The 144,179-nt window shown below is 38.9% G+C and overlaps 3 long non-coding RNA genes and 1 pseudogene across 5 annotated transcripts; 2 read left to right on the forward strand and 2 right to left on the reverse strand.

The window, feature by feature from the left end:
• Positions 26,297–39,980, forward strand: LOC103694765 (uncharacterized). Its single transcript, XR_010061992.1, has 5 exons — positions 26,297–27,966; positions 28,798–28,975; positions 31,545–31,755; positions 36,504–36,666; positions 39,511–39,980. It is a non-coding gene; the product is annotated as an uncharacterized LOC103694765 (long non-coding RNA).
• Positions 39,981–58,364: 18,384 nt separating this feature from the next.
• Positions 58,365–68,452, reverse strand: LOC134484549 (uncharacterized). The gene is made up of 3 exons (XR_010061993.1): positions 68,372–68,452; positions 66,600–66,721; positions 58,365–60,827 (listed from the first exon to the last, which is right to left on the reverse strand). It is a non-coding gene; the product is annotated as an uncharacterized LOC134484549 (long non-coding RNA).
• Positions 68,453–68,526: 74 nt separating this feature from the next.
• On the forward strand, positions 68,527–86,880 carry LOC134484548 (uncharacterized). 3 transcript variants are annotated; one of them, XR_010061989.1, is made up of 4 exons: positions 68,533–68,707; positions 77,397–77,532; positions 80,627–80,684; positions 86,734–86,880. It is a non-coding gene; the product is annotated as an uncharacterized LOC134484548 (long non-coding RNA). The 3 variants fall into 3 exon arrangements; XR_010061991.1 differs by lacking the exon at positions 68,533–68,707 and adding an exon at positions 70,565–70,876; XR_010061990.1 differs by lacking the exon at positions 80,627–80,684 and having other exon boundaries at positions 68,527–68,707.
• On the reverse strand, positions 96,935–99,046 carry LOC108353380 (endogenous retrovirus group K member 25 Pol protein-like; annotated as a pseudogene).

The raw sequence follows: 144,179 nt of genomic DNA on the forward strand, positions 1-144,179 counted from the left end.
AGTAATCAGCATTATTCCATGGAATATTGTTGATTCCTTGCATCCATGTTCTTATCTTGGCATTGTTCAATTATATGTGGCCAAGAGATAGAAGGAAATAACACTTGTCTCATAACCTTTTGACCATGGTGTTTTGTTACAGCAACAGAAACTAAGACATCAGCAAATTAATAATTTGCCTTAGATGGGAATAGGAGTATCTTAGATCACTAATGCAATAAAAGGCATTGATTTAAAAACAGAAACAAGGTTGAATCATAGTACAGTGTGGAGCACAGTTACAGCTTTGGATATTCTTGATGGATATCACAGAGTCCTGACTTACTGGAATACCGTTAAACTGTACTATAAAGATGTTCAGAATATCCAATAACATACTAAGAAGAGTACAGTATATGAAAAGTATTGTGATGTACAGATTATGTCTGATCTATAAGGCTCTTGAACGTTAAATGAAAGCAGCATTTCACTATGCGAAAAAACAATAATGAAAATATAGTAATGCACAATAACTTTATCACTATTAGGTTACCGAAGTCGAGGAACATATAAGTCACTTTACATGAAGAATCTCATTACACATTGTATCAAAATAGGAGTAACAAAATACTATTCAGTTTAATATTACATACACAAAGAGTTAAATACAAACATAAACCCATTGCTATTTGCCAACATTATTTGGTGATGTACGGCGTCATTTTTCACAAAATATTGCTTGTTCCTTTATTTTTAACACTGATTTGATACTTTATTTTTGAGGCTGTAATTTAATTGCATTTTTCTTTATATTTCATGATTCCAACTTATCATTTGTAATTCTCCCCGCACTCCTACAATGCACAGGGGCTCATATATCAATCAATATTACTGAATGCATATATGTATCTTATATACATATACATTTTAAAATATAAGCTGTAGATAACATCTAAATTTGCATTTATATTGTGATAACTCATTACTTGGTACTACATGAAAAATATTTGTTCTTTTCCTTTGCAATGACAAATGCTACCATATATATATATATATATATATATATATATATATATATATATATATGCATAATATATATATATATATTTCCCTATTAATTGTTATTTAAGATAAATTTTTTGAGCTTACTACCTTCCAAACAGGCATACACAGCGTAATGATTCTTCATTAGATTGTACTTTTTGAGACATATTCCTAAAGTTTTTTGTTTTACATATGATCCTTTCAGAATATTTGTATTTACAGCCAACTTCCTCATTCTTTGATTTTCAAGATCTTTCCCTTCAATTGTTGCACTTTTCCCTGTGCCTTGGATGAAGGAAAAACATTTGAGAGCATACATTCATCTTTATTCCTTTCATCTTTCCTCTAGTTGTATGTAATATAATTTCTAACTAGTTCAATTCTAGTCTTTAGAGGTAATGTTTCTAGTTGGAGACTAACACAAGTTGTACATACAGATATAAAATGTAATCCCCATTTTCTGCCACTGTCACACGTCCCTGGCTGAAAGTAAGTTTGTTAGTTTGATCCATAACTGTGTTAAATAACTTCTTGGGGAACTGTACTTAATCATTTAGCATATTGTCCCCAAGTTCAACTTTTGATGAACATTCACACGGGATGCAATTATTCTCAAAACATTTCTACATATTTTAAAGATCTATCCAAACGTCTCTTCCTCAGATGCCTTTTTTACCAAGTTCTTATTTTTCATTGATTTTAATTTAACTTAATACGTTTTTATTTCTGCTTTGTGAATTTCATATCATGTATCCACACAGGTTCATTTGATAAAGCATAAGCAAAATATTGTGTTGGCTAATTTTTTCACCTTGATACAAATTAGACTTACTTGAGAGGAGGGACTGTGTACTTAATTTTAGGGTATTTATTTGAACAATGATAAATGCAGTAGATAAACAAACAAATGTTGGTAATGCTCCCTGTAGTCCATTAGCCCTGGGCAGTATAGAAAAGCAGGCTGAACAGGGATTTTTATTCCTCCATGGTAGTGTATAGTTCCAAACAAACTTTTCTCTACATCATAGTATAAGTAGGAAGCCAAATGAACACTAAAATTCCCCAAATTGCTTTGGTTAGTGTTTTAGCTCACCAACAGAAATTGACTTCAAACTTGCTGACAAATTTGATTCAAATTAAGGACTGAGTCTTAAGCACAAAATAATATGATTGACGTGTTTTCTTAATTTCCTTATAATTGAAGCACAATGATCAATGAAGGCAAGGCAGTACTTGATCATAATTTTCTCAATTGGAAGGATGAGGCAAGGATGGGTAATGAGAAACAATGTAAAAATTGAGCTGAGAGATGCTAGATCCATTTAGTAATTGTGAGCATCTGTACCTTTAATATGAATAGAAATATTTTCAAATGTTTCCTGTTTTGGGTTGGGGAGATAGTTTGGTAATGAAGGGAATTTTTTAGCGGGCTCACAAGATTCTATTAATACACTTCTTAGTTATCATTTTCCACTTTAATCCTCATGTACCCATGGACACATCAATCTCTCTCCACAACATATACATGATTTAAAATTATAGGGAAAAGAAAATAAATAAAAAAACAACCAAAATTCTATGAATAAGTTCTCTGATTTACTTCTTTTTTCTCCAAAGTTAAGTTCTACTATTCAAATTTAGGCTCAAATTCAAGAACTCATACTAATCTTAAACATTCAATTTTTCTACCCAAACATCCTTAACTAATTCTGGCCTGAAACTGCACACTGCACAGGTGTACTTCCTAACGTGAACAAACAATACCATGTATAAATCACATAAGAAGAAAAAAAGCAGCAGCCACAAATACATAAGTGTTCTCTAGGAAGCTGGGTTCAGTTGCTGCCAAATGCCTGTAATCTCTGTAAGAAGAAGGCATATGGGAGGCCTGTAAGTTCATCAAAAAAAATCTTCTGCTAAACAGTGAACATATGACTAACATGAGAGATTAGAGAATATCTTACAAGTAAAAACAAAGATTCTCTCAGATTTGAAACCTTTTTTTTCCTAGAGTCAATATTGATTATGAAGTTTGGTGGCTTCTGGAATCTTCTAGAATCAACACTATCACTTGTTCCCTGAGTTATGACCACGTGTATTTGAATTAAAATAAAAAAAAAACCTACAGGTTTCCATTTAAAAAAATAAACTATACTTTTTTGTTTCAAAATTTATTCTTTATAGCATATCTCTAAATTGTTAATTCTCTTCTACATTGTCAGATTAGATTCTAAGTTTTGGCAAAAGGCTTTAAAACAAATTGTCAACCTGTGGCTAGTACATCAGGATGAAATTTTTCATTAAATTATTTCATTTACTTAAATTCCAAACTTTGCTCTCCATGATCCACTTTCTGGGAGTTATTCACCCATCACCTCTAGCATATGCCTTGACAGGGTATTCCCCCAAATATTACTGGTGCTCATGAATGACACATTCCTCACCCTCTCCTGCATCAATTTTCCCTGTGACATAAAGTCTCTACAGAATTTGGCACATCTTCTCTTACAGGAGACAAACAATGTTCTCCTCTGAAACATATGTGCTGGGGGAAACAGGCCAGCTCATAAATGTTCAATGGATAGTGTATTCGATTTTGGTAGTTCTCAGCGATGTACATTAGTTGACACTGTTTTTCTTCCTATGGGCTTTCCACAACCTTCATCTCCTTCGATCCTTTCTCTAAGTCTTTGTCAGTGATCAGTGTCTCAGTCCAATGATTGACTATAAGTATCTGTCTCAGTCAGCTCTGAGTATAGACTCACAAGAGACAGCCCTGATAGTCTCCTGTCTGCAAACACAACAAGGAATCAATAATAGTGTCAGGGTTTGGTGGCCATGTTGGATGGATCCCATGTTGGACTGGTCCTTCAGTTGCAAAATTAGAGTTCGGAAAAAGAAACTGAAAATGTTTTAGTGCGACTCATTATTATAGGAATTGTATTAAATATTCATGGCATTAGGAAGATGGAGAACCACTGCTCTAAAATGACAAATATGTGTTGGTTTGTGTTTGATTTCAAGGTTGAACACATTGCATTCTACAGCCAGTAATTAGCCCTCTGATTCTGAAAGATAGGTCAATTTTCTTCTGTCCCTAGTTCTTGGTAGTTTTCTGCTTTATGTGGGGGTGTAAACATGTTTCCACATAAAATTTCTTCCTTTTCATGTTCATAAGTACATTGATATTACAGTTATTGCTTTTGTCTATTTTGTCATTTTCTAGGGGACTATGATTTACAGTAGATGATCTGGTATTCTTTCCACTGCCTCCTCAATTAGGTTCCATGAGTCAAAGACAAAGTAACTACGATGTAGCTGTATTTGGATGTTGGTAGGTATACCTATCTGTGGTTAAATAAAAGGAGCGAATTTCAATCTTCCTAATGCTGCAACCCTGGCACCATCCCTGACTAGGCTATGTTATTTGTACTCAGTGGGAGAGGAAGTAGCTAGACCTACAGACTTTTGATGTATCAAGGTGACTGAATATTCATAGGGTATCCTACCCTTTCTCAAAATGATGGAGGAAATGTGGAGAGCTGAAAATGCTCCTAACCCTCAAGACACTGGAAACTCCAAGAAGTTTAGAGGTGTGATGGGGTGGGCAGTGTTTAGTCATTATGAGATGTAGAACTCTCCAGGGAATAGAACAGAACTGGAATAAAATCTGGAGTGTATAAATAAATAAATAAATAAATAAATAAATTAATTAATTAATTAATACTTTAAAAAAGAATATATGAAAGGAGAACTCCAAGAGGGGGAAGCAACTATGATGTAAAGTGAATAAATTAATACATTCATATACACAAACATACATACATACATACATACATGTAGAGAACTGCGACAGGCCGCACCTCAAAGATGGCGCTGGTTTCTGCCTTCCACCCTCCCAATGGTGAGTGCTCCTTGCAGTAAACAAGTCCTTATTTGGCTATGTCTGCCTGGCGCGCTAGCTTCCCCATAGTGAAAGCCTATCTACATGACCCATGTGGCTTGCTAGGAATGGCCAGTGGTAGCTATTTAAGTATGGTGCAGGGCGTTCCCTGAAGAGAGAAAGAGTCAGAAGAAAGAGAGAGACAGAGAGAGAGAGTCAAGAGAAAGAGAGAGAGAGAGAGAGAGAGGAGAGAGAGAGTCAGAGTAGAGAGAATCAGAATATATAGAGGTCAGAAGGTTGTATCAAGGTTCCTGAGTAAAACTGCATGAAGAAGATCTCTCCTGTGGTCTTGTCTTCCTTACTGGTCGAGGTTGGGCACAGCACATACATACATACATACATACATGCATACATTAATTACTTATTTAGCTAGTTAGTTAAAGAATGTATGAAAAAAGAAAAAAAAAAACCAACACGTAGGAAGAAAGTGGGATTCCCAGAGTGCAAACAGTCCTGAGAGCACAGTGGAGACCACCAGTTCTGCTCACATTCATAGCCCAAGAATTACCTGCCTGGAGCCCTATGAGCTCCAGGAACCTATGAGCAGTCCAGGAAAGGATCTGTCTGGTTTCTGCCTGTGCCAATAGCTGACCCTCTGACACAGGTCTCTCTCACACACAAATCCCACTGGAAAAAAAAAACAGTCTCCAGAGTGCCCACAGACAGAATTACAGGAGTCTCTAGCCACTGTCATAGACAGCAAGACAAGCTAACACCACAGATAAAACAAGGGCGAGAGGCAAGGTTATGAAACTAACTAGCAGAATCCATGTACACTTGACAAAATCAGAACCAAGTTCCCTCACCACAGCAAGCCTTAGATGGGGGTCAGCATACTGGAAAAGCAAAATTTTGATTTAAAATCACAGCTCATCGTGATGTTAGAAGACTTGAAGGACCTTAAAGAAATACTGACAACACAGGAAAACAAGGAGAAGCCCATTAAAAGGAGACACAATAATTCCTTAAAGAATTACAGGAAAACACAACCAAACTGGTGAAGGAAATGGAAAAAATAATCCAGACCCTAAAAACGGAAATAGAAACAATAAAAAGGGACAAAGGGAGAAAACCCTAAATATAGAAAACATAGGTAGGAGTTGAAGCAATACTCAAAGAATACTAGAGATTGAAGAGTAAATGTCAGGGTCAGAAGATACCTTAGAAAATATTGAAACAACCATCTAAGCTAATGTGAAACACAAAAGGCCCCTAACACGAAACATCCAGTAAATCTGAGGTACAACGACAGGATCAAACCTAAGGATAGTAAGTGTAGAAGAGAGGGAAGATTATCAAGTTAAAGGGGCAATAAATATATTCACCAAAATTATAGAAGAAAGCTTCCAGAACCTAAAGAAGGAAATGGCCTATAAATATTAAAAGAATTATACAGAATTCCAAATAGATTGGAGAAGAAAAGAAAGTCCTCCTCTCACATAATAGAGAAAACACCAAATACATAAAGCAAAGAACAAATATTAAAAGCAGTAAGAGAAAATGGTCAAGGAAACTATAAAGGCAGAACTATCAGAATGGCACCGGACTTCGTACCAGAGAAAATGAAAGCCAGAAGATCCTGTTCATATATGACAAAAAACCCTGAGAGAAAACAAATACCAAATCAGTCTACTATATTCAGCAATAATCTCAAATAGCATAGATGGAGAAACAAAGATATTGCATGACAAAACAAAATTTACACAATATCGTTCTAAAAAGGATAGTAGATGGAAAACTTCAACACAAGGTGAGAAAATACACCCAAAACCTCAGGAAAGTAATTTTGACTAACCCAAAAGAAGATAGCCACACAAACATAACTCCAGCTCTAACAACAAAAATAATGGAAAACAATAATTGTTGCTCCCTAATATCTCTCAACATTAATGGACTCAATTCCCCCCCCCAAAAAAATAGACTAACTGCAGAAAAGATATATAAAGAGGACCCAACATTTTTCTGAATACAGGATATTTTTCAGAGTGAAATGATGGAAAACAATTTTCCAATGAAATGGTTCAAAGAAAGAAGATGAAGTAGTCATTCTAACATCAAATAATATTAACTATCAACTAAAAGATATCCATAAAAATTAGGAAGGACATTCATATTCATCAAAGGAAAAATCCACCACCATGAACTCTCAATCCTCAATATCAATGCTGTAAATGCAAGGGTACCTATATTTATAAAAGAAACCTTACTAAAGATGAAAGAACGCATTGCATCTTACATGATAATAGTAAGAGATTTCCACACCACACTCTCATCAATGTACAAATCATGGAAACAGAAACAAAGACACATAGAGAAACTAACAATGGTCATTCACCAAATGGATTTAAGAAATATTTATAGAACATTTCATCCTAAAACAAGCATACACACACAAATACACACACACACACACACACACACACACACACACACACACACACACACATTCTTCTCAGGACCTCATGGTAGCTTCTTTAAAATTCACCATATAGTCAGTCACAAAATAGGCCTCAACAGATACAAGAAGACTAAGGTTTGTCTTCAATAAGAAAAATAATTAGAGAAAGCCCACAAATACATGGAAGTTGAACAAAATTTTGTTCAATGATAACTTGGTCATGGAAGTATAATGAAATAAATTAAAGATTTTTTTTTGAATTTAGTAAAAATGAAGGCACAAAATTATGGTACACAATCAAAGCAGTGCTAAGATGAAATCTCGAAACTCTGAGTGCCTCCAAAAAAAATCTGGAGAGAGCATATATTAGCAATTGGACAGCACACCTAAAATCTGTAGAACAGAACAAAAGCAAATACAATAGAAGGTAGGAAATAATCAAATTCAGGGCTGAAATCAAACAAGTAGAAACAAAAAGGACCATACAAAGGATCATCAAAACCAAGATCTGGTTCTTTGAAAAAATCAACAAGACAGATAAACCCTTGGCTAGACTAAACAGAGGGCACAGAGTGTTTATCCAAAGTAACAAAATCAGGAATAAAAAGGAGACATAATCACTGATACTGAGGAAATTAAAAAAAAAATCATCACATCCTACTTCAAAATCCCATACTCAGTAAAACTGGAAAATCTGGAGGAAATGGATAAACTTTCTACACAAATACAAGGTACCAAAGTTAAATCAGGATAATTTAACCTGTGTAAACAATCCCACAACTCCTAAAGAAATAGAAGCAGTTATTAAAAATCTCCCAATGAAAAAACGCCCAGGACCAGATGGGTTTTGTGCAGAATAGTAAAAGACTTTCATAGAACCCTAACAGCAATACTGTCTAAACTATTCCACAAAACAGCCACAGAAATAGAAGGAACACTACCGAAATCGTTCTATGTAGCCACAAATATGATTATACATAAACCATATAAGAATTGCAACAAAGAAAGACACCTTCTGAAAAAAATCCCTTATGAATATTGAGGAGAAAATACTCTACAAAGTTCTCACAAACTGAATCCAAGAACACACCGAAACAACCCTTATGGGATGATCCAGTATTTTCATCGCAGGAGTGCAAGGATGGCTAAATGTATGGAAACGTAACAAAGAAATCCATTATATGAAAAAATTCAAAGAATAAAACCACGTGATCATCTCATCAAATGCTGAGAGCATTTGACAATATTCTTCACCACATCATGTTAAAAGTCTAGGAAAGAACTACAATTGAAGGCCTATAGTTAAACATAGTAAAAGCAATATACAGCAAACCTGTTGCCAACATTAAACGAAATGGAGAGTGACTTGAGCAATCCCACTAAATCAAAGAAATAGGCAAGGCTACACATTCTCTCCCTACTATTTGAATATACTCCTTGAAGTCCTAGCCAGAGCAATCTGACCACAAAAGGAGGTCAAAGGGATAGAAATTGGAAATGAAGAAGTCAAAATATCATTATTTTCAGATCATATGATAGTATAATTAAATGACCTGAAAAGTTCAACCAGAGAACTACTAAGCTTGATCAACAAATTCAGCAAAGTGACTTGAAATAAAATTAACTCAAACAAATCAGTAGGCTTCCTCTATCAAAGGATAAAGGGTCTGAGAAATAAGTTAGAAAAATGACACCCTTCACAGTAGCCACAAATAATGCAAAAACCACAGTGTGACTCTGAACAAGCAAACAAAGAATCTGTATTTCAACAATTTCAAATGTCTGAAAGAAGGAAATTGAAGAAGGTCTCAAAAAATGGAAAGATATACCATGAAAATGGACTTGGAGGTTTAATATTGAAAAGTGGCTACTTGACAAAAGCAATCTCCAGATTCAATGAAATCCACATCAAAATTTTACCTCAGTTCTTCACAGAGTTAGAAAGAGCAATTTACAAATTCATTTTGAAAAACAAAAACACAGGAGAACAAAAATTATCCACAACGATAAAAGAAGTCCTGGGGGAATAACCATTCCTGACCTCAAGTCATATTACAGAGCAATAGTGATAAAAATTGTATGACGTCATACAAGGACAGGCAGTATGATCAATGGAAAAGTATTGAAGAAACAGATATAAACCCATACACCTATACTCACATGGGCTTTAACAAAGGAGTTAAATCCATCCAATGGCAAAAAAAATATATTTAGCATTTTCAAGAAATTTTTCAACTGGAAGTCAGCATATACAGGAATGCAAATTGAGTCATTCTTATCCCCCTGTTCAAAGCTCAGGTTGAAATGGATCAAGGACCTCTACTTAAATCTTGATATACTTAAATTAATAGAAGAAAATATGAGGAAGAGCTTTGAACACGTGGGCACTGGAGAAAATTTTCTGAACAAAATACCAATGGCTTATGCTCTATGATCAAGAATCGATGAATGGGATCTCATAAAACTGCAAAGCTTCTGTAAGACAGAGGACACTGTGGTTAGGACAAAACGGCAAACAACAGATTGGGAAAAGATCTTTACCTATACTACAACAGATAGAGGGCTTGTATCCAAAATATACAAAGAACTCAAGAAGTTAGACCGCAGGGAGAAAAGTAACCCTATTAAAAAATAGGATTCAGTGCTAAACAAAAATTCATAGCTGAGGAATGGCTTATGGCTGAGAAACACCTAAAGAAATGTTCAACATCTTTAGCCATGTGGGAAATGCAAACCAAAACAACCCTGAGATTTCACCTCACACCAGTCAGAATGGCTAAAATCAAAAAGTCAGATGACAGCAAAGTCTGACGAGGATGTGGAGAAAGAGGAAAACTCATCCATTGTTGGTGGGATTGCAGACTGGAAATTAGTCTTGAGGTTCCTCAGAAAGTTGGACATTACAGTACTTTAGGACCAAGCAATACCCCTCTTGGGCATGTAACAAAAAGATACCCCAAAATATAAAAAAGACACATGATCCACTATGTTTAAAGCAGCCTTATTTAATAGTCACAAGGTGGAAAGAAACCAGATGCCCTTCAACAGAAGAATGGATAGAGAAAATGTGGTATATCTACAAATCGGAATACTATTCAGCTATCAAAAACAATGACTTTATGAAATCCATAGGCAAATGGATGAAACTAGAAAATAACATCCTGAGTGAGGTAACCTAATCACAGAAAACCACATATGATATGCACTCATTGATAAGTGGCTATTAACCCAAATGCTTGAATTACCCTAGATGCACAGAAGACATGAAACTCAAGATGGATGATCAAAATGTGAATACTTTACTCCTTCTTTAAAAGGGGAACAAGAATGGCCTTGGCAGGTAATAGGGAGGCAAAATTTAGAACAAAGGGAGAAGGAACACACATTCGGAGCCTGCACCACATGTGGCCAATACATATACAGACACCCAATTATGAGAAGATGGTTAAAGCAAAGAAATGCAGGGTGACACAGCCTGTTTGTAGTTCTCTCCTGAGAGACACAGCCAGAATACAGCAAATACATAGGCGAATGCCAGCAATGCAATCCACTGAACTGTGATCGGGACCCCCGTTTAAGGAATTGGAGAAAGATCTGGAAGAGATTGAAGGGCCTCAAGACCCCATATGAACAACAATGCCAACCAACCAGAGCTTCCAGGGATTAAGCCACTACCCAAAGACTATACATGGGATGATCTCGGGCTCCAAACTCATAGGTAGCAATGAATAGCCTAGTAAGAGCACCAGTGGAAGGGAAAACCCTTGTCCTGCTAAGACTGAACCCCCAGTTAACGTGATTGTTGGGGGGGAGAATAATAATGGGGTGAGGGTTGGTAGCGGAAGCCCATATAGAAGGGGAGAGCGAGGCGTTAGGGGGATGTTGGCTCAGAAACTGGGAAGGGGAATAATAATCAAAATGTAAATAAGAAATACTCATGTTAATAAAGGTCAAAAAAGATTTAATGACAGTAATGAAATAGACTTGCTAGAAAGAGCAAACAGGATAAGAGCAATAAGTTATTTCTTCCATGTCATTATATAGGCTTCCAATAGGAGGAATTGCACACATTGTAGCTGAATTAAATACCTGGATTCAAGGAGTGTGTTTTTATTTTAAAAATTCAGACTAGAAGTAGATCTTCTCACTTTCAATGAAAGTGGAAGTCCCTCAAAGGTATACCCATTATTTTATAGATTTTAGATAATTCCAGTTGTAGTCAAGTAGGCAACCAAAAATAGTCTACTTCTTGTCAACTTGAAACAACATCATATTACCTTATGTTGTGAATAATTTGTAAAGAAAATAATAAAAAGAGCTTAATGGTGCCTTGATAAAATAGAATGATCCTACATACAAATAGAAATGCAACATATATTTAACCCAAACATAGATGTAGTGATGTGATGTAATCATCAAGTCTACAATCTCAAACACATTATATATTTAGAATCGTTGTAAATGTGTTCTACGACACATTCTTTTAGGATCTCAAATTTGAAATGAATATGAAAACCTTTGGTATTGTCGTAATTGATATTATATTGCTTGACAAATTGATGAAAGAAAACACAAAAACCTATAGAAACACTTTGTTAACAAAATACAAAGGAATTATTGATTTCAATTATTAATCATTTTTCTACAACTGGTTATGGTTATAAAGACTACCATGTGTAAAATACCTTCTTCATTACCCTGTCCTATTTTCTTCACCCATAAGAAGCACCTCATTAGATACCAATCTCCATACCTGATGGATTTGCATCCTTTGACATTTTGCCTGGGTTTAGTTATTTTCTTTTTATATTGAGTATGTGGGCAAAGATTTCTCCACCTTTTCCCACATGAAGCTGTCTCTGGTTTCTACCTCTTGTTCTGAAAAGTTTTTTGAGAGAGCACACAACTCTCTTCTAGAAAATGAGAGTCAAAATGACCTAGTTAACTGCATGTTCTTTACTCTTGTTAAACTGCATTCTTGTTTCCCCCTGCATCCGTCAACCAGGATGTGTTTTTTTTTTTCTTGTATACTTTGTCTTTAAATGAAATCTGGTAATTTCCATTTAGAATTAGTCTATTCAAAATGTTTCCCTCCAAGCCTTGGTCATATTAAGTCGTCTTTCGATTTTTACCCTATAAGATTGTGAAGCCACAACATCATCTATTTGTAATACTAACCAGTTTGAGCAACTTATACATTTAATCATGGACTTTGACCCTGATATGTGCAGATTTCTTCCAAGAGAGCAACCTGACTCATTCCACTAGGAAGCAAGCAAAGAAACTCAAATCAGAGTTTGAGACCCTCTGATACTCTGGTCTAAATTTCCTATAGAAATTGCGAACTATTTAGTCATTTCCAGAAGCAATACTGGATATAGCACCTTCTGTTTGAACTCATAGTGATGGTCAATTTTTGCTGCTGGTAAAAGACATCAAGGTTCTAGTGAGATGTCACCAAATGACCCTTTACCTAAGTGTATGAGTGTATTGTAGTCATCATTAATTTGCTCTTATATTAATTTATTTGTTCAAGTGTTGTCTATCTTTGTCTCTCCTGATCATTCTGCTATTTGTCATTGTGAATTGAGAATTATGGATTAAATCTAATAAGCAGCTCACTCCTTTGGCATATTATCTTTACTATTTCCTGAAAACCTATAAAGACAAGGAATTGTGTATGGATTCTATATGTTAGAGTGTTGTTTTTTTTTTTTTTTGACATTGAATGGCTGAGTGCAGGGACATAAAACCACTGGGAAACAGGAGACATATTGCTGGGTGTCATAAGCACTCCTGGCCATTCAAATTAGTTTCCTTACAGAGATGTGTCCTTAGGTGTATAATGACAGGTTCCTCTCTGGCTTGCACCTGTTTCCTTAAAATTATATCTGCAATAACTTTAAAAATAACCTTCCCCCAGGACATAACAGGGAACAAACCACTCCCAAGGTTACACAGATATTGACCCATGACTGTTGCCACCTATGTAGCAGAAGAAGGACTTGTCAGGCATCAATGGGAGGAGAGGTCCTTTGTCCTGTCAAGGCTCAATATCTCATAGTAGGGGAATGTCAGGGAATGGAGGTGGGAGGGAAAGGGTGGATAGGTGTATAAGGAGCTCCCTCATAAAAGCAGGGGAAGAGGGATAAGATAGCTGGTTCCAGAAGGTGAAACACTTAAAGAGAGTAACAATTAAAATGTAAATAAAAATAAATAAATTATGCACTTAACCCATCTGGACCTGGGCTCTTTTTGGTTGGGAGACCTTGAATGACTCCTATTTCCTTAGGAGTTATGGGGTGGTTTAACTGGTTTATCTGTTCCTGATTTAACTTTGGTATACCTGGTATCTGTCTAGAAAATTGTAAATTTCCTGAAGATTTTCAAGTTTTCTGGAATATAGGCTTTTATATTAAGATCTGATGATTTTTTTTGAATTTCCTCTGAATCTACAGTTATGTCTCCCTTTTCATTTCTGATTTTGTTAATTTGGACACACTCTCTGTGTCCTCTCGATAGTCTTTCTAAGGGTTTATCTATCTTGTTGATATTCTCAAAGAACCAACTTTTGGTTCTGTTGATTCATTGTATAGCCCTTTTTGTTTCAACTTCGTTGATTTCAGCTTTGAGTTTGATTATTTCCTCCCTTCTACTCCTCCTGGGTGTATTTGCTTCTTTTTGTTCTAGAGCTTTTAGGTGTGCTGTCAAGCTGCTGACATCTGCTCTTTCCTGTTTCTTTCCGCAGGCACTCAGAGCTATGAGTTTTCCTCTTAGCACAACTTTCATTGTGTCCCATAATTTTGGGTATGTTGTACCTTCATTTTCCTTAAATTCTAAAAAGTCTTTAATTTCTATCTTTATTTCTTCCTTCACCAGGTTATCGTTGAGTAGAGCATTGTTCAACTTCCACGTATATGTGGGCGTTCTTCCCTTATTGTTATTGAAGACCAGCTTTAGCCCATGGTGGTCTGATAGCACTCAAGGGATAATTTCTAACTTTCTGTACCTGTTGAGGCCCGATTTTTGATCAATTATATGGTCAATGTTGGAGAAAGCACCATAAGGAGCTGAGAAGGTATATCCTTTTGCTTTAGGATAGAATCTTCTATAAATATCTGTTAAGTCCATTTGGTTCATGACTTCTCTTAGTCTGTCTACGTCTCTGTTTAATTTCTCTTTCCATGATCTGTTCACTGATAAAAGTGGGGTGTTGAAATCTCCTACTATTATTGTGTGAGATGCAATGTGTGTTTTGAGCTTTATTAATGTTTCTTTTACATATGTAGGTGCACTTGTATTTGGGGCATAGATATATAGGAGTGAGAGATCATCTTGGTGGATTTTTCCTTTGATGAATATGAAGTTTCCTTCCAGGGACTAAGCCAGTACCTAAAGACTGTACATGGAATGATCCTGGACTCTGACCTCATAGGTAGCATCGAATATCCTAGTAAGATCACCAGTGTAAGGGGAAGCCCTGGGTCCTGCTAAGACTGAACCCCCAGTGAACGTGATTGTTGGGGGGAGGGTGGCAATGGGGGAAGATGGGGAGGGGAGAGGGAGGGATAGGGAGATTTTGGCCCATAAACCGGGGAAGGGAATAACACTCGAAATGTAAATAAGAAATACTCAAGTTAATAAAATAAATAAATAAATAAATTATATCAGTCTTGCAGTAACCAAGCCTCAAGTGAAAAAACATTAAAATTTCTGCACATCTATTAACATTAGAAAGAACTAACCTATCCTCCTTCTCTTTAGGATTGGTGACATAATGCTGGGCATCAGCCATGTAGTGAATTCTTTCCTCTTTTTCTCCTGAAGTGTCTACAGTTGAACCATCTATGCTCCTTGTGGCCTGAACACACGAATATGGCTTAAATCACTGCAGTTCCTGCAATTATTTGCCTCCAATTAGCCTCTGATCTTTCTCACTTGGGAACAAAAGATCTGAGTAAGGAGGCCCTATCCTGAGTTATGATATGTATTTCCTTCAGAACAAGTGACCAATACTACGAGAGCACACAGAAACCCTATTTCTCAGAGAAAACTCACTCACATCTATCTTAGAAAATGTTTTTATGTTCATCAGCACAATGACAATGATTGCCAACAGTTACTGGCCGACCTGTTCATATCAGAAGAAATGGACTGAAAAATGTTGGAATGTAAAAACATGGTACTGAATCCATATATGGATCTCTGACTGATAAAAATAATTTTTTGATAGTCTGTTTCCATTCCACACATCTCCCTTAGGATTCTGACCTTTACCAAGATACTGTGGTGCTGGTCATCTATTGCCAGACTTTCTGGCTGAGCTCCACTCAGCAGCTCAGAGGCCAGAAAACGTGTAAAAAGTAAGTGAGTTCAAACAGGGTACATCAGAACAACATTCTTATCTAATATAGTTTCTATGGACTCATCATATATCTACACCAATAGTCCCAGAGGCCATGGACATAGGCAGATGTTAAAAAGTGCTTTTGTCAGTCAGTAGGCACCAGATATTTGATGTAAAATAATTAGAGGGATGTGCAGGTATGGATGAGCCTCAGTGGTTAGTGGTAGCTTAAAATGAGCAGTAAAAGAGACTTGATTGAGAGCCAGGAGGACAAGAGACTTACCAAGGCCATTAGTAGCAATCCTAACAGTAAAACTGAATGATAAACAAGTTTTGTGAAACAAACAAGAAAAGAGCCAGGAGACTACCAAGCAACCATTGGAGAAAGGCAAACATGCCTCCTGCAAATAAAGTGTACATTGAAAAAATAAGTCCTGTAACTGGAAGTAAAAGGTAAATTGAGTACTACAGTTAGAAGAGTAATGGGGCCCAGGCCACTATTCTCCAGGAGCCTACTGTAAAACTAAAAATTGTGGAAAAGCGATTGAGTTCTTACTGGTCACTGGATTGACATATTCAGTCCTCAATAATCTACTATGAAATTACCTGATCAGAAGATAACATTCAAAGTAGCAAAAGGAAAACTCCCTTAATGTCTCTGAAGCAGCAAACATTCCATTAACATTGGCAAGGGGATAATAAATCACCTGTTATTGATCATGTCATATTGTCGCCACTTCTTCCTGTTTCCTTCTGGCATGAGACCTCTTGCATAAACTGAAAGCAACCATGATCTTTTCTAAGAATGAGACACAGTTAGACTTCCATACACTAACAAAGAAAACATTGTTTCTGTTTACCAGAAGAATATCTCCTTTGTGAAAGTCCTCGGCCATATACAAAAGATAGTTGGACTATCTTTCAGATTTGTAGGAAGAATCCTAGGTGTATTGAAAGAAACTATCCTTCCATGACAGGTCTTAAAACAAAATCCCATAATTGTTCAACTGACCCATTCATTTGTGCTTATGCAGATTAAGTAATCTGCAGTGTGGAAGCAAAGGGAGAGTTACAGACTATAATACCCAGCTGAAAGAGGTGGGCATCCCGATATCCTGCCAGTCTCAATGGAGGATGTTGTCATTACCTGAGAAGAAACTGGGACCATTAATTATATAAACCATCCGAGATCTGAGGGACTTGCATTAGAGTGTAGAGGCTACTTACCCTATAGTTCCTAACTCATATACAGTCAGAAATCTGAATCCTCCAGGGAAAATATGTAGACTGTCTTGTACTTGAAAGATGTTTTCTTCAGGTTCCCTTTGGCAGAGGATAAAAACTCAATTTTGAATGACAGTTACAGAGGGACATAAAAGTGGGCAAATAATTTAGACCCTATTCATCCAAGGATTTCAAAATTCTTCAGTCGGGCCTGTGGATGTCCTCAGAAGTTTCCCAGGTCGACACTCTTACAAGATATAGATAACGTCCTCCTCTCTCCTGAAACTCAAAGTAATTGAACAAGGGAAACTGAGGCACTGTCCAAGAGTTATAATCACTGAGCTAGCAAGGGTGAGCTAGAAAGTTCACCTTTTTATATTAAGAGGACACCAATCTTGGCAAAAATTTGGGGGAGGCAAAAGAAACCTGTATCAGAGAATGGTTGCTGTTATCCCACTGGTCCCAACTCCAAAGGTTACAAGACAGGTTTGAGAGATTCTTGGTGTGGGTGCGTGTTGCTCTGCCTGGATACCAGTGTTTTGGAGAAATAGCAAAGCCTCAATACACCATAACACATGAGGATACTAGGACGAATCTGCGTGAAGACAGAAGGTATGCAGTTTGAAACTTGATAGTATGTTTTGGTTACACCCCAACATTTCAAGTTTCCTCAGAATGTTTTTATATGTTTATCCATGAAACAGATGAAAAGACACTGCATGATGGACTTACAAAAACACTTTATGGGTGTGAAAACACCTCGTAGTGCACCTGGCCATACAACTGGACCCTGAGAATGGATCACTTGTCTAAAGGCTATGTTAGCTGACCCTATTCTTTGAAAGAAGCAGAGAAGTTAAATCTGGGTCAACATTTTATACTCCTATCATCCCAGAGAGTTGAAGCCTTTTACAATGAACACCACAAACTGGCTTCTATTTTTTTTCATCTTTATTAACTTGAGTATTTCTTATTTGCGTTTCAATTGTTATTCCCCTTCCCGGTTTCCGGGCTAACATCCTCCTAAACCTTCCCCCTCCCTTTTTATATTTGTGTACCCCTCCCCATTCTACCACCATTACTGCCCTCCCCCCAACAATCACGGTCACTGGGGGTTCAGTCTTGGCAGGACCAAGGGCTTCCCCTTCCACTAGAGCCCTTACTAGGCTATTCATTGCTACCTATGACGTTGAGCCCAGGGTCAGTCCATGTATAGTCTTTGGGTAGTGGCTTAGTCCCTGAAAGCTCTGGTTGCTTGGCATTGTTGTTCAAAGTGGTCTCAAGTCCCTTCAAACTCTTCCAGTTCTTTCTCCGATTCCATCAATGGGGGTCCTGTTCTCAGGACAGTGGTTTGCTCCTGGCATTCGCCTATGTATTTCCTGTATTCTGGCTGTGTCTCTCAGGAGAGATCTACATCCAGTTCCTGTTGACCAGCACTTCTTTGCTGCTTCATTGATCTTACCTAGTTTGCTGGCTGTTTGAGTATGGGCCACATGTGGGGCAGGCTCTGAATGGGTGTTCCTTTTGCCTCTATTATAAACTTTGCCTGTCTATTCCCTCCCAAGTGTATTCTTGAGAACCTGGCTTCTATATGTCCCTTTTGCACACTAACAGATACTATTACTGGACCATCCTAGAGTGTAGTTCAAAAAACCCACTTGACATAAATCCTGTTACCTGTTGTGTGCTGTAGGCCTCAGACGCTCTTCCCTGACTGTCTTGAGGTAACAACAATGGTACAATTTATGTGGACAGACCTAATGGACTACTGCCAATCACCATCCCATAAAAGACACTAATGCAATCAATAGTCAACACAGTTGGGAGTATTTTCATTAAACATGGAGTGAGATACCAAGGAGCTTCAACAGTTACTATAATTGAAATTATTTTCATGCAAGACTTAGAGCCAAGTATGTAGGTCCAGAGAACACAACTGATTCATCAGTCTGACTCAGGAGGTCAAATGGGGAAAAGGGAAGCCTGTCATCTTGTACATAGACAGACATTATTCTTTGGATACTCCACATATCTTTGGTATAATACTGAGACAAAATTGTCCTTGTTCCTGAGGAAAGTACATTAAGATCAAAGAGGACATCTTGGCTCTCCAAGAGGATATTTGGATTCTCCTATGATTTGCTAGGCTTCACTGCTATGGATATCAAAGAGATTTCTGCCTTGAGACTAAAGGTAACAAGATCACTGACCGAGATGCCCTACAAGTGTCCTTAAGTCCAGTGATCCTACTGACTATCTGGTGACATACCTAACCAACTACTACCTGAGAATTTATGGTATAAATATGATGTGAGTATGCAAAAGCATCAGATGGATACCTTGAAGCCACAGGTTGATGCTGAACAACAGAAGGAAAGATCATTCTTTCAGAAACAATTTGCAGTTTTCTGGTAACTCTGCTTTACCAGGTTACTTGATTTGGGTCCACAGAACTCTATTAATTGCCAGCACCAATGTATGTTATACCTACCTACATTGGGCCACATGGCAGGAGATGTCTAAGCAAGATGTCAGGTTTATACTTATATAAATACAAGACCGAGTTCATTTGACAGAAGAATTCCATATGACTGGCCAACATTATGATGAATTATGGGAACCTGATTTTACTGACATATAGACTGCTAGGATAGGATAAAAGTACGTGCTTGTTTTTATTGATACCTTTTCTGGGTGAGTAGAAGCTTCTCCAACAGACAGAAACTGGTGAAAGAGAAACTAAAAAGCTCTGCTAGGAACTTTTCCACTAATTTTCCCTCTCACTAGTAATGCTGTCATGGAATAGCCCAGCTTTTATAACCAACACCTCTGAATAAATAGTCAAAGTTTTATTAATAGTGTGCAATCTTTATGGTGCATATATAACTCAGAATTCTGGGCAGGAGGACACAATGAACAAGACATTAAAAAAATGGAAACTCCCAGTAGTATCCAGGGAAGTATCAAAAGACTGTTATTTTTTTTTTTATTTGGCCTGCTTCATTCCTTGAGGGAAGGATTCATCCATATAGTAGTATGTTTAGAATACACCCCACATTGATTCCAATGTGCAGAGATTAGCAGTTGGAAAAACTGTTCAACCATTTCATTCTTCAAATCCTAGTCCTCCACTTTTCCATAAAATCTATTCTTTGTCCTATCAGAGAATGGCATTGAACCTCTAAATCCACTAAAAATATCCCATTGTTTGGGCCAAGCGGTAATGAAGCTGCATGAGTCAGGAGATTTGTGATGATTTTTTCCAGTCCTACAGCTATGGGGTTAGGTGGGATTCTAAAATGGATTCTGTGTAACTAGGTCAAGAATGTAGAATCGACATAGACAATGCCAAATGAGTTCCCTCCTGTTCTTATGAACGTATTGAAGTTTAGATTTCACGGTTTCTCAAGAATTTCCTCTCCCTGCCCATCCTCCTGAATCTTATGATTAGCCTGAAGAAAGAAAAATGGTAAAACATCCAAAACTCTGAAGTCTGGCCCTGGGTACACAGGAAGGTAAATATTAGAGAACTGATATCTAATAGGACTACAGAACATCATTTTATAGTCCATGTTGTCCTTTGCTTTACTGATGTCTATTTATCATTTGATGTAGGCAGACAATATTCTTACTGTTGCATTTGCTCTATAGCTGAGCCCCCTTTGTTGCCACAATCATTGCTAAAAAATGGAATTGGAAATCAGAATTTTTGAGTACACATTCAGGAATATATATAAAGTCCCCTGTCAAGAAATGTAAAATAAGAAAAGGAAATAGAATATTGATTCAGTTAAAGGTCTGTTTGGTATAAAATGGCCATTGGGAAACAGAGAAAACCTACCACATTAACTGTATATCACACGGTTAGATCTGGGAATAGAATTATTCTCCAGAAGAATTCTCTCCACTACATACTCCTAGATCTTTTCTACACATGCCAAGCCCCTAACTAACTTTCTCCATTCAGATCAGGTAACCAGTAAGGAAGCAAAAGAGAAGTCTCTAGCTTTAGAGAGTTGTAGTACATAAAGGTTTCCACTGTGTCACAGGAGACACACCTGGAAAGGCCACCTTTGAATCTGGTCATAGGAAGGAATATTTAGCAGGTAGCCCATGGCAATTCCAGTGACATCATCATTAGGTCCTCCCTGGAAAATCTTTTGTAACCTGGAGAGCCCTAGCTTCTCTTATGTCACAAGTATTCTCGTGAAAGTAACTACCTCTTAAATATTCCTTCAGTACCTCTAGGGTTTACTAACTGTCCCCTAATTCAGAGTAAACAGCCATTTGCGAGTGATAACAAGAGGATAAAGACATCACAGAAGGGGAGAAGGAAGCTGGCCTTCTATCTTGGTATAAAAAAGGAAGAAATGTGTTGACATGGGAAAGCTCAGTGAGTCCTTGATAGGAGTTGAGGTGGTTTGCTGAAGAGATAGCCTTGATCTGAATCTTCCACATATGGGAATCAGGAGCAGGAGCATCTCAGAAGCATCTGGACTTCCCTGCTTGTTATGGTTCCAGGAAGTCAGACAGTTCATATCATTAATTTATTTATTCCATAATCCAGGTGTTGGGAAGGGCAGAATTGTTTTCCTGTGAGGTCATGGCTTTTACTCTTTTTGCCCAGAAGAAAAACGTCCTAAGGAAGAAGGGAAAGACAAATATTGTGTCCTCAGCTCAGAGTAAACTCCATGCTTTGGATTGCTATGGTACAGTTTGTCTCTGACACTGATATCTGCAAGAGAGAAGTGCTACCAAGTTGAGACTTCATCATCACAGTCTTTTCACTAGTATTACTCTGACTACCATTCCCTGAGATTGACCCTTTATATTTCTGAGTGAATAGGTGAATTTAGCTAGCAGTTTTCTTTTCTTTAATTTCTTTCATTTTTTTTTATTTTTAAGCAAATTGTATTTCATTTACAAATCGATATTTCTATATTTACATTCCAAATGTCATTTCACTTTCAAGTTTCTGTCCATAAGTACCATAACTGGTACCCTTACCCTTCTTCTATAATGCCTCTTACTGTACCTTGATATTCCCTTGAACTGGGAGTCAAACCTAGGTTGGACCCGGAACTTCTCCTTCCATTTGTGCCCATCGAGGCCATCCTCTACTACATATGCAGTTGGAGCCATAGGTCTATGCATGTACAGTCCTTTAATACTGATTTAGTAACCGAAAGTTCTGGTTCATTCCCATTGCTATAGTTATGGGGATGAAAGCCCCTTCAGATCTTGCATTCCTTTCTCAAAATCTAACAACAAGAGCTCCGTTTTCAGTTCACTGGTTTGCCACTAGCACGCACTTCTGTATTTGACATGCCATAACTGTGTGTCTCAGGAAGTATCTGTATCCGGATATTGGTAGCATTCACTTCTTAGGTTCATCATTCTTATCTACTTTGGGTGGCTGATAAATATATATATATGAATTTCCATGTGTATGGAATGCTCTGAATGGGTCTCCTTCACTTTCTTCTCTAAATTCATAGATATTTTTGTTCCCCTTTTAAAAAGGAGCAAAGCATGCACATCTTTGGTGTCCTTCTTAGTTGTCCAGTTTTCTGTGGTCTGTATCTTGGGTAATTTGATCTTTTGTGCCAATATCCACTTTCGGTGATTTCATACCTGGTATGCTTTTCTGTGACTGTTTTTCCTCAGTCAGTATTATATTTTCTAGTGCAATCCATTTGTCTACGAATTTCTTGAAATCATCGCTTTTGATAGCAGAATAGTACAACATTTATCAGAAGTACCACATTTCTGTATCCATTCCTCTGATGAATGCCATTAGGTTTCCTTCAAGCTTCTGGTATCACTGATAAGTCTGCTATTGAAGGAGTTAAAATAAAAACTTCATAAAAACTACAAAAGAACAGCCGATAAGAAGACAGGACAGAACTGGCCTGAGACATGCCCGGCCAAGCCTAAACACAAGGTCAAGCGATTGTTCCAGGAACTAGCAGCCATCATCTCAGCTGAGTCATGGGTCATCCGAATGGGCAAACTCCCTGTTCTGCTATAGTTAATAGTTACGAAATTCCCTGTTCTGCAAATAAAGATAGGACGCTCTCCTACATTGTGAACACTCCAGCCCACACGTACTGTTTGCTGATGAGACCTTGCACCCATTTCCCTTGCTGATATATAAATCAAGCAATCCAGTATAAACACGCTGCATCCCATTGCCTTCCCGTATAAAAAGCCTTAAATTTCGAGTCTTGGTGTCGACTCCTCTGTCTCCTGTGTGAGATACGAGCTGTCCCAGAACTCTGATAATAAACTGCCTCGTGTACGTTACATCAAGAGCCGGTCTCTCACATTTCTTGGGGCAGTATCATCTTGCGACTGGAGTGGGGTCTCCCATAAGGGGGTCTTACACTATGAACATAGTTGAGCATGTGTCTTTATTGAATGTTGGAGCATCTTTTGGTTATATGCCCAGGCTAGGTAAATCTGGGCCCTCAGGTAGTGCAATTTCCAATTTTCTGAGGAATCTCCAGACTGACTTCCAGAGTGATTTGTAATCCCACCAAGAAAGAAGAAGCTTTCCTCTTTCTTGACATCCTAATCAACATCTGCTGTCTCCTGAGATTCTTATTTCAGCCATTCTTACATGTGTGAGGTGGAATCTTAGGGTTGTTCTCATTTACATTTCATTGATGGCTAAATATGATGAATATTTCTTTAGATGCTTCTCAAATATTTGATTTTCCTCAGTTGAGAATTCTTTGTTCATTTCTGGAACCCAATTTTAACAGGGTGATTTGTCTCTCGGAAGTTTAATTTCTTGAATTCTTTGTATCTATTGAATTATAGCACTCTATCAGGTGTAGGATTGGTATAGAGCCTTTCCCTATCTGATGGTTGCTGTTTTGTCCTAATGACAGTGTCCTTTGGCAGGCAATTTTCTAAGAACTGTGAGTTAGTGAACTAGAACAGGGACTGGCTCCTTCCTGAATTCCCTATGTGCCCTGTAGAGTAATCGGGGGAACTAAAAAACCATGTTCTATCCATGTAAGGCATGCCTATCTACAGTCATGTTCCTAGAGAGACCTATCAGTGATTCTGATGATCTTCCCAGCAACTGTACGGTGATGTACTTTATAGTTTTCATCCAGGCTTCTGTAACTACAGGCTGTGGTGTTGTGAAGCCAAAATACACCATGTGCAGCTGTGAGTAGGCCTGAGGAGACTGACTCCTTGGATTTCTGAAGCATTGCTAAGGGATCCAGAGGAAATCAGCACCCCGTGGTCAACAGAGTTCTGGGAATGCTGACATTCTTGCTTCATCTCTATATGAAGCTAGGTCAAAAGATCACCTGTCAGGTATGTTCTTGAATAACCTTCAGTGTGCTAGCATTGGAGTGCAATGAAGTATGATTCAGGAGAGGTGTGTGAAACACATGAACTCTTCCACTAGAGATCAGAGAGATGAGCTATTCACATTCAATTGACAGTGTATGTTTCTGGTCTTTGGCTTTGACCACGCAGATCTACTGTCTCATACTTCATTGTTCATATGCCCAAATGGGGGGAAAGCACCACTCACAATTGTTCCCCATCCTTCATCCTATGGGCTTAGATTTTAGTGCAACCCTCCACATCTTATATTATAAATCGACTGTCCTAAATTTCTTCAACATTCACATCTCTATTATTACATTCTGTGTATTTGTGTGTATGGGTATATATGTGTGTGTGTGTGTGTGTGTGTGTGTGTGTGTGTGTGTGTGTGTGTCACTGAAAAAAGTCTATGTAAGAAAACTGTAAATTGCGGATGGGGCAGAAACCAAATGCTCTCCCACATCATGACTTTCTAGAAAGAGTAGTATATCAAAAATAAGAGAATAAACTTGAAATAAAACTTGGAGGAAATACCTTAGAATGTCTGCATTATCATTGTGAACTGTGATATTTTACTCTTTGTTGTGTGGCCAGACATGAGGGCTCTGAGGCCAATATGCCTCCTGAGGATCTGAGAATAAACTCAAGGTGCCTGTCAACTCGGTCACATGAAGAATGTGAAAGGAGTGAGAAGACAGTAGCAGGCCATTGTGACATTGCCATCCCAATGGATACATGGAATTGTTGGAAATCACAGAGTGTGAGTCTCATGTCTGAACTTTGACACCCAGCTAGGCAAAGTGTAACCTGTTAGTTCAGTCCTGAGTACCATCCAAAATCCAAGGGTATGATCAAATGAAGCACCATTGAAGATAGATGCTATTCATTGTGAGCTGCATCTCAGGGTATGTGGAAGACCATTCAGCCTCTTGCGACAAGAGAGATCAGAGTAATGAGAGGCAGACAGAGGGGACAAATCAGTGTTTGTTTTTCTGGGCCACCATAACTGCATTTTCCTGGCTAAGGATTTGCTCATGGAAGTCTTGTGTCTCACATTGGTATAGGCCAATCTGTATGAAGTCTCAATATCATAACTGATCCCAGGCTTCTTTCTTAGTTACTAGAATTTACAGGCAGTCCTTCATAATTTGTCTTCTAGAGTCACAAATTCTTTTATGGCTTCATATTGACAAGGCATATTCTTTCATTCTCTCCCTCTGTATGTGTCTTTCTCTGTCTCTCTGTCTCATCTCTCTCTCTCTGTCTGCATCTCTGTCCTATTTTTCCTCCTTCCTACAACAGTCTTTACTAATGATAACATACTTCATGCCAGTTTATGCACTTGCTTCTCTCATAAACCACATTGTCATCTGAACTTGGTGTCCTCTGGAGAAGTACAAGTACAAACAGAGTTGATATCCAACTTACTGGACTATAACTTAACCACATGGGAAGATGCAAAATATTCAACAACTTCCCACAGTCCTAGGGCCCAAGGAGCATGTATGGAAGGAAAATTTACAGAGATCCAAGAAATGCATGCCAGGCTGCCCATGGGCTGGCTTCTCTTTGCTGGGACTGCCAGCATGAGGAGAAAGGTAATATGGGGCTTTAATAAACTTGTATATTTTAAGAATACCTAGTCTCTTCCCTTACTTTACCCTTCCCTGTCTGGATGTTCCTAGTGGATGTTGTACATAAATGTAGTAGTGACACCCTTTCAAGCATATAGAAGTTGTCACATGTGGCACCCAACAAAAGAATTTGAATTTTCTTCCCTGGTTGAACATCCTTATCAGTGATCTACAACATCTTTTTCCCCAAGACTGATGTTTTGTTTGTGTGTGTGTGTGTGTGTGTGTGTGTGTGTGTGTGTGTGTCTGTCTGTCTGTCTGTCTGTCTGCCTGTGTGCATGCCTGCCTGACTTTGTCTCTGTCTGTCTGTTTCTTACACATGATACCTCTCCATAGTTCAGTTTGACTTCTTACTTGTTCATTCCAAGGTTGAACCATCATGTGTTCTGTGAGTGTTTGCTTTTGCTCTCTCAAATTGCACCTGCATTAACCAATGCATCTGTAGCCATACCTGTGAACAGCGGGTCACATCACAAATAGCCACATTGCTAAAATATTTTATTTTTAAGGCTCTGAGCAAAGTTTTTATCTGAATTTACGTAATTTTCCCTTACATTTCATTCCCCCACCCAAACTGTACTACTCTGGATCTTCCCCATGTCTTTGCTTACTTGTGTTTATCTATTTATCTGGTCTACTATGAAGGCATCATCCCAACCCTCCATAATTACTTATTAGGAGCAATGGATGAGGAAATTGGAGAAACTGATCATTTAGTTACAGAAGATGTACCCTTAGAGGGATTAACTGTGTGGAATCATTGCTTCATTGACAGTCATCCTGACCTAAGTTTTCAACTTCCTTTCTTCCTTATCATTTTGAGTGTGCTACCTAAGGTGGGAAAGAACCATTTCGGGGCTTTGTGTGAAAATTGAGTATTTAATATCCACACATGAAGGTGGGAAAGAATTCAATAAATCAGTGACATCTCTGTCTTTAGAAGGGAGACTGATTAAAAGTCTTCCCTTGTGTCTTAGATGAAGCTCCTGGAAAGGGCAGCTTGGCTTTTTGATTTGAAGAAGATATAGTTAATGGGTTGTTATGTGCTCTTGAAGGGAACCCTCCTCTGGATACATTATTGTATGCTGGAATTACCATGGTATTCTCTGTGATGTCACTAATGTTATGGAAACAGAAGCTGCCCTCGTGCATTTAGTTAGTATTTATTGGTTTACCCAGAGACATGTTTTTCAGGATGATCAAGCTATTTACAAAGAAAACAGAGAGCATTGAGCACAAGAGAGAGAAGAAGACGAAATTAGGACATTTTTCTTGTTATAAAAGTGAAAAAATTAAACGATCAGGTGTAAACCAGAGAGAGTAAGCTCTGGACTGGTGCTCAGGAGCTTCCTGGAGAAGTTGGGCTTGGGTCACGCCTTCTAGGATTAGGACTAATGATCTGAAACCTCTGGATTCTTAAAGAAGCGACCCAGAGTCAAGAATATCTGATGAATGTTTGGCAGACAGCCAGCAATTGACAACCATGCAGTGGGTCTGTTATGAGTTCCTAAGTTTCACTCTCAGTGAGAAAGAAAGCCAATAGGAGCCACAGGGATAAATACTTTGACTCTCAGGGAAGAGTATTGGACTTAATCTTCAGAGGCCTCCTGTACATGTCATTGACATGTTATGACAAGAACAGAGAGTGTGATACTCCCCTGGATATGTTTAAAGATATCAGAATCATTTGTTTTGAACATACATGATTAGGGCTTGGTGATCCAAAGCACTATGGAGTCCAGGGTTTACCTGTATATATCTAACAATCATGGCTGGGAGCAGGAGAGTAGCTAATAGATCTTGAAGAGAGCTTTCCTCACCTTTCAGTGCTTCAAAGTATCTGTAGATTTCCCCTTTCCTCATGCTTCTTTTTGGGGACACAGCATGCTTTATCCTATGACTGGGCTGTTGTTCTTGTGGTTCCCTTGTGTTTTACTACAGGGTCTGCTAGAAAGGCAACATCCCAACCTCCTATCATCAATGAGCAAGCAGAGCAGATTAAGAAGTTGGAGAAACCTGACTATTGAGCTCCAGAAGAAGACCTGTGAGTTGGGTAAACTCTCAGAGATACTGACTCATTGAACCAACAGGATTTGAGTAAATGATAGCCATTACGCCCACTTCTTTTTTGACAGTCTTGACCTCTCTGTGTTATCCCCAGTTTTCTCACATACAAAGAAACTGGAACTCCAACCACCTCATGCACAAACTAAATTTCTTATGTGACTCTCAGTGGAAGAAATGAAGTCAGGATAGGAGTGTGACGGGAAGCTATTTCATTTCTCAGAACAACAGAAGCTATAGTTTGAATAACATTCCTGGGTTTCAGCAAGTAATTAGTGATCTCTCTTCCAGGATTTGAATAGCTAGAGAATGCATTTTCTGTCCTCAGAGGAACAGGGAAAGCTGGGCAGCTACAGTAGCACAGTAACTGAGACTTAGATAAGTGAACTTTTATTTATTTATTTATTTATTTATTTATTCATTCATTTATTTAAGAGATTTAAATTATTTGATTTTTGTAAATATACTGTAGCGGTCAGACTCACCAGAAGAGGGCATCAGATGCCACCTTAGATGGTTGCATGCCATGATGTGTTTAATGGGAATTGAACTCAGGACCTTTGAAAAACAGTCACTGCTCTTAAATGCTGAATAACCTAACCAGCATAAACGACATTTTTTTATTATTATTATTATTATTATTATTATTATTATTATTCTGATATATTCTTGATTCTGACTTACCCTCCTCCAATGCTCTTCCCACTACCCTGTCTCAAGAAGAACCTACAAAAAAGAAAGACACAATTATAGCTGCCCCTTGACCCCAGCACTAAATGAAGAAAAATTTTACTTTTTCTGAACTATGTAGATTTTCTGTTGACTGGGCTCATAGCTTGATACTTGAAATCTGGATAGACTACGCAAAGTGGATCTGCTTTTGGAGGAATTTGCTTACCTTGGAGGAGTTGGAAACAGTGAACAAGGATTGATCCACCACCTAATCCCTTGCTGAGAACAAAGTCTACTCTTCACAGCCTGGTAACTTGGTAAGCAGGCTAAGCAGGCATGTCTAACAAGCCAATACATGTGGGTAAATGTTTGTCCATTGGGTACATAGGGGGAGAATTTCATTGACTAAGATGAATATATCCCTTGTCCACTAAGTTCTTATCACATTCAAGGAAACTTTGATTCATTTTGTCTACCTGGGTCCCACAAACATTCTCATTCTCAATGCATTTCTTCACTGATAGGACCCTTGAGGGAACTGAGGGTGCTAGATAAAACAATGGACAACAAAATGCTACATTGTAGAAATCAAGGCCTTCTAATAAGAAACACTTCTTTGTAGCTGTAAATTTAGCAGGAGGGAAAATTGCAACCAACATCTGATAATTAAGCTGATATCAGGTACACAGGCCTTTTGACTAACTATACAATGATGGAAAGAAAGCATCAAAAATTATCATGAGATACAAAAAAAGACTTAAAAATGAGTCAGAACTCTCTCACCTAATACTAAGTGGTCCCAGTGAGGGTCACAAATAACATGAAGTGTATTTGCTTGAGCCACAGATACTCTGTTGGATTCCTCAGATGTACAGATGTGTTTGAAAATCTGTCACAGAAGACTGTATTGATATCATACACTAGTTTAGAGAGACCATATCCAAAAGTATAGTATTCCTTCTGCAGAACAGTGTTGAATCTTCTTCACATCACACATTTGTACGTGAGGCTGAAATTAATGTTCTACATAGATGAAAGCATTCCCTCAATCCTTGTCTCAGCAATTTGTTTTTTTTTTTTTTTAATTTGGAAAATGGCTGAGTATTCTGCAGTTTCACACCTGAACTGCAGTGACTGTACCTGAGACTGTATATGTAGAAGACATCTGAGTTGTAGTTGACATTTTTAGCCAGGTTTGTCTCCCCATGATCACTTGGGCCTGAATAAGCATGCATAGACATATTGTAGCTAAGGGAATCATGTAGTAGCCAAAACATTATAGGATCAGACTTCTGTAAATATTTTTCTTTTATACAGGTCAAGGACTGTGTATCAATGGCTGTGTATCATGGGTTATAGATATTACACCATCACTAGATGATAATATATCAAGAAGAATTCCTTATGGCTACACAGATTGATCTAAGTATCCCCACACAATTCTCAGCCAGGAGGGACAAGAAATCACTTAACGTTGAAACTTACAATAATCTGATGTTATTGTATGTGGACTGTTAATACATAATTAAAAACCACCTAAAAAGCACATGCATATATTCAAGATGCTATTCAAAATTTATCCAGAGGCTTTTCACAACCTATATTTAGCACAGAGGGATTGATTCCCCAATTCACATATTCTGATCAGAAGCATTGAGTATTAGGAAAACTATATTAGAACTCACTTGTGTATCACATGACAGTATAACTAGGTAGTCACAGCAAACATGACATTCAGGAAGCATATCCTGAACTTGCCAACAGTAAAGGGAGTGCATTTAGCTGATGAAGTCTGGACATGAATCTCAAATGTCCAAAATACCAGCTGGATTAGCATTTACAGAACAATAAATCTTGACGATTTTCGGGCAAAATTCGAATCTAAATACTCCAAAAAATATTTATCATTCAGCTCTGAGTCCCTAAGGAGAGATTAATGGTGGATATTATGAATTTAATCTGTACCCCAGAGATATCAGTAACTGGTATAATTTGAAGTGATTAGATATGTTAAAGAGGCATACAAAAGAAAGAAGTTCATGCTATCTTTGAACAAGTGTGCTTCTCAAACATGTAGCACGAGTTAATGTGGAGTGACCTACACACACACACACACACACACACACACACACACACACACACTCACACACAAACTACAAATAATTGACTCGCTTTGTTCTGTGTGTGGCACGCTGGATTTATTCAAGATATCAGCTGCGTGCTCCACAAGTAAGTTACACCCAAAGTCAATGAAAAATTTAGAATTCCTCTTCCTTTCTTGAGAAAGCATTCTGTATATGAGTAATGGTTACATTTCAATGTTTAAGAAGGATGACTTAAAAAAAAACAACTGAATCTGACTTTAAACAAGCATTTTAGAGATGTCTAGTGAATCAATTTGATTTTATGGACACAGTTGCTCAGTTCTCATGATTGAAGGACATAACTCTGTAGGGACAATCAGAGGTTCAACAATTCTTCAAGTTGAAAAACCTAAGAAACTATTTTGGCAACAGCTAAATTCAAAATGGAGAAACTTGTGCTTGGGTAAAGTCCAGTACCTAATATTTAAATGAAACAAAGTTATTTTAGATAGCCTTTTAATGGACATCATTCGGAGGAGATAATTGAGCCTTAGTAATTAATGCTTGTGTGCTTACATGGATAGTATGTATACAAGTTTACAGAAACCTTGTCACTGAAAGGAGTCTATGTAAGAAATCTATGAACTGTGGATGGGGAAGCATCCAAATGTTCTCCCACAACATGACCTTCTAGAAAGAGTAGCATAATCTACAATAAAATAATACACTTGAAAGTGAAACTTGGAGGAAAAGCCCTGACATGGCTACATTATCACTGTTAACTGTGACATTTTTCTCTCAGCTTCTGTGGCCAGACATGAAGGCTCTGAAGCAAAGTTGCATCCTGTTGATCTGTGAATTAGCTGATAGAGGCTATCAACTTGGTCACATGAAGCATATGAGAGGTTTGACAAGACAGTATCAGGCCATTTGTGACACTGCCCATCCAATGGAAACATGGAAGTTTTGAGAATCACAGAGTGGGAGTCTCATGTCTGAACTTTGACACCCAGGTAGGCAAAGTGTAATCTGTCAGTTAGCTTCTTGAGTACCATCCACAATCCAAGGGTAGGCTCAGATGAAGCACTGTTGAAGATAGATTTTGTCCCTTGTGAGCTGCATCTCAGGGTATGTGGAAGACCATTCAGCCTCCTGTGACATGTGAGATCAGAGTAATGAGAGGCAGACAGAGGGGACAAATCTGTGCTTTTTTCTGGACCACCATAACTGCATTATCCAGTCTAAGTATTTGCTAATGGAAGTTTAGTGTCTCCCATTGGCATATGCCAATCTGTATGAAATCTGAATAGAACAACAGACTCCAGGATTCTTTCTTAGTTACAGGGATTTACAGATAGTCATTTATACCTTGTCTTCTAGATTCACAAATTATTTTCTGACTTCATATACACAAGGTATAGTATTCTTTCACTCTCGCTCTCTGTATGTGTCTTTCTATATTTCTCTGTCTCATCTCTTTTCTCTGTCCGTCTTCCTCTCTCACCTATTTTTCAGCTTTCCTACAACAATATTTACTAATGATAACATATTTCATGTCAGTTTATGCACTTGCTTCTCTCATAAACCCAAATGTGATCTGAACTTGCTGTCTACTAGAGAACCACAATTAAAAATAGAATTGATGTCCTGATCTACTAGACTAGAATTTAACAACTGAGAAGATGTAGAATATTCATAAACTACCAACAAGCCTAGGGTCCAAGGACCATGTATGGAAGGAAAATTTTCAGAGATCAAAGAAATGCATGCCAGGATGACCATGGACTGGCTTCTCTTTACAGGGGCTGCCAGAATCAGGAGAAAGGTAACATGGGGCTTTAATAAACATGCATCATTTAATAATTCCTAGTCTCTTCCCTTATTTTACACTTCCCTCTCTGTATTTTCCTAGTGGATGTTGTACTTAAATGTAGTAGTGCCTGCCTTTCAGGAGTATAGAAGTTGTCACATGTGGCACCCAAAGGAAGAATTTGATTTTTCTTCCCTGGCAGAAGCTCCTTACCAATGATCTACAACATTGTATTCCCTATGTCTGCTGCTTTGTTTTGTGTGTGTGTGTGTGTGTGTGTGTGTGTGTGTGTGTGTGTGTGTGTGTCTGTGTTTGTATTGTCTGTCTGTCTGTCTGTCTTTGTCTGTCTCTTTCTTCCACATGATACCTCTCTATACTTCAGTTTGGCTTCTTAATTGCTCATTCCAAGATTGACCCATCATGCTTTCTCTGAGTGTTTGTTTTGATGACTCAAATAACACCTGTGTTAATCAATGCACCTTTAGCCAGATCTGTGTACACTGATCACATCACAACCAGCCTCATGGCTAAAATAAGTAATTTTTGAGTCTCTGAGGGAAGTTTTTTATCAGAATTTATGTGTTTTCTGTATTCTTCACTCCCCTATCCGAACTGTTTTAGTCTTTGGATCTTCCCCAAGTCTTTGCTTAATTGTGTTTATCTATGTGCCTGGCCTACTGGGAAGACATCATCCCAACCCTCCAATATTACTTAGCAGGAGGAATAGATGAAGAATTTGGAGAAATTGGACATTTAGCTACAGAATATGTCCCCAGGATGGATTAAATGTGTCGAATCAATGCATCACAGACAAGTATTCTAGATTAGGATCTCAGTTTATTTTCTTCTTTGTCATTGTGAGTGTGCTACCTAAGGTGGGGAGGACCATTTGTGGGTTGTGTTTGAAAATTGAGTCTTCACTATTCATGCATGAAGGTGGTAAAAAAATACAATGGATCAGTGATATCTCTGGGTTAGAAGGGATAGTGATATAAAGTCTTCACTTGTGTCTCAGGCAAAGATCCGGGAAAGGGCAACTTGGCTTGTTTATTTGGATAAGATCTAGTTAATGGGTAGTTATGTGCTGTTGAAGGGGACTCTCTTCTGGATACTCTAATGTATGCTGGAATTTCCATGGTATTCTCTGTGATGTCACTAGTAGTATGGAAACAGAAACTTCCCTTGTGGCATTTAGTTAGTGCTTATTGGTTTACCAACAGTAATGTTTTTCTGGATGATCAAGCTATTTACAGAGAAAACGAAGAGCATGGAGAGACAAAAGAGAGAGGAAGAAGAAATTAAGATACTTTCTTATTATAGAAGGAAAAACATAAATTATCTGGTGGAAAAGGGTCAGTGAGAGCTGTGTGCTGGTCCTGAGGAGCATCCAAGAGGAGTGGTCTTGGTTCAGGCCTTCTAGGAGTAGGACTTACGTACTGAAGGCTCTGGATTCCTAAAGAAGAGAACCAGTTTCAGGAATATCTGATAATTTTTTTTGGCAGAGAGCCAGGAATTTTCAAGCATGCATCTGGTTTACTATGTGTTCCGTAATTTCATTTGGAATGAGGAGGAATTACTAAATGTGACACAGTGATAAAAGCTTTGACTCTCAGAGTAGAGTATTGAATTTTATCTTCAGTGGATCCCTGGACATGCCATTGGAATTTTATGATAAGAATGGAGACAGGGATACTCCCCTGGACATGCATCAAGGTCTCTTACTCTTTGTCTTGAACTTACATGATAAAGGCTTGGTGGTCCTAAACACTACGGACTCCAGGACTTACTCGCATCCGATCAGATATGAATTGACAATGTCCTAGATTTCTTCATGTCTTGGCCATTTTTTTTGTTAAGGGCCATGGGGACTGCAGAATGGTGTGAGGCATATATCTAGTGATCATGGTTGGGAGAAAGAAAATTGCTAATAGATCCGGCTTGAAGAGAGCTTTCCTCCTATTTCAGTGCTTCCAAGTGTCTGTAGACTTCCCCTTTCCTCATGCTTCATTGAGGGACTAGCATTTTCTCTCTTGTGTCTGGGGCATTACTATGCATGTTCCCTTGTGTTTCTCTATATGGTCTCCTGGGTAGGCATCATCCCAACCATCCACCATCAGTGAGCAACAACAACAGATTAAGAAGTTGTTGAAATTGACTAATGAGCTCCAGAAGAAGTTGGAAAACTCCCAGGAATGCTGAACCATTGAAGCAACAGCATTTTCAGAGAAGTTAGTCATTATGACCACTTCTTTGTTGACTATCCTTACACCTCCGTGTTAACCTCAGTTTTCTCACACTACAGGAAAATGCAACTGTAATGTCCTCATGTACAAACTCATTTTGTTATGCGTCTCAGAGGCAGGACATAAAGTATGGATAGGAGTGTGATAGGAAGCTATTTAATTTCTCAGAAAAGCAGAAGCTGTGGTTTGAATAACTGTCTGAGGATACAACATGTAATGTGTAATACCTCATCATGGATTTTAATAGACAGAGAATGTATTTTCTGTCCTCAGAGGAACACAGAAATCTGGTCAGCTACGGAAGCACATTAACTTAAACTTAGTTATCAATGTTTTATTTTTTATTTTAAATATTTATTTTATTTGTTTTGTATGAGTAATCTGTAAATGTCAGACTCAAGAGAAGTGGGAGTTTGAAGCCATTATACATGGTTGTCTGTTACGATGATTTTGCTGGGAATTAAACTTCAGGAACTATGGAAAAACAGTTAGTGCTCTTAAAACCTGAATCATCTCACCAGCCTAAAATACTTTTGATGATGATTGTGATGGTGATAGTGATGGTGATGGTGATGGTGATGGTGATGGTGATGGTCATGGTGATGATGATGATGAAGATGATGATGAAGAAGATGATTATTATAGTGCAACTCTAAATGGATCAAGATTTACCCTCCTCCAAAGCTCTTCCTCCTCTCCTGTCTCAAGAAGAACCTACAGTAAGGAAGACACCAACAGACCTGCCCATCCTCCCCAGCACTAGACAAAGAAAAGTTTTACTTTGTCTTGTTTACAGAGATTTTCTTGTTGTCTGGGCTCATAGCTTCATATCTGAAGAAGGGAGACTATGGAAATGGGAGCTCCTTTTGGAGGAATCTGCTTACCTTGGAGGAACAGTAAATAGTGAGCAAAAATAAGATGTTGATCCACCACCTTATCCCTTGCTGAGAACAAAGTCTCCTCTTCACAGCTTGGGAACTGGGTGAGCAGGCTAAGCAAGCATGGCTAACAAGCCAAACCAGATGGGTAAACATTTGTCCATTGGATATACAGGGGGAGCATTTCATTGACTATGCTGACTGTATCTCCTGTCCACTGTGTTCTAATACCATACAAGGAAAATTTCGTGGATTTTTTCTGTCCTGTGTCAGAACAATAGTGTTTCCCTTTCTGAATGCTGTTTCTTCACTGATATGAACCTTGAAAGAATGGAGGGAGCCAATGAAAGCCACAGCCAATAACATTCTACATTCTAGAATATCAAGCCCTTCTCATAAATAACACTTTCTTGTAGCTGTGAATTCAGCAGGGAGGCAAATTAATACCAACCTCTGATCATGCAGCATAAAAATTAGCATGAGATACAAAAAAGACTTAAAAATGAGTCAGATATCTGATACACAGCAAGAAGTGGTCCCAGGCAGGGTCACAAATAACATTACGGTTATTTTGTTGAGCAAGAGTTACTCTCCTGGAGTCTTCAGATATTCATATGTGCTTGAAAATCTGTCACGGAAGACTGTATTGACATCATACTCTATTCCAGAGATACCATACAAAAAAGTATATTATTCCTTCTGAAGTACTGGGTTGAAATTTATTCGCCTCACACATTTGTATGTGAGGCTGAATTTAATGTTCTACATAGATAAAAGCATTCTCTCAATCCTTGCCTTAGTAATTTGTTTTGTTTTGTTTTTTTTTTAAGTGGGAAAATGGCTGACTATACATCAGGTCCACACCTGAACTGCAGTGACTGTTTCTCAGACTGTATACACAGAGGACATCTGAGAAGTAGTTAACATTTTAATTCGGGGCATCTCCCAATGGATCTGTTTGGGCCTTTATAAGCATGCATATACTTATTTCAGGTAAGGGAATCACGTAGTATCCAAAACATTACAGGATCCGTCTGCTGTAAATATTTTTTTTACACAAGTGAAGGAAGGTGTATCAAAGGCTGTGTATCAAAGGTTGTAGATATTACACCATCTGTAGAAGATAATATATCAAGAAGAATTCGGTAGGGCTACACACATTGTCTAAATATCCCCACACAATACTAAGCCAGGATGGACAAGAAATCACTTCACGTGGAAACTTAAAATTATCTGATGCTATGGTTATGTGGAGTGTTAATAGATAAAGAAAAACCACCTAAAAAGCACATGCATATATACCAGATGCTATTCAAAAATTATTCAGAGGCAGTTTGCAACCTACATTTAGCACAAAGAGATTGATTCCCCACTTCACGGATTCTGATCAGAACCATTGATTATTAAGAGATCTATATTAGAATTCACTTGCATATCACATGTCTGAATAACAAGGTAGTCACAGCAAACATGACATTCGGAAAGCATACCTGGAACTTGTCAACAGTTGAGGGAGTGCATGTAGTAGATGAGGTTTGGGCATGAAACTCAAAAGTCCAAAATACCACTTAGATTTGAGTTTTGAGGACAATAAATACTTAATGAGTTTTGGGACAAAATTTGAATCTAAAGACCCAAAAAATTATGTATCAATCAGTTCTTAACCCCTTTTGAGATTGGTGGATATTATGAATTTAGTCTCTGCCCCTGAGGTATAGGTAAATGGTGCAATTTGAAGTGATCAGATATGCTAAAGAGGCATGCAAAACAAAGGAGGCCATGGTATCATTGAACAACTGTGCTTCTCCAAAACGTAGCACGTTTTACTGTGGAGTGACCTAGACACTAGACACACACACACACACACACACACTCACACACAAACACACACACACAAACACACACACACACACACACACAAAACCCACAAACAATTGACTTCCTTTGTGCTGTGTGGGGCATGCTGGATTTATACAAGATATGAAGTGTATCTCCTCAAGTAAGTTAAACTCAAACTCAATGAAAAATTTAGAATGCCTCCTCCTTTCTTGAGAAAGCATTCTGTGCATGAGTAATGCTTACATTTAAAGTTTAAGTGGGATGACTTGAAAACAGTAACAACGGAATCCCACTTTGATAACAGCATTTCAGGGATGTGTAGTGATTCAATTTTGATTTTATGAAACTGCAGTTGCTCAGGTCTCATGATTGTAGTATTGAACCAGGTCATTACTAGACATAACTCTGTAGGGACAGTAAGAGCTTGGAAAATTCTTCAAGTTGGAAAACCTAAGAAAGCATATTGGCAACAGCTTAATTCAAAAGGGAAAAACTTGTGCTTGGGTAAGTTCCTGTACCTAAGTCTGAGCAGCTGGTTCAAAGCAAAAGACAAACATTGCATGTAAACAAGGACTACTGGGGACAGAACCTGTTAATAAAATGAAGAAAGCTAAGGGCTTCAGGAAATGTGCATGAGGATGACTTTGAATGGTTGAAATTATATGCTATAAATTTAGTGGAACATATGAGAGGATGAATTTTTGGAATGGTTATCTCCTTAGGAGTGTAAACATTTGAGCTAAGTAAATGATGTAACCTAGGTAGGAAAGGGAAGTGATTTTCCATTCAGACATTGGAATTCCCTTCATGCCGAACATGAACATGGGAGGGTTTCAAAGAAATGATGAAGCAAATCAAGAGCTTCTGAGCATCCAGTAGGAGTCTCAGAGGATTAATTTGTTCTTGTTATGGGGGATTTTCAAGTTGATTATTGGAAATCAGTAAAGAGAAATTCAAATTCTAGAAACCAAATTTTGTAAAAGTCTCATATTAGCTTTAGAAGACCGTCACCTGTAAAGGCTCCAAAAAGGCATAGCCAGATTCACCTTTTAAAATGTATTTCAATAGTTGACTTACTGCCTTTACTTTCTGTTCCCAAGGCCAGCCACAGAGTACGACTGTGGTGCTAAACCTTCAGCAAGAGAATTCTGCTTAGCTTAATTAGTGTGTTTTGTTTCTGTTTTGAGTTTTGTTTGCTTCAAGTATTAGTAATGTTGGTTTGGTTGGAAGTTTTGTTATTCATTCTTTATAAATTTTTGTTCTTTTGGTGAATTTGCAGTTCTGTTAATGTCATGCACATTACATTATGATTGTATCATTTAAGCCCTTTTTGAAAAAAATTAATATATATTTTTCAGAATAAAATGTGTTTTTCAACTCATAAGAAACAAGTTTTTTCTTGTGCAGTGTTGCATCCTGTAGTCCCAGAAACCATATGCAGATATAGATCACTGAAATTTGCAGGGTCTTGAGATTCATAATTGTTCCCAGCAAGCCAGAGGTACATGTGTGAAATGGCCTTTCGATGTGTCTAGTGTGGCCTACTCTGTATACCAATTTCATCATGGAAAAGGTATCCATACTGTATCCTTTTGGTCATATATTTCGCTATTCCTAAAGTATAGTACTTTAAGATTGATCACATAGAAAAAATTAATGAGAAAATCAACAGTATTGCTCTAATGATTTTCAGGAAATGAAAACCCTCACCAATGGATTAGAAATGAAAATCAGGAAAATCAGACGTAATCTGTCTCTGGTTTCATGAAATATCATCTCAGTGGAAACCACATAGAAGAGATAATGAATTCCATGATTTTAAAAACCTTTTTTATACTTAGTTTTTATGTTGTTGGCCTTGATTCTGTATTTGGTGCCTATTGGGGATAGTTGTTTGGTTCAGATTATTATCTTTGCCATTATTATTGCTATTATTTCTTTATAAATAAATGTTTCACTTGACGTAAGTGCTATATAACACATACATGCAATTCACAGCACGGTTCAAGAGTATGGGAACTGCAAGACCCAATCAGGGAAGATGTTCCTGTTCATCGAGCCCACATTTAGTGATGCAAAAATACCAAAGAAATCCTCAATCAACTCCCTTTGAAACATGGTCTTCTGGAATTTGTAGACATCACAGCCACTAACAACACAAATGCGATTCAAGATTACGTACAGCAGCTCACTGGAGTGAGAATAGTTCCTTGGGCCTTCATAGGTAAAGAAAAACTGCATAGACAGATGCAGTGATCTAATCTCCCTCGAACAGAATGGGGAGCTGATGACTTAACTGAAGCAGATTGGAGCTCTGCCGTTATGAAAGGGGTGGCAGGAAAAACCCATGCTGACAGCAAACATTCCATCATGCTGATGCCAGTTAACCGGAGAGATGATGTGCATCATGGAGGATGTCACTATTTTCTTATGATTGGGATTCTCAATAAATTGGTTTTATTCTATTACTCAGTGGTAAAGTCTGATGCTGTTTGCCTGCAACCATTGGGTAGGGAAGCTTAACCTATCACACAGGATTGACTATCCATTCTTCATGTGCTGATATGTCTCTACCTCTAAGCCCATATTTAACAATCCAGTGGATCTAAATCTCCTGTGAATCAGTTACTGTTTTTCTAACATGCAAATCTGCTGAGGTGATTTTGCAGACGTCCACTTCCTAATGATTATTAAAACAATGAATGTTGTGAAGTTGTTTATGATCAACACACTGGCCTTTCCCTCCTCATACATGTACTTCTGCATTTACAGCTCTCAAACTTTCCCTACCACAACCCACAGAAGTCCACACTTGTATGAGGATGCTGTCTGAAAACAGATGAAGAGCTTTAGCAGAGATTTTCCTCACTGTAGCAATATTAACAGACACAGCAGACTATATGAAGAATTCAGCTCTGTTCACGAACTGGTTAATTGCCAAGGTAATCCCAAACAGTTGTGAGTACATTCTAGTCAGAGTCCCAGAAAACTCAAATATGAAATGCAAAATTACAGAGCTCTCCTTCAAAGACTGTCTATGAAAGAAGTTGCATGCAGAACACTGTCCAAAAATATTTGTTCCATTCACACTTTTACATTTAGATTTGACGTCTTGCAATGACGTGTATTAACCATGGAACTGCACGTCTCTTCTCTGGTCTCCAGTGAGAAGGATTCATTGCTAAAAAAGATGTATCTGCAGATGACTAAAAAAATAACAATAAAGAATAGATCTTGATTAAAGATCTGGGATAAAGATGCAACATCCTACCACAAGGATATATATATATATATATATATATATATATATATATATATATATATATGTATATGTATGTGTATATATATATATATATGTATGTGTATATATATATATATGTATGTATGTGTATATATATATATATATGTGTGTGCGTGTGTTTGTGTGTGTGTGTGTGTGTGTATGTGTTAAATGTCAGACTTGTATGTCTATTATTTTAGGAAAGCTTGAAGATTATTTTTAATGTCGTTTTGAATCTGTTCATAAGGATTTTATTGAGAATATGTGTGTATCGGTGTAAATTAGTCTGTAATACTCAGTCTTCCTCTCTTTCTATGGGTCGTCTGTAATTCTTTCTCCCTCTCTCTGTACCTTTCTGTTTACCTCATTTTCCCCCTGCCTCACTCTCTCTTTTTTTCTCTGTCAACTGTTGGATAATACCAGATTCAAAATAGAAATTTAATGTATTCAATCCTTTTGTCTACTTTATGGAATCGTCTAAGAAATTCAATTCTCTTTAAATGTATAATCAAATTATTAACTGAATACATGTGGTCCTATGATATTTTAGGAGGGAGATATTAAGGCCCGACTCTGTGTCATTGTTCAGTATGGTGCTGTTTAAATTATGCATATTGAGGTGATTTAATACTGGTGTATGCAATACATCTAGTAAATCATTAATGGTTTAAAAATTAATCTGGATTTGGGACTATAATATAAAAAGTTTTTTCTCCACCTCTCCTCTCTTCTCTTTAAGTTTGTTAATTCTACCATTTCTTTAACTAACTTGGCCAGAGGTAATGACAATCTTGTTAATACCTTCCACCAATGAACACTTCCTTTCATTCACTATATTGTTGTCCTCATTTTATTGATTTCAGCCATGATGAGTTGGATATACATGCTATACCCCTTCCACAAGACTCAAAGTCCACCCTGAAACAAGATGTAAAGAGACTGTAGGCGCCCAAAATGTGGGGGTGATCACAGGGAAATCGTGTCTTCAGGAAACACAGAGTGCTGACCTCGTGAAACATAGCAGCTGTGGTTCCCTGCATAGCTTCAAGACAGTCAACAGTGCAGAATGCAGTGTAAATGCCTGAAAGCTGTTACTCCTAACTGACACACTGTGGACAGTTAGTGTGTTCTGTTGGAGGGTTGAACAATTTTTGTAAGGGATCATCATGGGGATATTAAACAGTATTTTAATGTAGAAGGAATACAAAGGTAGGATTCAAAGAAATATAGTGATGTGGGTAAACTAAATGGGAAAATTATTATCAAAATACTTTGGTGGATATTCTCAAAAAAATAAAACAATTAAATATATTACTCAATATTATGTACATAGAGAATGTTTCATTATAGAGGGATGTTTCACAAAGTGACCTTAATGAATTATGTTAGTTACAACAGATCTGCCAATTCTGTGAGTTTAGTGAGAGCACATTATATAATTTGACCATAGTAAATTTAAAGTGGCTATTTTCAAAAATAGTAAGCGTTGTTTCCATGTACACGTTCAAAAATGGGCTTCTATGAATCATAATGTAAAGACACTCTACATACAGAAAAAATAAGTAATTGTGTACATATCTAAACAAAATATTCACAATTGAATTGAATCCTTATACATTACAGAAATGCAAATCAAAATTATTCTGAATTTTTTTCATCCCTTTCAGAAATCTTAGTTTAATAACACATGAGCCAACTTATCTTTACTGTGTTATTGAGAGAGGAGAATATTGCTATTCTCCTTTTGGAAATGCAAACTTCTACAGCAACTTTAGAAATCAGTACGATGTTTCTTCATGAATGTAGAAACGGATACACCTAAAGATATAACTTGAGGATATATATCCAAATGATGATTTATTCTATTATAGAGACCCTTGATAATTTGGAGCTATTCATGTTGTTCTTTAACAAATGAATGAATAAGGAAAATATGGTGCATTGACAGACAAGAAAAGGAAAGCATGTAATTTTCAGGACCGTGAATGGGTCTTGTGAAAGTCATCATAGATGACTTAACCTAGATGAAAAAGGGAAAATGGGATACTTATTCACTTAATCTGTATGTTAATTCAGCAAAATGTGTATCTGTATGATCAGTTTAGTGTCCGTTGTCCTCATTTTGGGAAGTACAAGTGCAATTATGAATTACTGAGGGACACTGTCAGGAACAGAAATGTCAAATGTGAAGAGACAGGGAAGAGGGCGACAATGGAGGAAATATAGAGCTGTACAGCTAAAAGTGAGAGAAATTTGAGTCATAGAATGGAAACCTAATGAAGTAGAAACACATTTTTTAATTTTTTTTCAAAGTTAATAACAATAGGTACAGGGACAGAAGATAAAATATTGATTGGGTTTATCTATGTAAATTTTCAATAATAAGTACATCTCAAAAATTATAGATTTCAGCTTTCAGTAAACCTGTAGTACAGATAATGACTATATAGTCCTTAAGGAGTGAGATGTGAATGTCTTTGTTGGAAACATAAATGTATTATATTATTCGTTTGTTACAATAATCTATTCATTTGTTTACATTTCAAATGTCATTTCCCCAATTTGTCTTTCTTCCTTGTATCACCCAATCCATTCTGAACCTCTTTCACTCTAAGATGGTGCTCCCCCATCTATATGCCCACTTCCACTTTAGTCCTCTACCATCCCCCTTTTCTGGGATATGACGTCTCCACAGGACCAACTGACTCCCTTCCTAAAGATGGAAGAAGAGGCAGTTGTCTTCTCCATATGCTCTATGATCTATGTAGCAGAAGCCATGGCCTGGCCCAAGAATACACTAGTTTGTGGTAAATTTCCTGAGCCTCTGGAGGGTAAACGTAATTGATAGTGTTGTTCTTCTTATTAGGTTCCAATCCCCTTCAGATCCTCAGGCAATGCCCTAACCATTCTTTTCTGGCTCTCAGTTTCTGTTAAGTGGTTATCTGTATGTGAATCTGTCACCACCAGGTGATGACAGAGTTCCTCAGAGGACAGACATATTAGGGTCTTATCTGCAAGCACAACTTGACATCAGGAAAAGTCTGAGGATTTGGAGTCTGTGGATGAAATTGTTCTTATGGTTGGGTGGTCTCTGGATTGCCTTTCCTTCAGTCTCTGCTCCTTTTTTTGTCTTTGCATTTTTTTAGACTTTGGACATCTATAGGTTAAAGATTTTGAACTGTGTGGGCATCACCTGCTCTTCACGGGTGGGCATGTCTAGCTACAGGAGGCAGACTCTTGTGGTTCTATCTCTTTGGTGCTTAGTATTTCAACTACCACCATCCCACTAAATTTATGGGACCCTCTTGCATACCTGGCATCTGTGACTTTCCTTGGGATACCCAAGTTCAACACCCACCACTAATGCTTATTTTTATTTATCCCAATTTTCCTCTAGATTTCTCTCTTTTCTCTTTATATTGTTTCTACTTTCCTTATTTTGTCCATCCTTCTCTACTTCTAGCAAGGTCCCTCCATTCCACTGTCTTCCATTATCTTTTTGTTCTCTCTTATAAGTGGGTTGCAAGAATCCACAGTTTGGCCTTCTAACATGTTACCCTCCATGTGATAAATGATTTGTGTATTGGGTATACTGATCTTTGGGGCTATCATCCACTCTCACTAAGTACATCCCATGTTATGTCCTTTTGATCTCTGTAATTCACTAATTTCCAGGTCCATCCCTTTGCCTACAGAGTTCTTGGTTTCCTCATTTTAAAAAACTGAGTAGTATTTCTTTGTTTAAATATAGCACAATTTCTGTTTATATTCCTAAGTTGAGTTGATGTATGTCACGATTATTGCCAGCATTTGACTTATGTAAATAAGGCTGCCATGAACATGTTCAACCACATGTCACTGTTATATGTGGATCATCTTTGAGTATTTGCATTGAAGTGAGTGGTAAAGCTGGGTCTTCAGGCAATGGTATTTGCAACATTCTCTGAACCTCCACTTTGATATCCAAAGTGGCTATAAAGATACCAATCCCACCAGCAGTGGAGGAGTGTTCCATTTTCTCTACATCCTAGCATACTCTGCTACTGCATTAGATTTTTGTCTTAGTCACACTGGTGTAATGTAGACTCAAAGTTCATTTCAGTTTTCATTTTTCTGATAACTAAGGATGTTGATCATTTCTTGATGTGTCTCTCAGCTACTGAGATTCCTCAGTTGAAAATACTTGGTATAGCCTTCTAATCCAGTTTAAAAGTTGGGTTACTTGGTTGTGTGGGAATTTACCTCTCTGAATTATTTCTATATTTTTTATTATGGCACTCTACCAGATATAGGGTTGTTTAAAGTCTTTTCCAAATGTGTAGATTTCTGTTTTGTCTTATTGGCAGTTTACTTTGCTTTAAAGAAAATTTTGACATTGACGAGTTTTCATATATTGACTGGTGATCATAGAGCCTGAACCTTTGGTATTTGGTTCTAAAAATTTTCTCCTGTGCAAATGTGTTTTAGGCACTTTCGGACACTTTCCCTTCTGTTGGTTTCAGTGTATATGGTTTTATATAGATTTCCTTGATGCACTTGGACTTGAACTTTTAAGAAAGAGTTAGAAATGGATCAATTGGCACTCAGCTATATCCAGACCAACCGTTAGGGAAGCATCATTTCTTAAAATGCTTTCTGTTATGTACAACATACTTAGTCATCAGGTAAATGCAAATCAAAACAACCCTGGGATTCCACCTCACTTCAGTCAGAATTGCTAAGATCAAAAACTCAGATTATAGTAGATGCTGGAGAGGATGTGGAGAAAGAGGAACACTCCTCCATTGTTGTTGGGATTGCAAACTGGTACAAACTCTCTGAAAATCTGTCATGAATTTCCTCAAAAACTGGACATTGCACTGCCTGAGGACCCAGATGTACCTCCCCTGGGTATATACCCAAAAGATGCTTCAACGTACAACAAACACACATGTTACACTATGTTCATATTAGCCTTATTCATAATATTCATAATATTCAGAAGCTGGAAAGAACCCAGATGCCCTTCACCAGAGGAATGGATACAGAAAACGACATATATTTACACAAAGTAATACTACTTAGCTATCACAAACAATGAGTACATGAAATTCATAGTCAAATGGATGGACCTAGAAAATATCATCCTGAATGATGTTTCCCAATCACAGAAAAACACAAAAAGTATGCACTCATTGATAGGTCGATTTTCACCCAAATGCTCAAATTACCTAACATACAATGCACAGACCGCATGAAACTCAAGAAGGAGGGCCAAAATACAGATAATTCACTCCTTCCTTAAAATATCCATAATAGGAGTAGGGTGGCATTGCTTTTAGGAGACAGAAGGAATGGCCATTCAGAGTCTACTGCTCATGTGGCACACACACACATACACACACACACACACACACACACACACACACACACACACACACACACACACACACACACACACACATATATATATATATATATATATATATATATATATATATATATATATATATATATTCCAAACTTGATAAGATTGATGATGCTAAGAAGTGCATGCTGGCAGGAACTGTATATAGATCCCTCCTAAGAGAGACAGCCAGAGCATGTGAAACAGAGAGACGATCCTTTGGAGGAATGAAAGGAAGGAGTGAAGAAGCTGAAGGAACTTGCAACCTCAAAAGAAAAACTGCCAGTCAACCAGATCCTCCAGGTACTAAACCACAAACCAAAGACTATACATGATCTGACCCTGGGTTCCAACTGCATATGTAGCAGTGAATAGCCTTGTTGGGGCTCAGTGTAAATGCCTCCATGCTTTGGATACCTATAGTGCAGTTTGTGTCTGACACTAATATCTGGGAGAGAAGAGCTTCTAGTTGAGACTTCTTCATCCCAGTCTTTCCACTAATATTACTCTGAATACCATTCCATGACAGTGACTCTTTAGATTTCTGAGTCAATAGGTTTGATTAGCTGGCAGGTTTCTTTTCTTTCTTTCATTTTTTTAAAATTTTTTTTATAAAATTTTATTGCTTTTTTAATTGGATATTTCTACATTTGCATTTCAGATGTTAATTCCTTTCCCAGTTTCTTTTCCATAATTGCCCTATCCGATTCTGTTCTCCTTCTTCTATAACCCACCTTACTGCCCCCTGACATTGCCTTGAACTTGGAGTCAAACCCAGTGAGTACCAAGGACTTCTCCTTCCATTGGTGACCAACAAGGCCGTCCTTTGCCACATACACAGTTGGAGCCATAGTTCTGTCCATGTATAGTCTTTGAATATTGGCTTAGGACCTGAAATTTCTGGTTCAGTTACAATGTTTTTCTTAAGGGGTTGAAAGCACCTTCAGCTCTTCTAATCCTTTCTCAAACACAACCAACAAGATGTCCGTTTTCAGTTCACTGGCAGCATAGACTCCTTAGCTTCATCACTCGTATCTACATTTTTGCTGAGTGTGTGTGTGTGTGTGTGTGTGTGTGTGTGTGTTTGTGTGTGTGAGTGTGTGTGTGTGTGTGTGTTTGTGTGTGTGGGTGTGTGTGTGTAGAGCTAAACAATGAATTCTCAACTGAGGAATATCAACATCCTTACCCATCAGGTAAATGGAAATAAAAAATAAATCCTGAGATTTCATAGCACACCAATCAGAATGGCTAGGATATATTTGATCCCTTGTACAGCTATGGTGTTTGGTGTATTTTTAACATGGATTCTTGGCAACTAGGTTAAGAATTTAGAATCCACAAATGATGAAGCCAAATAGACTCCATCGTATTCTTATGAACATACTGAAGTAGAAGATTCTGTGGACCTCAAGCCATCCTCTCCTAGCCAATGTCATGAACCTTATGTTTTGATTGAGTAAAGAATCATGTTAAAACATCCAAAACCCTCAAGTTTGGCCCTGGAAATATAGGAAGGTAGATATTAGAGAACTGCTATCTAATGCGATTGCAGAGCCGCCTTATATAGTCTATGTTGTCCTTTGTTTTACTAATGTGTGGTAATTTTTGGGTTAAAATAAGGATGTGGGAGTTTATCATTTAAGTAAATATAAAAATTTTACTCTGTTATATTCACTTTACAACTGGGTTCCCTTTGTTTCAAAATCATAGCAAAAAATGTAATAGGATAATAGAACATTTGAGTACACATTCAGCAATTTATATAAAGTCCACTATCACGGAATGTACAGAAAGAAAATGTAATAAAATAATCACTCAATTAAAGGTCTTTAGGGAAAGTACTGGCCTTTGGAAAAGAGAGATATCTGAGGAAATTGAACTATAGACCAGAGGAATGGAACTGGGAATAAAAATATTATCCAGTAGAATCTCCTACACTCCATATTCCTAGATTTTTGGGACCCATGCCAAACCTCTGACTTACTTTATCCATTCAGAGCATATAGCCACTAATGAAGCAAAGAGAAGTCACTAGCTTTAGAGAGATGGAGTATGTAAACAGTTCCACTGTGTCATACCTGAAAAGGGCACCCTCAAATCTGCACAATGTAAGGAAAGCTCTTTTACCAATAGGCCATGGCAGGTCTTAGAGACATCATCATTAGTTCATTCATGAAAAATCTTTATTATCCTGGAGAGCCATAGCTTATCTATATTGTTACAAGTGTTGCTGTGACTGTAACTGATCTTTAGATGTTCCTTCATTACCTCTAGGGTTTACTAATTGTCCTCTAATTCACAGTAAACAGTCATTTGGGAGTGAGAAAAAAGAAGATGAAGAGATATGAGAAGGGGATTAAGCTGGCTTTCTGTCTTGGTATAAAAAAAGGAAGACATATGTGGTCCTTGGAAAGCTCAATGAGGACAAGATGTTTGTGCGGGATCGCTAAAGAGATAGCCTTGATTTGAGCCTTCTACATATGGAAATAATGAGCTACAAGCCTCTCAGAAGCATCTGAACTTCCCTGTTCTTATGGTTCCTAAAATTCAGAGAGTTTATATCATTCATTTCTTTATTACAAAAGCCAAGTATTGTGAAGAGCACAGTTGTTTTCCTGAGCTCATGACATTTACTCTTTTTGTCAAGAAGAAAGGTACTAATGAAGAAGGGAAGTGCAAATATTGTGTTGCTAGCTCAGAGTAAACACCATGCTTTGGACACCTATAGTGCAGTTTGTGTCTGACACTAATATTATGGAGACAGAAGTGCTTCTAGTTGAGACTTCATCATCTCAGTCTTTACACTAGTATTACTCTGACTACCACTTCATAATTACGAGTCATTATGTGTGATTTCTTGGCAGCTTTTCCTTTTTTTTTTATTTTTTTAGCAAATTTTATTGCTTTTTTTAACTGGATGTTTCTATATTTAAATTTCAAATATTATTTCCTTTCACAGTGTTCTGCCCATAAGATCCCTAAACATTCCCATTTCCTTCTTCTCTAACCATACTTTCTCCCACATGACATTCCCTTGAACTGAAAGATGTACAGGGAGGACAAGGGCTTATCTTTCCAATGTTGCCCACAAATGCAATCCTTTGCCGCATATGCATTTGGAGCCATAGCTCAGTCCATGTACTTTCTTTATATATTGGTATAGTATGAGAAAGCTCTGGTTCATTGGCATTGTTGTTCTTTTGGGGTTGAAAGCACCTTCAGCTCTTCTAATCCTTTTTCAAAGTTTACTAAGAACAGGTCCATTTTCAGTTCACTAGTCTGCTACTAGCATTCACTTATGTATTTGACATGCTGTATCTGTGTCTCTCAGGAAATATCTTTTTCCGTTTCATGGCAGAATGCACTTCTTACCTTCATAAATCTTATATTGTTTGGTTGTCGTTTGCTTTCCTGATGTCTGGTAATTTTTTGAAAAAATAAGGATTTGGGAGTTTATCATTTGAAGTAGCTACACAGTATTTAGAGTTTTATACTCACTATATAGCTGGACCCACTTGTGACCAAAATCATTGAAGAAATTGGAATTGGGAAACAAAATTTTTGAGTACACATTGAGGAAAATTTACAAAGTTCCTTATCATGTAATTTACAATAAGAAATTGAAATACAATATTCATTCTATTCAAGGTCTGTAGGGAAAATACTGACCTTTGAGAAATGGAGAAACCCTAGAAAATTGAACTGTATGTCACAAGAATGAACCTATGATATATAGAATAAAAATATTATCTAGAAGAATCTCCTACACTCCATGTTCCTAAATCTTTTTTACCCATGCAATGCCCCTTAATAACTTTCTGCAATCCGAGCATGTAGCCACTAGTGAAGCAGAAAGAAGTCTCTACCTTTAGAGAGATGGAGTACATAAGGGTTTCCACTGTGTCACAGGAAACATACCTGGAAAATGCCAGCTCAAATCTGGTCAATATAAGGAAAGATCTTCAGCAGGTGGGAAATGGGAGTTCTCACTGACATTATCAATAGGCCCTCCCTGAAAACACTCTTGTAACCTGGAGAGCATTAGCTTCTTTTAGGAAGTCACAAGTGTTCTCGTGACTGCAACTGCCTCTCAGATATTACTTCAGTAACTCTAGGTTTTACTAATTGGCCTCTAATTCAGAGCAAATTGTGGAGTGATAACAAAGAGGATGAAGAGATCAGAAATATGGAGAAAGAAGCTGGCCCTCTGTCTTGGTATAAAAAACAAGGAATAAATATATGGTCCTATGGAAAGCTCAGTGAGACATTTATAGGGTTTTAGTGGATTCGCTGAAGAGATACCCTTGATCTGAGCCTCCAACATAAAGGAATCAGGAGTTGGGGGACCCTCAGAAGCATCTGGACTTCCCTGTTCTTATGGTTCCTGGAAAGTTTACATCATTCATTTCTTACTTCCAAAAGCCAAGTGTTGTGAAGGGCACAGTTGTTTTCCTGAGAGTTCATGACCTTTACTCTTTTTGTCAAGAAGAAAAGGTCCTAAGGAAGAAGTGAAAAACAAATATTGGGTCCCTAGCTCCGAAGAAACTCCCCCATGCTTTGGATACCTATAGTGCAGTTTGTGTCTGACACTGATATTTGGAAGAAAGAAGTGCTTCTAGTTGAGACTTCATCATCTCAGACTTTCCACTAGTATGACTCTGACTATCACTTCTGATTTCTGAGTCAATATGTGTGATTATTGGCAGCTTTCTTTTCTTTTATATCATTCATTTTTTTAATTTTTTAGCGAAATTTATTGATTTTTTTAATTGGAGGTCTCTATATTTACATTTAAAATATTATTTCCTTTCCCAGTTCCCTGCCCATAAGATCCCTAACCATTCTATTTCTTTCTTCTCTAACCAGCCTTTTTGCTGCATGACATTCCCTTAAACTGGGAGACAAACTAGGGAGAACAAGGGCTTCTCTTTCCTATGTTGCTCAAAAACTCATCTTCCACATATGCATTTCGAGCCATAGGTTCAATGTACGTTCTTTGTATTTTGATCGAGTATGATAAAGTGGTGGTTCATTGGCATTGTTGTACCTATGGGGTTGAAAGCACCTTCAGCTCTTCTAATCCTATTTCAAAATTTACCAAGAACAGGTCCGTTTTCAGTTCACTAATTTGCTACTAGGATTCACTTCTGTACTTGACATGCTGTATCTGTGTCTCTCATGAAATATCCATATCCAGTTCCTGGTAGAATTCACTTCTTACCTTCATCAATCTAATCTAGTTTTGTTGGCTGATATATACATATATACTTTTGGTGGATCCTACACCTATGTAGTTAAGAGGAATGTTAACATGGATTCTGCCCCACTATTTCAAGAGTGTAGAATTCACAAATGACAATTTCTAAAAGACCCCCTCCTGTTTTTATAAATCTATTGAACTAGGCCTTTAACTGGCCCTCAAGCAATTCTTCTTCCTGCACATTATCTGGTATCTTACTTTTGTCCTTTGCAACACTGGAAGCTAGATAGTGTAATATTGATATCAAATTGGACAAGAAACCTAACTCAATAGTACATGTTGTTCTTTGCCTTCCTGATGTCCTGTAATTTTTCTATAAAACAAAGATTTCAGAGTTTACCATTTGAAGTAGGGACACAGTATTTACACTTTTATCCTCACTTTTTAGCTGGACCCCTATTGTGACCAAAACCATTGCAGAAAATGGAATTGGAAAACAGAATTTTTGAGTATACATTGAGGAATATTTACAAAGTCACCTATCAACGAATTATCAATAAGAAATTGAAATACAATACTCATTCAACTAAACGTCTGTAGGGAAAATACTGGCCTTTGGGTAACAGAGAAAACCTAGAATATTGAACTGAGTCACAGGAATGAACCTGGGAATATAATTATTATCTAGAAGAATCTCTTACACTCCATGTTCCTAAATCTTTTCTACCCACGCCAAGACCTTGACTAATTTTCCCCATTCAGAGCATCGAATCACTAGTGAAGCAGAGAGAAGTCTCTAGCTTTAGAGAGATGGAGTATGTAAATGTTTCAAGTGTTCATCAGGAGACACTCCTGGAAAGGACACCCTCAAATCGGGTCAATGTAAGGAAACATGTTCAGCAGGTAGGCCATGGCATTTCTCAGTGACATTATCATTAGGCCCTCCATGAAAAATCTGTTGTAACTGGAGAGCCCTAGTTTCATCTGTGATGTAACAAGTATTGCCCTGACAGGAACAGCTTCTGGGATATTCCTTCAGTACCTCTCCAGTTTACTAATTGGCCACTTATTCAGAGTAAACACCCATTTGGGAGTGGGAACAAACAGGATGAAGAGATCAGAGATGAGGAGAAGGAATCTAGCCTTCTGTCTTAGTATTAAAAAAAAAGAAGAAATAAGTGGTACTTGGGAAAGCTCAGAGAGCCCTTTGTAGGGTTTGAGTGGTATCGCTGAAGAGATAGACTTGATCTGAGCCTTCCACATATGGGAATCAAGAGCTGGAAACTTCACAGAAGCACTGGACTTCCCTGTTCTTATGGTTCCTGGATGTCAGAGGGTTTATATCATACATTTCTTTATTCCAAAAACAAGTGTTATGAATGGCACTGTTGATTTCCTGAGAGCTCATGAATATACTATTTTTGTCATAAAGAAAAGGTCATAAGGAAGAAGGGAAAAACAAGTATTTTGTCCCTAACTCAAGTTAAGCTCCTCAATGCTTTGGAAACCTATAGTGCACTTTGTGTCTGACACTGATATCTGTGAGAGAGAAGTGCTTCTATTTGAGACCTCATCATCTCAGTCTTTATACAGTATTAACCTGACTACCACTTCAGATTTCTGAGTCAATATGTGAGATTACTTGGCAGCTTTCTTCTCTTTTATATCATTCATGGTTTTTTTTATATTTTTTAACAATTTTTTTTCTTTTTGAACTACATGTTTCTATATATACATTTAAATATTATTTCCTTTCCCAGTTTCCTGCCCATAAGATCCCTACATGTTCCATTCCTTCTTCTCTAACCAGCTTTTCTGCCGCATGACATTCCCTTGAACTGGGAGACAAACTGTGGAGGACAAGGCCTCTCTTTCCAATGTTGCCCAAAAAGGCAATGCTCTGCCACATATGCAATTGGAGCCATAGGTCTGTCCACGTACTTTTTTTGTATGTTGGTATAGTATGAGAAAGCTCTGGTTCATTGGCATTGTTGTTCGTACGGGTTTGAAAGCAGTCTCAGCTCCTTTATCCTTTTCCAAATTTTATGAACAAGAGGTCGGTTTTCAGTTCACTGGTTTACTACTAGCACTCACTTATGTATTTGACATGCTGTATCTGTGTCTCTCGGGAAATATTTAAATCAGGTTCCTGGCAGAATGCACTTCTTACCTTCATCAATCTTATCTAGTTTTTTTTACTGATATATACATTTGTACTTTTGGTGGCTCCTACACCTATGTGGTGAAGTGGAATGTTAACATGGATTCTACCCATCTATGTCAAGAACTGACAAATGACCATTTCAAAAATACTCCTTCCTGTTTTTATGAACTTATTGAAGTAGATGTTTAACTGGTCCTCAAGCCATTCTTCTCACTTCCCATCATCCGGTATATATGTTTGCCCTTAAGATAGACTCATATTAAAACATCCAAAAACCTCAAGTCTGGCCACTGGGCTACTGGAAGCTCAAGAGTGTAGTACTGATATCAAATGCGACAAGAAACTGAATTCAATAGTCCATGTTGTCCTTTGCATTCATGATGTCTGGTAATTTTTTGATAAAATAAGGATTTGGGAGTTTATCATTTGAAGTAGTTACACAGGATTTACACTGTTATACTCACTCTGTACTTGCGCCCCCTTTGTGACAAAAATCATTATAGAGAACGGAATTGGAAAACAACATTTTTGAGGACACATTGAGGAATATTCACCAAGTCCCTTGTCATGCCCAACCTTGACCAGCAAGGAAGACATGACCAAAGAAGATCTTCTTAAAGAAGATTTACTCAGGAACCTAGATACAATATTCTGGCCCTGGGTACGCACGGAGCACACTTAAATAATCAGTGTTGGCCAATCCCAGCAAGCTACGTGGGTCATGCCCATAAGCTGTCACTATGCGGAAGCTAGCAGGCCAGGCAGGCATAGCCAAATAAGGACTTGGTTACTACAAGGAGCGCTCACCATTTGGAGGGTGGAAGGCGGAAAACAGTGCCATATTTGAGGCGTGCCACGTCGCAGCTGCCTATAGTTCCCTCTTTTTGTTAAATTATTTAAGCAGGCAAAGTCACCACTGAGCGTGGAGTCCCCCCTCCACCCCCTGTCTTAAGAACATCTGTTCATTAAACCAATCTTCAGGCACCTTGTCTCCCACAAGGTTCAATGACTTAGGTAGAAGGGAGGTTGCCCATCACTGGGAGGGTCACTCACACATATTCAGGCGTGAGGTACAAAAAGGTCTTCTGAATGACCTTAAGCCAGGCTTGAGGGGACTGTCCTGCTTCAATGGCTGCAAATACTGTACCGCCGTAACCACGTGACACCTATAAACAAACCTCAATCTACAGAGACACCACAGGCTCACTAGGGAGACCAGCAGCAAGAGTCCAGCTAGGGTTATCATACCCGTCCACTCCCTCAGATGATTCATAGCAGCAGCAATCCAAGATGAAAATTCCATGGCAGTCTAGCATCTGCAGGTGTGTAGTTCACGGTCATGATGGCTACACGTAGCTGATCCATTAAGAAATCGAATTCTCCTGTCCAATTACCTAGAAGATAACTTGACAACTAATTAGACAAATTAGAGGAGTGGATTTAAAAGTCAAGACATATCGGCATTAGTCTTGGGAACACTGATAGTATCCCGCACAGGGGTTCCATTTGGATCAGCATTTGGGACACACTGAGAAGTGTCACCAACAGCAGGATCTTCATTAGTGTTCCACCTTCTGGTAAATCATTCAGGGACCCAAAACGGATCTTGGCGGTCCTGAGGAAACACACAAACAGACCCTCTTGCCCATGCCAACACGGGATCTGGCACATGCGATAAGCCAGTGATCACGTCTTTCCATTTCACATAACACTTCAACGTGCCTGCCCGACACTGATGTCGGTCAGCTGCAGAAAGGGCATCATAATCAAAAATTAAAAAAAAAATTAAGAGTAAAAAGGGCTAAGGATATCTGTTCCCTCAGGGATCTACCATGGCCTATTCCCATTTTTTGTTTAATTATGCATTTCTTCAAGGTACGATGTGCTTGCTCAACAATACCATGATGTTGGGGATTATAAGGCAGGTCATGGCTCAATTGCACATCCATCTGTTTATAAAAGGATTTGAAAGATTTGGCAATTTATTCTGGGCCATTATCAGTTTTTAAGTGTTGAGGGTTTCCCCAAGCAGCCCAGGCTAAAAGGTAATGTCCAATAACATTGCGTGCATTTTCTCCACTCATAGGAGTAGCATGAATGACACCTGAACAAGTATCCACAGAAACATGAATGTAGTTTATAGCCCCAAATCCAGATATGTGTGTTACATCGATTTGCCAAATCTTTAGGGGCAAGAGGCCTCTAGGATTAACCCCTACACTAGGGGGATGGTGAAAGGTAATACACTGCTGATATCCTAAAACTATCTGTCGAGCATCTGCTCAAGACAGATGAAACTTCTGCTCTACAGTCTCAGTAGGCACATGAAATTGTTGATGAAACTGTCAGGCTTGATCCAATGATGAGCTTAAGAAGATGAACTCCATGAGGGTACATCTATCCATGAGATCATTTCAATCACTGAGAGGAAAAGGCAAACCTTTATGAGCTCTAATATGTAGGACAAAAAACTTGTGACCTCTTTTCCAGATCAATTCCTGAAGTTCCCTCAGTAGCTGGCATACCGTGCTGCTAATTTTAATAGGGCCAGCCACTTCTAATATCTTAACTGCATTAACAGATATGATGAATCAGAGAGCAAATTAAAGCCAAAGGAACAATTTTGAGTTCAATTATTTGTGGAATCCCGGGATGATATTGACACAAAATTGGGACTTGATGGTTAATCACATAAGCTCCACAGCCATTTTTGGATCCATCTGTAAAAATGTTTGGCGCCCCCTGTATAGAAACACTGGAGGTAACCTTAGAAAGATCATGGGATGTTCTTTAAAGAAGGATAGCAAAGAGTGTTTTGGATAATGACTATCTATCTCTCCATGGAATCCACAGCATAATATACCCTAATCATCGACAGTGCCACACATGATCTTCATCTGCTGACCTGTACAGGGCACTATGATCGAGGTTGGGAAAACACCAAAAAATTGTATGCACTGTTGGATCCCATTCAGGGGTAATCGAGCAACTGCTGTAGGATAATACTCTACTGATTTACCTAGAGATTCCTTGGGATAAACACAAAGCATAGGGCATTCTTGCCACAACAATCCTGTGGGCTGCATGTAGGTGTCTATAATGGATAGCACAATGTCTGCACCCTCCTTCCATCGATGTAAAGTTGCCTTGTAATCCTTTTTCAACCTTCTTTAAAGCTCCCTTGCTTCATCAGATAATTGTCTAGGAGAAGCCAAGGCCGAATCCCAACTATAGTATTATACATTGATTTTACTTCATAATTTGGTAATTTTAAATAACATCAGACCAAATTAATATCTCCTAGTAATTTGGGAAAATCATTAAGAGTCTTAACTTATCTTTCCTCAATTCAACCTTCTGGGGGATAATGGTATAAGGACTTATTTTTGCTCTTAAATAATTTACAAGATTGTCCATTTGTAACTTTTCTGGGGCAATAAACAATCCCCTGCCTTCTAGCAATTTAACTAAATTTCCACTAGCTAAATCTAAAATCTCTTCATTCTTTGAAGTTAAAAGGATATCATCCATAAAATGGATGAATCTCAGTGCAGGAAACTTCTGTCTTATTGAGGCGATGGCGTTGCCCACAAAAAAGTTGACACATAGAAGGGCTATTGGCCATGCCCTGTGGTAAAACTACACATCCATATCGTTGCTCAGGTTTCATGATTGCATGATGGAACAGTAAAAGCAAATATTTCATTCTCCCTAGGACAAAGAGGTATGGAGGAAAAGAAATCTTTCATATAAAACACTACAACAGGCCAACAGGATGGTGCACAGGATAAAAGAGGAAGCCCGCATTGCACTGGGCCCATGATTTGCATCTGTTGATTAATAACTTGTAAATGATGCAACAGTCTCCATTTCCCTGACTTCTTTTTAATCACAAACATTGGGGTATTCCAAGGTGATACTGATGGTTCTATATGCTTCGTAGTCAGCTTTACCTGTGGCAAGCTTCTCAGAAGAAAGCAGCCACTGAGGAACCCACACTGGCTCTCCTGTTTTCCAGGTAATGGGAACCCTTTCCCAGTGGCCCCAAGGAAAAACCCAGGTCCTGATTCCTTTCTCTCTTTTGGGCAGTTATATGGCTAGTCCTACCCTGCAGATATTTCCCTATTCCTTTTTGGGAAAATAGCCCATATGTTTCATAATCTTTAGTGAAGTTTCAGAATACTCAGTGGTCAATTTGAAACCCATATTTTTTAGCAAATCTCTCCCCCAATGGGAAATGGGCAAATGCAACACATAGGGTTGCATAACTCCTGAATGCCCTTCCTGATCTCTCCAACTCAGTTTTCTTGCACTAATATCAGGATCTGTTGCATAAACGAGACCTTGTAAAGTTTGAGATGAGGCCTGTACTGGTCATCTAGAGGGCCAATCTTTCTTAGCTGTTATACTTCTATTGGCCCCTGTATCCAATAGTCCTAGGATCCTTTTACCATCTAACCTTAGCTCCATTACTGTGCGTTGGTTTAAACCCAAGGCTAAAAATGTCAGGTTGGAGCCTGTGGAACTGAAACCATTCTCTCCTCTCCCTCTAGACTGGGCTACAAATCTTTCATGAAGGCTAGGAAAAAGTAATATTTGGGCTATTCTGTCCCCAGGGGAAATGGCAGTAATCCCTTTTGTTGATTCTACCTTGATCTTGACTACCCCGGTATAATCTGGGTCAATAACTCCTGGATGGACGTGTAGTCCTTTTAAATTTGAAGTTGTCTCCCTATAAGCAACCCTACAGTGCCATGTTCAAGGGGTCCTTTAAAATCAGTTTCTATCAACTGGAACCCCATCCAAGGAGTTAGTACGGGTCTGGTGGTGGAGCAGATGTCCAGTCCTATGGAGCCCTTAGTGGCTCTCCTTGGCCCCTCAGATTTCGAAGGGACGGCCATCTCTTGTGACTCTATTCTACATCCTGATTCTCGACTGGCCCATATATTTGTGGGACCTGGGGTAATGGGCACCACTGTCCATTTTTTGGACATGCTCCACCAAAACCCAAGCTAAGAGGCTGCACATTGATTTCTTTTACCGAGTGGCACTCAAGAGCCCAATAGTTCGCATTTTTGCAATTGGGACACAGCCCTTGTTGCCTTGGGCATTGGCCACTTACTGTACTGAATAGACTTCTCCTTTCTGTAATTGCCTTTTTAGGTGCCCCTGTTGATCACACTTAACATATGCTCCTGAGCTTCCTCCTTTTCTCTGATTCATCTGCGTAACAGCAGCCGCAAGTCCAACATTAATCAAAGGTCCCCCTATTTCTCTACAGACGTTCATCCAAGCTCCAAGTCCCTTATTCTTGTAAGGAATGATAGCAGCTCGACATTCCTTTGTGCAAAGCTCATAGGCCAAGTGTTTAATTAAGGGCATAATCATATTGGGGTCGCCAAAGACTCTCCCTGCTGCTACCACTAATTAGGCTACAAAGTCAGAGAATGGCTCCATATGTCCTTGAAGGATCTTGATGAGGTTTCCATTCACTTCTCCCTTATTATTTAAGGATTTCCATGCCTTGGTTTCAACTTCATTAATCTGCTGGTAAACCTGTACTGGATACACTGTCTGAGCATTGGCAAAGCATTTCTAACCCAGCAGCATATATCTATCCCAGGCAGCTTGGCCACCCCCCACTTCTAAGTTAGCGGCAGCCTGTTCTTTGACAAACTCAATAAGAAAAGCTCTCCAGTCCAAATACTGTCCCAGACAAAGACAGGCCCAAGCAAGGTTAGTCTAATGACTAGAAGTCATGCAAAATCTGTGTAAGACCTCAACCTGAGCTATGGTAAATGAGGCCATAATGCCATATGTCCCGACTGATTCCATCAGGGTCTTGATCACCTTAAAGTCTAAAGGCTCATGATACCTTTGTTGATTAGCATCGGCATAAACAGGATAGGATAGATGCAGTTCTGTGTGGACTGGCTTCCAGACTTCTGGGCAGAATGTACTACCCAAAACTCTACTTCCTCCTTCTACAACATTTTAGGGAGGAGAAGCGGAGGAGAACTGCCCAGGAAGTTACTCCGCCATTTTAGGCTTTTTTCTTTTCTTCTTCTCTCTATTCCTTAGAGACTGTTTCCACATTTGATCTGTCAACTCTTGTAACTCTTCTTCTGAATCTGTTTTGTCTGTTTCTTCCTCTGTATCTGTCTTTAACGAGTCTGTCTCCTTTGTGCTTCCCTGCTTTTCTGACCTCTTCATTTGAAGCATTTCTAGGGCACCTTGCCCCTTCTCTATAGTTGTCTGACAACCTTTTTGATCGTCAAGGCAACTACTTGCTAAGCACCACAGTGGATGGATCCCAGGTCTGAGAGTCCCCTGTTCCCAGGCAAAATCAAGGTCTTTCCCTACTTTTTCCCAACTTGCCACAGTAAGATTACCAGAGACTATGAACCAGGGGCAATGACTTCACATTCATTCAAAAATCTCCCTATGGCACTCCTTTTTATTTTTAGTTTCTTATGCTCAAATAGCTCTTGAAGAGCCAGAAAAATTGCATGAGACTGTGAGATCCCCATGACAAAAACTTTCTATGCTGGCTTAATTCTCCAAGCATCTTCCTAATTTCGGTTTGCTGCTACCGAGAACTTTCTTGTTAACTACCCTGAGAATTTATAGCCACTTATTTCCCACAGTCCTTATGGTCCCACATTCCTTGGGAACTTTCCAGCGCTGCCCTGACTGCAAGAAGTTCTGATTTCAGGAGGTCCCTGTACAGACCACCACTTGCTGCGGCCAACCTCGACTAACAAGGAAGACACGAATAGTGAAGATCTTCTTCAAGCAGTTTTACTCAGGTGTAGAGGACCGCTATAATAATTGCCACCACTAGATGGCGCTGGCTTCCACTGAGCCCCATGTGGAAGGCCAGGATAGCTTTCGCCATTACAAGATGGCACTGGCCTCCATTGCGCCAGCCGACTTCCTTTCAGGAAGTTAACTGTGTGCACATGTGCAAGAATGCCTTCGTGCCAGGTCTTTGACCACTGCGGGGCGTGCCTAGTGAGATTGTAGGTAAGCAACCAATCAGGTGTGGATGCGCCATGCTGGGGTGTATATAAGCCGTGCCATGCTGGTGCACAGCGCCTCTCCGTAAGATTCAAAAAAAGTTTAGCTGTAGCAAGGATCCGTATGTCCCTGCGAGTTTTCTTGCTGGCAAGGGCACGTGGGATATTTGCTGCTGAAACCTGGGACAAAAACCTCACCATCGCTGGAGCCGAGGAGAGCCTCCGTTCACGGAAAGGGTCCAGAAGCTACAAGCCGCGGAAAGGACCTGAAAGACAATGTTTAGCCATGATCTATTCCACCTCACTCCCTTGCTAGATGCGGCAGAAGCCTCTAGTATTATTTTGGCAGCTCTCGGGCTTTCTGTATTGGCCTTTGAGTTTCTAGTTACTGCCAGATGGCATCAGAGGTCGCATGGGAGCCGCCCAGCTGTAACAGCAAAGCGGAGAGCGTTGGGTGAGGGGCAAGGCAGCATGACAGAAACCGGATGGGAAGAAAAATTAAAGAGCTCAAGGAAAGACAACCAGACAGTCCCCTCTGCAGAGGTGAGAGAGTGGGGAAAAATGCCCCAGGACAGATAATACAGAGAAGGGAGAAAAAGGTCTTGAAAAGGAGAAGTCTTTATCCGGTAAAGGATTTAAAGACTTCAGAGCTTGATAGCTCATAGACAGACGAGCTTAGCTCCTCTGAGGAAGAGGATTTAGAAGATGAGACACCTCGCTATGAAGAAGAGCTTCACAGAGTCATACTGATCAGATTTGATAGAGGTAGACCACATGAAAAATTTATTCAGAGAATCAAACAAAAGGACATCTCAATGCCCATACACAGCTCGATGGAGTTAATGTAATTGGGTTGTGAGTAAAAATATTCAGGACTGTTTTTCACTTCCATACCATTGGCGAATGTCAGTTGTGCTGCACAGATAATATATCTCAGTATCAGACAGAAATTGGGTTTAACAGGTTGATGGACTAGTCCAGGAATTGAGACAATCCATTGACCATAACAACTACACTTGAATGGATAGACAGTGTAAAAGTGGTGGGAAAGAGAAAATCCTACCTCTCTGCTGACACCATCTGTTTTTTTTTCCCTCTTTGTCTATTGTCTGCCATTGGTGCACCAAGCTATCCCCATGTCTGTCAGTTTGCGTCTGTGCTTCTTGCTTCTCGTTGGTTAAATGTTTTATGTTTCATGTTCAAAAGAAAAAATGGTAAAAACTTTATCTGCTGGTCGTTCACACCTTGACTTGGTTTTAACTCTCTTAAAAAAGAGAACAAAAAATAAAAAGCAGTTTCAATTAGGTTTTAGAGCCTAGGTCTGTAGCTAGAAGCCTAAGTCCTCTGAAGCATGATCCCCAGGGGGTGGCTAAATGTTTATACTAGCTTATCTTAAAGGCGTCAACAGCTCCTCAGCCTCTTTGGTACAAAACTGATGGCTGTTAATCTTTGAAAAAACTTTGACTGTGATCATTAGACTCAACACGTGACAAGGTGCTTCTCTAAAATAATAGGTAAAAAGGTTAATATGGTGTTTGGTCTAAATATTAAAGATATGTATAGCCACGTCAATTTGCTTCTGATTGTTTTTCAATGTATAAACATGGTCTACTTGCAATGGTTATGGACTATTGGCTTTTAAGTTATTGGATATGGTTAAAAAAGGTACAATATTGGTAACAAAAAGTTGACATTAAGTTGGTAATTTGTATGGAGTCATTCTTGACAATATGCGGCATGAGCCAGCCTCAGGAAACATATCTAAAATGAGATATTTTTATTGGATTCTTATTCGAGAAACCAGTCTTCTAAAAAAATTTAGGACAATGTCTCCTTGTTGAGGTATTAGAGACTACACCATCGTGTGTTCACATATAGGAATAGGCAGTCAAACTTTGTACTAGATTGTTGGAGGTCGAGTTTTGCTTTCCAAAGTTGTGGTTTGCCCTGAAGCTCTCTGTATTTTGATGCTAACTCCCCTGTCCCAAGAATAGCTGCCTAGTCAGTACTCAGAACTCAGGTGACTTTCCAAAATTGTGGCTGTGCTCTGGTGACACAAATAGAACTTAAGGATTTGATTAAGCATTGTCAGTGTTACATGGACTAACTCAAACTTATTCATAATTGAGGAAAAATCAAACAGGTAGAGATTGTTATAGGATTTACAAAGGATTGATGAGGTTTTAGAACTTGTGAGAGCATTACAGCCAGATACCTTATTCCAACTGCCATTTCAAGACAGATTTAGAGGATTGTTTTTATGCAATTTTTTACGTCCTGGCGATTGTGAGTCTTCATTTCGTGAGCTTGCTTATAATTTTAGAGAGCCCATAAAGTGATATCATTAGGAATAGTTAACAGCCTTATATTATGTAATTTTGTTGCTTCTTCAATGTAATAATTTAGAACTTTAAATATTTCAGTGTATATGGAAATTTTTACTACAAACTTCTGCTTTCAAAGTGAGCTTTAATATTTGGGGAGTAGCTGTTGCACTACTCCAAAAAAGAATATTTGAAACTAATTTTAAACTTCTAGGGCTATGTTAATTGGCTAAGTACCTCACCTTGCCAGAGGACTTAGGTCTTTGTCATTGGATATAAAGCTTAAGTTGTGTTAATACAGAATTGTAGGCTAGAGTCCTGGAAGTATTTCAAAAGGAAACTTGGAAAAACATATCTTATTCCAAACAACAGTTAATAGGTTATTACAAAATACTGATATTTAGCCTATTACATATACAAATTTTTCCAGCAAAATTGATAATTTTACTATTTACATGCTTTTGTACTTACTGTAAATTTGTACATGCAATCCATAGAAAATGCACTTAGTATATTTATAGGTGGTTCATCTAATGAAAAGGCTACATGCATGATTGGGTCACTTGTTTATTCTTTTGAGAGTTTCTATTGCTTCAACACAGATTATTAAATTCTGTGGTTTAGCCACTGTTTTTAAAATCAAGCTTTCAATTCACATACTGATAGCCAATGTGTGGCTTGTGGTTTACAATTGATTTCAATTACTTAAAGCTTTACTATAGACAAGTTTTCTACATAAAATCAGTGAGTGAAGATTTCAGTGTGAATGTCTGACAACTCACTGTCCTTTCAGTGCTCTGGCTCAGACAACTAAACAAAACCATAGACCCAGCTCTTTGAAAATGGTAATAGAGTTGATATGAAAAGAAAAAGCCTTCATTTGCTTACTTTAAATTCCCAGCCTTGCCCTGCCAGCTCAGGGATTTCTAGTATGACTAAATCTAGACAATATTTACAGGATATGACATTTCTAAATAATGCTTATTTTTAGATAAATAAAGTTTGTGAGGTGCTAGAGAAATGGCTTAGTGGTTAAGAGCACTAAGTACTGTTCCTTAATAGACCATTTAAATACTCAAACTGTATTGCCTGGACACTTTAGCAAGGGAGGGCAATGATACCAGACAGATTATAGGCCTTACAAAAGAACAATTAGTCAAAAAAATCTCATTCTTTATATATCCAAAACAATAATGCTAGAGACAATAATTTGGTATACAAGTCAATTTATAAATACAAGTGCTCGGTGTCCTCAATTTAATCCTCAAGGACTTACCTTAATAAATAATATCTTTACTATATCTTAATAATTAAATAGGGGGAGTTATCCCTGTGTGCTAAATAATGATCCTTTTATTTCAATTTTAAAATTTGGATGCCAAAGTTTATGGCACCCTACAACTAGGCATACTTCTTCCTAGGTGAAATAGAAAGATCCACGTATTGACATGATCCTATCCAGATATTTTATATGGGGAAGAGGGAATCTTTGTGTTTTTTTCTACAGGATGCTACAGAGTGTGCCAGCTGCCTGAGTGGATGGTGAGACTTGCTGATCCTGGGAGCATGAAGATTCAGCTCTCCTGGTTTTGGTCCCTGAAGTCATTCCTGTGCCCTTAAGAAGAAGATGGAAGATTCCCCCCTCATCTTTTGTCATCACAGAGATTTTGCCGTTGCTACAGTCAGTGTTACCGCTGCGTGTGTCCCGTCCCACTATGGCCTGTTCTCTGACCCTCTGTGAACTGCTGCTTTCTGGAGAAGACTGGACTCCAGCCATTGCTGCCCCCCTCCTTCCCCTGGTGGCAGACTGTGGCTTCACAGGATTCCCACCTGCGTAAAGCTGCTTTGGACTGGGGAACTCTGCCCTGGTTGTACAGAACTCAGAAATGGTTCCATTGCCTGCTGGTTGTTCCAAAAATCCTGAACTGACCTGGAAAAGACCTTGACACTTTCGCTGCTATTGTAGCAGCCATTTACTACTACAAACATTGTGTCTGCAGTGTCTGGAGTTATCCTCCCCCAATCTATTGTTAGACAAGCACAGTGGGTGAACTTTCTGGAGTTGTTGCTAACAATTGGGAATTCTAAATTTTATTATAGGAGCGGCTTGACTATGGCCCTTGTTGGTAACATCTGAGGAGGACCAAATGAGGTTCCCACTACTTATCGGGAGTGGCTCTGTTTGGTGCAGCCCTATGCTGTGGATTAGTGTTCATGCTATGGTTGGTTTACAAAGTCAGATCTCAACAGAAAAGTGACAAGGCCGTTATCACTCAGGCACTTGTGGCCATTGAACAAGGGGCCTCCCTTAAAATTTGGTTATCTATCTTCAAAAATTAGTCGGTATCTGAGTTCTCTGCTCTTGCACCCCATGGATCTGTGGATCCATTACACTGGCATGAGAGAGACTCAATGATTCTTTGATCAACCCTTCCACATTGCTGAGGTTTCCTCATAACACGTGATAGGGTGATCATGATCTTTATAAATAAAATAATAAGGGGGAGATGTAGAGGGCTGCTTTAACATTCGCCACCACTAGATGGCGCTGGTTTCCACTGCGCCTCACATGGAAGGCCAGGATAGCTTTCGCCATTACAAGATGGCGCTGGCCTCCACCACGCCAGCCGACTTCCTTTCAGGAGGTTAACTGTGTGCGCATGTGCAAAAGTGCCTTCGTGCCAGGTCTTTGCCGACTACGGGCTGTGCCTAGTGAGATCATGGGTAAACAACCAATCAGGTGTGGATGCGCCATGCTAGGGTGTATATAAGCCGTGCCATGCCGGCGCGCGGTGACTCTCCTTAAGATTCAATAAACGTTTAGCTGTAGCAAGGATCCGTATGTCCCTGTGTGTTTTCTTGCTGGCGAGGCTGAGGAGGACAGTCAGGAAACTTGATACAATCTTCTGACCCCAGGGAACCCTCGAACCACACTTAAATAGCTAGCGCTGGCCAATCCTATCGAGCCACGTGCGTCATGAAGATAGGCTGTCACTATGCGGAAGCTAGGAGGCCAGGCAGTTGTAGCCAAATAAAGACTAGTTTACTAAAAGGAGAGCTCACAGTTGGGAAGGTGGAAGGCAGAAACCAGCGCTATCTTTGAGTCCTGGCACGTTGCAGCTGCCTACAGTCGCGTTTCAAGGAATTTACAATAAGAAATGGAAATACAATATTCATTCAATTAAAGGTCTGTAGGAAAAATACTAGAAATTGTGAAACAGAGAAAACCTAGAAAATTGAACTGTATGTAACAGGAAAAAACCTATGACATACATAATAAAAATATTCTCTAGAAGAATCTCCTACACGCCATGTTCCTATAACTTTACTACCCATGCCAAACCCCTGAACAACTTTCACCATTCAGATCATGAAACAAATAGTGAAGCAGAGAGAAGTCTCTTGCTTTAGAGAGATGGAGTACATAAAGGTTTCCACTGTGTCACAGGAGACATACTTAGAAAGTGCTTACTATTTGGCATCTAATTCAGAGAAATTGGGGAGTGATAACAAAGAGGATGAAGAGATTGGAAATGGAGAGAAGAATGCTGGCCTTCTATCTTGGAATAAAAAAACAAGAAATATGTGGACCTTTGAAAAGCTCAGTGATTCTTTGGTAGGAGTTGAGTGTTATCGCTGAAGAGTAACCATGATATGATCCTTGTACATAAGGGAATAAGGAACTGTGAGTCTCTCAGAAGCATCTGGACTTACCTTTTCTTATCAAAAGGTTTATATCATTCATTTCTTAACTCCAAAAGCCAAGTGTTGGGAAGGGCACAGTTTTTTTCCTGAGAGGTCATGACTTTTACTCTTTTTCTCAAGAAGAAAAGGTCCTGAAGAAGAAAGGAAAAACAAGTATTGTGTCCCTAATTCAAGGTAAACTCCTCCATGCTTTGGATAAATATAGTGCAGTTTGTCTGACACTGATATTTGCTAGAGAGAAGTGTTTCTAGTTGAGACTTCAATAACTCAGTCTTTCCACTAGTATTACTCTACCACTTCAGATTTCCAAATCAATATTTGTGATCACTTTGCAGGTTTCTTTTCTATTATATCATTCATTTTTTTTATATTTAAGCAAAATTTATTGCTTTTTAACTAGATGTTTCTATATATACATTTAAAATATTATTTCCTTTCCCAGTTTCCTACAAGTTCCATTTCTTCTTCCCTAATAAGCCTTTGTGCTGCATGACATTCCCTTGAACTGGGAGACAAACTAGGGAGGACAAGGGCTTCTCTTTACTATGTTGACCAAAAAGGCCAACCTCTGAAACATATGGATTTGTAGTCATAGGTCAGTCCATGTACTTTCTCTGTATATTGGTCTAGTATAAAAAGCTCTGGTTCACTAACATCATTGTTCTTATGGGGTTTAAAGCAACTTCAACTCTTCTAATCCTTTCTCAAAATTTAACAAAAAGTCTGTTTTCAGGTTACTGGTGTGCTACCAGCATTCACTTCTTGTGTCTCTCAGTAAATATCTATATCCAGTTCCTTGCAGAATGCACTTCCTACTTTCATTAATCTTATCTAGTTTTTTTTTTCTTTTTTTTTTTTTGTCTGATGTATACATATATACTTTTGGTGGCTCTTACACCAATGAAGTTAATTGGAATATTAACATGGATTCTGACCAACTATGTCAAGAATATAGAATTCAAAAATGACAATTTCAAAGAGACACCCGCTGTTTTTATGAACGTATTGAAGTAGACTTTATTTTTTCTCTTTTATTCGGAGTTGGGGACCGAACCCAGGGACTTGTTCTTGCTAAGCAAGCATTCTCCATTGAGCTAAATCCCCAAACCTGAAGTAGACGTTTAACTGGTCCTTAAGTCAATCTTTTCCCTGCACATCATCCAGTATCTTACATTTACCTGAAGAAAGAATCATGGTAAATCATCCTAAACCCTGAAGTCTGGCCATGGGAACACTGGAAGCTAGATAGTGTAGTACTGATATCAAATGGGACAAGAAACAGAATTCAATAGTCCATGTTGTCCTTTGCTCTCCTGATGTCTCGTAATTTTTTGATAAAATAAGAATTTGGGAGATTACCATTTGAAGTAGGTACACAGAATTTACACTAATATACTTACTCTGTAGCTGGGCAACATTTGTGACCATATCATTCCAGAAAATGGTATTCGAAACAGAATTTTTGAGTACACTGAGAAATATTTATAAAGTCCCGTATCAAGGAATTTTCAATAAGTAATTGAAATACAATACTCAGTCAATTATATGACGGTAGGGAAAATACTGGCCATTGGGAAACTGAAAAAACCTAGAAAATTAAACTGTATGTCACAGGAATGTACCTGGGAATAAAAATATTATCTAGAAGAATCTCCTACACTCCATGTTCCTAAATCTTTTTCACCCATGCCAAGCCCCACAGCATGTAACCACTAGTGAAACACAGACAAGTCTGTAGGTTTAGAGAGAAGGAGCATATAAAGGAGTCACAGGAGACATACCTGGAAAGTGCAAACTTGAATCTTTTCAATGTAAGGAAAGAGTTCAGCACATAGGCCATGACAGTTTTCAGTGACATCATCATTAGGCCAACCCTGAAAACTCTCATGTTACTTGGAGAACACTAGCTTCTTCTGTGATGTCACAAGTGTTCTGACTGCAACTGCCTCTGAGATATTCTTTCAGTACCTTTAGGATTTACTAATTGGCCTCTACTTCAGAGCAAATTTGGGAGTGATAACAAAGAGAATGAAGAGAACAGGAATAGTTAGAAGAAGCTGGACTTCTGGCTTGGTATAAAAAAGAAGGAAGAAAGATGTGGTGCTTTGGAAAGCTCAGTGAGTCTTTTGTAGGTGTTAAGTGGTTTTGCTGAAGACATAGCCTTGATCTGAGTCTTCCACATAAGGGAATGAGGAGCTGGGAGACTCTCTAAAGCATCTGTACTTCTCCGTTCTCATATGGACTTCTCTGTTCTTATGGTTCCTTGAAGTCAGAGAGTTTATATCATTAATTTCTTTATACCAAAAGCCAAGTGTTGTGAAGTTCATAGTTATTTTCATGAGATATCATGACCTTTAGTCTTTTTGTCAAGAAGGAAAGGTCCTAAGGAAGAAGGGAAAAATAAGTATTGTATCCCTAGCTCTGAGTAAACTCCTCCATGCTTTGGATACCTATAGTGCAGTTTGTGTCTGACACTGATATCTGGAATAGAGAAGTACTTGTAGTTGAGACATCATCATCTCAGTCTTTCCACTAGTATTACTCTGAATAACACTTCAGATTTCTGCGTCAGCTTGAAATTTACTAGGCAGCTTTCTTTCTTTTATATCACTCTTTTTTTTTATTTTTTAGCAAAATTTATTGATTTTTTATCAGGATGTTTCTATATTTACTTTTAAAATATTATTTCCTTTCCCAGTTTCCTGCCCACAATGCATTCACTTGAACTGGGAGACAAAGTAGGGAATACAAGGGCTTCTCTTTCCAATGTTGCCTAAAAAGTCAATCTTCTGCCACATATGCATTTGGAGCCATAGGTTATTCCATGTACTTTCCTTGTATATCGGTCTTTTATGAGAAAGCTCTGGTTCACTGGCATTGTTGTTCTTCTTGGGTTGAAAGCACCTTCAGCTCTTCTAATACTGTCTCAAACTTTACCAACAAGAGGTCTGTTTTCAGTTCATTGGTTTGCTACTTGCATTCACTTCTGTATTTCACATGCTGTATCTGTTTCTTTCAGGAAGTATCTAAATCCAGGTCCTTGCAGAATGCACTTCTTTCATCAATCTTACCTAGTTTCTTGGCTGATGGATACAAATATAGTTTTGGTGGCTCATACACCTATTTTGTCAAGGGGAATGTTCACATGGATTCTGCCCAACTATGTCAAGAATGTAAAATTAAGAAATGGCAATTCAAATAGAGTCCCTCCTGTTTTTATGAACCTATTGAAGTAGACATTTATCTGGTCCTCAAGACATATTTCCTCCTGCACTTCATCCAGTATCTTAGGATTGGCCTGAACAAAGAATCATGGCAAAACATCCTAAACCATAAATTCTGGCCATGGGAACACTTGAAGCTAGATAGTGTAGTACTGACATCAAATGGGACTTAATAACCGAATTCAATAGTCCATGTTGTCCTTTGCTTTCCTGATGTCTAGTAATTTTTCGTTAAAATAAGGATTTGGCAGTTTATCATTTTAAGCAGGTATACAGTATTTACACAGTTATACTCACTCTATAGCTGGGCCCATGTTGTGACCAAAATCATTGCAGAAATTGGAATTGGAAAACAGAATTATTGAGTACACATTGAGGAATATTTACAAAATCCCCTATCAAGGAATTTACAATAAGAAATTGAAATACAGTATTCATTCAACTACAGGTCTGTAGAGAAAATACTGGCCTTTGGGAAACAGAGAAATCTCAGAAAATTGAACTGTATGTCACAGTAATGAACCTGGGAATAAAACTATTATCTAGAATTATCTCCTGCACACCATGTTCCTAAATCTTTTCTACCCATGCCAATTCCCTGTCAAACTTTCTCCATTCAGAAAATGTAACCACTAGTGAAGCAGAGAGAAGTCTCTACTTTTAGAGTGATGGGTTAGAGTATAGGTTTCCACTGTGTCACATGAGACATACCTGGAAACTGAAAACTTGTATATGGTCAATATAATGAAAGGTGTTCAGCAGGTAGGCCACGACAGTTCTCAGAGACATCATCATTAGGACCACCCTGAAAACTCTCTTGTAACCTGGTGAGTCATAGCTTCTTCTGTGATATCACAACTATTGTAGTGACAGCAACTGCCTCTCAGATATTCCTGCAGTACCTCTAGGGTTTACTAATATCCTCTAATTCATAGCAAATTGGGGTGTGATAACAAACAGATTGAAGAGATTATAAATGGGGAGAAGGAAGCTGGCTTTCTGTCTTGGTATAAAAAATAATGAAGAAATATGTGGTCCTTTGGAAAGCTCATTGAGTCCTTGGTATGTGGTGAGTGGTATCGCTGAAGAGATAGCCTTGATCTGAGTCTTCTATATAAGGGAATCAGGAGCTGGGGGAATCTCAGAAGCATCTGTACTTCCCTGTTCTTATAGTTCCTGAGGGATTATATCCTTCATCTCTTTATTCCAAAAGCCAAGTGTTGTGAAAGGCACAGTTGTTTTCCTGAGAGCTCATGACCTTTACTCTTTTTGTCAAGAAGAAAAGGTTCTAAGGAAGAAGGATAAAACAAGTATTGTGTCCCTAACTCAAGGTAATCTCCACCGTGCTTTGGAAACCTAGAGTGCATTTTGTGTCTGACACTGATATTTGGGAGAGAGACATGCTTCTCGTTGAGACTTCATCATCTCAGTCTTTCCACTACTATTACTATGACTACGACTTCAGCTTTCCGAGTCAATAATTGTGATGACTTTGCATCTTTATTTTCCTCTATATCTGCATTTTTTATATTTTAGCAAAATTAATTCCTTTTTAACTAGATGTTTCTCTATATATATGTGTATATATATATATATTGAAAATACATTTTCCTTTCCCAATTTCCTGACCATAAGTTCCTGAACCCATTCCATTTCCTTTCTTCTCTATCCATCCTTTTTGCCTCATGACATTCCTTCCAACTGGGAGATAAAATATGGAAGAAACGTGCCTCTTTTTCCAATGTTGCCCAAAAAGGCCATCCTCAGCAACATATGCATTTGGAGCCATAGATCAGTCCATGTCCTTTTTTTGTATGTTGGTCTAGTAAGCAAAAGATCTGATTCACTGTCATAGTTGTTCTTATGGGGTTGAAAGCACACTCAGCTCTTCTAATCCTTTTTCAAAATTTAACAACAAGAGGTACATTTTCAGGTCACTGGTTTGCTACCAGCATTCACTTTTGTATTTGACATGATATATCTGTGTCTCCCCCTAAATATTTATATCCAGTTCCTGGCAGAATGCATTTTGTACCTTCATCAATTTTATCTAGCTTTGTTGGCTGATGTATACATATACATACATATATATATATATATATATATATATATATATATATATATATATATACATATATATATATATGGTGAATCCTACACCTAAGTGGTTAAGTGGAAAGTTAACATGGATTCTACCCAACTATGTCAAGAATGTAGAATTCACAAATGACAATTTCAAATAGACTCTCTTCTGTTATTATGAACCTATTGAAGTAGACATTTAACTGGTCCTGAAGACATATTTCTCCCTGCCCCTCGTCCATTATCTTACGTTTGGCCTTAAGAAAGAAACATGGTAAATCATCCTACCCTCAAGTCTGGTCATGCAAACACTGGAAACTGGATAGAGTATACAGGAATGACCTGTGAATAAAAATATTGTCTAGAAGAACTTCCTACACTCTGGACTTTCCTGTTCTTATGGTTCCTGGAAGACAGTGTGTTAATATCATTCATTCCTTTATTCCAAAAGTCAAGTGATGTGAAGGGCATATTTGTTTTCCTGAAAAATCATGACCTTTACCCTTTGTCAAGAAGAAAAGATCCTAAGGAAGAATGGAAAAAGAAGCATTGTGTGCTTAGGTCCGAGTAAACTGCATGCTTTGGATACCTATAGTGCAATATGTGCTGACACTGATATTTGGAAGAAAGAAGTGCTTCTAGTTGAGACTTCATCATCTCAGACTTTCTACTTGTATTACTCTGACTACCACTTCAGATTTCTGAGTCAATATGTGTGATTACTTGTCACTTTCTTTTCTTTTATATCATTTTTTTATTTTTTAGCAAAATATATTGATTTTTTAAAATTGGATCTCTATATTTACATTTAAAATATTATTTCCTTTCCCAGCTTCCTGCCCATAAGATCCCTAACCGTTCCATTTCTTTCTTCTCTAAACAGCCTTTCTGCTGCTTGACCTTCCCTTAAACTGGGAGACAGACTAGGGCTGACTAAGGGCATCATCTCCATTTTTGTCCAAAAAGCTCATCCTCTCCCACATATGCATTTGGAGCCATAGGACAGTCCATGTAAATTCTTTGTTTATTGGTCTGGTATGTGAAGACTCTTGTTCATTATCATTGTTGTTCTTATGGGGTTGAAAGCACCTTCAGCTCTTCTAATCCTTTTTCAATATTTACCTACAAGAGTTCCGTTTTCAGTTCAATGGTTTGCTATTAGCATTCATTTCTTTATTTGACATGCTGTATTTGTGTCTCTCAGTAAATATCTATATCCAGTTCCTGGAAGAATGCACTTCTTACCTTTATCAATCTTATCTAGTTTTGGTTGCTGATGTTTAAATATAATTTGGTGGCTTCTACACTTATGTAGTTAAGTGGAAAGTTAACATGGATTCTCCCCAACAATGTCAAGAATGTAGAAGTCACAAATGACAATGCAAATAGACTCCCTCCTCTTTTTATGAACTTATTGAAATATACATTTAACTGGTCCTCAAGCCATTTTTCTCCCCTGCCCATCATCTGGTAGATTACGTTTGCTCTTAAGAAAGAATCATGGTAAAACATCCTAAACACTCAAGTCTGGCCATGTGAACACTGGAAGATAGATCGGGTAGTACTGACATCAAATGGGAATAGAGAAGCAAATTCAATAGTCCATGTTGTCCTTTGCTTTCCTGATGTCTGGTAATTTTTCGATAAAATAAGGATTTGGGAATTCATCATTCATCATTTGAAATAGGTCACAGAATTTACACTGTTATACTCACTCTATACCTGGGCCACCTTTGTGACCTAAATCATTTCAGAAAATTTAATTGGAAAACAGATTTTTTGATTACACATTGAGGAACATTTACAAAGTCCCCTATCAAGGAATTTACAGTAAGAAATTGAAATACAATATTCATTCAATTAAAGGTCTGTAGAGAAAATACTGGCCTTTGGGAAAGAGTGAAAACCCAGAAAATTGAACTGTATGTCTCAGGAATCAACCTGGGAATAAAAATATTATCTAGAAGAATCTCCTACACTCCATGTTCCTAAATCTTTTCTACACATGCCAAACCCCTGTCTAACTTTCTGCATTCAGAGCATGTAACCACTAGTGAAGCAGAGAGAAGACTCTACTTTAGAGTGATGTAGTAAGTACAGGTTTCCACTGTGTTACAGGAGACATACCTGGTAAGGGCACGCTCGAATCTGGTCAATGAAGGAAAACTGTTCAGCAGGTAGACCATGGCAGTTCTCAGTGACATTATCATTAGGATCTCCCTGAAAACTCTCTTATAACCTGGTGAACCATAGCTACTTCTGTTGTCATGAAAGCAAATGCCTCTCAGATTTTCCTTCACTACCTGTAGAGTTTACTAATTGGCCTCTAATTCTGTAGAATTTGGGAGTGAGAACAAAGAGGTTGAAGAGATATGAAATAGGGAGAAGGAAGCTGGCCTTCTGTCTTGGTATAAAAACAAGGAAGAAATATGTGGTCCTTGGGAAAGCTTAGTGTGTCCTTGTTAGGTGTTTAGTGGTATCTCTGAAGATATAGGCTTTATCTGTGCCTTCCACATAAGGGAATCAGTAGCTGGGAGCCTCTCAAAAGCATCAGGACTTCCCTGTTCTTATGCTTCCTGGAAGTCTGAGAATTTATATCATTCATTTCTTTATTCCAAAATTCAAGTGTTGTGAAGGGCACAGTTGTATCCTTGACAGGTCATGGACTTTATACTTTTTGTCCTAAAGAGAATGTTACTAAGAAAGATGGAATGGACAAGTATTGTGTCCTCATCTCAGAGTAAACTCTTCTATGTTTTGGATTCCTATATTGCAGTTTCTGTATGACACTTCTATCTGGGAGATCACAGTGCTCTAGTTCAGACCTCATCATCTCAGTCTTTCCTCTAGTATTACTCTGACTATCATTTTAGATATCCAAGTCAATAGGTATGATTATTTGGCAGTTTTCTTTTATATCGTTCATTGTTTAGCAAATTTTATTTCTTTTCTAAACTGGATGTTTCTATATTTAAATTTAAAATGTTATTTCCTTTCTCAGTTACCTGCCCATAACATCCCTAACTAGCCCCCCTCCCCTTCTTCTATAACCCTCTTTACTACCCCTTGACATTACCTTGAACTTGGAGTCAAACCTAGGGAGGACCAAGGACTTCTCCTTCCATTGGTGCTCACCAAGTCCATCCTCATCCACATATGCAGTTGTATACATAGCTCTGTCCATGTACATTCTTTGAATATTGGTCTAGTTTCAGAAAGCTGTGGTTCATTGGCATTGTTGTTCTTATGGTGTTAAAGCCCCTTCAGCTCTTGTATCTTTCCTCAAAATCTACCAACAAGAAGTCCATTTTCAGTTCACTGGTTTGTCACTAGCATTCACTTCTGTATTTGGCATAATCTAGCTGTGTGTCTCAGGAAATATCTATATATGATTCTTCGCAGAATGCACTTCCTATCTTCATCAATTTTGTCTAGTTTTGGTGGCTGATGTATACATAATTACTTTTGCTGGCTCCTATAGCTTTCAGTTTAGCTGGAATTTTAACATGGATTCTGCGCATCTAGGTCAAGACTCTAGAATCCACAAATGGCAACGCCAAATAGACTCCATACTGTTCTTTTGAATCTACTGAAATTGAGGCTTCACTGGTCCTCAAGTCATTCCTCTCCCTACCCAGCCTCCTATATCTTATGTTTGGCCTTAATAACAAATCATGGAAAAATATCCAAAACCCTCAAGTATGGCAATGAAACACAGGAAGGTACATATTGCAGATCTGATATCAAATGAGACTAGAGAACCAAATCCTATAGTCCATGTGGTACTTTCCTTTATTGATGTCTGGTAATATTTGGATACAATAATTATATGGGAGTGTGTCATTTGAAGTACGTACACAGTATTACACTGGTATACTTACTCTATAGTTGGGCCCACTTTGTTGCCAAAATCATTGCAGAAAATGGATTGGAAAACAGAATTTTTGAGTACACTTTCAGGAATATTATAAAGTCCCCTATCATTGAATGTACAACAAGAAAACATAATATAATATTCATTCAACTAAAGGAGTATAAGAAAAATCCTAGTATTTGGAAAACAGAGATATCTGAGAAAATTGAACTGTAGGCCATAGGAATGGACCTGGGAAAAATTATTATCCAGAAGAATCTCCTCCACTCCAGGTTCCTAAATCTTGTCCACCTATGCCAAGCCCCTTACTATGACTCTCCATTCAGAGCATGTAACCAATAATGAAGCCAGGAGAATTCCATATATATATATATATATATATATATATATATATATATATATATATATATACACTATATCTATATACACTATATCTATATATAGTATATCTATATATCTGGTTCCTGGCAGCATGCACTTCTTAGCTTCAACAATCTTTCTAGTTTTGGTGGCAGATATGTTTATCTATCTGTATCTGTATCTGTATCTGTATCTGTATCTGTATCTGTATCTGTATCTGTATCTGTATCTGTATCTGTATCTGTATCTGTATCTATCCATCTATATCTATCTGTATCTATATCTATCTATCTATCTATCTATCTATATCTCTATCTATCTATCTATCTATGTCTATGTCTATGTCTATGTCTATGTATCTATCTATCTATCTATCTCTATCTCTCTATCTCTCTCTCTCTCTATATATATATATATATATATATATATATATATATATATATATATGGCTCCTTCAGCAATGATGTTAGATATGGATTTGAACAAATAGGTCAAGAATGTAGAATTCACAAATGCCAAATAGACTTCCTCCTGTTCTTATGAATCTATTAAGGTTGAGGTTTCCCTAGACCTAAAGCCATTCCTCTCCTTGCCCTTCCTCCGGAATTTTGTTTTCCTTGAAGAAAGAATCCAAACATCCAAAACCTGCAAGTCTAGCACTGGGAAAACAAAAAGTTAGATATTCCAGAACTGAAACTTAATCAGACTTGAGAACCGCATTCTGTACTCCATGTTGTCCTTTGCTATACTGATATCTGGTAATTTTTGGATAAAATAAGGATTTTTGAGTTTATCATTTGAAGTAGGTACACAATATATACACTGTTATATTCACTCTATATGTGGGTCCCCTTTGCTTCCGAAATCATTGCAAAAAATTTAATTCATTAACAGAATTTTTGAGTATACACTCAGGAATATACATAAAGTCCCCTATCAAGGAATGTACAATAAGAAAGTGAAATACAGTGTTGGGGATTTAGGTCACTGTTAGAGCGCTTGCCTAGCAAGCTCAAGGCCCTGCTTTCAGTCCCCAGCTCCAATAAGAAGAAAAAGAGTAAATGTAATAGAATATTCACTTAATTAAATGTCTGTATGGAAAATACTGGCCATTGGGACACAGAGAAAACCTAAGAAATTGAACTTTATGTCACAGGAATGGACCTGGAAATATATTTATTATGCAGATGAATCTCCTCCACTCCATGTTCCTAGATCTTTTCTACCAATTGCAAGCCCCTGACTAACTTTCTCCATTCATTGCAGGCAACCACTAATGAAGCACAAAGAACTCTCTAATTTTAGAGTGATGTAGTAAGGAAAGGTTTCCACAGCGTTACAGGAGACTATCCTTGAAAGAGCACCGCCAAATCTGGTCAATGTAAAGATAGCTTTTTAGCAGGTAAGTCATTGCAGTTCTCAGTGACATTATCATTTGTCCCTCCCTGAAAAAAATATCTTGTATCCTGGAAAGCCATGGTTTCTTCTGTGATGTCACAAGTGCTGTTGTGTATGCATCTGCATCTCTGATATTCCTTCAGTACCTCTAGGGTTTACTAATTGGCCTATAGTTCAGAGTAAACAGCCTTTGGGAAGGTGACCAAACAGGATGAAGAGGTCAGAGATGGGGATAAGGAAGCTGGCCTTCTGTCTTGGTATATAAAAAAGGAAGAAATACTTGGGCCATGGGAAATATACATGAGTCCTGGGTAGGGGCTGTGTGGGTTAGCTGAAGAGACAGCCTGGATCTTAGTCTTCCACATATGCAAATCTGGAGCTGGGATTCTCTCAGAATTATCTGGTCTTCCCTGCTTGTTATGGTTCTGGGAATCTGAGAGTTTATATCACTAATTTCTTTATCCCAAAAGCCAAATGTTGGGAAGGGCTCTGTTTTCCTGAGAGCTCATTAATTTTATTCTTTTTGCCCAGTAGAAAAACATCCTAAGGAAGAAGGGAAAGGTCATTATTGTATCTTAAGCTCAGTGTAAACTCCTCCATGCTGTGGATTCCTACAGTGTACATGTTGTGTCTGACACTGATATATGGGAGAGAAAATGCTTCTAGTTGAGAATTCATCATCTCTGTCTTTCAACTAGTATTACTCTGTCTACCATTCATTGACAGTGACTCTTTATGTTTCTTAGTTATTAGCGGTGATTAGCAGGCAGTTTTCTTTTCTATAATTTCATTTATTTTGAACATGTTTTTTGCTTCTTTAATTGGATACTTCTATATTATCTTTTCCAGTTTCCTGTCCATAAGATCTCTAAGCAGTCCCCATCCAATTCCTATAAAACCACCCTTACCACCCCTTGACATTCCCATAAACTGGGAGCTAAACCTAGTGAGGAAACCAAAGGGCTTCTCCTTCCATTGGTGCCCAAAAAGGCCATCCTCTGCTACAAATTCAGTTGGAGCCTTAGGTCTGTCCATATACATTGTTTGAATATTGGTTTAGTACCTGAAATCTCTTGTTACTTGGCATTGTTGTTCTTGTGGTGTTTAATGCCCCTTCAGCTCTTGTAATCATTTCTCAAAATCTACCAGCAAGAGGTCCGTTCTCAGTTCACTGGCTTGCCACAAGCTTTCATTTCTGTATTGGACCTGCTCTAGCTGTGTCTCTCAGGAAAGTTCTATATCCTGTTCCTGGAGGCATGCACTTCTTAGCTTCAACAGTCTTATCTAGTTTGGTGGCGCATATATATATATATATATATATATATATATATATATATATATATATATATATATATATATATATATAGTGGCTCATACAGCCTTGAGATTAGGTGGAATTTTAACATGGATTCTTTGGAACTACCTCAATTATTTAGAATCTACAAATGAAAATACCAAATAGACTTCCTCCTGTTCTTATGAAACTAGTGATGTTGAGGTTTCCCTGGACCTCAAGTCATTGCTCTCCCTGCACAACCTCCTGAATTTTATATTTTATCTGAAGAAAGAACCATCGTAAAACATCCAAAAACCTGAAGCCTGACACTGGGAACACAGGAAGGTATATATTAGAGAACTGACATCTAAAGGTATTACAGAACCTCATTCTCTTGTCCATGTTGTACTTTGCTTTACTGATGTCTCATAATTTTTGGATAAAATAAAGATTTGTTTACCATCTGAAGTAGGTACGGAGTATTTTCACTGATATATTCACTCTATAGCTGGGCCTCTTTGTTGCTGAAAACACTGCTCTGCCACAAACATTCACTTCTGTATTTGGCATGCTATAGCTGTGTATGTCAGGAAAGACCTATATTGGTTCCTAGCAGCCTGCCCTTATTAGGTTCATCAATATTATCTAATTTTGGTGGCTGATATATCCATCTGTCCTTCAATCTATCTATCTATCTATCTATCTATCTATCTATCTATCTATCTATCTACTTATCTATGTATCTATCTATCTCTGTATATGTATCTGTATCTATATCTATATCTACATCTATCTATAACTATATATTTCTATATCTATATCATCTATATCTATCTATATCTATTTATATCTGTATCTATATTTATATATTTTTGTATCTATCCTATCTTTATCTCTCTCTCTCTCTATATATATATATATATATAGAGAGAGAGAGAGAGAGAGAATATATATATATATATATATATATTATATATATATATATATTTTTTTTTTTTGGCGCCTACTGCTATGAGGGTAGGTGGAATTTTAACATGGATTCTTTGCAAGTAGGGCAAAAATGAGGAGTCCACAAATGATAATGCCAAATAGACTCCCCATTGTTCTTATTAACCTTTTGAAGTTGAGGTTTCACAGGACATCAAGCTATTCCTCTCACTGCCCATCCTCCTGAACCTTATGTTTGTCCTGAAGAAAGAATCATGATAAACATGCAAATCCCTCAATTCTGTGCCTGGAAACACAGGAAGGTAGATATTAGAGAATTGTTATCTAATGGGACTACAGAACCACATTCTATAGTCCATGTTTTACTTTTCTTTACAGATCTCTGGTAATTTTTGGATTAAAAAAAAAGGATTTGGTAGTTTATAATTTGCAGTAATTACAGAGTATTTACACTGTTATATTCACTCTTTGCCTTGGCCTTCATTCTTGTCAAAATCATTACAAGAATATTGAATTCGAAAACAGAATTTTTGAGTACACATTCAGGAATATATATATTCCCTATGTGCCCTATCAAGGAATTTACAGTAAGAAAATGAAATACAATATCCACTCAATAATAGGGCTGTAGGGAAAATCCTTTCCTTTGGGAAATAGAGAAAACCTAGGAAATTGAACTGAATGTAACAAGAATGGACTTTGGATTAGAATTATTATCCAGAAGAATCTCCTCCCTTCCATGATCCTAGATCTTTTCTACCCATGACAAGCCTCTGAATAAGTTTCTCCATTCAAAGCATGTAACCACTAATGATGCTAAAAGAAGTCTCTATTTTAGAGAGATGAATACATAAAGGTTTCCACTGTTTCACAGGAGACACTCCTTGAAGGGGCACCCTCAAATCTGGCCATTAAAGAAAGAAGTTCAGCAGGTAGGCAATGGCAGTTCATAGTGACATCACCATTTGGCCCTCCCTGAAAAATCTCTTGTACCCTGGAGTGCACTAGATTCTTCTGTAATGTCACAAGTGTTGTCATCACAGCCTGGCCTAAGGGTTATTCCTTCTGTAACTCTAGGTTTATTAATTAGCCTCTCATTCAATGTAAACAGTCATTTGGGAGGGAGAAAAAAAGGATGAAGAGATCCGAGAAGGGGAGAAGGCAGCTGGCCTTCTGTTTTCGTAAAACAAAAAATGAAGAAATATGCCATCCGTGGGAACATTCAGAGAGTCCTGGGTAGGGGCTGAGTGGATTTGCTGAAGAGAAGCCTTGATCTTATCCTTCACGTATCAGAAACAGGAGCTGGGAGCCTCTGAGAAGAATCTGGACTTCCCTGTTGTTATGATACCAGGAAGTCAGAGCGTTTATATCATTTATTTATTATTCCAAAAGCCAGGTGTTGGGAAGTGTACAGTTGTTTTCCTGAGAGCTCACGCCTTTACTTTTTTTGCCCAGAAGAAAATAGTCCTAAGGAAGGAGCTAAAGACAAATATTGTGTCCTCTGCTCAGAGGAAATTCCCCCATGCTTTGCATTCCTATAGAGCAGATTGAGTCTGACACTGATATCGTGCTTCTAGTTGAGACTTCATGATCTCAGTCTTTCCACTAGTATTACTCTGACTCCCATTCCCTGAAGGTGACCCTTTAGATTTCTGAGACAATTGGTGACATTAACTTGCAGTTTTCCTTTCTTTTATTTCTTTCATTTTTCTTTATTTTTTACTAAATTTTATTGCTTTTTTTAACTGAATGTTTCTACATTTACATTTCAAATGTTTTTTTTTCTTTCCCAGTTTCCTTTCTGTAAGACTCCTAACCTGTCCCCCTACCCTTCTTGTATAACCTCCCTTACTGCACCTTGACATTCCCTTGAACGGGGAGTCAAACCTAGTTTGGTAAAACGGCTTCTCCTTATTTTGGTGCCGAACAAGGCCATTCTCTGCTACATATGCAGTTGGAGTCATTGGTCTATCCATGTACAGTCTTCGAATATTTGTTTAGTACCAGAAAGCTCTGGTTTGTTGGCACAGTTGTTCTTATTTAGTTGTAAGCACCTTCATCTTTTGTTATCCTTTCACAAAATCCACCAACATGAGGTAAGTTTACAGTTCACTGGTTTGCCACTAGGATTCACTTCTGTATTTGACATGATCTAGCTCTGTCTCTCAGGAAAATTCTATATCTTGTTGCTGGCAGTGTGCAATTCTTAGCTTCTTCAATCTTATCTATTTTTGGTGTCTGATTATACACACACACACACACACACACACACACACACACACACTTCACACTTTTGGTGGCTCCAACAGGTATGATGTTAGGTGGAATTTTAACATGGATCCTGGGAAACTAGGTCAAGAATGTAGAATACACAAATGACAATGCCAAATAGACTCTCTCCTGTTCTTATGAAACTATTGAAGTTGAATTTTCACTAGACCTCATGCCATTCCTCTTACCGCCCATCCTCCTGAATCTTATGTTTGGCCTGAAGAAAGATCATGGTAAAACATCCAATACCGTCAAGTCTGGCTGTGAGAACACAGGAAGGTAGATATTAGAAACTGATATCAAATGGGACTACAGTACTGCATTCTATAGTCTATGTTGTCCTCTGCTTTACTGATGTTGGTAATTTTAGGGAAAAATAAGGATTTGGGAGTTTATCATTTGAAGAGAGTACACAATATTTACACTGTTATATTCACTCTAAAGGTGGCCCCCTTTATTGCCAAAATCATTGCAAAATAATGAATTGAAAATCAGAATTTTTAAGTTCACATTCAGGAATATATATAAAGTCCTATACCAAGGGATTACAATAAGTAAATATAGTCCAATTTTCATTCAATTAAAGGTCTGCACAGAAAATACTGACCTTTGGGAAACAGAAAACCTAGCAAATTGAACTGTATGTCACAGGAATGTACCTTGGAAAGAATTATTATCCAGAACAATCTCCTCCTCTCCATGTTCCTAGATCTTTTCTACCTATGCCAAGCCCCTGACTAACTTTCTCCATTCAGAGCATGTAACCACTAATGAAGAAAAGAGAAGTCTCTACCTTTAGAGAGTTGTAGTATGTAAAGATTTCCACTGGGTCACAGAAGACACACCTGTAAAGGGCACCCTCGAATCTGGTCAATGTAAGGAAAGCTGTTTCCCAGGTAGGCAATTACAGTTCTCAGTGACATTATCATTAGGCCCTACCTGAAAAATCTCTTGTATCCTGGAGAGCCCTAGCTTCTTCTGTGATGTCAAAAGTCGTGTTGTGTCTGCAACAGCCTCAACGATATTCTTTCAGTACCTCTAGGGCTTACTAATTTGCGTCCAATTCAGAGTAAACAGCCATTTGAGAAAGAGAACAAAGAGGATGAACAGATCAGATATGGGGAGAAGCAAGCTGGCCTTCTGTCTTGGTATAAAAAGAGGAAAAAATATGTCGACAATGGGAAAGCTCAGTGATTCCTGGGTAGGAGTTGAGTAGGTTTGCTGAAGAAATACCCTTCATTGAGCCTTCCTCATATGGGAATCAGGAGCTTGTTATGGTTCCTGGAAGTCAGAGTGTTTATATCAATATTTTCTTTATTCCAAAAGCCTGGTTTGGGGAAGGGCACAGTTGTTTTCCTGAGAGCTAATGGCTTTATTCCTTTTGGCTCATGTTTGTAAATATTTTAGTCCTTGATAACTTGAACCCTTCAGGTCTGTAGGAAGTCACATCCCTTTTGAAACAGTGTTAGAGTCAGTTGCTCACTGTTACTATTAGTAACACAACTCGCTGGGGACAGCACACATGACATCTTTACCTTTGGCCAACACCTGGTTTCCAAACAACATCCTTCATATTTTATCATTTACACATACAAGAAATCTTTTTACTGTGTCTTCATATTCTTTGAATTTTATCACTCTTCACTCCTGACATTATTACTATATTTGTTTCCAGATTTGTTTCTTATTTACCGTATGACAGTGTGCATCTACCGTGAGCTTTTTCTAACCACAAGTCTGTGCAAGGTGGTTTTTCTTCTGTTCCCCTTTCTTCATCCTCTCCCCCTCCATAGTAAACAGTATGTTTAAGGATGTTGCACCTTAGTTGTTGGTTACTTCCAATCTTTTCTTAATCCCCATGTTCATTCAGCTGAATTCATTTGTTTTTGAACACATCTGTTGCTTAGGGAGCTCTTTCCCAGAGTGTCTCTTTGCCTTTTCTTTCCTTCATTTAGATTTCTGTTTAATGCTGTGTTTTTAGTGAGGCACTCTGAGATCACACTACACTAAAATGTTCTCTCTATTTTTTCTATCCCTTTAGCCCATATTAGTTTGTTCAGATGCTTGTGATATGACAGTGCACCACATACTCCTGCCTCTACTTCCCACTAATATGTAAGAAATAGTTGGACTTCGTCACAAACACCTTTATGCCTGGACTGTTTTCTCTAAGTGCTAAAATACTGCATGCAGCATAAGAGGAGTTTAGTAACATTTGGTGAGGTCTGAATGGATTGAAGAGAAAACCAGTTGAAATTAAATGATCTACAGAACTTTATTATTTCTTGGATGCTTTTTATTAAGAATTGTCATTTTATATCATAAAGTTATAAGCCTAGTTGCAAGGGCTTTTACATGAACTTACCTATTGACTGTATATTTTCTTTGTATTATTAGAGTTCTGTAGCTAGTAGGACAGGTCAACCATTACAACCAAAACTTCAAGGTTCTCCTTCCTACTAGTTGATAAAAAGTATTATGCACCCAACTCATACAATTTAATATTGCTGAGAGTTATGATAATTTTGTAACCTGTTTCTGTGCATATAGGGTAATTACAGTTTACATGTCTAGGATACATGAAACGTCTACAGTACACATGACCAACCAAATTACCAAGCTACTATGGAAAGAGCATTACTCTGCCTGACTGTTAGGTCCAGCTCCACCATTGGTGGGTTGTTGTTTTGGTCATATGGACAAAACTTCATTTCTACAGCAGTTTCCTCATCTATTCAATGAACTTAGTACCTTAAATTTACAGGAGTACTATAAATTTATTTTTATTTGTTCATCTATAAGTAACTTAAAACCTGACGTGTTTGTATTTTCCATAAATATATATGTGACCCCCTGCACAGGTAGAATATCAGAGGACCATGGCAGGCATTGTTTCATCTTGTATTGAGGCAGGGTTTCTTTTGTTTACCTCGGCTCTGCCAGACAAGCTGGCCTATCAGCGTCTAAGATTCTCCTATCTCACCCTGCCATCCAGTTGCTGGAGCACAGGGATTATAGATTCATGTTATAAAATCTTGCTTTTTATGTGGATTCCTTGCACTCAAACTCAGATACTCACCCTTGCACCTCAAGCTCTCTGCTCACTGTGCTATCCCCCCAGTAAACCTACAAGTCACCTTTATGTGTCTAGTAACTGCCCTTGACCCCCATGTGTCTTCAGCCAAAAAAGTGTTTGGGGGTGCCGAGGAAGGGGAGGGTTCTGTAGCTCAGTAGAAGAATGGTTGCCTGTCTCAAATGGACTCCTGAATTCAGTCCCCAGTACTGAAAAACCAGGAGTAGTTAAACCTTAAGAGTTGAAATAAGTCAGGGAAGAAGTAAGTCAGGGAAAGATTTCTTTCTTTTCATGTGAATTAAAGGAAAAGAGGGTTTTTTTTAACATAGTTGACAAGCTGAGTTTTTAGTAAACATAGGCAGTATTACCGAGTTTTCTATTAATGCATGCAATTTATATATCTAATATTGTTCATTACACTCTTACATCAGAACCACATTTTGTTTGATTTTTGTGTGCATTGCTGAGGGGGAGGGTAAACAGATAAGACCAGCTGTCTGTCTTTATTTATCTCCCTCAGGTACTGAGAATATAGCAGTGTTGAGAGTCAGAGGGAAACACAGCAGCTGTAATGCATATACAAGCATGATTCTTTACTTTGAGCATTCACATAAAAAAAAAAATCTCCTTATCTGAAATCATTTATTTGACTTTTAAGTTGTGTTAGGATTTTAGTCAACCACTTGCCAATACATTTACCACTTACACTTAAAGAATTCTGCAGTTATATCTCAACGTTAATATGTGTTGGTCGCTGCATCACAACGGCTCGAGCGCCAGCAACTTGTCCTCATATAAATGCTCAGGATGCCATTATAGGTGCCAGTGGTCCAAGTACTGATTGCTTAGTATCAGGTCGGATGCCTTGAGAAAGAACATCCTGATCAATTCAGAAGTCGTGACCTTCTTCTGGCTCTTTACCCATGCTTAGGTGACACCAAGTTCATTTAGTTAGGAAGTTTGCATTAATAACAAAGATCTAATGTAGAGAGATCTAGCATGTACTCAAAAAGATAATGATAAATTGGGTGTGACAGGCCACCACTCCCCTGTAATCCCAGCACTGAGGATGGTGAAGCCATAGGATGGTCGGTCATCCTGGGGTGCATAAATGAAATCCTGTCCCCAGAACAAAAACTACTGGAGAGCAGCAATAAAAATCAATAATGAGCCATAAGCTTTCCCTGATTATGAGGAGGCCATAGACCGTGTGGTCTGGGTGTATGTTTATAGTAACTTGCCACTTAACAAAGCTGTCTCAGTACCCGTGATATTTCTACGTTTTCCTATGTTTAAAGTCATTGAACAAAGCAGATGTTTTTCTTCCTTTTACTCATAGATTCTTTTCCTATAGTTTTATTACACTTGAAAAAAGTACAAAATTATTTTAGTTGGTTCTAGGATATTCAGAAATCTCAAAAACCATTGCCCAGTAGCCCACCTCACCTTTTCCCGGTTTCTCAGCCACTAATGAGTTTGACCAAGTAGTGTCTGCATAGAAGAGAGTGACTGTGAACCCACGGGTTACGGTTTTAGGAATACGCTGATGGGTAGTTGTACTGTGTGACTAAATGGTACAAACAGTTAATTTATTTGAATTGTGATATTGTTTTCCTTCTTCTTTGAAATCTTCACAGAACCAGAATTTTACCACAGATATACTTTCGGAGTGCGAGCCACTGTTCAGTGCTTTCCTGCTTGGCTTGCTTCATCCAGTGCATGTGCTGGTACTGTGACACAAGAAGAGACTCTTGTCATCCATTAAATGCTGCCTGGCAAATCCTTTACGACTTTCTTCACCAGGACATTTCCAGCTCTTTACAGCTCTCACAAAGTTAGGCTGAGGTCTCCCATCTAAGCCCTTACTACTGCAATCTGTTGCCCTGGACTCTGCCATCCATGCTGCTGGTTCTGCTGAGGCTCCAGAACCTGGTCAACTCAGATTAGCCTTGAATACAGTTTTAATCTCATTACAATTAGCAGTTTTTATCAGTAAGACTTGCAGTCAGTTGGTAAGACTTGAGATCCTATTTCAATCCTGTCTGTTGCTCAGTGGCTTTAACTTATGAGTGCCTTGGGTTTTAATTCAGTGGTTTAGAGTGTTTTTTTGTTTTTGAAGTTTTTTTTCTTGTTTTTTCTTGGGGGTGCTGGGGAGGTTGAAATTTCCTTGTTTATTAATGAGGTTAAGAAATGGTTAGGTGCACAAGAATCCCTCTCTCAACCAAGTATATTTTTAATCATTTTCTTTGACGAACTTGTAAGGATTGTCTATAGCCCACTTAACTGCAAATTGAGTTCTCTCATCGCTCCACTTTCTCATCTCCATGGCATTCTGCTATGACTTGCTACTGCTCTTCTGTTGGAAGTAGGAAAAAAAAAAGCTTTTAAGTTCAGAACCACATACAGACACACCTTTTTGAATTTTTAACATTTTCCCAAGAACTGTTAATCAGTGATTTCCCATCCTTGCACTAAAACACATTCCTTCTTTGTCTGTTGAGAAAAGGGCATCAGCCCACACCTTACACAGTGCAAAGAGCTGTGACTCATGCAGATTAGTAACGTGCTTTTTAAATACTCACGTAAATTGTTCTCAGTAACCTTTTCTGTGTGGCTCTACTGGGAGATATATTCTGAAGTGCGAAACTATTGGTCTAACATGTATCTGACGCCATGTCAGATGAGGGCACTGTTAGTACGGTTATATTGGTGTCCCTGAACATTCACAGTATGACATAGGGTCCGTGCTAGAATAGTATTGATCAATGTAGCCATTCTTTTTTTTTTTTTTTTTTTTGCTCCTTTTTTCGGAGGTGGGGATCAAAACCAGGGCCTTGCGCTTCCTAGGCAAGCGCTCTAACCACTGAGCTAAATCCCCTACCCCTAAATGTAACAATTCCTGTTAAGTGATAGAATTTAATTGAGTACCTCAGTGAAGGAAACACATCCCAACGACTTCCATAATTTTAATTCTTGCTAAGGAATTGCCAGTCGTCCGTCATAGGATGCACCGTGATTTATAGATTTGACAGTGGATTTGGTAAAAGATGCTATATGACTTCTTTTACTAAATTATCAGAAACATCTGCCTCCCATCTTAGATATAAATGAGTGCTGGGATAGATTATACTTGTAATATATTCATTAGGAAGTTAAAATTGCTAGTAGTTGCTATTGACACAACATACGCACTCACCTCAGGAAATAAGAGATAGTTAATTCTTGTGAGAAAAACTTAAGTGCTAGTAGCCTGGGAGCACAGACTCAGGTTATAACAACTGGAGGTGATCACATAATATTTTATTTGATACAGAACAAAAAAAAACATAAATCAGTGCATTTATCACATTGGTGATCACTGCAAGTAAGCAGGCTACAGCAGAACAAGGGGAACTCTGTATAGATCTGGGATGTTTGATCACATGTTTAGCTTTCAGATTTGTAAGGGCTGGTGCCCTGCTAAGCATACATTTTAGGGCTGTAGTGAATTTGGTCCCCAACACCCATGTAAAGGGTGTGGAAGTCAGCAAACACCTATAACTCCAGCTCTGGGGAGATAGACACTGTGACTTGCTTGCCAGTCATATTATGCTGTCATTGAGCTGCAGGTTCATTCAGAGACCATGTCTCAAAAAATAAGGTAGAGTACTGGAGAGATTGCTCAGCGGTTAGAGAACCTGACTGCTCTTCCAGAGGTCATGATTCAAGTCCCAGCAACCACATAGTGGCTCACAACCATCTGTAAAGAGATCTGATGCCCTCTTCTGGTGTGTCTGGGGACAGCTACAGTGTACTTATATATAATAAATAAAAAAAAATAAAAAAAAAAATAAGGTGGAGAACACCTGGGAAGACACTGATGCACAGCTCCCCACACACAGAGAACACATTTGACAGATTTGGATAGTCACAGGCACGTTCAGACACAGGTATGAACAGTGAGTGACTTTCAAATGGACAGTCTAAGGTAGTCAGGTTACGGTCTTCACACCATCTACAATGGTGAGAGACTCAGCCTTGAGGAACTTATGTTTACATAAAGACCATTAACAACACAAAAGGATTAGAAGTCCAAGGCCTGTCTTATTTACAGAGTGAGTTTAGGCAAACCTGGCAACATAATAAGATCCTGTCTCAAAATAAGTAATATATAGCTTGCCTGTCATTCATGGAGCTCTGTGGTCAGTCCTTAGCATGATGTAAGAAGAAGTACAAAGAAGGTTGGGATGGGCCAGCAAAATTGCTTCACAAGGAAAGGCACCTGAAGTAAAACTAGACAGCCTGAGTTCAGTCCCTGAGCACCCATGGTAGAGAAAAAGTACTGCCTCCATCAGGTTGGTTTCTGACCTCTTTGTTTGAACAGTTGGCTTATGAGGAAATGGATGCTATTTCCCCAGTATCACAGGGAGCTGGGGAATGTGAACAGAAGTTTGAGCCATCATAATTTATCTATAAATGAAGCAGTTCTGTACTAGTAAATACATATATTTCCTATTTAGCTATAGTTTAATGTAGTACAGTTTTGCATTGATATATTTGATGCATTATGACTTATCTGCTACATATCTATATCTATATCTATATATGTATATATATAAACTGACAGTAAATTATATTCTTTTTCAAAAACAAAAAAAATATCTGATTACATTATTATTATTTCATTATATCTGATTTAAAATTATAGAGCTTTGTTTAACTGTATATACTAAGGAATGGTTAAAGTGGTAAATTTATGGAGGTTTAAAACCACATATTTTGAAAGGCTTCTATTATACTATTTTGTGTAAGCAGTGATCAGTAAATCCCTTAGCACAAATCTCTCTCACAGCCTGCTAGGCCACAGATAAAAGATGACATTTAGATTACATGCAGCTGAAAATTACCATGAAGGTCTGATCCTCCTGCCATAACTACTCAAGCTCTGGGATTAGAGAAGTGAGTAACCCTGCCTGGCTCCTTATTTTTATTTTGTGATACCAGGCTCTTGCTCAGGGCCCTGAGTGCGGTGTGCCATGTGGTCACTGTGCCACGGGGCTCATCCAGCCTCACCTTGCAGTGTAAGGGAGAAGTAATTCTGCTTCCTTCTTCTGTTTCCCTGGACCCCATTTGTCACAGCTGTTTTTGTCTTACACATAGCTATATCTTTAAAGTAGAGATAATAATACCTATAGCTATTTACTTCACAGAATCATTGTGAGAATCGTGCTGAAATCATGGTATAGACTTTATAGGTGGACTTGCTGCATGAATGCCATGGAGAGAAAAATGCAGTGGCCATTTATTAATTTTATCACATCCCTAAAGTTTTTAAAACATTTTAATATCGCTGTATATTGGATACATAAATAATTTTTGTACCAAAAAGTCTAGAACTTGCCCTGGCAAAATTTTGACATTGAATTGTGATCAGGTTTCATTTCCTTCCTTCCTTCCTTCCTTCTTTCCTTCCTTCCTTCCTTCCTTCCTTCCTTCCTTCCTTCCTCCCTTCCTTCTTTCCTTCCTTCCTTCCTTCCTTCCTTTCTTCCTTCCTTCCTTCCTTCCTTCTTTCCTTCCTTCCTTCCTTCCTCCCTTCCTTCCTTCTTTCCTTCCTTCTTTCCTTCCTTCCTCCCTTCCTTCCTTCCTTTCTTCCTTCTTTCTTCCGTTTTTTCTTTCTTTAGGATTGGGTGTCATGTCAGGAGGTATCACTACATCCCTTTAATCCCAGCAGGGGCAGGTAGATCTTTGAGTTTGATGCCAACCTTGTCTATAGAGAGAATTCCAGGATAGCCAGTGTCACGCATAAAAGCCCTGTCTTGAAGAAAAAAAAAAAAAAGAACAGAACAGAACAGAACAAAACAAAACAAAAAGTACAAGTCTCACACAAAAATTAAAAAAGGAGAGGGCTAGGCCACCCATAGGTCTGACTAGCTTCAAATTCATTATGTAGCAAGCATGAGTTTGAACTTCTGACTCCCTTCTTTCTGTTTCCCTCTTAAGTGCTGGGATTACATGAAAGTGCAACAACAACAACAATCAGTTTTATGTGGTGATGGACATCAAACTCAGGGATTCTGTTTGCTAGGAAGACGTCCTACCAGTTGAGCCATTGACCCAGCCCTAGTTAGGTTATTTTATTAGACAGTGTCCTAAAAAACAAAGTCTTTAGAAATAATAACTGAGAAAAAAGAATCTCGTCACAATGACTAATTATGTAGATACTGTTTTATTGAGGCTGTTGCAAAAGAAACATTTGTGAGGAAAGAAGGGTAAAAGACCATGACAAGGCCTTGTTTAGACTCTGATGTGATTCTTTCAAAGAACGAGTCTGCCTGGGTTACCATAGTAACAGCACTGTATTAAGTCCACTTTCAAAATTGTCACCGTGGTTGTTTTCATTTTATGCTGCATGATTTGTTAAGATGGAGGTGTATGCATTAACTCTGCACCTAGAATCATTGTAGGTGAGAATTTAGGCAGCCTATTTAGGAAGATTAATCATAATATTTATTTGGAATCTTGTTATATTAAAAAACAAACATATTTGAAATAAGTTATTTGCTATCATTGATTTTTGGAGACAAAAGGATTCAGCTGGAAGCCAATCTCTGTGTTCAAAGATTCATATTTCATTCATGATAACATTTGAAACAACTCCTACAAGTGTTTTCTTGGAAATTTGGATTGGAAAATGTGTAGATTATTTTAAATGGGTTCTGTTTCCTTAAGATTTCTCTTCTTTTAAAATAAAGTTATTTGGGAAGTATAGAAGTAGAAAGATGTGACGTTAATGCTTCTAGGAAATAGTAAGGAGAGAGTATTTCATTAGATTGTATGGCATTTGAAGCTTCTGACTTTTTTTTTTTTTTTCGGAGCTGAGAACTGAAACCAGGCCTTGTGCTTGTTAAACAAGCACTCTACCACTGAGCTAAATCCCCAACCCCAACTTCTGACGTTTTGTGAAAGACCTCCGGAGAGGACCTTTCCCTCAGGAGGAGACCACAAGTGCCCAATGACCAAGCCAAGTCCACTCGGATGCAATCAGCAAGAGGGTTTATTGGGAAACACAGGTACCTGTGGGCACACAATCTCCTCAGAGGACTTGCTTGCCCAGCAGCTCCAGCATGGGGCTTTTTATAGGGTTTGGGGAAGCAGAAGCGGCATACAGAAGCAGATGCATAGTTACGGGGATTGGTGGATTTAAACGAGGCATATAGACATCTTCACATATGATTGGTTATTTCACATGATGAGGTAATAAGGTATAGCTACATAAATTGGCAGGTTTGAGTCATATTCGAATGAGGTTGTAACATGGTAAAAGAGTACTGCGGGCTGGGACGTCCTGAATGTCGGGGGCTGGGGGCTTATCCCTTCCTGCCAGATCCGGTACTCCTAGTCTGTTCTGTATTGCTTTACTTTTATGGTCTGTTAGTTTTAACGGTGACTCGGCCCTAGGTATCTGTACATGGCTGGGCTCGTTCAAGCCTGTTGCAGCTCTGAGTTAAGACTCATGAGGTTGGTGTTTCATTTTCCCCCATTTTCTTTTAGACTTGAGTAAAATCCTTTACTCAAATCGAATTCTAAGGAATCTCTTCCTGTTGTCTTACCCTCTGGTATTGTTGGGTGAGAACAAGCATCTGAATGACTGAGAGTCTGTTCTTTATGAACTGCATCAATCTGTTTAAAATGCAGGGTCCAAAGAGGAGGATTAGGAGGAGGATGATTAAGGGTCCGATCAAGGTGGACACCAGGGTAGCAAACCAAGAGGATCGGTTAAACCACCCCTCGAACCAGCCTTGTTGGGAATCAAACAGCTTCTGTCTCTGGGCCAAGCATTCTCGGAGCTTAACCATGTTATCTCTCACTAATCCTGTATGGTCTGCTTAGAAACAACATTCTTCTTTTAGAGTAGCATATAGCCCTCCTTCACGAAGGAACAGCATGTCTACCCCTCTCCTATTTTGTAAGACTGCTTCAGACAAAGATGTTAAGGACTTTTCTAATGCACTCATGGATTCCTTGATAGCTTTTAGATCTGCATTCATGGCCGCTTGTAGCTGACGAAAGTGACTCGTCTCGATGAGGGCAGTGGTCCCTGTCCCTATACCTGCAGCCATTCCTCCTAAGGTGATTCCTCCTAAGAGTAGAGCTAGGGTCATGGTGATGGGTTCTCACCTGAAACGAGTCAGCCCCTCAAAATCTGAGTATATGTACTCGGGCCCATGGTAGGTGACCTTAGGCCAAATTTCTACCAGTACACATTAGTCAGAGGATCTGCGGAGATTTGCGGCGGAGATACAAGGAGTCAATCTGGTGTTTCAGGCCCAATAGGTGCCTGTAGGAGCTGCTAGGTAGTAGCTTCCAGTGGGGATCCTCTTGGTGATAGCACAGAGGACCTGGTGAGTTGGGGGTATGGTCTCTATACAGTGTGCCTGTCCTGAGACTTCCGGCAATGTCAGCCTATGGCTAGGGAGGGTTGTGCACCTGGCCGGGGCCGTGGTCTGGTTAGTTTAATTCCCCATGACTGCCACACCCTCATAATAGGACGGGCTAGAGACCAGGCACAGCCAGCATTCTTGGGTCTTGTCAGGTTCTGAATAATTGAGTGCCAAGTATGCCCTGGTCACTAAGTTGATTAGCTGGTCTCCCGTTCCTAACATCCGAGTGGCCGGTGTGGAAGGGTCCCTAGTCAGGGAGGGAGTTTTCAAGATATCCCCAGAGTTCTGAGTGGTGTTTAGCCACAGTGGGGGTTCGACCGGGGACAATGCCGGTGCTGGTCAGGAAATGGGCTTTTGATCCATGAGGACTGGATTTGGACCAATCTCTTGTGTGAACAGGAGTCCTGGGTTAGTTTGGCCAGGGGTATACAACCGTATCCCCCACCTACGCCCCACCTTCCAGTCTGTGTTTTTACCTTGATCCGTGAATTCTATTGTAATTCGAGATTCGCCTGGAGTCTCAGGGGAGAAGGCCACTAAGTCCCCCTTCTTGGTTCCCCACCATCCTCGAGTGTAAGTCTCACACCGCCACTTAGCGCAGTAGAAGGTCTCAGGACCTCCGCACTCGGGTGTCCTCTTACCTCCGGGACAAGTATAACAATCAGAGTGTCTGCAGGGTGGGTATGAGTTGTGGGGAGTCCGCTCATTATGCTCCCAGGAGTCCTTAGCCAGTTGACAAAGGTCGAAAGTCAAAGGGGGCTACCAGGTTCCTTCAACATGCTTACCATTAGCTAGGACTTGAGACCAACCCATCTCTAAATTAGTTATTATCCAGGACATATTATATACCTGGTGGGGGCTAGCCCCCAGACTCGCCCCACCCCTAGTCCATAAGACAGTTAAGAGCAACAACGTGAAAATCTTAGCTTTAGGGGGTTTTGAGTGCGTTGAGACTTCCATGTCTGTGGCGCGATGTTGTGATTGGCCGTTTCCTCAGGTTGGGCTGCCTTGGCGTGAGACACGTGGATCCAAGCCGCAATTCCTTCTACCTTCAAGGCTGTCGGGGTAGTCAGGAGAGCTGTATAGGGTCCTTTCCACTGAGGCTAGAGATTCTTGGTCTGATGTCTGCGCACCCACAGGGAGTCTCCGATCTGGAACAGGTGTGGCACTGTCGGTTGTTCAAGCCTGTCTTGGTAGGTCGTGGCTAGAGGTTTCCAGATGTGTCTCTGCACGATTTGTAGGGCCTGAAGATGTGCTGCCAAGGAACGGATATTAGCAAATTCAGCGATATTTTAATCAAAGAAATTGATAAATGGGGGTGGGGTCCCATATACTATTTCAAAGGGAGTCAGGCCATGGGAGCCCGGTGTATTCCGGGCCCAGTATAGGACTAGGGGTAGTAGGGACACCCAATCCTTTGAGCCAGTTGCAAGCGTTAATTTAGATAAAGTCTCCTTAATTGTTCTATTCATGCGCTCTACCTGTCCTGAACTTCGGGCTATATAAACACAATGTAACTTCTAATCAATCCCCAATAACTTGGCCACCAACTGACTTACCTGGGAGACGAAAGCGGGCCCGTTATCTGACCCCAATACTTGAGGCATTCCATACCTGGGGAAGATTTCTTCGAGGAGCTTCTTGGTCACCACCTTGGCCGTTTCATGTTTCGTGGGGAAAGCCTCTACCCATCCGGAGAAGGTATCTATGAACACTAAGAGGTATTTGTGTCCATACATACCAGGCTTGATTTCAATGAAGTCAATTTCCCAGTGGGTACCAGGCCGATATCCTCGGGGACGGACTCCTTGTCCAATTTTAGCTTTTCCTGGGTTTACCTGAGCACAGGCTCTGCAGCTTTCAGTCACCTCCCGCAAGGCCTTTTCTCATCCCAGGAGGTAGGTGTCAATCTCTTCTCGTTTTAAGAGGGTCTTCATCTTCTTGAGTCCAAGGTGTGTTAATTTATGTAGGTAGGAGATTTATTCAAAGGTCATCTTCGTAGGCATAACTGTTTTCCCTGTGTAGACCCACCGTTTTAGTTGTGGGTACCAAACGGACCCCATTTTCTGTAAGAGCTTTGTGTCCTCCGTGTTGTAGAGCCAACCGGTCTGTTCTGGCTGTGGAGACGTGGGTTGATCTTGGTCTTTTAAGGGCAGAACTTGGGTGCCCATGTGGCCTCATGTGCTGAGACATCAGCTAGCCAATTTCCCCGTGCCTCGGGGCTGTGTCCCTTCTGATGCCCTGGGCAATGTATAATGCTCAGTCTTTTTGGTAGGAACAGAGCTGCCAGGAGGGCCAGAATTTTAGTCTTGTTCTTAATGCCCTTACCCTCAGATGTGACCAGCCCTCATCTCTGGTAGATCTCTCCATGAATGTGTGCCGTAGCAAAGGTGTAGCGGCTGTCTGTATATACATTCAGCCTCTTACGTTCTGCCATTTTGAGTGCCTGAGTTAAGGCATTGAGTTCAGACCGCTGTGCGGAGGTACCAACAGGCAAGGTACTTTCCCAGATCACTTTGTCCTCCGTAGTGACCGCGGCTCCAGCTTTCCATTCCCGGTTCATCAAGTAGCTCCTACCATCGGTGTACCACGTATGGTCTGCATCCTGGAGAGGTCGGTCTGATAGGTATGGTCTGATTCCATGTACTTCTGCGAGGATCTTCAAACAGTCGTGCTGTTCTGCCTCCTCTGGCAAAGGAGGCAGAGTGGCTGGGTTTAGAGTGAACACGGGCCCAAACTGGACCCGTTCCGCATCCAGTAGCAAGGCTTGGTAGTGGGTCATGAGGGAATTAGAGAGACAGTGGTCAGGGGACTGTTTTCTCAAAGCCTCAACTGCATGGGGTGCCAGGATGGTGAGTGGCTGCCCCAAGTTCAACTTCCCAGCATCTTTAGTTAGGATGGCAATGGCTGCCAACATTCTCAGGAATGGTGGCCAACCGGAGGCCACGGTTTAATTTCTTAGACAGATAGGCTACCGGGCGCTTCCAGGGTCCCAGTCTTTGTGTTAGGACCCCCTTTAGCATACCCTTGTTACTCATCCACAAATAGTTCAAAGGACTTGGTGATGTCTGGGAGACCCAAGGCAGGGGAGGACAGCAAGGCCCATTTAATATTATCAAATGCCTCCTGTTGTTCTGCCCACCACCAATGGAAGGGCACCCCCTGTTTAGTGAGAGGGTACAAGGGGGCTGCCATTTTGGCAAACCCAGGAATCCATAGGAGGAAGAATCCCGCCGTTCCTAGGAATATCCGTAGATGTCCGCCATTTCTTGGGGCTGGGATGTTGGCCACGGTCTGTTTCCTAGCCAGAGTCAGCCATTGCTGTCCGTCCCTTAGTTGATAGCCTAAATAAGTAACCTGGGTCTGGCAAACTTGAGCCTTTCTGGCAGAAGCTCGATAGCCCAATAACACCAAAGTCTGCAAGAGGGATTCTGTTCCCTGGTTGCATGCTGTCTCAGAAGTGGCCCCTAGAAGAAGGTCATCAACAAACTGAAGTAGTATAAGAGTGAAGTGCTGGACTCGAAAGTCAGACAAGTCCCAGTGTAAGGCCTCATCAAAGAGTGTTCGGCTGTTTTTGAAACCCTGTGGTAACCTTGTCCAAGTCAACTGTCCCGAAAGCCCCATTTCAGAGTCTTTCCACTCAAAAGCAAATAAGGGCTGGCTTTCTGGGCTCAGCTGAAGGCAGAAGAAAGCATCCTTCAGATCTAAGACCGTATACCAAGTATGGGTGGGAGCCAGGGTGCTGAGTAGGTTTTAAGGGTTTGGGACAGTTGGATGAATATCTTCTACTCTTTTGTTGACCTCTCTCAAATCTTGTACCAGCCTATAGTCTCCAGTGCCGGGCTTCTTAACACGTAGCAGAGGCGTATTCCAGGGTGACCAGGAAGGGACTACGATGCATTGGTCTAAGAGACTTTTGATATGGGGCTTTATGCCCTGATAGGCTTCCCATGACATGGGGTACTGTTTAATGGAGACAGGAGATGTGGTGGCCTTTAACTGGATAATTAGGGGAGGCTGTTGGAGCGCCAACCCCGTCCCGCCAGTCTCCGCCCAATTCAGTAGGAATTTCATGAACCAAGAGTCTATTTCTAGAGATTTTGGCTTGTCCTGTTATGGTTCATATAATCTATATTCATCTTCTAACTGAAGGGTTAAAATCTGAAGAGGAGTACCGCGGGGCCCGGTTACTCGGGTACCTCCTTCTTAAAAATGGATCTGAGCTTTTATTTGGTAAGCAAGTCACAGCCCAGCAGAGGGTATGGGCAATCCGGAACATGTAAGAAGGAATGGGTCACCTTACCAGTAGCCAGCTGAACCCGTCGATCTGTAGTCCAACGGTAGCTCTTGCTGCCAATGGCTCCTTGTACCCAGGCCGTCCGGTCGCTGAGTTGTCCAAAGGCCTGGGTGAGGACTGAGTGCTGGGCTCCTGTGTCCAGCAGAAAGGTGACTGGCTGCCCCCCAACTTCAAGAGTTATCCTGTGCTCAGGGGGGGGGGTTTCCTGGCCCTGACCTCCCTAATCTTCATCTAGGGCCAAGAGGGAAGTCTGTGGGCGGGGTCTTCGGAGCCCGCTGGGTTTCTTAGGGCAATCACTGGCTCAGTGTCCTCTTTCTTTGCAATAAGCACATTGATCCTTATCTAGCTTTGGCCCCTTTCGAACTCCCACCCTCTCTCCCCTTTTCTCTTGACCCTGAACTACAGCGGCCAAGATTCGACTCAACTATCTGCTTCTTTTTCGGTCTCGCTCATCCTTTTCTCTACGTTCTCTACCTTCCTTTTCTTCTTGTGTCTCTCTCTTGTTATAAATTCCTTCTGCCTCCTTAAATAAATCCTGCAATGTATACCCTTGTAAATTTTCTAGTCTTTGTAGCTTGGCCCTGATATCTGGTGCTGCCTGCCAGATGAAGGACATGGAGACTTTGTCATTTGTCCTGGATCATCTGGATCTTAAGGGTTATACATGCAATAAACTTCCTTAAGTCTCTCTAGGAAGGCTGAGGGAGTCTCCGCAGCCTCTTGTACCACTTGTTTCACCTGAGCCAAATTGGTGGGGCATCGTGCTGCCCCTCAGAGACCCACTAGGAGTAACTGGCGATAAAGGTGTAGGTGTCTCCTAACTTCAGCCATGGTGAAATCCCAATCAGGTCTCGTAAGTGGGAATGCGTCATCGATCTCTTCTGGCAGAAGGTCGGGCGTCCATTGTCCCCCAAAACATGTTTCCTGGCCTCCAAGAGCACTCTCTGCTTCTCCTCACAGGTCAGGAGGGCCTGTAAAAGTTGCAGTATATCATCCCAAGTGGGCTGATGGGTAAGCAAGACAGATTCTATCAGGTCAGTGAGAGCCACAGGATCCTTAGAAAAGGGGGGGTTTGTGTTGTTTCCAGTTATATATGTCGGCCGCCGAGAACGGCCAATATTGCATCTGGCCGCCAGCCCCTTCTCTAAGTGGAAAGGCCTGGGAGGTGGAGTCTGGCGCCACCTCGAGTCGTCCCCGAAGTCTTGCAGCCACAGGAGAAGGGGCCTCCTCATGTCTCGGTCAAGCAGGAGGCTCCACTTCCTTTTCTCTGGGCAGGGCTGTAGGTACAGGGTATGGAGGAGGTTCTTCCAACAGGAGATCTATAAGGGGGGAATTTGGGTCCGCTGGGAGGATAGGTTTCAGGGGAGGGACTTTGGGAGACTCTTCCTTAGTTAGAGCAGGATAGAGAGAGGAAAAGCAACCAAAGGGTCAGGTGGGCTCAGGGAAACAGGTTTTGGGGAAAGAGGAAGCCAATTCGGGTCCACAAAGGGTTTGGCCCAAGGAGGAGGGCTAAATGCCAAGCTCTCCCAGGTGACAATGTAGGGCACCTCATCAGGGTGTCAATACAGCTTCTGGCAGAAATCAGGTCCTTAACCTGAAAAATAGTGGTCTTGTTAAAAGTGCTGTTTACCGGCCGTCCCACATCGTAAGTGGGCCGCTCGGACTTGCAGAGGGTCTGCCATTTTCCTTTCTTGATCTCGACCGACTGATCACGTCCTCGGTCTCGGACGTCCTTCCAATGTTCTAGAGTGAGACTCAAGGGGGTTGTTAGCGATTGTCCCATGGTAGCTTCAAAGAAAATCAGGGCACAAATTAGACAGACAAATCCAACGATCAGACAAACAACAGACCGACGGGCACGGCGGGTTCGAACTGAAACCCAAAACAAAAAGTCAGATGGAGGTGCCGAGGGTCCTGGACCCTCTCCTCCAACCAAAACGACATATCGCTCCAATATGGGCTGAGCCCCAAAGAACCAGGCTCCAATCACCCTTGGAATGTCTCCCAGGGCTGCAGGGGGAGAAGTCCAAGCTCGTCAGCTCCTTCTCTGACCCGCCCAAATGGAGGTGCTGAGGGTCCTGAACCCTGAGACACTGAAGGCCTTCGGCCTTCTCCTCCGAGCCAAACCCAGATCTGAGTCCAAAACTAAGACGAACTGAACACGCGCACAGGACAAGACAAGACAAGACAGGGCAAAACATGACAGATGCTGGCAGGCTTACCTCCCGGTGGGTGGTCGGTGATCTCTGGGCGGAGGATCTCCAGGTCCCGGGCGAGAGGACCTTTCCCTCAGGAGGAGACCCCAAGCGCCCAATGACCAAGCCGAGTCCATTCGGATGCAATCAGCAAGAGGGTTTATTGGAAAACACAGGTACCTGCGGGCACACAGTCTCCTCGGAGGACTTGTGCACCCAGCAGCTCCAGCATGGGGCTTTTTATAGGGTTTGGGGAAGCAGAAGCGGCATACAGAAGTAGATGCATAGTTACGGGGATTGGTGGATTTAAACGAGGCATATAGACATCTTCACATATGATTGGTTATTTCACATGATGAGGTAATAAGGTATAGCTACACACATTGGCAGGTTTGAATCATATTCGAATGAGGTTGTAACATGGTAAAAGAGTACGTGCGGGCTTGGACATCCTAAATGTCAGGGGCTGGGGGCTTACCCCTTCCTGCCAGATCCGGTACTCCTAGTCTGTTCTGTATTGCTTTTCTTTTATGGTCTGTTAGTTTTAACGGTGACTCGGCCCTAGGTATCTGGGCGTGCCTGGGCTCGTTCAAGCCAGTTGCAGTTCTAAGTTCAGACTCATGGGGTGGGTCTTTCATTTGTAATACACATAAAATCCTAGTGAAAATAGAACCTTAATGTTCACAAAAATAATCGGGATTGGTGCGCGTGAGGGTGGGGGACTTACATGTCATGTTTTCTGAGAATTCTTAGGTTGAAGTAGGTTTCGATATTGCTTTTTGAGGGAGACCCTCTGTAGAGCTCACTCACATCCATGTTATTGGTGCCCAGTTCTTGTCTGGGTCTCTTAGTGCACTCTGAAGGCTGATCCTCTCAGAGAGGTTTCCTTGGCTCACATCTGGACCTCTGCAGAAGTAGCTGCTCCATTATTATGAGGGAGCACATGTAGTTTTTGTAGGGAGCAGCACAGCAAAACAAAGATGGCGGGGACAGTCAGCCCTGTCTGAATGTAAACAATTTATCCTCCATGCACAGGCTTGTCCCCTCCTCAGGGCAGCTTTATGACCGGCGCCCTCGAGTGGTGAACAATAGTACTGCGCATGTGCAGGTTTTGCACCTGGTGTCAGTTGGCCGGTAATATGCTAATGAGGGGGCGGTACCATTCTGGTGGGGTGACTTGTTCTCCGCCAATCCCTGGAGGACAAGTAGTGGGGTGATAGTGGGATGATAGTGGGATGACCCGTGCCCCGCCAATCACTGAAGGATTATTAGCATACTGCTGTGTATATAAGGCGAGCGAATTTGCAACTCGTGGTCCCCATATCAGCAATGAAGGTGTCCTGCAGTAAAGGCTGTTGACAAGGATTCAATGGTGTTGCTACTTCCTTGCCGGAAGAGGTGGGCGCGACATGTCCTACAGCGCTGCTTCTCTGGTGTTCAGCCCCTTGCTTCTCTTTTGCTACCCTGAATAATAGGCTTCTGGTCCACATTGTAATCTGCTTATATTATAATAAAAATGATAATTGTGGTTTTTAATTCTCTCAGGAAATTTTTGTTCTATTAATATTAAAAAATTATGTGCTAATAACAAAAAAAAAAAAACTCATTTGGATAAATGTTCTCATTTCTGCCTTACTATTGGAAGTAGCTCAAAACATTAACTCTTTTGGAAGTTATTTCATTCTGTTGCAATGCCCTCACATGGGGAGTAACTGATTTACAATCTGTCTCAAAAAAATTGGCTGAATACCTGTTGATACCAGGAAACCAAAATATAAATATACTGGTTTTTTTCCTAATTAGTAATTGACATTTTCTGCTGTTATTATGCTGATTTTTAAACAGGTATAATTGTTTTTATATATAAATCATGTAGAGATAAATAATTTCTCTATATAATATGAATTATGGCTTTGAAAAAAGTGAAACCTTTACCTTCTTTTTCACTGAAGACTTGTAAAAAGTAAAACCTGAGTTGACACCTAAATTTTGCTTTGATTCTTTTCTCTTGTCACATTGATTTTCTTAATTCTTCTTATAATAAAAACAGCATTTCAACTGGATAGTGTGGCTCATACCTTTAATCCCTACACTTAAGAGGCAGAGGCTCGCTGATCTCTATGCGTTCAAGAAATTCCTAATTAAATAACTAAATTCCAAATTAATCATCTAGCAGAGTGGCACCTGTGCTTGCAAATTGCTCTGCAGAGTGACAGATGAGAACTGAAGCGACCTCTGATCTACTGAGGTTCTCCAGAAGTGTGCTAAAAACAAGACAAAGCTCCATTCTGGGACTTGGTCAGGGTTTGAGTTGGCGGGCTGTTCTTCCACAGGACCCAGGTTTAATTCCCAGCGTCCATATGGTTGTTCACAACTAACTAAAACTCCAGTTACAGAAGGTTCCATACCCTCTTCTGACCTCTAAGGACATCAGGCTCACACATGTTGCAGACATACATGCAAGCTCAACGTTCACATTCATAAAAATATTAAAAGGAAGAGAGAGATATTCTCTAGTACTTCACTTGTGCTTTCTACATGCTTCTGTCACACCACGGAGGTCAACCAACCAAACTCAGACACAGGAGTCTTACACAGAAGGTAAATCTTACAAGTAGCAAAGGAAGGGTATTTCACACTTATAAACATATAATTTAGATGAGCGTCTCTTTCAGGGTAGCACAGTTCATAAGGGAGTAAAGTAAGCCAGGCCCACTCTGTCTATATTCCCAAGAACATGTTCCAGCTCTTGACACAAGGGCTTTTCACTCAAATGCTTCTTTAAAATTCTTTCTTGCAGAGGAGTTGGTTAAATTGAAAGTGGGAGGTAATGAAACCTTACTGAAGGCAATACAAAATTAGGTGGGAGATTAGAAAAAAAATTACAATCTTTTAAGTAATGTTTGTTTGAGGAGGAAGACGTGGATAGGGAGGTATTTGAGACAAGGTCTTGGTGTGTAGGTTTGCCTGTCCTCAAACTCAAAATCCTCCTGACTCAGGCTCTCAAGTGGTGGAACAGTGTTGTACAGTAAGGTTTCTTAGGACTTATTTGGTAGTGACAAAGATTGACCGCAAGGCTTTGTGCATGCCAAATAGCCCTCTAGTGTTAAGCTATATCCTCGGCCCTTGGACTTTTGAGACAGGTTGCCTTACAAAGTTTCCCAGGTTGGTTTTGATCTCAGGATCTTCCGGCCTCTGTCTCCTGCACCACCACTCCAAGTTTAGTTAAGTTTATTCTGCTTTCCACACCCTGAAATGGACATGCTAGCACACAGGCATATGTTAGTCTCTTTGCTATTGGGATGCGTCATAGTCAGCTTCGATTGTCATGCTGGACTTCCAGAGCCCTGATTTTTTTTTTTTTGGTTCTTTTTTTCGGAGCTGGGGACTGAACCCAGGGCCTTGCGCTTCCTAGGCAAGCGCTCTACCACTGAGCTGAATCCCTAACCCCGAGTATTTCTCTGTATAGACTTGATTATCCTGACCATGCCTTTAATTTCAGCACTAGGGAAGCAGAGGCAGGTGTATCCCTGATTTTCAGCTCAGTCTGGTATACAGAGAGTTCCAGGTTGGCCAGCGATATACAAGGAAGCTTCTGCTACATCGTTTCATCCTAACATGTTCTTTAACAGGCAAAGTTTAGTTTATTAATATTTCCTTGTATGAATGAAGTTTTCTTTTCTTTTCTTTTCTTTTTTTCATCTCGGTCTTAACATTTTTAACTATTTTCTTGTTTTACAGGTAGCTCCATGATCTATTTTGATTGTCTTTCTATGTAAGTTTTGAAATAGTCAAAGTTTCTCTTAGATATCTGACTGTCAGATTTGTGTAACACTAGTGTTATTGCAAAGAGCTGTCTCTGCTCTATTGAATGTCAGCTTTCAAGATCAATTAGGCATTTTGGGGGCTGTGAGATCCATTCCTAGATTCTTCCTTTGTGTTTTGTGTTTGCCAATACTGGAACTGCACATTAAATCTCAATTTGGTAAAGAGATTCTCTCTGCCTTCCTACTCGTTTCCAGGTTGTTTTGCCTCTTTTAATTTCTTTGCATTCTTTACCTAGTTTTAGAATTATATTATATTTAGAATTATATATATATATATATGTTTTTTCCCATTTATTATTATTTATTTAAACTTAATTCACTTTACATCCTGCCCACTGCCCCCTCCTGGTCTCCCCCTCCCAAATTCCTTCTTCACATTCCCAATTCCTTCTCCGCTGACTAGGTAGGGTTCTTCCTGTATATCCCCTGACCATTACACATCAAGTCTCTAAAAGACTAGGCATATCCACTGCCCCTGAAACCAGACATGGCAGCCCATTTAGAACATATCCCACATGCAGGCAACAGCTTTTGGGAACACCCACCCCAAGATGTTCAGAACCCAAATGATGTCCAGGCTGCATTTGTGCAGGGAGGCCTAGGTCTAACCTGTGTATGTTCTTTCATTGGTTGTTCAGTCTCTGAGAGCCTCAAAGATCCACTTTGTTGATTCTGTTAGTTTTTTATGGTGACCCAGTCCCCTCCTGGTCCCCAAATCCTTCCTTCTAATTCTTACGTAAGAGTCCTCAAGTTCTGCCTGCTGTTTGTCTGTGGGTACCTTCATCTGTCTGAGTCAGCTGCTCGTTGGAGCCTCTCTGTGGACATCCATGCTAGATTCCTGTCTGCAAGCACAACAGAGCATCATTAATGGTATTAGGGATTAGTGTTTGCCCATGGGATGCACCTCTAATTCCACCAGTTATTGGTTGGCCATTTTCTAAGTCTTTGATCCATCCCCTGTCCCCGCAATTCTTGAAGACAGAAAAGATTTTGGGTCAAGTCTCTTGGATGGGATTGTGTCTTTGTTGTTCCACTGAGGTTCCTGCCTTGGCTACAGGTGGTGGCCTCTTTGAGTACCATATCCCCAGTGCTGTGAGTCACAGCTAAGGATGCTCCCATTGATCTTGGGCACTTCCCTTATCCCATTTCTGTCTCATCTTGGAGTTGCGCACCCCTAACCCTGTCAGTTGCAGATTTCCACTCATTCTCATGGCCATTTGGCCATCCCTTCTTTTCCTTCCCACACCTGTTCCTGATTTCCCCCCATTACCCTTCTCATCCCCTCTTCCAACCCGTCCCCTCCCTCCATCTGACTCTAATGAAATTTTTATTCCCCCTCTGTGTGAGTTTCAAGCATTCTCAATTGTGCCTTCCTTCTTGATTAGCTTCTTTGGGTCTGTGGAATGTAGCATGAGTATCCTGTGTTTTATGGCTAATATCATTTATTAATGAATACATACCAGGCATGTCCTTTAGGGATTGGGTTACATCACGCAGGATGATGTTCTCCACCCATTTGCCGGCAGAATTCATGATGTCTTATTTTATTTTTAATAGTTGAATAGTATTTCATTCTGTAGATGTACCATGTCTTCTGTATCCATTCCTCAGACAAGGTTGTTTTCAGGTTCTGACTATCATGAATATAATTGAGTAAGTGTGTGTGGGATGGTAGAGCATATTTTGGGTATATGCTCAGGAGTGGTGTAGTTATGTCTTGACTTAGAACTATTCCCAGTTTTCTGAGGAACCCCCAAATGGCACTCCCACCAGCAATGGAGGAATGTTCCCATTGCTCACATCCTCACCAGCTGAGTTTTTATTGATGTGAAGGTCAAGTCCAGGTCTCACACAGGGTGAGCCTTGCTCTACCACAGAGCTGCTCCCTTAGCCTCTATGTATGGTTTAAAATAATTTCCCTGCATTATTGTAGAAATATTTTTATTGGTACTCCATACACCTAGGACTTCCTTTTTACTTTAAATGTCAGAGAGGATCAGGGAAGCATGCTCTGAGGTACAAAAGTGTCTAAATAGAATTGCTATTTCCCAATACCTCTCTTATTCTTAGGACTAGTTAGCCATTCTATTTCCAAGAATGTAAGAATACAAGTCTCCTGTAACCATAAGGTTGAGAAGTGACAGAGTCTTGATTCCAACTCAGATCAAAACCAGTTATTTTTGTACCTCCTGTTTCCAGGATTGTAATATCTTTAACTGTGAATGAAAATGAGAATGGCTGCTTTTCACACTCTAAGATGAAAATTGTCATAACCTAAAGAGTACCATGTGCAATAATATGTGCACTAAAACTCACTGAAGACCAGTGATTGAGCACCCATACATCTGACAGCTGAGAAAGTTGTGTCCTGTCACTCATGAGCACTGAGAATATTGTCAGTCCAAGTGGATTTCATGCACTTTGCCGACCACACATCATAGCTTTTGCAATGGGAGTACCAGCTGCTGGAAGTCATGAACTCATGACTGCTGGAGCTGTGCTCACTGTTGATGCCTGTCATTGTGAGAATATCATGCAGCATATAACTAGTCCGAGTACAGGCTATAATTTCTTCTCAGGTCGTACAGCTTTTACATTATTATATGTTGCAGATTTTCTGTCTATTCATATCGCAGAGAACAGTAGTACTCTCAAAAATCAGTTTGATCTGAGGGATTATAGGAATAAATGCAAATATTTTAGGTGCAAACCTCCGGCATAATTCAGATTACTCCACAGTTTGGATTTTGAAAACAATACCTGCTCCGTTTTGCTTTTTATCTAAATTTGGGTTGAAAAGTGTAAATTATCAGAGTAGGTGACTTTTGACAGAATAGACACCCTTCACATGCTGCCCCATTAAGCACCCTTCAAAAAGAGATGGATTGCTCTTTGGTGCTCTGGTTTCCTGCCTTTCACTCCTCTCCCTTCTTATTTCACTTTCATTCGTATCATGGCTGTGGCTCCACAGCTCTTATGAAATTTATTTTTATTTTAAATTCAATAGATGTCAGTTCTATAAATTTGTCCTGTATATTCTGCTTCAAATTGTAGATGTGTAAGAGAGAGACTCCTCTCGTAGAATAGCAATGACTTGATTTTCTGTCATTCTTACCATTACTAAAGTGGACTAGGAGGGTAAGCCAAGAGAGAATAAGTTGTAATTGCTTGACTAAAGTGCTGGTACTATCCTTCCAGTATGTCCTCTGAATACCAAAGAAGGAGGAGGACTTAAAGGAGGAACATTCTTTATTAGGAAAATAGGGAAGATAAAAAAATGAGACCCAAATGTAGCATGGGAGCATCATTGAAATCTGAGATAAAATATTACCTACTCCGGAATAGTCTGTGTAGTTATTTAAAAGTCAGTACATCTACATTTGTTTCCTACAAGTTTCATAGAATAAATGGACTTAGAGGAAGCTGCTCTCACAATCTTAACAATTGTATTATTAAGAAAAGGCCAAAATCAGGAAATAGAGGAAGATTAGTAAACTGTGTTTGTTTCAGTATTAATTTACTTTCCTCTGACAATAAGTTATATTTATTTCTTCAGTATCTAATAAAGAGCATCCACTTTCATTAATAAGACTTGATACTACTTATGCACACTTGACAAACACCAGCGTGTGACTTACTGAATATATGCCTGTTATTCTGTGCAAGTCCTCACTTACTAGTAAGCTAGTAAATTTATTATTATTATTATTATTATTATTATTATTATTAAAAATGAAATAAAATTTGTAGTTTACATGGTTTATCATAAACCTTTCATTTTTAAAGTTGTGAATTTATCATCAAATATCTTGTCTTTTTTTTTTTTTTTTTTTTTGGTTCTTTTTTTCGGAGCTGGGGATCGAACCCAGGGCCTTGCGCTTCCTAGGTAAGCGCTCTACCACTGAGCTAAATCCCCAGCCCCAATATCTTGTCTTTTAATCTCTATATTCATTTTTTTTAAATATTGAAGACTGGATTTCATTCCATTCCTGAATTTGCTTTATTTTTGCAAACCTTGGTAGATAAATTGTGAGTGGGTTTTAATGACCTATGATGCTGATAATCCCTACTACTTAGCTGACCTCTGAACAAATCCTAATGTACCTAGATAACAAATTATGTGTTAGACACTTAGAATTCAAAGTCATTGTTCTAATATAAATATTTAGACCAATATGATTCTGAAGAAAATTCTTATTACTTTCTCAGTACTTTATTGCTGTGAAGAGGCAATATCATCACAGCAATTATAATGAAGAAAAACATTTAATTGGGGCTGGCTTACAGTTTCAGAAGTTTAATCCATTTTCATGGTGTGAAGCATGACAGTGTACAGGCAGATTTATGCTGAGAAGGAGGTTAGAGTTCTACATCTTGATCCACTGGGAACATAAGGAAACTGTATATTACACTGAGCCTAGCATGAACATATTAGACCTAAAAGCCTGTCTCTTCCTACAAGGCCACACCTCTTAATAGTGCCATTCTCTTTGGACCCAGGTTTCAGTCTGTTGGGCCAAACCTATTCAAGTATCCAAAGTGAGTATAGTTTGAACCTGTAGATTGTTTCCTATCCAAACAGAGCCTTTCTGTTCTGTTCTCTTCTTTCTTTTCTTCCTCTTCTTCTTACTCCTTTTTTCTTCTTCCTTCTCTTTCTCTATATTCTTCTTTTTTGACAGATCCAATGAGGATCACTTTCATTTACCTCCTACTAACTGCCTAAAGGAAGCTAAGTAAGTCATATGCTGGTGTATATTTATTTAATAAACCAGCTCTGGGGTGGGCATATAGATTGGGAACACTGGCTTGCAGTGTCTCTTGATTTCCATAACATAAATTTTTCCATCAGACCCAGTTTTTGCCACTGACTGATGCATGTGGATTTGAAAGAAGATGTGCAGTGGAGCAGCAATGCACAGTGTTTCTGTAATGTAGATAGAAGTATGCAACCTGGGAAAGGTAGAGAAAAACAGTTTAAAACCAGAAAGAAGTGATAAATTCTGAGTGTCTATTATTTTAACATATACCTAGCTGTAAGTTTATGTGCCTTACCATTTAATAATGATTGTGTCAGCAAACAGTTATGTATCTTATGAGATAAGACATACTGATTCCAGTTGTTCTAGACCTGCAAGTTATCAGTTCTTTCTGACTGGGCAATTCTGGTGTCAGTAAATGTCTGAGCATTTATTTGACTAAAATAATGATCCTGAGGCCCAAGAAAGCATTCAGAAATCAAGACCTATGTCTTTTCCAATGTTATATCAAGTGGTTACAAACTATCTTGTGTTTTGTCTTATGTCTTATAAACCCTAAATATAAGCAACAATTTTTTAAACATAACACAATTTCATACCTAAAGCCTTTTCAAAAACGTCTTCAAACTTTAATGACCTCACTTTATCCTCCTAGCATTCGCAATACTGTTTATTTCTTTTTCTAGAAATATCACAAATGCTGTGGGCGTGCATTTCCTTCTCTGGGAAACTCCCATTCTCCTTGATGTTTTTGCCGCTCCTTGTACTTCATTTGAACTCAGATTCACTTATGTAGCAAATGTCTGTTACTCAGTAAATTATCAGTTACCTTTGGACCATTCCATACTCAACTCATTAATAACTTTAAAATGATCTGTAAATGCTTGTTTAATAGGACAAATTGTGGAGAATGCATGAGACAGTATTAGAAACTGACCACAATTTAAAAGTTTTTGAGGTTAGATCATGTGTATCATTATTTTTCCTTGTAATTCAGAACCAGCTTATTGGTTATCTAGCCATATCTTGAAACTGGAGAACATCATGGGGACTCAGGAAGTTACCAGAGGAGGATTTCAGAGAGCAAATGGCACTCAAAACCAAAAAGTTTAAATTGTATAACTATGTTTACAAATTATTTTTATTCTGATTTGATGTGCTTTATTGTGTTCTCAGAATAAAGCCAAAAGTTTCCAGCGTAAAGACAGATTAGCCTTTGTATGGGTGATGCCTCAGTTGGGGGAGGCGGTAGGGAAAATCATGGATCTCTGTAGCTTGAGGGAAGCTCGGCTCCATAAATGTAAAGGACAAATAAGTGCCTCATCACAGCCTCTGTTGTGTTCTCAGCACTTTCTCTGGAGTCCTCTGTGCTCCTGAAGGGTAAGAATTGATGATCCAGTGTGTGAAGGAGGCTCTAAAGTAAAAAACAACACAGGTGCTGTTGGAGAGAAAGTTGTGCAGGCCCTTCCTGTTGTTTCTGCATTGTTTACCCCCCCACATCTTTATCCTAAACTGTCACCTAGTGGTAGAAGTTTATATTTCATGTTTAGACATCCAAAAAGTACACTGAACTGTTACAGACCCCTAGTAAACATTTGTATATTTTTGTATACGGTTAGTTCAATGATTGTTGTGGCACATCAGAGAAGTGATATTTGTTATTAACCATTGTTTGACAATGATTCTTTTAAGGATGTTTATTTTAACAGTTTGATTTCTTTATGCCATTATGAAGAATCTACCTTTACAAAGGATCTGTAATTCAATCTAGTAATCTTTTTTTCCTTTTCCTCTTCTCTCTTTCTCCAGAACGAGGTCACTCTGACACCATGATGGTCTTTTACCTGTAGTCATCTTTTGCATCGTCAGTTCCTGCTATACCCTCATCTGGGATCTCAAGATGGACCGGGGTCTCTTTGATAAGAATGCAGGAGAATATATTTTCCTCTGGGAAGAAATTGTATACCCTCGAAAAGCATGTAAGGAATGTTTACACTTATCTTAGATATATCTGTAGTTAGGTCATACAGCAGTACTGACACAGGTCTAGTTAACTAATATGATTACAAAACAATTATCCCAGATACCAATCTAGTCCACAAAACACTTTATCTTGTTTGTTTGCTGTGTGGTAGATGCAGTGGGAATAGAATTGAAGACCCAGAAATGAATCCACACACCTATGGTCACTTGATTTTTGACAAAGGAGCCAAAACCATCCAATGGAAAAAAGATAGCATTTTCAGCAAATGGTGCTGGTTCAACTGGAGGTCAACATGTAGAAGAATTAGATTGATCCATGCTTATCACCCTGTACAAAGCTTAAGTCCAAGTGGATCAAGGACCTCCACATCAAACCAGACACACTCAAACTAATAGAAGAAAAACTAGGGAAGCATCTGGAACACATGGGCACTGGAAAAAATTTCCTGAACAAAACACCAGTGGGTTATGCTCTAAGATCAAGAATCGACAAATGGGATCTCATAAAACTGCAAAGCTTCTGTAAGGCAAAGGACACTGTGGTTAGGACAAAACGGCAACCAACAGATTGGGAAAAGATCTTTACCAATCCTACAACAGATAGAGGCCTTATATCCAAAATATACAAAGAACTCAAGAAGTTAGACCGCAGGGAGACAAATAACCCTATTAAAAATGGGGTTCAGAGCTAAACAAAGAATTCACAACTGGGGAATGCCGAATGGCTGAGAAACACCTAAAGAAATGTTCAACATCTTTAGTCATAAGGGAAATGCAAATCAAAGCAACCCTGAGATTTCACCTCACACCAGTGAGAATGGCTAAGATCAAAAACTCAGGTGACAGCAGATGCTGGCGAGGATGCGGAGAAAGAGAAACACTCCTCCATTGTTGGTGGGATTGCAGACTGGTACAACCATTCTGGAAATCAGTCTGGAGGTTCCTCAGAAAATTGGATATTGAACTGCCTGAGGATCCAGCTATACATCTCTTGGGCATATACCCAAAAGATGTCCCAACATATAAAAAAGACACGTACTCCACTATGTTCATCGCAGCCTTATTTATAATAGCCAGAAGCTGGAAAGAACCCAGATGCCCTTCAACAGAGGAATGGATACAGAAAATGTGGTACATCTACACAATGGAATATTACTCAGCTATCAAAACAACGGCTTTATGAAATTCGTAGGCAAATGGTTGGAACTGGAAAATATCATCCTGAGTGAGTTAACCCAATCACAGAAAGACATACATGGTATGCACTCACTGATAAGTGGGTATTAGCCCAAATGCTTGAAGTACCCTAGATGCCTAGAACAAATGAAACTCAAGACGGATGATCAAAATGTGAATGTTTCACTCCTTCTCTAAAAGGGGAACAAGAATACCCTTGGCAGGGAAGAGAGAGGCAAAGATTAAAACAGAGAATGAAGGAACTCCCATTCAGAGCCTGCCCCACATGTGGCCCATACATATACAGCCACCCAATTAGACAAGATGGATGAAGCAAAGAAGTGCAGACCGACAGGAGCCGGATGTAGATCACTCCTGAGAGACACAGCCAGAATACAGCAAATACAGAGGCGAATGCCAGCAGCAAACCAAGGAACTGAGAATAGGACCCCCGTTGAAGGAATCAGAGAAACAACTGGAAGAGCTTGAAGGGGCTTATGACCCCATATGTACAAAAATCCAAAGCAACCAGAGCTTCCAGGGACTAAGCCACTACCTAAAGACTATACATGGACTGACCCTGGACTCTGACCTCATAGGTAGCAATGAATATCCTAGTAAGAGCACCAGTGGAAGGTGAAGCCCTGGGTTCTGCTAAGACTGAACCCCCAGTGAACTAGACTGTTGGGGGGAGGGCAGCAATGGGGAAAGGGTTGGGAGGGGAACACCCATAAGGAAGGGGAGGGGGGAGGGGGATGTTTGCCCGGAAACCAAAGAATTATTATTAAGTATTAAATAAATAAAAAAAAACTGAAAAATAAAGAAAAAAAAAAAGAAAAAAAAGTGAGTGCTAACCCAATAAGAGTGGGAGAAAAAATATATATGTTATATATTGTATATAATATATTTTATATATAATATATTATTTTGATTTTACTGGCATATTAGAGTTACATGGCAATGAGATGCTGAATTTTAAATGAAAAGAACAAGAATCCTTACACAGATGATTTAGTAAATGTTAATGTGGTGATTAGAGCTTGAAAACATTAAGCCATGAACTGGTAATCTAGCTGTCTGTATCCAATCCCAGCTCTACATCGACTAGGCCTTTCAGACAGCAAAAACCGCAGAAGATTATCTAAGTAATAGTGTTAGATTACGTTAGCTCTTGATATTTTTATTGGCCTAAAGTTATTCTGTGGATAGCATAGAGATTGAATTAATAATTTTTAAGGATTTATATATTTATTTCATGTATATGACTACACTGTACCTGTCTTCAGACACACCAGAAGAGGGCATCAGATCCCATTACAGATGATTGAGAGCCACCATGTGGTTGCTGGGATTTGAACTCAGGACCTCTTGAAGAGCAGTCAGTCCTCTTACCTGCTGAGCCATCTCTCAAATCCTGAGTTAATGTTTTGACTTATACCACGATGTCACCATTATGTCAGATTTGTGTTTTGAAAATTATGTGACTGTGGGGTGAGGGGTAGAGAAAGCTGCCTGCGGGGATTGGACAGCATGTGTGAGCAGAATGATGTGTGTATAAGGGCCTCGGATGAGCCCGTGCAGGGAAGCAGTGATCCTCACATGAGAATTTAGGAAACATCACTGAGCATTGAACATACTTTTTTATAATTTTACCTAAAGAGAAACAAGGGGCAGGGCTAGGTGACAGCATGCATGCACAAGCAGGCACATGATACAGATTTCAGTCCCTAGTACTGGGACTAGGAAAGAAAGAAAGCAGGGTCAGGTAAAGCTGCTTCATATTCACCATATGTGTGCTTTTTATTACTGTGGTCGTGTTTGGTAAACACTGGGGCACATTTGTTTCCTGTGCTCACTGTGTAAGGTCAGTGTCTGTATATCAATGTTAGTTTGTTTTCTGTCATAGACTTCTCATTTGTAGACTTCCATACAGTTAGATTGACAAATAGATTCTGTCAGTCAGTTTCTTTATTATTACATATTTTAAAGCTTTAGAAAATAATGTTATACTGTTTGAAAAATAATTGCAACTTCATAAGAAAAAAGTGAAGAATCCATTGTGCAGTCCAGTTTACCTTCATTCTGAAATCCTGTTATAGTATCATACAAATTCTGCCTGCCTCCTCCCAATGGGGAACTTAGGTTGCGTGTGTGTATAATGAAACTGTGAAAGGGACCATGAAAGGGTTAAAAAGAGGCCTTATGGCAGGAGGGGATGGGAGTGTTCGCCACATGTGACATGAAAATAGAAGAGGAGCCACTGTGAGGCAAGAGGAGGGGTTAGGGAAAGTTGGCAGGAACGAATCTGAAGAATTCTGAATGAAGACTGAGGAGATGCCATATGGAATCCTTTTGCTGATTTTTGCTTCCATATTTTTTTTTATTTTAAAGCTAATTGTCAGCTCATTGATAATGTTTAAAACTGACTAATCAAAACATTTAAAATAATGGAGGCAAATGGGATGGATAATTACAAATGTTTTTCTCTAGGGAGTGGAGAAAGAGAGCAGTAAAAGGGGACTTGTTGTAGGTTCTTGTTAACCTTCCAGTGGTGATGAATACTCTTGGCTAAAGTTAAAATAGGTTTGGAGGAATGGATCAGTACCTAAGGAAACCTGTTGATCTTGGAGAGGAACATGTTCAGTTCCCAGTACCCCTTGATAGCTCACAGCCATCTGCAATTCCAATGCCAGGAACTCATTGTCTTCCACTAGCTTCTGAAGGTAAGAGGGACACACAAGGTATTCACACATATATGTATATAAGCCAGCAAACACGCACACACATAAAAGAAGAATACTTTTAAACAGGAGTTCTAGTTACCAAAATGTCACAGCCTTGAAATACATTTTAAAGTGCTAGTTTTGCTTAGTAATAAAGAAATTCTGTGTTCTGGGATCTGTTGGCAGTTGTGTATTTAAGAATCTTGGATATACTGCATTAGCAGAATACTATGATCAGTGATGCCTCTTCAATCCAAGCCTTGATTTATTTTTTTAACTACAAAAATAAAGGCAACAGTTATGTGTGGGATGAAGAAATTACAGTCTTCACATTGTGTCTGACACTGATATCTGGTAGAGAGAAGTGCTTCTAGTTGAGATTTCAACATCTCAGTCTTTCAACTAGGATTACTCTGACTACCATTCATTGACCGTGACTCTTTATATTTCTGAGTCAATACATGTGATTAGAAGGCAGTTCTCTTTTCTATAACTTCTTTCATTTTCTCTTATTTTTAACAAGGTTTTTGCTACTTAAATTGGATATTTCTATACTTTCATTACAAATGTTATGTACTTTTCCAATTTCCTGTCCATAAGATCTATAGGCGGTCCCCATCCAATTCCTTTATAACCACCCTTACTGCCCCCTGACATTCCCTTGAAGTGGGAGTTAACCTAGGGATGAAACCAAAGGGCTTCTCCTTCCTTTGGTGCCCAACAAAGCCTTCCTCTCCTACATAAACAGTTGGAGCACTAGGTCTGTCCATATACATTCTTTGAATATTGGTTTAACCTGAAATTTCTGGTTCCACGGCATTGATGTTCTTATGGTGTTGTATGCCTCTTCAGCTCTTGTAATCTTTTCTCAAAATCTACCAGCAAGAGGTCCATTCTCAGTTCACTGGTTTGACACTAGCTTTTACTTCTGTATTCTATGTGCTCTAGCTGTATCTCTGGAAACATCTATATCCTGTTCCTGGCAGCATGCCTTTCTAAGCTTCAACAGTCTTATGTAGTTTTGGTGGCTGTATATATATATATATATATATATACATATATATATATATAATCATAATATAATATATAATATTCATATATATACATATATATTTTGGTGGCTCCTACACCCATGAGATTAGTTATAATATTAACATTGATTCCTTGTAAAAAGCTCAATTATTTAGAATACACAAATGACAAGGCCAAATAAACTCCCTCCTGTTCTTATCAAACTAAAAATATTGAGGTGTCCCTTAACCTGAAGCCATTCCTCTCCCTGACCATCCAAATGAATCTCATGTTTTCTCTGAAGAAAGAACCATGATAAAATATCCAAAACCCTCAAGTCTGGCACTGGGAAAACAGCATGTTAGTTATTAGAGAATTGACATCTAATGGGATTACAGAACCACATTCTATTGTCTATGATGTCCTTTGGTCTACTGATGTCTCGTAATTTTTTGATAAAATAAGGATTTGGGAGTTAATCATTTGAAGTAGGTACAGAGTATTTACACTGTTATATTCATTCTCTAGCTGTGCCACCTTGGTTGCCAAAATCGTTGCAAAAAAACTGAAAAGGAAAACAGAATATTTGAGTACACATTCAGGAATATTATAAAGTCCCCTATCAAGCAATGTACAATAAGAAAATGTAATAAAATATTCATTAAATTAAAGGTCTATAGGGAAAATATGTGCCCTTGCGAAACAGAGAAAAACTAGGAAATTGAACTGTATGTCACAGGAATGGACCTGGGAATAAAATTATTATCCAGAAGAATCTCTTCCACTCCATGTTCCTAGCTCTTTTGTACCCATACCAAGCCCCTATCTGGTTACAGAGCATGTAACCAATAATGAAGCAAAGAGTATTCTGTAGCTTTAGAGAGATGTAGTATTAAAAGGTTTCTCCTGTGTAACAGGAGACTCTCTTGTAAAGTGCACCCTCAAATCAGGTCAGTGTAAATATAGCAGTTCAGCAGGTACGCCATTGTAATTCTCAGTGATATCATCATTAGTTCATCACTGAAAAATATTGTATCCTGCAGAGACCTAACTTCTTTTGTGATGTCACAAGTGTTGTCCTGACTGCAATTGAATCGCAGATATTCCTTCAGTACCTCTAGGGTTTACTAATTGGCTCCTAATTCAGAGTAAAGAACCATTTGCGAGGGAGAACAAAGAGGAAGATGGTATCAGAGATGGCGAGAAGGAAGCTGCCCTTCTGTCTTTTTATAAAAAAAGGAAGAAATACTTGGTCTATGGGAAAGCTCGGTGAGTCCTGCGTAGGGGTTGAGTGAATTCTCTGAAGAGATAGCCTTGATCTGATCCTTCCACATATGGGAATCAGAGATGGGAGCCTCTCACAAGCATCTGAACTTCCCTGCTTGTAATGGTTCCTGGATGTCAGAGAGCTTATATCATTAATTTCTACAAAATCCAAGAGTTAGGATGGGCATTGTTTTTTACCTGAGAGCTCATGACTTTTTTTCATTTGCATTGTTGTTCACATGCGGTTAAAGCCCCTTCACCTCTTGTAATACTTTGTCAAAATCTACCAACAAGAGATTCATTTTAAGTTCACTGGTTTGCCACTAGCACTCACTTCTGAATTTTTTCTAAGGAAACATCTATATTTGGTTCCTGGCAGAATGCACTTCTTTGCTTCATCAATATTATCTAGTTTTGGTGGCATGCATATATGTGTGTGTGGCTCCTGCAGTGAGGAAGTAAGGTGGAATTTTAATATGGATTCTGCTCAACTAGGTTAAGAATGTAGAATCCGGGTTGGGAATTTGGTGCAGTTTAAGAGCGCTTGCCTAGTAAGCCCAAGGATCTGGGTTCGGTCCCCAGCTCTGAAAAAAAAAAAAAGAAAGAAAGAAAGTAGAATTCACAAATGAAAATGCCATATAGACTCCCTCCTGTCCTTATGAAGTTACTGAAGTTCAGGGTTCCTTGGACTTCACTCATTTTTCTCCCTGCCCATCCTCCTGAACCTTTTGTTTGGCCTGAAGAATGAATCATGGAAAAGCATCCAAAACCCTCAAATCTGTCCCTGGGACACTGGAAGATTGATACTGTAGTTCTGATATCAAAAAGGTCTAGAGAAACAAATTAATACTCCATGTGGTCCTTTGCTTTACTGATGTCTGAAAATTTTTGAAAAAAAATAACGATTTGGGAGTTTACTATTTGTTTTTTTGTTGTTGTTGTTTTGTTTTGTTTTTTTTTTGTTTTTTGTTTTGTTTTGTTTTGTTTTGTTTTTTTGGTTCTTTTTTTCGGAGCTGGGGACCGAACCCAGGGCCTTGCGCTTCCTAGGCAAGTGCTCTACCACTGAGCTAATTCCCCAACCCTGGGAGTTTACTATATGAAGTATGTACACAACATTTACACTGTTATACTCACTCTGTACCTAGGCCCCTTTTTTTGCCATAATCATTGCAAAAATTGAATTGGAAAACAATTTTTGAGTACACATTCAGTAATATATATATATATATATATATATATATATATATATATATATATATATATATATAATGTCTCCTTTCAAGGAATGTAGAAAAAATATTAATTCAATATTTCATCAATTGAAGATCTGTAGGTAAAATACTTGCCTTTGAGAAACAGAGAAAACCTAGGAAATTGAAGTGTATGTCACAGGAATGGACCTGGGAATAAAATTACTATCCAAAAGAATCTCCTCTGTTCTATGTTCCTAGACTTTTCTACCCATTCCAAGCCCCTGACTAACTTTGTCCATTCAGAACACGTAAACACTAATGAAGCAAAGAGAAGTATCTAGCTTTAGAGAGATGTAGTATATAAAGTTTTCCACTGTGTCACAAGAGAAACTGCTGGAAAAACCACTCTTGATTCTGTTCAATGTAAGGAAAGCTGTTTTGCAGGTAGGCCATGGCAGTTCTCAGTGACATCACCATAGGTCATGCCTGAAAAATCTCTTGTATCCTGGAGAGCCCTAGCCTCATTTGTAATGTCACAAGCGTTGTCCTGACAGCAACTGCCTTTCAGATATTCCTTCAGTACCTCTAGCGTTTACTAATTGGCCTCTAATTCAGAGTAAATAGCCATTTGGCAGTCAGAAGAAAGAGGGTAAAAAGAACAGTGATGGGGAGAAAGAAGTTGGCCTTCTGTATTTGTATAAAAAAGGAAGAAATACTTGGTCCATTGGAAAGCTCAGTGTGTCCTGGTTAGGGGTTGAGTGGGTTTGCTGAATAGATATCCTTTATCTGAGCATTCAACATATGGGATTCAGGAACTGAGAGCCTCCCAGAAATATCTGAACATCACTGCTTGTTATGGTTCCTTGAAGTCAGGGAGTTTATATCATTAATTTCTTTATTCCAAAATCCAAGGGTTGGAAAAGGCCCATTTGTTTCTTGAGAGCTCATGGCTTTTATAAGTTTTCCAAGAAGAGAAAGGTCCTAAGGAAGAAGGGAAAAACAAGTATTGTGTCCTCAGCTCAGAGCATATTCCTCCTTGCTTTGGATTCCTATACTGCAGTTTGTGTCTGACACTGATATCTAGGAGAGAGAAGAGCTTCTATTTGAGACTTCATCATCTCAGTCTTTCCACTAGTATTACTCTGACTACCATTCCCTGACAGTTACCCTTTAGATTCTGAGTCAATAGGTGTGATTAGATGGCAGTTAACTTTTCTTTTTTTCTCTCATTTTTTTTATTTTTTTAGCAATATTTATTGCTTTTTCTAATTGGATATTTTTATATTTACATTTCAAATATTATTTCCCAGGTTCCTGTCCATGAGATTCCTAAACAGTCCCACAAACCTTCTTCTATAAACCCCATTACTGCACCTTGACATTCCCTTGAACTGGGAGGCAAACCTAAGGAGAAGCAAAGGCTTCTCCTTCCATTGCGGCCCAACAAGGCCATCCTCTGCTACCTATGCAGTTGGAGCCATAGGTCTGTCCATACACAGTCTTGAATATTGGTTTAGTATCAGAAAGCTCTGCTTAGTTGAATTGTTGTTCTTATGGGGTTGAAAGTCCATTCAGCTCTTGTAGTCTTTTCTAAACATCTACAAAGATGAGGTCCATTTTCAGTTCTTTGGTTTGCCACTAGCATTCACTTCTGTATTTGACATGCTCTAGCTGTGTCTCTCAGGAAAGATCTATGTCCAGTTCCTGGCAGCATTCTCTTCTTAGCTTCAACAATCCTATCTAATTTTGGTGCCTGATTTTATATATATATATATATATATATATATATATATATATATATATTTTTTTTTTTTTTTGATGGCTCCTTCTACTAAGAATTTTGACGGAATATTTACTTAGATTCTGTGTAACTAGGTCAAGAATATAGGATCCACTAATGACAATGCCAATAGTCTCCCTCCTGTTCTTATAAGCTATGGAAGGTGAGGTTTCACTGGACTTCAAGCCATTCTTCTTGCTGACCATCACCCAGAAACTGAAGTTTGTCCTGAAGAAAGAATCATGGTAAAACATCCAAAATCCTCAAGTCTTGTACTGGGAACACAGGAAGGTCGATATTAGAGAACTGATCTAAAAGAACTACAAAACCGCATTCTATAGTCCATGTTTTCGTTTGCTTAACTGATGTCTGGTAATTTATGGATAAAATAAGGATTTGGAAGTTCATCATTTGAAAGAGGTACACAATATTTACACTGCTATATTCACTCTATAGCTGGGCCCCATTTGTAGCCAATTCATTGCAAAAAATGGAATTGGCAAAATTAAAATTTTAAGTACATATGCAGGAACATATATAATGTCCCCTATCAATGAATGTACAATAAAAAAATGTAGCACAATATTCACTCAATTAAAGGTCTGTAGGGTAAATACTGGCACCTGGGAAACAGAGAACACCTAGGGAATTGAACTTTATGTCACGGGATTGGACCTGGGAATAAAATTAATCTCCAGAAGAATCTCCTCCTCTCCGAGTTCCTAGTTCTTTTCTGCCCATTCCAAGCCCCTGACTAACTTTCTCCATTCAGAGCATGTAACCACAAATGAAGAAGAGAGAAGTCTGTAGCTTTAGAGAGATGTAGCATATAAAGGTTTCTACTGTGTCACAGAAGAAACGCCCGGAAATGGCTCCCTTGAATCTGGTCAATGTAAGGAAAGCTGTTCAGCAGGTAGACATGGCATGTCTCAGTGACATCATCACTAGGTCATGCCTGAAAAATCTCTTGAATCCTGGAGAGCCCTAGCTTCTTCTGTGACATCACAAGTGTCGTCTTGACAGCAACTGCCTCTCAGATATTCCTTTCTTTAATCTATGGTTAATAATTGGGCTATAATTCAGAGTAGAGAGCCATTTGGGAGGGAGAACAAATAGGATGAAGTGATCAATGATGGGGAGAAGGAAGCTGGCCTTCTGCATTGGTATAAAAGAAAAGAAGAAATATGTTGTTCTTAGGAAAATACCATGGGAAAATGGCTTTAGTTCTTTTTTTCTCTAGGTGCACCGAGCTCTTGGAGAAATTGGTGAACATCCTTAAGACCTTTGGGCAGATGGTTAAGTTTCTAGATACCTCTTTTTAGATTTTGATGGTCCTGGTGAGTGTATGGCTGATGATAAATGTTTCCCAGGAAGAGTTTGAGAGCCAGATTGATTTTTCGATGTTTTAGAAGACATGGAATTTTTCTGATATACAATATCTTTCTACATATCCAGTAATAAAAAGGACACTAACTGGCAAACCCCAACACAAGAAGGCAAGTAAAATCATGAATAAAGGAAGAAATTAATCTTTTCACAACAAAACAAAGAGAAGAACACAAACATAAACTAACCTCCAATTATGAAAATAAAGGAAAGTGACTATCACTAATACATAATATCTCTCAACTTCAATGGACTCAATTCCCCACTAAAAAGACCCAGTTTGACAAACTGGATATGCAATGAGGAGCCAGCATTTTGCACTACAGGAAACACACTTCAGACACAAAGACAGACACTACCTCAGATTAAAAGGATGGAAAAATACTTTCCAAGCAAATTATCTGAAGAAGCCAGCTGGAGTAGCCATTATAATATCCTATAAAATCGACTTTCAACAAAAAGTCACCAAAAAGCATAAGGAAAGACACTTCATATTCATCAAAGCAAAAATCCACAAAGATGAACTCGAAAACATGAATATCTATGTGCCAAATACAAGTGCATCTACATACATAAAAGAAACCTTACTAAGGCTCAAAGAACATATTGCACCGCAAATAATAAGAGCAGGGGATTTCAACTCCCTACTCTCATCACGAGACAGATCATGGTAACAGAAATAAAACAGAGACATAGACAGACTAACAGAAGGTATAAACCAAATGGACTTAACAGATGTTTTAGAAAATTCTATCATAAAACTAAAGGATATAACTTCTTCTCACACTTCATGGCACTGTCTCCAAATTTTATCATATAATCAGTCAAAATGCAGGCCTTCAAGGATACAGAAAGATAGAAATAATCCAATGCATTCTGTCAGTCAATCATGGGCTAAGGCTGTTCTTCAATAAAAATGAGGAAAGAACACCCACATATACATGGAAGATGAACAATGCTCTACTCATTGATAACTTGATCAAGGAAGAAATGAAGAAAGAAATTAAAGACTTCTTAGAATTTAATTAAAATGAGGGTACAATATACCCAAAATTTTGGAACGCAATGAAAGCTGTTCTAAAAGGAAAACTAATACCTCTGAGTGCCTGCAGAGAGAAACTGGAGAGAGCATACATCAGCAGCTTGACTGCACACCTAAAACCTCTAGAACAAAAAGAAGCAAATACATGCAGGAGTAGTAGAAGGCAGGAAATAAACTCAGAACTGAAATCAACCAAGTCGAAAAAAGGGGACCTTATAAATAATGAACAGAACCAAAAGCTGGTTTTTTGAGGAAATCAACAGATTGCATTAACCCATAGCCAGACTATCCAGAGGACACACAAAGTGTTTCTAAAAATAATTTCATAAATGAAAAGGGAGACAAAACAGCAGAATTAGAACAAATTAAAAAAGTCATCAGGTCATCCTACGAAAGCCTATATTCAAAAAAACTTGAAAATCTGGAGAAAAAGGACAATTTTCTTGATGAATGCCAAGTACCAAAGCTATACCAGGAACAGAAAAAACCGTTTAAAAAACCAGTAACTTCTAAAGAAATAGAAGCAATCAATAAAAGCCTCCCAACCAAAAAGAGTCCAGGATCAGATGGGTTAAGTGAAGAAATCTATCCAAAATTATAGAAAATTTCATACCAATACTCTGCAAACTATTCTACAAAAATGAAACAGATAGATCACTACCTAATGCCTTTTATGAAGCCACAATTACTCTTATACCTAAACCACACAAAGACCCACCAAAGAAAGAGAACTTTAGACCAATTTCCCTTATGAATATCGATGCAAAAATACTTGATAAAAGACTTGCAAATCGAGTCCAAGAACACATCAAAACAATCATCCATCATGATCAAGTAGGTTTTATCCCAGGCATGCAGGGATGGTTTTGTATATGGAAACCATCAACGTAATCCATTATATAATCACACTCAAAGTTAAAAACCCAATGATCATTTCATTAGATGCTGAGAAGGAATTCGACAAAATTCAACAACACTTCATGATAAAAGTCCTGGAAAGTACAGGAATATAAGGCCCATTCCTAAACATATACAGCAAACCCGTAGATAACATTAAACTAAGTGGAGAGAAACTTAAAGCAATCACACTGAAATCAGGGACTAGACAAGGCTGCCCACTCTCTCAAAACTTATTCAATATAGTTCTAGACATCTTAGCCAGAGCAAGCAGACACTGAAGGAGGCCAAAGGTATTAGATTGGAAAGGAAGAATTTGAAATAGCACTGTTTGTAGATGATATGAAAGTATACTTAGAGACCTCAAAAGTACCACCAGAAAATTACTAAGCCTGATTAAACAATTTCAGCAAAGTTGCTGGGTATAAATGTAAAACTGCAAAAAAGTAAACAAGTGGAGAAAGAAATTAGGGATATGACAGCCTTAACAATAGCCCCAAATAATACAAAATATCTTGGGGTGACTCTTTCCAAAGAAGTAAAAGATATGAGCATATAAGCAGAATTTAAAGTCTCTGAAGAAACTGAAGGTGATTTCAGAAGATGGAAAGATTTCCCATGCTCATGGACTTGCAGGATTAATACAGTAAAAATGGCCATTATACAAAAAGCAACCTACAGATTCATTCCTATCCCCATCAAAATTCCAATCCAATTCTTCATAGAGTTAGACAGAACAATTCACAAATACATCTCAAATAACAAAAAACACAGAATAGCTAAAACTGTCCTCAACAATAAAAGGACTTCCTTGGGAATCAATATCCCTGAATTCAAGCAGTATCACAGAGGAACAGTCATAAAAGCAGCGTGGCATTGAGATACAGGCAGGCAAATAAACCAATGAAATAGAAGTGAATCCCTGAAATGAACCCATACACCCATGGTCACTTAATTTTTGAGATAGGAGCCAAAACCATCCAGTGGAAAAAAAAAAGATAGCATTTTCAGCATATGGTGCTAGTTCAACTTGAGGTCAGTATGTAGAAGGCGGCAAATTGATCCATTCTTACTGCCCTGTAGAAACCTTAGTCCAACTGGATCAAATACCTCCACATAAACCTTATACACTCAAACTAATAGACGAAAAGTGGGGAAGCATCTCCATGGGCACTGGAGAAACTTCCTGAAGAAAACACCAATGCCACATGTTCCAAGATCAAGAATTGACAAATGCAATCACATAAAACTGCAAAGCTTCTGTAAGGCAGAGGACTCTGTTGTTAGGAATAAATGGCAACCAACAGGTTGGAAAAAGATCGTTACAAATTCTAGAACTGAAAGAGGGCTAATATCCAAAATATACAAAGAACAAATGAAGTTAGACTACAAGGAGACAAATAACCCTATTGAAAAAAAGTGTTCAGAGCAAAACAGGGATTTCACAGTGGAAGAATTTCAAATGGCAGAAAAATACTAAAGAAATGTTCAACATCTTTACTCATAAGGGAAATGTAAATCAAAAGAACCCTGAGATTTCACCTCACACCAGTCTGAATGGCTAAGATCAATATCTCAGGTGACACCAAATGCTGGCAAGGATGTGGAGAAAGAGGAGCACTCCTCCATTGTGGGTGGGATTGCAGACGGGTACAACCATTCTGGAAATCAGTCTGGAGGTTCCTCAGAAAATTGGACATTGAACTACCTGAGGATCCAGCTATACATCTCTTAGGCATATTCCTAATAGATGTCCCTACATATAACATAGACATGTACTCCACTGTGTTCATAGTAGCCTTATTTATAATAGTCAGAAGCTGGAAAGAACCCAGATGCCCTTCAACAGAGGAATGGATACAGAAAATGTGGTACAACTACACAATGGAATATTATTCACCTATCAAAAACAATGCCCTTTGTGAAATTCATAGACAAATGGTTGGAACTAGAAAATATCATCCTGAGTGAGGTAACACAATCACAGAAAAACACACATGGTATGCACTCATTAAAAAATGGCTATTAGCCCAAATGCTTGGATTACCCTAGATGCATAGAACACATGAAACTAAAGAAGGATGATCAAAATATGAATGCTTCACTCCTTCTTTAAAACAGGAACAAGAATACCCTTGGTAGGGAATAGAGAGTCAAAGATTAAAACAGAGATAGAAGGAACACCCATTCAGAGCCTACCCCACATGAAGCCCATACATATACAGCCACCCAATTAGACAAGATGGATGGAGCAAATTAGTGAAGGCCAACAGGAGCCGGATATAGATCTCTCCTGAGAGACATAGCCAGAATATAGTAAATACAGAGGCGAATGCCAGCAACAAACCACTGAATTGAGAACAGGACCCCCGTTTAAGGAATCAGAGAAAGAACTGAAAGAGCTTGACGTGGCTCCAGATCCCTTATGAACAACAATGCCAAGCAAGAAAACCTTCCAGGAAGTAGGCCACTTCCTAAAGACTATACATGGACTGAACCTGGACTCTGAAGTCATAGGTAGCAACAAATATCCTTGTAAGATCACCAGTGGAAGGGGAATCTCTTGGTCCTGCTAAGACTGAACCTCCAGTGAATGTGATGGTTTGGGGGATGGCGGCAATTGGGGAAGGAAGGGGAGGGGAACACCCATAAAGATGGGGAGGGGGAGGGACTAGGGGGATGTTTGTCCAGGAACCAGGAAAGGGTATAACATTCGAAATGTAAATAAGAAATACTCATATCAATAAAAAAAAAGAAGAAGAAGAAGAAGAAATATGTGGTCCAAGGGAAAGCTCAGTGAGTTCTGCATAGTGGTCATTGGGTTCACTGAAATGATAGCCTTTACACGTTCCATCCTCATATGGGAAACAGTTGTGGTGAGCCTCTCCGAAGTATCTGGACTTCCCTGCTTGTTATGGTTCCTAGAAATCAGAGAGTTGATATGATCAATTGCTTTATCCCATAGCGAAGTGTTGGGAAGGTCACAGTTGTTTTTCTGAGAGTTCATGGGTTTCATTATTTTTGCTCAGGAGTAAAAGTCCTAAAAAAAAAATAGTGAAAGACAAATATTGTGTCCTCAACTCAGTGTAAACTCCTCCATGCTTTGGATTCCTATAGTGCAGTTTGTGTCTGACACTGATATCTGGAAGAGAGAAGTGCTTTTTGTTGAGATTTCCTCATCTCAGACTTTCCACTAGTATTACTCTGACTACCATTCCCAACAGTGACTCTTTAGATTTCTGAGTCAATAGGTGTGATTAGCTGGTACTTCTCCTTTCTTTCATTTCTTTCACTTTCTTTTTTATTTTTAGCAAAATTTATTGCTTATTCAATTGGAAATTTCTATTTTTTTTCATTTCAATTGTTATGTCCTTTTCCAGTTTTCTGTAAGTAAGATCCCTTACTGATAACCTGCCCTCCCCCTACAACCCCCCCTTTACTGCCCTTTGACCTTTACTTGAAGTGGGAGTCAAACCTTTTGATGACCAAGGGTTTCTCCTTCCATTGGTGCCCAAGAAGTCCATCCTCTGCCACATATGCATTTGGAGCCATAGGTCTGTCCATGAACAGCCTTTGAATATTACTTTAGTACCAGAAAGCTATGGTTCATTGGCATTGTTGTTCTTATGTGGTTGAAAGCACTTCAGCTCTTTTAATCCTTTCTCAAAAATCTACCAATAAGAGGTCTGTTTTTTGTTAACATTTTTGCCACTAGCATTCACTTCTGTATTGACATGCTCTAGTTGTGTCTCTCATTAAAGATGTACATCCAGTCCCTGGCAGCATGCACTTCTTAGTTTCAACAATCTTATCTAGTTTGGGTGGCGGATATATGTATATACTTTAGGTCGCACTTACAACTAAAAGGCTAGGAGGAATATTAACATAGATTCAGTGCAAGTAGGTCAAGAATGTAGAATCCACAAATGGCAATGCAATATAGATTCCCTCCTGTTCTTATGAACATTTTGATATTGATGGTTCTCTGAACCTCAAGCCATTCACCTTCTTGAGCATCCTTCTGAATCTTCTGTTTTGCCTGAAGAAAGAATCATTTTAAAACATCAAAAACCCTCAAGTCTGGCCATGGGAATACAGGAAGGAAGATATTACAGAACTGATATGAAATGGAAGTAGAGAACTGAATTCTATAGTCCATGTTTTCCTTTGCTTTACTGATGTATGTTAATTTTTTGATAAAATAAGAATTTGGAGTTTGTCATTTGAAGTAGGTACACAATATTTACACTGATGTATTCACTCTATACCTGGGCCCCCTTTCTTGCCAACATCATTGCAAATTTGGAATTGGAAAACATAATTTGAGTTCACATTCAGGAATATTTATAAAGTGCCCTATTAAGGAATGAAGACTTAGAAAATGAAATACAATAATCACTCAATTATAGGACTGTAGGGAAAATACTGGCCTTTGTGAAACAGAGAAAAACTAGGAAAGTGAACTGTATGTCACAGGAATGGACGTGGGAATAAAATTATTATCTAGAAGAATCTCCTCCACTCCTAGATCTTTTCTACCCATGACAAGCCCCTGATTAACTTTGTCCATTCAGACCATGTAAACACTAATGCAACAAAGAGAAGTCTCTAGATTTAGAGAGATGTAGTACAAAAGTTTTCCACTGTGTCATAGGAGATTCTCCTGGAAAAGGCACAGTCAAATCTGGTCAATGTAAGGAAATCTGTTTAGCAGGTAGGCCATGGAAGTTCTCAGTGACTTCATCCTTATGCTCTCCATGATATATTTCTTGTATCCTGGAGAGCCCTATCTTCTTCTGTGATGTCACAAGTGTTGTCCTGACAGCAACTGCATCTCAGATACTCCTTCAGTACCTCTTGTGTTTACTAATTGACCTCTAATTCAGAGTAAACAGCCATTTTGGAGGGGTATCACAGAGGACGAAGGATCAGACATGGGGAGAAGGAAGCTGCCCTTCAGCCTTGGTACAAAACAAGGAAGAAATACATGGTCTTTGGGAAAGCTCCCTGAGTCCTGTGTAGTGGTTGAGTTGTTTCATGAAGAGATAGTTTTGATCTGAGCCTTCCACATATGGTAATCAGGAGCTGGGAGCCTCTCAGAGGCATCTGGACTTCCCTGTTCTTATCGTACCTGGAAATTAGAGAGTTTATATCATTAATTTTTTTTATCCCAAAACCCAAGTGTTGGGAAGGCCCCCATTGTTTTTCTGACAGCACATGGATTTATTCTTTTTGCCCTGAAGAAAAATGTCCTAAGGAAGAAGTGAAAGACAAATACTGTGTCCTTATCTCAGAGTAAGCTCCTCCAGGCTTTGGATTCCTACAGTTCAGTTTGTGTCTGACATTGATATCTGGGAGAGAGAAGTGATTCTGGTTGTTTCTTCATCATATCAGTCTTTTAACTAGTATTATTCTGACTACCATTCCCTGACAGTTACTCTTTATATTTCTGAATGAATAGGTTAGATTAGCTAATAGTTTCGTTTATCATTTCTTTCATTTTTTAGTAAATTTTATTGCTTATTGAATAGGATATTTCTATATTTAGATTTCAAATGTTACTTTCTTACCAAATTTCCTCTCCATAAATGTCCTAACCGGTCCCACTCCTCTTCTTTTACAACCCTCTTTACTGCACCTTGACATTCCCTTGAACTGGCAGCCAACCTGAGAAGGACCAAGGGCTTCTCCTTCCATTGATACCCAAGAAATCAATCCTTTGCCACATATGTTGTTGGAGCCATAGGTCTGTCCATGGACAGCCTTTGAATATTGGTTTAGTACCAGAAATCTCTGGTTTGTTGAAGTTGGTTTTCTTATGGGGTTTAAAGTCCCTTCAGTTCTTTTAATCATTTCTAAATATCTACCAAGAAGAGACCTGTTTTCAGTTCACCAGTTTGCCACTAGCATCCACTTCTGTATTTAACATGCTCTAACTGTGTCTCTCTGGAAAGATCTTTCTCCAGTTCTTGGCAGCATGCACCTCTTAGTTTTGTCAATCTTATGTAGTTTTGGTGTCTCCTATACCTATGAGGTTAGGTGGAATTTTAACATGGATTATGCACAACTAGGACAAGAATGTAGAATCCACAATTGACAATGCCAAATAGATTCCATTATGTACTTATGAAACTATTGAAGTTAAGTTTTCCCTGGACCTAAAGACATTCCTCTCCCTGCCCATCCTCCTTAACCTTATGTATGGCCTGAATAAAGAATCATGGTAAAACACCCTCAACCCTCAAGTCTGAACCTTGGAAATAAGGAATGTAGATATTAGAGAACTGATTATCTTTTGGAACTACCGAACCACATTCTAGAGTAGAGGTTGTCCTTTGCTTTACTGATGTCTGTTCATTTTTGAATAAAATAAGGATTTGGGAGTTTATCATTTGAAGTAGGTACACAATATTTACACTGTCATAATCACTCTATTGTTGGGCCCCCTTTGTTGCCAAAATCATTGCAAAAAATGGAATTGTAAAAAAGAATTTTTGAGTACACATTCAGGAATATTTATAAAGTCCCCTATCAAGTAATGTACAATAAGAAAGTGAAATACAATATTCATTCAATTAAAGGTCTGTAGGGAGAATACTGGCCTTTGGGAAACAGAGAAAACCTACAAAATTGTTCTGTATGTCACAGGAATGATCCTGGGAAAAAATATTATCTAGAATTATCTCATCCATTCCATCTTCCTAAATCTTTTATACCCATTCCAAGCCCCTGGCTAACATTCTCCATTCAGAGCATGTAACCTCTAATGAAGCAAAGAGATTTCTATATCTTAGAGAGATGGACAACATAAAGGTTTCCACATTGTCACAGGAGAGATACCTGGAAAGGGCACTCCAAATCTGCTCAATGTAAAGAAATCTGTTTAACAGGTAGGACATGGCCGTTCACAGTGACATCATTACTAGGCTCCCCCTCAAGTATATGTTGTAACCTGGACTCCCCTAACTTCTTCTGTGATGTAACAAGTGTTGTTGTGACTGCAACTGCCTCTCAGATATTACTGCAGTCCCTCTAGGGTTTACTAATTGACCTCTAATTCAGAGTAAACAGCCATATGGGAGGGAGAAAAAAGAGGATAAAGACATCAGTGAAGGGGAGAATGAAGCTGGCCTTCTGTCTTTGTATAAAAAAGGAAGAAATATGTGATACTTGGAATAGCTCAGAGAGTCCTTAGTCGGTATTGAGTGGGATCTCTGAAGAGTTTGCCTTGATGTGAGTCTTCCACATATGGGAATCAGTAGCTGGGAGCCTCTCAGAAGCATCTGGACATCACTATTTTTATCATTCCTGGAAGTCAGAGTGTTTATATCATTATTTTTTTTTATTCCAAAACCAAGTGATGTGCACAGCATAGTTGATTTCCTGGTAGCTCATAGCCTTTATTCTTTATGTCAAGAAGTATAAGGTCCTAAGGAAGAAGGGAAAGGCAAGTATTCTGTACTCCACTCAGAGTAAACTCCTCCATGCTTTGGATTCCTATAGTGCAGTTTTTGTCTGATAACTGATATCTGGGAGAGAGAAGTGTTTCTAGCTGAGTCTTCACCATCTCAGTGTTTCCACTAGGTATTACTCTGACTACCATTCCCTGAGAGTGACCCTTTAGATTTCTGAGTGAATAGGTGTGATTAGCTGGCAATTCTCTTTTCTTTTATTTCTTTAATTTTTTTAATTTTTATACCAAATTTTATTTCTTTTTTGAATAGGATATTTTTATATTTACATTTCAATTATGGTTTCCAATCACAGTTTCCTGTCAGTTAGGTCCCTAACCGGTCTCCCTCCCATTATTCTATAATTCTTCTTACTGCCCCTTGACATTCCCTTGAAATGGCAGTCAAACCTAGGAAGGACCAAGGGCTTCTTCATCCACTGGTTCCCAAAAAGTCCGTCCTCTGCTACCTGTGTATTTCGAACCACAGGTCTCTCCAAGTACAGTCTTTTAATATTGGTTTTTAACTGGAACGCTCTGGTTCATTTCCATTGTTGTTCTTATGGGGCTAAAAGCCCCTTTAGCTCTTGTAATCCTCTCTCAAAATCTACCAACAAGAGGTCCGTTTTCAGTTCACTGCTTTGACACTAACATTCACATCTGTATTTACCATGCTTTATCTGTGTTTGTCAGGAAATATATATATATATATATATATATATATATATATATATATATATATATATATATATATATATATATCTGGGTCCTGGCAGCACGCACTTCTTAGCTTCAACAATCTTTTCTAGTTTTGGTGGCTGATATGTTTATCTATCTATATCTATATCTGTATCTGTATCTATCTGTATCTGTAGTATCTGTATCTGTATCTGTGTCTGTATCTGTATCTGTATCTGTATCTGTATCTGTATCTGTCGCTCTCTCTCTCTCTCTCTATATATATATATATATATATATATATATATATATATATATATATATATATATATATATATATAGTGGCTCCTTCAACTATGAAGTTAGGTGGAATGTTTACATGGATTCTGCACAACTAGGTAAAGAATGTAGAATTCACAAATATCTAGAATTTAGAATCCACAAAGGACAATGCCAAATAGACTTCCTCCTGCTCTTATGAACCTATTGAAGTTGAGGTTTCTCTGGACCTCAAGCCATTCCTCTCACTGCCCATCCTCCTGAATCTTATATTTCCTTGAAGTAACAATCATGGTAAAACATTTAAAACCTGCAAGTCTAGCCCTGGGAAAACAGGAAGGTAGATATTACAGAACTGATATCTAATGGGACTGCAGAACCACATCATATACACCATATAATGTGCCCTATCAAGGAAAGTACAGTAAGAAAATGAAATACAATATTCACTAAATTATAGGGCTGTAGGGAAAAGCCTGGCCTTTGGGAAATAGAGAAAACCTAGGAAATTGAACTGATTGTCACAGGAATGGACTTTGGATTAGAATTATTATCCAGAAGAATCTCCTCCCTTCTGAGATCCTAGATCTCTTCTACCCATGACAAGATCCTGACTTAGTTTCTCCATTCAAAGCCTGTAAACACTAATGAAGCTAAAAGAAGTCTCTAGTTTTAGAGAGATGAATACATAAAGGTTTCTACTGTTTCACAGGAGACACTCCTTGAAGGGGCACCCTCAAATCTGGCCATTAAAGAAAGAAGTTCAGCAGGCAGGCCATGGCAGTTCTCAGTGACATCACCATTGGGCTCTCCCTGAAAAATATCTTGTACCCTGGAGAGGACTAGCTCCTTCTGTGATGTCAAAAGTGTTGTTGTGTCTACAAATCCCTCTTGCATATTCCTTCAGTACCAAGAGTATTTACTATTTGGCCACTAATTCAGAGTAAACAGCCATTAGGGAGGGAGAACACAGAGAATGACAATGTCAGAGATGGGGAAAAGGAAGCTTGAATTCTGTCTTGGTATATAAAAAGGAAGAAAAACATGGTTCATGGGAAAGTCAGTGGCTCCTGTGTACACATTGAGTGGTTTCACTAAAGAGATAGACTTGATCTGAGCAGTCCGCATATGGGAATCAGGAGTCAGGTGCATCTCAGAAGCATCTGGAATTCCCTGCTTGTTATGGTTGCTGGAAGTCAGAGAGTTTATATCATTCATTACTGTATTCCGAAAGCCAGTTGTTTGGAAGGGGTCCATTGTTTTTCTGAGAACTCATCACTTTTATTTTTGTTGCCCTGTATTAAAACATCGTAAGAAAGAAGGGAAAGGCAGTTATATATCCTCAGCTCAGTGTAAACTCCACCATGCTTTGGATTCCTAGAGTGCAGTTTGTGTCTGCATTGGTATCTAGGAGAAAGAAATGCTTCTCGTCGATATTTCATCATCTTACTCTTTCCACTAGTGTTACTCTGACTACCAGTCCCTGACAGTGACTCATTAGATTTCAGAGTCAATAGGTGTGATTTGCAGGTAGTTCTCTTTTGTATTATTTCTTTCATTTTTTTAATTTTTAACAATTTTTTTGCCTTTTCAAATTTCCTTTTTTTCTTTTTATTTATTTATTTATTTATTTAATGAATGTGCGTACATTGTCACTGTCTTCAGACAAAGCAGAAGAGGGCATCAGATCCCATTACAGATAGTTGTGAGCCACCATGTGGTTGCTGGGGATTGAACTCAGGACCTCTGGAAGAGCAGTCAATGCTCTTAACTGGTGAGCCATCTCACCAGCACCTCTTTATTTCTTTTATTTTTTTCAGAGTTGGGAACCAAACCCAGGGCTTTGCACTTGCTAGGCAAGTTCTCTACCACTGAGCAAATCCCCAACCCCTAATTGAATATTTATATATTTTCATTTCAAATGTTATGTCTTTACTCAGTTTCATTTCCCTAAGAGCCCTAAGCAGTCCACATTCAATGCCTCTATAACCACATTTTTTGCCCCACGACACTCCCATTCACTGGGAGTCAAACCCATGGATGACCAAGGGCTTCTCCTTCCTTTGGTGCCCTACAAGTCCATGCTCTGCTACATATACAGTTGGAGACATAAATCTGTCCATGTACAGTCTTTGAACATTGGTTTAGTAAAAGAAAGCTCAGCTTTGTTGGCATCCTTTTTCTTATTGGGTTGAAAGCCCCTTCAGCCCTTGTGATCCTTTCTCAAAATATAAATCTACCAACAACAGTTCTGTTTTCAGTTCACTAGTTTGCCACTGGCCTTCATTTTGTATTTGAAATGCTCTAGCTGTGTCTCTCAGGAAAGATCTATATCCAGTTCCTGGAAGAATGCACTTTTTAGATTCATCTATATTATATAGATTTGTTACACTCTCTCTCTCTCTCTCTCTCTCTCTCTATATATATATATATATATATATATATATATATATATATATATATACACTTTGGTGGCTTCTATAATTATGAGGTTAGGTTGAATTTTAACATGGATTCTGCGCAATTAGCTCAAGAATGTAGAATCAACAAATGACAATGCCCAAATAGACTACCTCCTGTTCTTATGAACCTATTAAATTTGAGGTACACTTGGAACTCACTCATTCCTCTCCCTGCCTATCCTCCTGAATCTTATGTTTGGCCTGAAGAAAGAATCATGGTTAAACATGTAAAACCCTCAACTCTGGCCGTGGGAACACAGGAAGGTACATATTAGGAACTGATACCTATTGGGACTATAGAACTGCATTCTATAGTCTATGTTGTCATTTGCTTTACAGATGTCTGGTAATTTTAGGAAAAAATAAGGATTTGGGACTTTGTCATTTGAAGAGAGTACACAATATTTACACTGTTATATTCACTCTAAAGCTGGCCCCCCTTTGTTGCCAAAATCATTGCAAAAATTGAATTGAAAAGCAGAATTTTTAAGTTCACATTCAGGAATATGTATAACGTCGTATACGAAGGAATGTACAATAAGAAAATGTAATAGAATTTTCATTCAATTAACGGTCTGCACAGAAAATCCTGGTCTTTGGGAAACAGAGAAAACCTATCAGATTGAACTGTATGTCACAGGAATGTACCTGGGAATAGAATTATTATCCAGAAGAATCTCCTCCACTCCATGTTCCTAGATCTTTTCTACCCATTCCAAGCCCCTGACTAACTTTCTCCATTCAGACCATATAACCACTAACGAAGCAAATGAAGTCTCTAGCTGTAGAGAGATGGAGTGCATAAAGTATTCCACTGTGCAACAGGAGACACTGCTGGAAAGAACACCCTTGAATCTGGTCAATGTAAGGAAAGCTGTTCAGCAGATAGGCTATGGGAGTTCTCAGTGACATCATCATTAGGCCCTGCCTGAAAAATCTCTTGTACCCTTGAGATCCCTAGCTTCTTCTGTGACATCACAAGTGTCATCCTGACAGTAACTGCCTCTCAGATATGCCTTCCTTATATCTATGGTTTACTAATTGACCTCTAATTCAGAGGAAAGAGCCATTTTGGAGGGAGAACATATAGGATGAAGACATCAGAGATGGGGAGAAGGAAGCTGACCTTCTTTCTTGGTACAAAATAAAAGAAGAAATATGTGGATCTTGGGAAAATACCCTGGGAAGATGGCTTTAGATCTTTTGTTCTCTAGGTGCACCGAGCTCTTGGAGAAGTTGCTGAACATCTGACCTTTGGGCAGATGGGAAAGTTTCTAGATACCACTTTTTAGATTTCAATGGTCCTGGAGATTGTATGGATGATGGTAAATGTTTCTGAGGAAGAGTTTGAGAGCCAGCTTGATTTTTTGATGCTTTAGAAGACGTGGATTTTTTTCTGATATACTTGGGGTAATTGCACAAGGTCTAAAAGATTTTTTTTTTGATGTGGACTTTCCCTCAGACCTTTGGGAATATAAAAACACTTTTTGTATTTTGAAGTCTAAATTTCACAATGACAAATTACTTTGAGGACAGAGAACACTTTCTGGAGCCCTAGAGATGGGTGAAGAAATTCCCTGAAATCCTAGGGCAGACGGTGAACATGCCTTTTTGGTAGAAGGAGGAGGTACTTTAGCATCTTGTGACAATATGGAATGTCCAGCATGCCCTTGTAAGGATTGGCAACTCTCCACAATTCCTTCATCATTTTTGGAAAATTTCAAGGCCCTTTGGACAGATGGAGAAGGTGTGGGACTCACCTGAGGAATAGTGGTAGCTTTTGGTGTCTCTTTTGCAGCAGAAGATAGCAAAGGATCCCTTTTGGCAGAAGGGGGAAGGTTGAAACTGTTTTCCTTAGAAGAGAAATTTCTCAAGACACCAACAGAAGGGTCAAATATTAACCCTTTGTTTCTAGAAACTGGATGACTGTGGTCCACTTTGGTAGATGGAGAATGTCGACTATTTCTCCCCAGAGTGGACATGTGAAATAAATCTTCTTGTGTAGATGGGGAGAGTTGTAAAGCATGCTGATCAGATGCAGTAGAACCTAAGACATCCTTCTCAGATGAGGAAGGTCTTAATGAACCGTGTATATATGTAAAAGTCCTGACTGTGACATCAGAATGGGGTAAATGTATTAGAGCTACCTCTGAAGATGTGACATCTCCTACAGCATCATGGACATATGTGAGAGGTCTGAGAGCCTCATGAGCAGATAATGATGATTCCAGATATTGTTGTGTAATTGTGGGATTTCCAAGAAAAATTTCTTCTGCTAGAGAAGTGGAAACAGACTTTCGTGTAGAAGTGTCAGGTTCCATAGCCTGCTGTATATGAAAAATAGGATCCAAGGCCCCTTCAGAATATAAGGTAAAATCCAGAGCCTTTGATGAATTTTGCAGATATTCTGGGCCCACTTGTGGGTATAAAGAAGGACTGGAAACTCTTTGTGCATATATGGAAGAGTGTGTAGCATCTTCTGTATTTGGGGAAGACGGCCTGATCTTGAGGAGATAAGGAAGTTCGAATAGCCTCCTGTGAAGTTTGCAGAGGTCATATGCACTCTTTTGCACAAATGGAAAACAAGGAATCCCTTTCCTCAGATATCAAGGATGCTACAGACACTGGTGTTTGCATATCATGTTCCCCCACTCCTGGTTAACATATGGTTGGATCCATAACTTTCTCTAAGATGCAATATGTCCTAGAACATCTTTTTTACTTGTGTCACATCCACAAGCCATTTCTAAAGATGTGGCTGTGGGTAGATATCCTTTTGTAGATGTTTCTTGTCCCACAGTCTCTTTATGAGATATAGTACTACTCAGAGACCTCTGTTCAGTTTTGGGAAATTCTAGCATCTCTGATGTGTATGTGGAAAATTTTGGAGCCGCTCCTTTCAGGACAGAATGACCTAGAGTGCCCTGAGGAGGTAGGGGATGTTTTATCTTCTGTACATTGTATAAATATGGACTGTGCATGGCTCATGGACTGTGTGTTGAAATAAACTTGGCTCTTTTTGGGCCGGATGACAAGACAAGAGGGTCATTTTCGGTGGTAGAGGATATTTGAATAATTCTCTGTATAGGGACATTGGAAGTACTGGGGGAGATGGAGAGTGTGCTAATCATATTTTCTATGTACAGAATGCACAAGAGTCCCTTGGGTGGACTCAGAATTTTCTACCACATCTTGTGTGGGTGTGGAAATCTCAAGAGCCCCTTCTGAAGCTGGCAATGATCTTTGATCTAATGGTGTACACGCAGAAAATTTTGTCTCTGCTAGGGCTGGTATGTGTGTTATGAATTTCACTTTGGGATTTGTGACTGTATTTTGTCCCCCTTGGAACATAAGTGATAATTTAAGCCCATTTTTAATAGTGGAGGATTTGAAGGTCCTCTAGGTTTAATAGGGTAGTTCTGAAATCCCCTTTCTCAGCAGAATCAGGTTTCAAACTCATATTACACAAACAGATTGTATAACACACTTTGGTGGAGATGGGGGACACATTTGACTGTCTTTGTGAGTGGACATAGCTCTCTGCCCTACTTTTTCAGCTGGAGAAGGTATGAGAGTCTCGTGTGGAGAGGGGGTAGCACTTAATCCATTTGTGGAATATGAGAAATCACTGAGATTGCCTTTAAGAGAGGAAGTTTTGCAGCCCTCTTTGTATTATGGGGACTGTTGTACCTCCCCTTGACCAGAGTTATCTTCTTCAACACACTTGGAGGAGAAGTGCAAAGACTGGAGACCTGTAGGATAGGGAATGAACATTTGAAACTTCTTTGGGAACTCTGTGGGACAGAGACATGATCACTCAGTAAAGTGGCAATACTGAAACCTTAGGGAAGGAGAGACTGCCACTTCCGCCCACCTGTGCCCACATCCCTAGCTCAAGAAGAAACTGCATAGGCCTCTGGACCCATGAATATAGGAGTTGCCAAGCGGCAGCAGCCCTGTAGTCCAAACTGCACCTTGATCTGAACTCGTCCAAACAGCATCCTACTACCAATTCTCCTGTCGGGTGGGGGAAGACGTAGACTGTCTGAGAGGCAGGAAACCTTTAGAACTCTGCTCACATTCCTGACTCAAAAAAAACAAAAAACAAAAAACACCTAGCTCCATCTGGGCCTCCTGTGCATAGGGACCTAGATGCAGTAGGGGTAGGACATTTCTAGTTGTGGTTCTCATAGAGAGCTGAAAGTCAGCCCAAGAAGCAACTTCAGGCCTCAGACCAGAGGTGAATCCAACTTTTTTGCTCTAAGTGACCTGTCTGTTGGACTAAGGACATGTAAAGTCACAACTTCTCTGGGACCAGGCACTTCCAGTTCCTAGCTGGCTCCTGAACCTTGCTGAACCCAGCCCAGAGTTCCCTGCTCCTAGACGTTGTGGGAGAGAGAGATGATCATTCAGGAATGTGGGAAATACTGAGCCTACAAGGCCCAGAGTCTGCCACGTCTGCCCACCCAAACTCTCACCTCTGGCCCAAGAAAACACTTCATAGTGCCTCTGGACCCAGGAATATAGGAGGAGTAAAACTGCAGGAGCACCATGTCCCAGACTGTGAACTTGTCAAACAGCTCCCTGCTCACAAATCCTGAGGGTGGGTGAACTAGACCTTCAGAGGAGCAGACATTCCTGGGAAACCAGTGGAGACTACACTCTGCCCAGATTCCTGACTAAAGAGGAAAACAGCTTGTGCCTTCTGTTCCCTCTCCCACCACAGAAGGACCAAGGAGAAGTATGGTAAGTTCCTTCTGGCTCCTGCCCAAAGGGAGAACTGAAAGCCAATGGACAGGAGGAACTGCACGCATGAGAGCAGAATACTCTGTTCCATGACTGGGGAAAAAAAAGGAAAACAGGTCTACAGCAGTCCTGACACATTAGCCTAAAGGACGGTCAAGCCACTGTCAGAAAGTGCAAGACCAGCTAACTCCAGAGACAGCCTGGTGGCGAGAAGCAAGCACAGGAACTCAAACAACAGAAATCAAGACTACGTGGGATCATCAGAGCCCAAATCTCCCCCCAGAGCACACACTGGATATCCAAACACACCAGAAAAGCAAGATCTAGATTTAAGTTCACATTTTATTATGACGATGGAGAATGTTAAGAAGGTCATAAATAATTCCCTTAAGAAAATACAGGATAACAGAAAATACAGAAGAAAACATGTAGAAACCCATAAAGAGGGAACACAAAAGTACCTTAAAGAACTACTGGAAAAACAACAAAAAAGGAAAAGGAAGTGAATAAAACCACCCAGAAGTTAAAAATGGAAATATAAACAATAAAGAAATCACAAAAGAAGACAACCCTGGAGTTGGAAAATCTAGGAAAGAGATCAGGAGACATAGATGTGAGAATCACCAACAGGACAAAAGAGATAGAAGACATAATCTAATGAGCAGAAGTTTCCATTCAAAACATTGAGACAACTGTCAAAGATAATGTAAAAGAGAAAAAGTTCCTACCCGAAGACATACAGGAAATCCAGGACACAATGAGAAGATCAAACCTAAGGATAACAGGTATTGAAGAGAGTGAAGACTGCCAACGTCAAGGGACAGTAATATTTTCAACAAAATTAAGGAAGAAAACTTCCCTAATCTAAAGAAAGAGATGCCCATAAACATACACAAAGCCTACAGAACTCCAAATAGATTGGACCAGAAAAGGATATCCTCCCATCCCATAATAGTCAAAACACCAAATGCACAAAACAAATAAAAATATTAAAAGCAGTAAGGGGAAGATTAAATAACATATAAAGGCAAACCTATCCGAATTACAACAATTTCTCACCAGAGACTATGAAAGCCAGAAGATCCTAGACTGATGTCATAAAGACACTATGAGAACACAAATGGCAGCCCAGGCTACTGTATCCAGCAAAACTGTCAATTAACATAGATGAAGAAACCAAGATATTCAATTACAAAACCAAATATACACAATATTTTTCTACATATCCAGTAATACAAAGGACACTAACTGGCAAGCCCCAACACAAAGAGGCAAGTAAAGTCATAGATAAAGCAAGAATTAATTTTTCCCAACAAAACAAAGAGAATCACACAAACATAAACTAACCTCCACTTATGAAAATAAGAGAAAGTGACCATCACTATTCATTAATATCTCTCAACTTCAATGGACTCAATTCCTTACGAAAAAGACACAGATTGACAAACTGGATATGCAATGAGGACCCAGCGTTTTGCACTACAGGAAGCACACTTCAGAGACAAAGACAGACACTACCTCAGATTAAAATGATTGAAAATTCTTTCCAAGCAAATGGTCTGAAGAAACAAGCTGGAGTAGCCATTCTAATATCATATAAAATCAAGTTTCAACAAAAAGTCATTAAAAAGCATAAGGAAGGACACTTAATATTCATCAAAGCAAAAATCCACCAAGATGAACTCGAAATTATTAATATCTATGCTCCAAATACAAGGGCACCTATATACATAAAAGAAACCTTACTAAAGCTCAAAGATAATATTGCACCGCAAATAAAAATAGCAGGAAATTTCAACTACCTAGTCTCATCACTTGACAGATCATGGAAACAAAAATTAAATAGAGACATAGGCAGACTAACAGAAGTAATAAAACAATTGTCTTAACAAATATTTTAGAACATTCTATCATAAAAAAAAGGATATAACGTCTTCTCACCACTTCAGGGCACTTTCTCCAAAACTGATCATATAATCAGTCAAAATCCATGCTTCAAAGGATACAGAATAACAGAAATAATCCAATGCATCCTATCAGACCACCATGGGCTAAGGCTGTTCTTCAATAACAATTAGGAAAAAACACCCTCATATACATGCAAGTTGAACAATGCTCTACTCAATAATAACTTGGTTAAGGAAGAAATGAAGAAATTATAGACTTCTTAGAATTTAATGAAAATGAAGGTACAATACACCCAAACTCTTGGTACACAATGAAAGCTGTGCTAAAAGGAAAACTCATAGCTCTGAGTGCCTGCAGAAAGAAACAGGAGAGAGCATGCATCAGCAGCTGGGAAACACACCTAAAAGCTCTAGAATAAAAGGAAGCAAATATGCGCAGGAGGAGTTGAAGGCAGGAAGTAATCAAACTCAAAGCTGAAATCAACCAAGTAGAAAAAAGGGGGACCATACAAAGAATGAATGGAAGAAAAGCTGTTTCTTTGAGAAAATCAACAGGATACCTTAACCCATACCCAGATTAACCAGAGGGCACACAGAGTGTGTCCAAATTAACAAAATCAGTAATGAAAAGGGAGACATAACAGCAGAATAAGAGCAGATTAAAAAAGTCATCAGATTGTCCTACGAAAGCCTATATTCAACAAAACTTGAAAATTTGGAGAAAAATGACAATATTCTAGAGAAATGCCAGGTACCAAAGCTAAATCAGGAACAGTAAAATCGTTTAAACCACCAATAACTTCTAAAGAAATACAAGCAATCATTAAAAACCTCCCTACCAAAACGAGTCAAGGATCAGATGGGTTTTGTGCAAAACCTTATCCAGAGTTCATAGAAAATTTCATACCAATACTGTCCAAACTATTCCACAAAAGTGAAACAGATGGAGGACTACCAAATTATTTTTATGAAGCCACAATTACTCTAATACCTAAACCACACAAAGACCCAACAAAAAAAGAGTACTTCAGACCAATTTCCCTTATGAATATCGATGCAAAAATACTCGATAAAAGTCTTGAAAAAAACGTCAAAGAACACATCAAAACAATCATCCCTCATGATCAAGTAGGTTTTATCCCAGGCATGCAGGGATGGTTTTGTATATGGAAACTATCAATGTAATCCATTATATTATCACACTCAAAGATAAAAACCCAATGATCCTTTCAATAGAAGCTGAGAAAGCATTTGACAAAATTCAACACTTCATGATAAAAGTCCAGGAAAGTACATGAATTTAAGGCCCATTCCTAAATATATACAGCAAATCCACAGCTAACATTAAACTAAGTGGAGAGAAAATTAAAGCAATCACACTGAAATCAGGGATTAGACAAGGCTGCCCACTCTCTAGCAACTTATTCAATACAGTTCTAGACATCTTAGCCAGAGCAAGAAGACACTTAAGGAGGTCAAAGGGATTAGATTGGAAAGGAAGTATTCGAAATAGCACTGTTTGTAGATGATATGAAAGTATACTTAGAGACCTCAAAAGTACCACCAGAGAATTACTAAGCCTGATAAACAATTTCAGCAAAGTGTCTAGGTATAAATATAACACTGCACAAAAGTAAACAAGTGGAGAAAGAAACTAGGGATATGACACCCTTAACAATAACCCCAAATAATACAAAATATCTCGGGGTGACCTTTCCAGGTCCCTGCAACTTCCTAGAGATGGACAACCCACACTTGTAATTTCCATTCTGTTTTCCCTGCTTCCCTATACCTAATTCCTCCAAAGCCCACTTCCTTCCCTACCTCCCCTCCCATTCAGTTTCCTCCCTCCCTCTAACCTCCTCAATATCTATTCTGCTAAATGCATTTTAAAGTCAATATTTAGGAAAAAACACTGAGTAAGTATAGGAAGTACCCCATAAGTAATTGTGGTGGATGTTTAGGCAAGATATGAACATATTAAGTTTTATAGAGGTCAAAATTGCTACATGTATTGTTACAAGAGACACTGTCTTCATTACATACAACATGAAGGAAAACCATTCATATAATCTTTTCAGTTATACAACGGGATCTATTAAATGAGTTACACACATCACACACCTTTATTACTTGTAAAGCTCTCTTTATTACAAATATTTACACAATGTAAATACAAAGGCTTAAACTCATGTGAGTGTACATTTTTTCAGAACATAGTTTAGATATACAGGTTGATGACAACCTTCATCTCAGATTCAGAGGGAATAAATACATCAGGGAGTCCTCTATTACCTTACCTGTCTTCTTTCCTTTATTCCTGACAAAGTCTCCTCTCATTTTCAGCCCCTACTGTGAGAGATGGATCAGAAAATGCCTTAGAGTCTACAACCCAGAATCCATCTATATGAAAAAAAAATCTCTAAATAGTACACGCAGTCAAAACTTTCTTGTAGATCTTAAAACTTGAAACAAAATACAAAGAGAAAACCCATTTCCTAGGATATTACAATATCCAGGAATGGAAGCACTCTCATGGGATTTTATACTTCTGGACCTAACAACGAAACTGCCTCCATGAACCTGAAGATTTATTTCTTTGGCAAGTAAGTCAGTTTGTCTCTTGACGGTTGTGCCCTCTGTCCATCTCTAGAGCAACGACCATGCTTTATGAATGTGAACAGATAAACACATACCAGTTTTCACTTCTTCAAATAATTTTAAGAAGAAATTTAAGAAGAACCTGAAAGAGAATATATAATGTTCCAGAGATGAAATACGGATATTTAAATTAGCCAGCATAAATATGTTTTTTAAAATTTTCTGCCTTCTATTAATAATTTTGACTATTCCTGTTATGAATAAAAAGATGGTTATGTAATGTCTACTGGACCCCAAAGAATGAAACATTGTGGAAAACTGTTATATTTCTCCCTAACTTGGTCTTTGCTCACCATATTTTCATTGCTCATCTAAATTCTCTGTTTCTCAAGTAGATCAAAGGACTATGTAACGGTATCACTCTCATGAAGAAGACCAAGGAACTTTCTGTACTTGCATGTATTTGCTCTTGGAAGCATGCAAATAAATCTTTAAGTTCTAAGAGCAAAAACATGGACTCCAATGGGACCCACATCAAACAAAATCTTTCTTCCTGCCGTCAGTGAACTTTAGCACAGTGGTAACAATGCAGATAACAGTATAATGGAATAATCCGGTAATAATAATAATAATAATAATAATAATAATAATAATAATAATAATAATAATAATAATGGAATAATCCCCTCGAGGGATCACGGAATAATGAAAGTAAATGTTGAGATTTTTTTTCCAGTGATATTGTATCCAGGTAAGCAATTTTCAATCGGACAGACTCCTAACACATGAAAATCATTCAACCTGTCATGGCTTCACAGAGAGAGTTGAGAACCAGAGTGGTGTTTTAGGACAAGAGAAAGATTTGCCAACCTTCTAAAAAGAAAAGCAATCCAGAGACTCTGTGTCAGGATGGTGAGTTTATGCATGACTAACACACACACACACACACACACACACATGCACACACACACAGACACATATGCACACACACAGATACACAGAGACAC

The sequence above is a fragment of the Rattus norvegicus genome (assembly GCF_036323735.1).
Source record: "Rattus norvegicus strain BN/NHsdMcwi chromosome Y unlocalized genomic scaffold, GRCr8 chrY_unlocalized_1, whole genome shotgun sequence".
Lineage (NCBI taxonomy): Eukaryota > Metazoa > Chordata > Mammalia > Rodentia > Muridae > Rattus > Rattus norvegicus.